The 144179-nt window shown below is 44.3% G+C and overlaps 2 protein-coding genes across 2 annotated transcripts; one reads left to right on the top strand and one right to left on the bottom strand.

Moving 5' to 3' along the window:
• Positions 1 to 26361: 26361 nt before the first annotated feature.
• Positions 26362 to 78914, bottom strand: GRAP2 (GRB2 related adaptor protein 2). The gene is made up of 10 exons (XM_077807592.1): positions 78840 to 78914; positions 62771 to 62871; positions 62613 to 62685; positions 40663 to 40765; positions 37596 to 37687; positions 33656 to 33775; positions 32250 to 32418; positions 30122 to 30253; positions 28462 to 28581; positions 26362 to 28031 (listed from the first exon to the last, which is right to left on the bottom strand). Exons 4-10 carry the CDS (start codon positions 40738 to 40740, stop codon positions 27852 to 27854), a joined length of 891 nt encoding a protein of 296 aa, XP_077663718.1. The 5' UTR covers positions 40741 to 40765; positions 62613 to 62685; positions 62771 to 62871; positions 78840 to 78914; the 3' UTR covers positions 26362 to 27851.
• Positions 75808 to 85966, top strand: ENTHD1 (ENTH domain containing 1). The gene is made up of 3 exons (XM_077834422.1): positions 75808 to 76156; positions 81790 to 81999; positions 85881 to 85966. Exons 1-3 carry the CDS (start codon positions 75808 to 75810, stop codon positions 85964 to 85966), a joined length of 645 nt encoding a protein of 214 aa, XP_077690548.1.
• The last annotated feature ends 58213 nt before the right edge of the window (positions 85967 to 144179 follow it).

Raw genomic sequence — 144179 nt, 5'->3', positions numbered from 1 at the left:
CACCAGAGAGGAACTTGCCCAACAAATGCAGGTCCTGATGGAATGGATAGCTGAGCTGCAAAGTACCGTTGACCGAGTTAAGACTTCCAGGAATAAGAAGCCTCAAACTGTGGCGATTGAGAAGCCCGCACTTAGAGCCACCATCCCCCCCAGGCGAAGGGGGAAAGGTCAATTCTTCTGCTACCGATGTGGTCAGGATGGACACAGTGCTGCCAAGTGCCGTAATGAAGAAAACCCCTCCTTAGTGTATGGAAAGCTGAGGATCAGTTGGGAGAGATCCGGTAGCTGCCAGAGGGTCTGGGGACGGGGACCCCCCAGGTCTGCAGGATTTGAAGATTCCCCCAGAAAAGACTGTCCAGCTGGGATCCCTGCAGGACTGATAGGGCCTCGAGCAGAGGTCACGGTGAGGATCGAAGGGGTGGAGTGTAAAGCAGTGCTTGACACTGGATCTCAAGTGACTATTATATTTCAGTCATTCTACCAACAGATGCTTAGGCACCTGCCTATACAGCCACTGACTGGCCTTGGCCTGTGTGGCCTCAGCATGGATGAATACCCCTATCAAGGGTATGTCATAGTGCACCTGGAATTCCCAGAGGAGGTTGCTGGGGTAAGAGAAGAGGTAGACACAGCTGCCTTAATATGCCCTGACCCTAAAGGGACTTCTGATGTGTCTGTGCTGATAGGGACCAACTCCAGTCTCTTCAAGGTACTCGCAGATTACTGCAGAAGGCGGGCTGGGGACCAATACCTGAATATCGTGATGATCCATACGCTTTGTGCGGAAGCCTATAGGAAAATTGAGAGCGCTAAAAGGGACACATCTGAGCTACCGCTTGGGGCACTGAAGTACACGGGCACGACCCCCTTAGTAGTGCCTGCAAGGACGGAGCAAGAAGTGCTTGTCATGAGTACCTGTCTGAAAGGCAGTAAACGGACGTTAGCAATGATAGAGCAGCCGATGGGAGGAGAGCTCCCTGAAGGAGTGCTGGTCCCCAGTGGAGTCATAACCCTACCAGCTGAAGCCTAGGAAAGGGTGACTATACTGATTGCTAATGAAACGAGTCGTGATGTTGTTGTGAAGCAAGGACAAAAGATAGCAGACCTCTTTGAGCCTGAGTCGATTGTAAAACCCCAGTGTGAAACTCAGGTTTCGACAATAGACCCAGCAAAGTTTGACTTTGGAGATTCACCAGTGTCCGAGGACTGGAAAGATCGCCTGAGGAAGAAAGTTTGTGAAAGATCCAAGGTGTTCTCACTGCATGAGTGGGATGTGGGATGTGCAAAAGGAGTAGAGCACAATATCAGACTACATGACTCTCGACCTTTCAGGGAGAGATCTAGGAAGATTGCTCTCTCTGAGATGGAAGATGTGCAACATCATCTTCAGGAGCTGGCTGCGAATGGCATCATTACAGAGTACTGCAGCCCATACGCCTCACCCATTGTGGTAGTCCGTAAAAAGAATGGGAAAATCCGGATGTGTATTGACTACCGCACCCTAAACAGCCGTACTGTGGTCGACCAGTACACTATGCCTCGAGTGCAAGATGCCTTAGACTGTTTGCTGGGAAGCCAGTGGTTCTCTGTGTTGGATCTTCGAAGTGGATACTACCAGATCCCTCTGGGAGAAGAAGATAAGGAGAAGACAGCCTTCATCTGCCCATTAGGGTTTTATCAGTTCGAACGCATGCCCCAAGGGATTTCTGGAGCACCTGCCACCTTTCAACGTCTCATGGAGAAAGTTGTGGGAGACATGAATTTACTGCGTTAGTTTATTTGGATGACCTGATTGTGTTTGGAAGAACCTTAGAGGAGCATGAAGAAAGACTTCTTAAAGTGCTTGATAGGTTGGAGGATTATGGTCTGAAGCTTTCAATTGACAAATGCCAGTTCTGCAGAACCTCAGTGAAGTATGTGGGTCACATTGTGTCCCAAGAGGGTGTGAGTACTGATCCTGATAAAATAGAAGCACTCACTACAAGGCCACGTACAGTTCCAAGCAGAGTTCCCATAATCAGGGTAATAACAATTTATTCTTCCTGCCCCAATAACAGAGACACTGGGGATCCCACAGCAGCCAAAGTGACCATTTGGGCAGCTATGATCTCATTCTAGGCGGGGTGGGTGTGCCTATGCAAATGAGATCGGCCCCTGAAGTTCTTTTCCACAACTTGCCACACCTCACCACCAGATGTCAGGGCTCTGACGGGCAGAAGGGTTACATTAATTTTTTCTTCAAAAATATAATGGCTCTTTGAAAGCTGCTCAGAGAAGTTGAATATTAAAGTTCTCATGGATTGGGGCAGAGTTCAGCTGAGGCAGTCAAAGCTGCTAATAAATACAATTTATCTATAGCTCTGTCATTTATTAAATGCTTATTACTACTACTAAAGTGGGATGTGTGTATTTTTAGCTAAATTGTGCATTCACTTGTTAGCTTTATTTAAATTAATACCTAGCTCTTATAATAGCACTTTTCATCAGTAGATCTCAAAATGCTTTCTAAAGGAAGTGGGTCTTATTGCCCCCAGTTTGAAGATGGCGAAATGGAGGCATAGCAAGGGACAGTGACATGCTCGAGGTCACTCAGTGTGCTGGTGGCAGGAAACCTGGGTTCTATTCCCAGCTCTCCTGAGACCCTGCTCAGTGCTCTGTCCCCTAGGCTACACTGCCTCCCATTAAATAAAGTTTGAACAACCACCATCTGCATTGTGCATTTTACCAGCAGTAGCAGAAGAGATAGTAAGGACTGGATTGTGTGTATTGTGCTATACACTGGACACACATACACTAAAGAGTCTCTTTCTCCAGCGACCTGACAACCCAGATGGGAAACAGGTGGAGATGGACAAACAAATGAGGGTGAGGACAAGGTAACAGTGAAACAATCATGGGCTCCTTATGCAGACAGTTAACACATCTGATTAGTCCCATTAAAGGCCATGGGATTGCTTATATGCATGAAGTTCAGCATCTGCATGACTGGGGCAGGGAAGCTGAACTCCCTCTCCCATCCCCCAGAAATGGTCCATTATGATTGAGCTGAGAGAGCTTGAGAATCCCAGGTTGGGGAGGGGCTGCCTGCTCTGCTCCTGCCTGTGCTGTGCATAAATAGAGGATTTTATTATTCCAGGCTGGAAGTTGGTACCTTTTGCTAGCATGAAATCACTTAACATTTTGAAATAGCACTGTAGAGAAGCCCTTGCCAATTGAAATCCTTATTCTTAGGACAAGTATGGTGTTGTCAGTCGCATATGTAAGCTTCTCTTGATCTAATCTTTGGATCCCAGCCCTGCCCTGGAGAGCACAGTGAAAAGGAAGAGCCGCCTCTATTGTCCATTCAGCCTCTGGGATCTCAGACTACCAACAAGGAATGCATCCGATGAAGTGAGCTGTAGCTCACGAAAGCTTATGCTCAAATAAATTTGTTAGTCTCTAAGGTGCCACAAGTCCTCCTTTTCTTTTTCCGAATACAGACTAACACGGCTGCTACTCTGAAACCTTTAATAACTATGGTGATGTAGGCACCTGCTCACTTACTGGGAACTGACCTGACAATCTCTCCATTCCCCAAACTCAGCCTAGGGTGCTGCTGACAGATGGTAATAACTTGAAGAGCTGGGCTACCTAGAGAGAAAATTTCCATGCTGCATCCCTAATCCCTTGAGTCATTCAGTTTTCTTCTAAAAATTCACTTAATCTCTCCCCAAAGTTTCAGCTTGGACACAGATCATCATTGCTTTGGCAGGAAAGAAACTAAATATTTAGAAAAAAAGAGAAGGCAGCAACTGAGAATTATATAGCTAGAGCCAGCCACCCAAAGTCTTATAACAAGACCTTGTGACATAAATTGCTACAAGGAAAAACCACTGGGAAATGTATCTAAGAATATATCATGACATAGGCTATTTAGGGACTGAAATTACACAGGAGGGACTGGCAAGGGAGATGTGTGCTATAGGCAAATACAGTTACAATTAATACTAAATATAAGGTGTCATATCTTTATTGAATACATAACCTGCATTACACTGCAGAAAAGTGAAGCAATTAAGGCTGACTAACAAGACTATATGTGGGAGGTGTTTGAAGGAGCTTTAAAGCAATATAATGGGAACTGGGGGAGGATTTCATTTAGAGGCAATGTGTCTTGTAAGGTGTCATAAATATAAAGGGAAGGGTAAACCCCTTTGAAATCCCTCCTGGCCAGGGGAAAGCTCCTCTCACCTGTAAAGGGTTAAGAAGCTAAAGGTAACCTCGCTGGCACCTGACCAAAATGACCAATGAGGGGACAAGATACTTTCAAAAGCTGGGAGGAGGGAGAGAAACAAAGGGTCTGGGTCTGTCTGCATGCTGCTTTTGCCAGGGACAGAACAGGAATGGAGTCTTAGAACTTTTAGTAAGTAATCTAGCTAGGTATGTGTTAGATTATGATTTCTTTAAATGGCTGAGAAAAGAATTGTGCTGAATAGAATAACTATTTCTGTCTGTGTATCTTTTTTGTAACTTAAGGTTTTGCCTAGAGGGGTTCTCTATGTTTTTGAATCTAATTACCCTGTAAGATATCTACCATCCTGATTTTACAGGGGGGATTTCTTCATTTCTATTTACTTCTATTTTCTATTAAAAGTCTTCTTGTAAAAAAACTGAATGTTTTTTCATTGTTCTCAGATCCAAGGGTTTGGGTCTGTGGTCACCTATGCAAATTGGTGAGGCTTTTTATCCAACATTTCCCAGGAAAGGGGGGGGTGCAAGTGTTGGGAGGATTGTTCATTGTTCTTAAGATCCAAGGGTCTGGGTCTGTAGTCACCTAGGCAAAGTGGTGAGGCTTTTTACCAAACCTTGTCCAGGAAGTGGGGTGCAGGGTTTTGGGAAGTATTTTGGGGGGAAAGACGCGTCCAAACAGCTCTTCCCCAGTAACCAGTATTAGTTTGGTGGTGGTAGCGGCCATTCCAAGGACCACGGGTGGAATACTTTGTACCTTGGGGAAGTTTTGACCTAAGCTGGTAAAGATAAGCTTAGGAGGTTTTTCATGCAGGTCCCCACATCTGTACCCTAGAGTTCAGAGTGGGGGAGGAACCTTGACATGGTGGCATAGTGGTGGGATTAACCTGAAATCATTTTGAGATCCAGTTGAGATTTTTTGAACTAGAAATACAGATTTTAAAAAGGAATTTTTTTTTTTCCTTTGGAAAGCAGCTGAAACTGAAAGCTGAAACTGTGGCCAAGCAGAGACAAAAGGGGATTATCTTTGTGAATTGCAGGTTTTCTTTGCCTGGAGGCAGGGTACTTAACTCCTGCAGGGAAATTCACAGTCTTCCAACCCAGAGGTTTTTTTTTCTTTTCTTCCTAAAAGTAAATAGGGGGTGTGTGTTCTACCCATTTGCTTTTTCTTTGGGCTGGATAAGCAGGTTTCCAAGTAGTTGGAATTTTTTTGCTTTAAGTTGGGCCCAGAGCAGAGACAAGGGAATTGTCTTTTTCTGTAGGCTGACAATCACTATCAGAGAATAGGTATTCTATTCCAGCACAGCAAAATTTTACAGCCAAGTTTTGTTTGTTTATTTCTAAACCTCGGGTGTAAAGTTAGTTAAAAACAGAGAGGTTAGAATGACCAAATCCTCAGCTCGACTACAGCTGGAATTAGCCAAATTTCAGGCTGAGGAAAGACAAAGGGAACATGAAAGACAGATAGAACTCATGCGGCTGAAGAAGGAACAAGAAAGGGAGGCAGCGAGAGAAGCAGAACAACACCAAGCGGCTGCTCACAGGAGAGCTATGGAAGCGAGGGACAAAGAACTGGAGGAGAAGGAAAAAGAGAGGAAGTATGTGGAGGAGATGGAGAAGATAAAGGCTCAGCAGAATATCCCAACAAACCCTAGTAATCCTTCTCCAAGTACCACTTCCCATCCCAGAAAGTTCCCCACCTACAAGGCAGGCGATGATACTGAGGCCTTCCTAGAAAACTTCGAAAGGGCCTGCCTTGGGTACAACATCTCTACTGACCAATACATGGTAGAGCTGAGGCCGCAGCTCAGTGGACCCTTAGCTGAGGTGGCAGCTGAAATGCCTAAAGAACACATGAACAAGTATGAACTGTTTAAATCCAAGGCGAGAGTCAGAATGGGGATAACACCCGAGCAGTCTCGTCGGAGGTTCAGAGCCCTAAGGTGGAAACCAGACATGTCATTTACCCGACATGCCTACCACATTGTGAAACATTGGGATGCCTGGATATCAGGAGCAAGTGTTGAATCTCCAGTAAATTTGCCCTTCCTAATGCAAATGGAACAATTCTTAGAGGGTGTTCCTGAGGAAATAGAAAGATACATTCTAGATGGGAAACCCAAAACTGTAATCGAGGCAGGAGAGATTGGAGCCAGATGGGTGGAGGTGGCAGAGAAGAAGAAAACTGGTCGCAGTTGGAGCGGAGACCAGAAGGGACCACCCCAGACCACACCCTATTACCGGGGGCCGCCCAAGGCCCCACCTACCTCCCAAAGAACCCTCCAGACCCCTTATCGTCCTGCCACCCCGTTCTCCAGTGACCCGTCAGCTGGACGATGTTTTAAATGTAACGAGCTGGGGCATGTAAAGGCCAACTGCCCCAAGAACCCCAACAGATTACAGTTCATTGCACCGGAATCACACCAGAGGTCCACAGGCCCAGATACCTCCCAGATACCCTTGGAGCGGAGGGAAACTGTGAGTGTGGGCGGGAAGAAGGTCACCGCGTGGAGGGACACCGGAGCACAAGTGTCGGCTATCCATGCTTCCTTAGTGGACCCCAATTTAATCAACCCAGAGATCCAAGTGACGATTCAACCCTTCAAGTCCAACTCTTTCAATTTGCCTACAGCCAAGTTGCCTGTCCAGTACAAGGGCTGGTCAGGAATGTGGACTTTTGCAGTCTATGATGATTATCCCATCCCCATGCTGTTGGGGGAAGACTTGGCCAATCATGTGAAGCAGGCCAAGAGGGTGGGAATGGTCACCCGCAGCCGGGCTAAACAAGCCGTGAGGCCTAGCTCTGTTCCGGAAACTTCTATCAGGACCCAGTCAGAGGTGATGGACCCAGACCCCAGGCCAATGTCTGCAACAGCAGTAGTGGATCCAGTCCCAGAGACCCAGACGGAACCAGTCCCAGAACCGGAACCAGCCGAACAACCAACACCAGACCCCGTGCCAGCACTGAATCCAGTACTTGCAACCTCAACACCAGAGGGCCCCACCGAACCTGAACTGGCAGCAGCCGATAACCCTACACAAGAGGCTCAGCCGGAGCCTGAATCCCAACCTAGTGCACCAGCGGAGAGCGGTTCACAGTCAACAGAAACAGCTCCATCCCCTATATCGCTTCCAGAGGGACCAAGCCTAGGTCCACAATCCAATGAGGAACTGATGTCCCCAGCATCAAGGGAACAGTTCCAGACCGAACAGGAAGCAGATGAAAGCCTCCAGAGAGCTTGGACGGCGGCACGGAGCAACCCACCGCCTCTCAGCTCTTCTAATCGATCCAGGTTTGTTGTAGAAAGAGGACTTTTATACAAGGAAACTCTTTCTGGTGGACACCAGGAAGACTGGCATCCTCAGAGACAGTTGGTAGTTCCAACTAAATACCGGGCCAAGCTCTTGAGCTTAGCCCACGATCACCCTAGTGGCCATGCTGGGGTGAACAGGACCAAAGACCGTTTGGGGGGGTCATTCCACTGGGAGGGAATGGGCAAGGATGTTTCTACCTATGTCCAGTCTTGTGAGGTGTGCCAAAGAGTGGGAAAACCCCAAGACCAGGTCAAAGCCCCTCTCCAGCCACTCCCCATCATTGAAGTTCCATTTCAGCGAGTAGCTGTGGATATTCTGGGTCCTTTTCCGAAAAAGACACCCAGAGGAAAGCAGTACATACTGACTTTCATGGATTTTGCCACCCGATGGCCGGAAGCAGTAGCTCTAAGCAACACCAGGGCTAAAAGTGTATGCCAGGCACTAGCAGACATTTTTGCCAGGGTAGGTTGGCCCTCCGACATCCTCACATATGCAGGGACTAATTTCCTGGCAGGAACTATGAAAAACCTTTGGGAAGCTCATGGGGTAAATCACTTGGTTGCCACTCCTTACCACCATCAAACAAATGGCATGGTGGAGAAGTTTAATGGAACTTTGGGGGCCATGATACGTAAATTCGTAAATGAGCACTCCAGTGATTGGGACCTAGTGTTGCAGCAGTTGCTCTTTGCCTACAGAGCTGTACCACATCCCAGTTTAAGGTTTTCCCCATTTGAACTTGTATATGGCCGTGAGGTTAAGGGGCCGTTGCAGTTGGTGAAGCAGCAATGGGAGGGATTTACACCTTCTCCAGGAACTAACATTCTGGACTTTGTAACCAACCTACAAAACACCCTCCGAACCTCTTTAACCCTTGCTAAAGAAAACTTACAGGATGCTCAAAAAGAGCAAAAAGCCTGGTATGATAAACATGCCAGAGAGCGTTCCTTCAAAGTAGGAGACCAGGTCATGGTCTTAAGGGCGCTCCAGGCCCATAAAATGGAAGCATCGTGGGAAGGGCCATTCATGGTCCAGGAGCGCCTGGGAGCTGTTAATTATGTCATAGCATTCCCCACCTCCAACCGAAAGCCTAAGGTGTACCATATTAATTCTCTAAAGCCCTTTTATTCCAGAGAATTAAAGGTTTGTCAGTTTACAGCCCAGGGAGAAGATGATGCTGAGTGGCCTGAAGGTGTCTACTACGAAGGGAAATGTGCTGGTGGTGTGGAAGAGGTGAACCTCTCCATGACCCTTGGGCGTATGCAGCGACAGCAGATCCAGGAGCTGTGCACTAGCTACGCGCCAACGTTCTCAGCCACCCCAGGACTGACTGAATGGGCATACCACTCCATTGACACAGGTAATGCTCACCCAATTAGGGTCCAACCTTACCGGGTGTCTCCTCAAGCTAAAACTGCTATAGAACGGGAGATCCAGGATATGTTACAGATGGGTGTAATCCGCCCCTCTGAAAGTGCATGGGCATCTCCAGTGGTTCTAGTTCCCAAACCAGATGGGGAAATACGTTTTTGCGTGGACTACCGTAAGCTAAATGCTGTAACTTGCCCAGACAACTATCCAATGCCATGCACAGATAAACTGTTAGAGAAACTGGGACGGGCCCAGTTCATCTCTACCGTGGACTTAACAAAGGGGTACTGGCAGGTACCGCTAGATGAATCTGCCAAGGAAAGGTCAGCCTTCATCACACATCTCGGGCTGTATGAATTTAATGTACTCCCTTTCGGGCTGCGAAATGCACCCGCCACTTTCCAAAGACTTGTAGATGGTCTCCTAGCGGGATTAGGAGAATATGCAGTCGCCTACCTTGACGATGTGGCCATATTTTCGGATTCCTGGGCAGACCACCTGGAACATCTACAAAAAGTCCTTGAGCGCATAAGGGAGGCAGGACTAACTGTTAAGGCTAAGAAGTGTCAAATAGGCCTAAACAGAGTGACTTACCTTGGACACCAGGTGGGTCAAGGAACTATCAGCCCCCTACAGGCCAAAGTGGATGCTATCCAAAAGTGGCCTGTCCCAAAGTCAAAGAAACAGGTTCAATCCTTCTTAGGCTTGGCCGGTTATTACAGACGATTTGTACCGCACTACAGCCAAATCGCTGCCCCACTGACAGACCTAACCAAAAAGAAACAGCCAAATGCTGTTCAGTGGACCGGAAAGTGTCAGAAGGCCTTTAACAAGCTTAAAGCGACACTCATGTCTGACCCTGTACTAAGGGCCCCAGACTTTGACAAACCGTTCCTAGTAACCACAGATGCATCCGAGCGTGGTGTGGGAGCAGTTTTAATGCAGAAAGTATCTGATCAAGAATTCCACCCTGTAGTGTTTCTCAGCAAAAAACTGTCTGAGAGGGAAAGCAACTGGTCAGTCACTGAAAAAGAATGTTATGCCATTGTCTACGCTCTGGAAAAGCTACGCCCATATGTTTGGGGACGGCGTTTCCACCTGCAAACCGACCATGCTGCACTGAAGTGGCTTCACACCGTCAAGGAAACTAACAAAAAACTTCTTTGGTGGAGTTTAGCTCTCCAAGATTTTGATTTCGACATCCAACACATCTCAGGAGCTTCTAACAAAGTGGCTGATGCACTCTCCCGTGAAAGTTTCCCAGAGTCAACTGGTTAAAATCGTCCTTGAGATGTGGAAAATATTGTTAGTCTTTATGTACTTGGTAGTATATTTAGAGATGCATGTGTCTTATTAACTCTGTTTTTCCTAGAGCTCCAGGAAGAAATCCCAGCCAGTGTTTCACCCTAGCTGAGATTTGGGGGGCGTGTCATAAATATAAAGGGAAGGGTAAACCCCTTTGAAATCCCTCCTGGCCAGGGGAAAGCTCCTCTCACCTGTAAAGGGTTAAGAAGCTAAAGGTAACCTCGCTGGCACCTGACCAAAATGACCAATGAGGGGACAAGATACTTTCAAAAGCTGGGAGGAGGGAGAGAAACAAAGGGTCTGGGTCTGTCTGCATGCTGCTTTTGCCAGGGACAGAACAGGAATGGAGTCTTAGAACTTTTAGTAAGTAATCTAGCTAGGTATGTGTTAGATTATGATTTCTTTAAATGGCTGAGAAAAGAATTGTGCTGAATAGAATAACTATTTCTGTCTGTGTATCTTTTTTGTAACTTAAGGTTTTGCCTAGAGGGGTTCTCTATGTTTTTGAATCTAATTACCCTGTAAGATATCTACCATCCTGATTTTACAGGGGGGATTTCTTCATTTCTATTTACTTCTATTTTCTATTAAAAGTCTTCTTGTAAAAAAACTGAATGTTTTTTCATTGTTCTCAGATCCAAGGGTTTGGGTCTGTGGTCACCTATGCAAATTGGTGAGGCTTTTTATCCAACATTTCCCAGGAAAGGGGGGGGTGCAAGTGTTGGGAGGATTGTTCATTGTTCTTAAGATCCAAGGGTCTGGGTCTGTAGTCACCTAGGCAAAGTGGTGAGGCTTTTTACCAAACCTTGTCCAGGAAGTGGGGTGCAGGGTTTTGGGAAGTATTTTGGGGGGAAAGACGCGTCCAAACAGCTCTTCCCCAGTAACCAGTATTAGTTTGGTGGTGGTAGCGGCCATTCCAAGGACCACGGGTGGAATACTTTGTACCTTGGGGAAGTTTTGACCTAAGCTGGTAAAGATAAGCTTAGGAGGTTTTTCATGCAGGTCCCCACATCTGTACCCTAGAGTTCAGAGTGGGGGAGGAACCTTGACATAAGGTTAGCTTATTGACCTGGGGAAAAAAACATTTTGGAACCAGACCAGGAATATAAACTAGAGCTAAACCCTGGCTTGGCTGGGAGGAGCTTCCCAAATGTAGGGCAATAGTAAATAGGCCCTGCCTACCATGAGTTGCTTCATGCACATGTAGCTAAGTAGCAAACCACTTAGTTCTCCCAAGAAGAATTCAGGGGGCAGTTCTTTAGCTCTGCTTGGATTTGCAGTCTTTTTAGCCCAATTAAAAAATGAGGTTTCTCTCTCCCTCCTCCTGAGCCCTCAGTAGGGATAGAGAGGAGAACCTGAGCTGAGATAGTGGGAAGGTAAGTGCATCATTTAGAATTGAGGCTGAAATGCTGTTGCTCATCCTGTGGTTAAACAGGAACACAATTAGAGAGCAAATAGTTGCAAGAGTCCCCAGGAGAGAACAAGGCTGAAGCAGGGCCTCCTGCTCATTTGTTTGGCTGCTCCCATGTCTGCAGTAGAAGAATGGATCTGTCCTGAGGCATTGGATAAGGATTTAGGAGTTGTCATCAATTCCCAGCTCTGCCACTGACATCCTGGGTGACCTTGGGCAAGCCACTTAGGCCCAGATTTTTTAAAAGATTTTTTAAAAGATATTTAGGCATTGCTGTGCTCAGTGTTGAAACTAACTAATTTAGGAGTCTAAAGCTTTTCTAGAAGCCAAAATCTCATTGACAGTTTATGGGATAATCATTTTTAAATGGATATTTAGGCTCCTAGATCCATTAGACATTGCTGCACTGAAAATCTGGGCCCCAACCTCTTTGTACCTCAGTTCCCCACCTGTAAAATCAGAATGTTTTCCTGCTTCACTCGCTGATGAGAGGATGAATGTAAAAACATTTGGAAGATGCTCAGACACTACAGGGATTGGGATATTGAGACAGAGAAGCCGGTGGATCACAAGTCCTTTGCAGGAACTAAGACAGAGCAAACCAAGGTCTGCACTCTTTCCCTTAGCTTCCATGCAGGGAAAGAGAATATAGAAGTGGGGTCCTATTGCTAATACTTTTCTCCAGGGCTTTATATATCCCCTGAAAATAATAGTAGAGAATAGGGAGTCAAACTTCTGAATGAGAGCCTTAATTGTAAAAAATATTTTAAATGTAACAAAGTGCACTAGGTTCTCTACAAATTAAGGACAATCCCTCCCTGAAGTGGGTGGGTCTAAATGGAGACAAGAGAAAGCCAAAACCAGTGGGTGGGTAGGGGAAGAGAGGACTGTTATCATGTAATTATTTGTATACATGTTATTTGATGGGATATGTATAGAGTGATTGACTGTTGAAGAAACTCAATCTTTAGGAGATATTGGATTGTAGAGAGGATAGACTCTTGGGCAATAGGAGTTATGGAGGCATTCCATGCCTAGGATGTGGCATGAGGCGGAGATGGGAGTGGGAAGAGGGGATGAATGGGGCACCAATCATGGAATAGAGGGGGCTGCGCTGATTCACTAAGAGTAAGTTGAAGGTATAAGCCTGGGTGGAGTTATGTAGGACCCCCAAGGCAAGGACCAGAAGTCCAATGTTTATGTGATAGATAAGGGGTGGTAGTCTAGTGGAGGTATTCTAAGAGAGACATCAGACTGATAAGTGAGGGAGATCATTTTAGCAACCACGTATAATGAATGGACTGAAGGGGGAGCAATGGGGATGCCAGAGTGGACAAGGCTTCAGAAATCAAGACAGGAGATCATCAGGGCACATGTGGAAGTTGGTTTTCAGGATAGAGGGGAAATGTCAGAGCCTCAAAATGTTGGAGGAAGAAATAAGAATATGACATGGCCTGGATGTGTGGGGAGAAGGAGTCAAAAGTGAGCTTTAGATTACAACCCTAGACAACAGACTGGAGGGTGTTGATATCAAGAACAGATGTAGGGATGTTTTCTGAGGAAAGAAAAAAAGACCCATTCAAGAGGCGATATTGGAGAGAGGCTGAAATACAGGCTTGGCCAGAGACCAAGTGGATGGAGAGGTAGATTTGTGAGTCATCAGCGTAAAACCTGTTTATCTGTTATCTTTATGAGGCAGGGAGGCTGTATTTTAGCTTTGTGAGGCATATCAGGTTCAATGGGCCAGCGTCAAGAGACTTTGCCCATGATATACATGTTGTTTAGTTTGAAAGTGAAAATGCCAAAGAGGAATTCTGAAAGACCAGAAATCAGCTGGCCAACTTGTATGAGGACAATCACCATATCTAAAGCACTGCGCACACTTGCATGGCTTTCCTGTGCTAAGACTGAATGGAGTTGGTGCAGGTCACGCCTGAGTAATAAACAGACAGAAAAGGCAGCAACAGTTTTAAAGTCTTTCTGTAAGCCTATTTCAGAAACTCCACAACCATGGGATAGGGCCTTTAAGGGATACCACTAATACTGTTTATTAATTTAGATGGTTGTGCCTTTTATGAGAGTCAAGCTGCATCACAGGAATACAATGCTCTAGGATCAAGTTCACTCGGCTATCACTTAAGGCAGCCATATGTGCATAGAAATACAGCAGCTGTTTAACAGTACACAGCAACAGTAGATAGGTTACAGGATAAAATTCCCTTGCAGTTTCTACTGGGGAAAGTTAAGTAAATAAAATGTCATTAGAATTTGGAGAAGACATCATGGCTAGCACAGTGGGATCTCAGTGGCCAGAACATCTTATGCCCATGGTATGGTTTCATACACACAAAGCAAAACTCTGACCTAACCCAACCCAACCCAACCCTGCTTAGCATCCAAGATCTCATAAGACCATAAAACCCTAAGGTGGGTTATGGCTTATGACAGTTTATGCCCAGATTAGCACTGGTAGGAAGATCTGGTTGTGAACTCTTTGAAAGCCAAAATCCCTTTGGACTTTTGGGCTGATAGACTCAAGAGACTTTGGGAGTATCCTGTTCATCCAGTGATTGATTGTGCAGAAATTTTCTTTGCATGTCAACTAATACCGATTTGGTGCTTGTCTTTTTAAAGAAAGTGATATGTCTTAAAAAGTGACCAAGCCTTTCAGCTGGTGGAGTTAAAATATGCATCAAATTAAGGGATTGAATCAAATTGTGCCAAACTCAGTGGTATCTGAGCATCTTAGCTGTGACCATTAACACTGACAAACTGGTCCAACAAGAAGAATTTTTCCCAGGGAGAGTTCCTTCTTCATGGTTTCATCCTTCAGACAGCTTATTTCTCATGATTTTCATTTTTGGGGCTGGTGACAGATACCAAACTGATAGCTTGTGGAGACTGCCCATCCACACAGAACAGGTACAGTAGCCATTAAACACATACTCGGGATCTATAGCAGGAACTTACCCAGTCAGACTTCAGGCCATCCATTGCCTCAGTTTCCCCTCTGACCTGGGGAACCATCAGCTACTTGTAGTATTACTGAGTTGCAGAGGTGACTTAGCCCTCTACCAAAGGCTCGAGAGTCCACTTCTCTAGGAGTTAATCAAAGTCTTAATCACAAAAAACAACTGTCCTACCCTAGACTCTTGGCAGGTATAGCCCCTTCCTCTCAGGGCTTGTCTTGTCTCACAACAGTCTGTAGCCCTTCTCCTTGGGGTTCAGCTTCCAACCATCCTGGGCTCCAATCAGCATTATCTTTCCCCTATTGACAGGGATGGCTGCACCACCTCACAAGGTAATAGCATGAGGGAACCCACCACCTTCTGTGTGTTCCTAACCCTGGGATTCTCAACAATTGGGCTATCTGCCCTATAACCCAATTTGCCTGGTCTTCCCTTCTCAGGACCTCTTCTTATGTATACAGCTTGATCACTTCACTTACTCCTTTCTATCAATTCTCCTACCCTTCCTAATATCTTTCTCCAGAATGTCCACCACCTTCTCTTTTATCTCCCCGCTAGGCCTGGTTTAATCGCATGTGTCAAGGTTCCTCCCCAACTCTGAACTCTAGGGTACAGATGTGGGGACCTGCATGAAAACCTCCTAAGCTTACTTTTACCAGCTTAGGTTAAAATTTCCCCAAGGTACAAATTAATTTTATCTTTTGTCCTTGGAATAACCACTGCCACCACCAAACTCTAACTGGGTTTACTGGGAAACGTAGTTTGGACATGTCTTTCCCCCCAAAATCCTCCCAACCCTTGCACCCCACTTCCTGGGAAAGGTTTGGTAAAAATCCTCACCAATTTGCATAGGTGACCACAGACCCAAACCCTTGGATCTGAGAACAATGAAAAAGCATTCAGTTTTCTTACAAGAAGACTTTTAATAGAAATAGAAGTAAAGGAATCACCCCTGTAAAATCAGGATGGTAGGTACCTTACAGGGTAATTAGATTCAAAACATAGAGAATCCCTCTAGGCAAAACCTTAAGGTTACAAAAAAGACACATAAACAGAAATAGTCATTCTATTTGGCACAATTCTTTTCTCAGCCATTTAAAGAAATCATAATCTAACGCATACCTAGCTAGATTACTTACTAAAAGTTCTAAAACTCCATTCCTGTTCTATCCCCGGCAAAGCAGCATATAGACAGACATACAGACCCTTTGTTTCTCTCCCTCCTCCCAGCTTTTGAAAGTATCTTGTCTCCTCATTGGTCATTTTGGTCAGGTGCCAGCAAGGTTACCTTTAGCGTCTTAACCCTTTACAGGTGAGAGGATTTTTCCTCTGGCCAGGAGGGATTTTAAAGGGGTTTACCCTTCCCTTTATATTTATGACAGCATGCTACTCCTTGTCATGTTACTCCCCCTCATTTCCTTCTCCTGGGGAGGTAGCTACACCTGGTGAGGCTGAGCACCCAACACTCTTAAAGAGCCAGCTTACCCTATGACAGGCCCCACCACTCCTCCGTAATACCTTTTCTCTGACCATTCAGGGTCATTTATGGGGTGAGGAGAGAATTCAGTCTTCATGGCTTGATGGCCACTCTGTTGAGGCTGCCAACAAGAGGGCCAGTTAGTGCAGAATGATATGGTGGTTTTTATGACGTGGGCTCCTGTCTCTTTAGAAATTGCACTCAGTCTTCACAACTCATTTAGCACAAACAACTGAACAAGCCATCAGTGGGGTCTGGGAAGGATCAGAACTAGTGACCTAACACTTTACACTTCAGTAGCACCTTACCTCAAAGGAACTCACAGCATTTCATGAATGTTAATCGCACAGTAGCCCTGCTAAGGCATACACAGGGATCCTTTCACCCAGTAATGCAATGCAAGTACCTCTAGAATGGAAGGCACCAGCTTTTTAAATACTGTACATCAACACTAAACAACAAATCAGGACAGGAAATGGATGGGCTCTAGCAACGGGCTCTCAGAGCACAGAACCGTTTCTGGACTGATATGGTGACACAGTGGATATAATGTAGTCGTAGCCCTGTTGGTTCCAGGATAAGAGAGAGACAAGGTGGGTGAGGTAATAGCTTTTATTGGACCAACTTCTGTTGGTGAGAACTGAAAGCTTGTCTCTCCCACCAACAGATGTTGGTCCAATAAAAGATGGTGACAATGTCACCAGGCTACTCCAGTGTAGCAGTGCTGGGGTTTGATTCAACTGACTGGAATAGGGCTCCTTTGTGTGGGTTTGTTTATTTGCCCAGCTCCAGATAAATGTTCGTAGACATTACCCTGGTGAATAAGTTGGACACAGCTGATTCCCTGCTGCTCTCACCTCACCTCAGGTGATACCTGATCTGCCCTTCCCTATTCATCTCCATTTACTTCTGCTTCAAAGGTAAGTAAATGGTGCACCTGAGAGGACCTTTAGAATTTTAATCTTCCTTTATTACTTTAGGCGCATGCAAAGCTATACAATAGCTGTGCCAGATAAAGAACAGCTCTCTGCCCCAAAGAACTACCCCGATGTGAATGAGCAAGCACCTTACAAAACAATTCAGAACAAACACAGAATAGTATGCTTAGAATGTTTCACAGACTAGTCAGGGGATGCCTAGGGAGGGCATGCTGAGTGAAGTGCCCCCCCAGATTGGCCTGCTAGGGGCAAGGAGGGAGAGGAGCTCTGAGGAGAGAAGATAAGAGGAGTGACACTGAGGTGAAGAGACTGTGTTGGAGTGGGAGGGTTGGAGCAAATAGCTAAGCACAAAGAAGAGAAAGTCCAGTCAAAACTGTAGAAAGTTCCCTGAATGTCTAGAGGCTCCGGCTTTGGCTGCTTCTGTCCCTACCAGCTGGAGTCTCAAGTTTTGTTTCTTTTCTTCTCCCCCTCCCCCACCTTTGTCCTTTTCCATTGTAGTTTTTATGTTTGTTCTTTTAAAACTACTAATCCTTATCCTATATTCTTTTCATTCCATTACCCTAGGATTCTTTTCTCGTTTTCACTCTCTTTCCTTTCTCTTCAGCTAGGAATATTTGAAAGTCAGAAGATGGAAGGGTTAAAAATTCAATGTTCACCTTCTCTCCTCTCCCAATACAAGCTCAACCTCTCTCCCTGCCTGCCATGCTATACACACACACACAACTGCAGAAACACAGCCACCCCCATACTGCACGTCAAACCCTAAAATCGAAACAAATACAACCTCCCCCTCAACAATATTAAATAGTTACCTTGTCTCTCTGATATTAAATAATGACAGCCCTAACGTAGTGCGTTTCTTCTTCAAACCCCCGTGCAAATGTTTATTAATTTGTCCTCACAATATCCTTGCAAGGTAGGAAATTAAGTATTATTATCCCCAGTCTACAGATGGGGAACTCATACACAGAAGTTATGTCACTCCTGACAAATACACGCCTACAAACCTAAACAAGAACTTTGTCTCCAGTACACCTCCCCTGACCTACATGAACACATACACACGTACCAACCTGTATTGAAAACAATGTAAAATGAAGACATGGATAATTAACTTGGTCTAGGATGTAAGGGCCGGATCCTTAGGTAGTTATGCACTTGTGCCTAAGTACTTTGGGTGAGATAATCCCTTACGCAGAAAACACCCACATAGGAGACAGTAAGCTCCATTCTTCCCCCACAGTTTCCACCTCAGAATATGTAAATCAGCCCCCTAAATCCGAGAATCTCCTGAGATCTGTGCAGATTTTTCAGGAGACCCCCAGAGGCTTTGTGCAGCCACAAAGCTTCCTGGCCTTCCTAAGTCACCGCAGCAACAAAGTTCTCAAATGAGTCATCCTCTCATGGGCTCCACACCACCCCAACTACTGTCCCTGAGCAAACCACTTCTTCTCTCAGGGTGGGTAGCGTAATGCTAACTAGGTCAGCATTGTATTATTACTGTCTGGAGTTCTTGGGGGTTTCCGGGAGTGGGGGATGCTGCTGCATGGTATCAGGTCTCCAAGTTCAGTATGCTTTATTTTTTCCATACAAAGTATAGATTGATGTCAGGGCCATGTTAGAGAATTCTGCCAAACCTGCAGCCTTAGGGTCTCCAGGTCATCCCACCACAGACATTAATTATTATTAATCATTTCTATTTTGGTGGTACCCAAAGGTTCCAGTCAAGATCGGGGCCCCGTTGTGCTAGGTGGTGTACAAATGCAAATGAAAGGACAATCTCTACCCCACAATCTAACAAACACAAAAACAGATAAAGCAGGGGTGGGCAAACTACAGCCCACGGGACAGATCCAGCCTGCCAGCCATTTTAAGCTGGCCCTCAAGCTCCTGTTAGGGAGTGGGGTCTGGGGCTTGCCCCGCTCTGGTGCTCCAGCTGGGGAGCAGGGTCGGGGGCTGCTCCACCTGGCTCCTGGAAGCTGTGGCATGGCCCCGCTCCGGCGCTCCAATGGGAGCTGCAGGGGTGGTGCCTGCAGACAGGGCAGCATGAAGAGTTGCTTGGCTGTGCCTCCAGGTAGGAGCTGGAGAAGGGACATGCTGCTGCTTCCAGAAGCTGCTTGAGGTAAGCGCCGCCTGGAGCCTGCACCCCTGAGCCTCTCCCCTGCCCCAGCTCTGATCCCCCTCCTGCCCTCCGAACTCCTCGATCCCAGCCCGGAGCACCCTCCTGCACCCCAAACCCCTCAGCCCCACCCCAGAGCCCACACCCCCTAGCCAGAGCCTGCATCCCTTCCTGCACCCCATCCCCCTACCCCAGCCCTGATCCCCCTCTCACACCTTGAACTCTTAATTTCTGGCACCACTCCAGAGCCCACACCCCCAACCAGAGCCCTCACCCCAATCCTAATTTTCTGAGCATTCATCACCCGCCATACAATTTGTATTCCTAGATGTGGCCCTCAGGCCAAAAAGTTTGTCCACCCCTGAGATAAAGAGTTGGGCCCAGGGATATAACAGAACCATCAGTGAACATGGAGATGATTGGCACAGATTTGTTAGTTTCATCTGTGATTAATTAGGGAGAAAGGGGGGAGGCAAGAGGAGGTAGAGTAAGAGAGCAGGGAAAGAAAGAGGGATAGTCACGCCCAGCCAGGGTCATCTGAAAGGGCTTTACAGATTTCGCAGCAAGGGTATCTTGGATGTGAAGGAGGACAGGGTAGTGGGTTTATATATTTTTTTGAGTGGGGAGGGGGAAGGAGTTTAAACTTGGCAACAGTTAGGCTGCTGGTGCACAGGTACCGCTGCTTGTCACGCTGACCAATATTGTCTCATCATTTCCTTGTGCTCCCCCATCTGCCTGTCTGTACCCAGCTGTCGTTTCTTGTCTTATACTTTGCTTGTAAGTTTTTTGGGGCAGGACTGTCCTCTACTGCCCTTTCTGGGACCAGGTGTTGTAGGACTGGGAGGCCTCCAGCAGGGGGCCTCTGGGCTTAATACACCCCATCACAAGGTCCCTTCCAGGACTACATTTCTATGATTCTATGACAAGGGCTCCTAGGCGCTACGATAATACAAATAATAAATGATAATAGTAAAAGAAAGCACAAAGGTGTTTGAGGGAGAAGCTAACCGGTTGGTGGTCACGCCTAGGTAGTTGCAGATGAAAGTCAACATTGTGCTAAGTTACTAGAGGTATGAGGTAGGTCAGGCTATGTTGTGAAGGGCCTTAAAGCCCTTTTGTTTCATACAGTGGTGAAGGGGGAGCCAGTGGAGGGACTCAGAGAGGGGGCTGATGTGGTCACAGTGATGATCCAGCGAGGCCTTGTCTACGCCAGGAAAACGCACCATATTGGAAAATATGTTCACACACACGTTTTAACTAACATGGTGTTCAATACAGTTTTGCCCTTTCTGTGGACAAAGTCAGTTATGTTAAAAATGTGCCATAGTTAATTAATCATGGTTAACATTTTTAAACATGACTGATCCCTGTCTACACTAGGTGCTAAGGTGTGTTGACCATCGTATTATTTAAAATATGTGAGTTAACATGTTTTCTAATATGCTGCATTTTTCTAGTGCAGCCATGGTGGAAAAAGATTGATCTTGAGGGAGCAAAGATGCTACTGAGGAGGTGGGAACAATAGTCCAGGCACGAGATGATGAGGGCCTAGATGAGAGTTTTGGTGGCCTGGATAGTTTTGCCTGAGTAATGACAGAGTAAAACACTCAGGATATGGCCCTTTTCAACACACATGCATAAGGCTCTTTAAATAAAGTGTGTCATTGTCATTTCAAATAAGAGGAGTAAAGCACTACACATCCCCTTGGCCTCTTTACCTGAAGATCTGATCAAACTAGATGACGCCTTTATGGAACAATAGGCCAGATTCTCAGATGGTGTAAATCAGCATAGTGCCACAGACTTAACTGGAGCGACACCCGTTTACACCAGCTGAAGATCTGGCCCAATGTCCCTTCAGGACACAATGCCCACATGTTTCAAACCTGGTTGTGCCTATAGCTGGGCAGGTAAATTCACAGTTAGGCACCTACTTAAAAGGGGGCCTGGTTTGAGATAGCTTCATCTAGAGCTGTGGGTGCTCAGCACTTCAGAAAACTAGGCCACTTACCTTTCAATGCATTCCTCTAAGGGCAAACGCCAGCATGAGTATTTTGTGTTGATGAGGGATATTTAATATCGCACTAATAGGGCTGCAATTTGCAGATAGTTTCAAAAGTTTTTAAGGTCAGCAGGGACTATTATGCACATCTCAGCTGCCCTCTCGCAGAACAAAGGCTGTAGTAGAACTTCACCCGGTGTGGTTGAACTAGAGCACACCTTCCAGAAAGGCATCCAGCCTGGCTTTAATAATCCTAGCAGTGCAGAATCCACCACATTTCTTGGTAAGTTGTTCCAATGGTTATTTTCCCTCTCTGATAAAAAAAAAAAAAAGTGTGCCTTATTGCTCGTGTAGCTTCAACTTGGACAGCCCATGGCTGGGTCTTGATGGTGCTGTAACTGGAATCTTTTTTTATTCTGTCCGAAACTCAGAGAGAGGGGTGTGGTCCGCGCGAGTGTCCATCCTCTGCTTTATAAGTATTTCTGAAACGACTTCACCCTCTGAAAATTGTGCATGTTCAAATGAGAGGCTCTAGCTGTAATTTTGGTCAGCTGATGTTAAAGATTTTAATGGGTTAGCACTGGTGGGCTCCCAGACCTCATTGACACAAACGATAGCTGCGCCCAGCTCAAAAGGAGCCACATCAACAGCAAGAGTTACTAATTTAGCTGGGTCACAGGACATCAAGAAATCTCTGGCTATTAATTAATTCTTCTGAAAACTTTTGGGCATGTTGAATTTACCTCCTAGGTAACATTCTTTGATAATAGCTTCTTCAGGAGATTTACCAGTGTGAACATGCTAGGAATAGTTCTTTTCCCTGGAGTAAATTACAGTACAAGAAATGACTGTAGCTCTTTCATATTTGTGTTTTACTGGACAAGTTCTCACCACAGCTTCCACTGCCGAGATGTTGGGTGGATTCTTTGTTTCAGCATTCACAACAAATTCAATATCGTCAGTGAAGACTTTTATTAAGCAAAATCCTTGGACTTCTCAAATGTTATTCCTTAAGCATCCAAATGTTTTGAGCCATCCCTCAAATTCTGGTCGTGTTCTTCATTTGTCCTAGTCATTGTTACGTCATTGACATCGTGTTGCACTAGTAGACTTTGTTCATCAATGACAGGAAAACAGCTGGCACCAAAATGGCACCCTATGGTATACTGATATAAACAAGTGCAAAGTGGGTGTAAGAAGCAACCAGCAGCAGCACTTGATAGCCACTTTACACTAATGAAAATGACTGCACACGGTTTACACAGCAATGGAGAATTTGGCCTCAGGAGCCTATGCCAAAGTTATTTTATTTGTGTTTTTATGTAGTTTTCACGTACAAAATTGTTGAATTATGTTCTGCTTCTAATTCAACATTGCATAGCCTAATCAGTACTGCAATGTCTAAAAACATTAGCTCATGCTAAGGTTCATTTCCCATTCCATTACCATGGACTAGTTCTCACCATTTATAATTACTTGTAAATATTGGAGCAATGACAGTGTAGGCACTTTACAAGCAGAGAGGGTGGCATGATCCCTACTCCAAAGAGCTTGCCTGAGTCAGACAACATTCACTACAGTATAGACATGGAAGATATACCAGCTGGACGACCTTTAGAGCAATCAGGCATGTGTCTATTTTTTTGTAGTCGTATTTGTCTTTGGCTTGTTCACTGAAAATCTTCTTAGAAGTGCTTCTTAAATAGGGCTTTGTACTTCAGTTATGAGTTCAGGATGTTCTTACTATTTGACATGTTTCAAATGTACAGCTAACTCATCTGTTCTGAACTACTTTCTTCACAGAGCTGTCCTCACTTTCATTTGCAGGGTCAAATTCACAGTGGCCACGTCTTCATAGACTGTGGTGGAGTTGCACCTGCTTATGCCAGTGATGAGTTTGACTGTAGTCTCTAATTGTTAGATATTTTGATATCTTTTATTTTTGCTTTTAAGTTACTTTATTTGTTTTTTGCATACTTTTTTTTTTGGTTTCTCCTTTTCTGGGACATCCCCTTTATTACTTGGGCTGTTCTTCCATTTGCATTTCCAGCCAATGTCCTTAGTCTTCTGCCATTTGTGAAATTTTCCATTTTCATACGAGCACACGCTACGTCACCTGAGTGGCTTTTGTTTGCACAATGAAAGCTTTGAATCGCTCTTCTGCACAGAGGTCAGGGCACATTTTTTACCCATTTGTCTGTTTCTCTTCAGGCCCATAGCTGATAACCAAGTCCACAACCTTTTCCTCCTGCCAGTTCTCCTTCTGCAAGTGACTTCTTTCATGCTTCATGCAAATTAACCCCCTTCACAATCCACGCGGGAGTAGCGTCTCAGACCCTGTCTGAGCCTGAACTTCTATGCTGCAATTAAACAGCCCCATACCCTCCGAGTACATTTCCCAGACCTGAAGAAGAGCTCTGTGCAAGCTCAAAAGCTTGTCTCTCTCACCAACAGAAGTTGGTCCAATAAAAGATATTACCTCACCCCACCTTGTCTCTCTAATACCTTGGGACCAACACGGCTACACCACCACTGGATATTGGGGGGAAAAACGGGAGATCTGGTCACTTAAGCCCATGGTACACCTGTCAGAGGCTACTCTTAGGAAGAGTTGGTCCTGGCATTCTGCACAGGTGTCCCTAGGGGCAATGGCAAGCACAGTCTCCCTGTCTGCCCTTTCTCTAGCAGCTGCCAGAATGTAACCCTCTATAGTCTGTTGTTTCTAATGCATGATACTGTGAGTGCATCTGCTATGTGTGTGTACAGACACACACGCACACACACAGTCTCTGTAACACAGAACACTGTATTCTGGTTTTTGTGTTAAAGCTTTTCATGTATTGTGTTTACTCCTTCTTATTAACCACTGAGACATTGTAAATAAAATATGGATTTTCACCATACTGAGGACAAAAAGCTAGCTCAGCAATCAAAGTGAACCCAGCTGAGCTATGCTTAATAACTTGCACTTCTGTTATCCCTCCAAATGCAGTCCAGTTTCTTCAATATCATTTGCTTAAAAAGTGGTCTTGCTTTTCCACGCACTCTCACTGCTTCTGTTCTTGTTTATAATGTTTTCTCCTATGCTGTCATTTTTGCCTGTGAAAAATACTAAACCAAATACTTAACTGGATTTTTCCCCCTCTTTCAGTTTCACAGTAGGATATCATCCAGACTGTATTCCTGGATTATTGGTTTATAAAATATTGACAAACACCAGGAATATGAGATTCTAAGACATGCATGTGCATAATCCCTTTGATTTCACTGCCTTGCATATTATTTCTTCAAACATCAATTTTAAAAAACACATAGAGAGCTACCTCTTACTCAAGAAATCATCATTTGGCACTGGAGTGCTTCCAATGTACCGCCCAGTATTAATTAATTAGTTAATCTTTGTAAAGGGGCTTTAACTATGTAAAGCGCTATTTGAGTGCTAAGCACATGAGCCTCAACCTAATTTGTTTGCAACCACATCTTCATTACCTACCCAGTCTTTAGGAGGCTGAGCAATGGGGAAAAAAAATCTTCAGTTTAAATTTTAAAAAGAAATGTAAACACAACAATTAATTGAAAAATAATACAACACGGTGGGGATAAATCTGAAAGAACCATTTCATCCTCTTCAGGCAGTTCCAAATCTGAAATTGCTTCTCTACTTTTGTTGGTCTTTCATTTTTTTTCTTTCATCTTCCTCTGCCTTGTTCTTCTCTCTTTCTTGATCTTAAACCTTCCCTCTTCCAAATCTCCTCCTTGTCTTAAAAAGAACCTTGGGAAGCTGTGGAGTCACTTAGGGTTAGCGTCTGACACCCTTCCATTGAACAGGATACCTCACTCCATGAGCAGTCCCATTGATTTTCAAGGGGACTGCTCAAAGAGAAAGGAGTACTCTGCATAGGGGTGTCAGAATCTAGCCCATATAGAACCACCAGGGCCAAAGCCAGCCCAGATATAGCACAAGGTCATTGAGGAAAATGGAAATGCAACCATTTGTACCACAGCTGGATTTCACTCAACAGGATTTAGCATGTCCTTCTGTTTCCTGCAGTGTTGTTGTAGCCGTATCAGTCCCAGGATATTAGAGACACAAGATGGGTGACGTAGTATCTTTTACTGGATTAAAGCTTGTCTCTCTAATCAACAAAAGTTGGTCCAATAAAAGATATTATCTGACCCACCTTGTCCCGCTGTTTCCTAAAACTCATGGTTCTAAATCTGGGTAACCAAATTCAGGGGCATCATTTCAGTAGGGGAGGGGGCAACTTTAAGTGAGGGGTCAAGGGACTGCTTAGTTCCCTTGAAGCTCTTGATAAAATGTAAAAATCCATAATTAGACTGTTCCCTTCACAGAGGGGAGAGACCTCATTGTCCTTTTCCTGGAAAAGCTGACACAGAAGCAGAAGACATCAGCCCCCAATCCACTACTGGGCTGGAGCACTGCAGTGCAACACAGGGGGGCTGGGACCAGTCGTGCCCTATAATCTGCAAGGTGTGGGGGAAATGTTGGCTTTGTTTCTGGAGGTGACTGGGCTCCTCTCAGCCACTGTACTCTGAGCCAGCCCTCTCACCACGCCCACAACAGAGGAGTCCTGCCTACATCCATTAAACTGAGCACTCTCCCCTTGTCACACGATCTGACATGGATCTTCTGTCTCATGTCTGCTTTATTGATCCCCTAGCAACTAATACTTCTGGCCACAAATTTGCCAGTCACAGCTTCTGGCCCCAAGTTCTGGGGCCCGTCAGTGACAATGGAGTGTGACAGTGGATGAGGTTGGAGCAGAGCTGCAGTCAGACAGGTGGGTCCCTGCGGCTGGGCTGCGTAGGTTGGGGAGTGAAGGCTGCAGGCTGCCCACGGGGCTCCAAACACCAAAGGTTTCAGAGAGCACAGCCGGTCTCTGGATCTGGTGTCTGAGTTGTTCACAAGGTAACTGCTCACACATTTCAACTCTCCCTCCTCCATCTCCCCACCCAACCTAAATGATGCCCCTGGCCAAATTCCTGTTAAGCTCTCAATACTTATTCCTGCCTCTGTAAGCAAGGTTCTTCTTTCTATTTAGATTTTTTAAACTGTACTTCATTTGTTGCCAGTCAGGTCTTGTTCCAGTTCCCTCAAGAATTCCAGAAAAGCTCCTTTTACTGCTCAAGAACAGCAAATGTCACACATCTTGTGAAAATGGTATTTATGCCCTGTCATTGGATGGCATTCAGCCTGGCTCCCCTTTTCTTTTTTCCCCATTGGTTTTATCCTTTATCAAGTCCATTTTTACTGATGAGTTTCATTTGTGTTTTCTTTCTTGCCAAATAAACTGAAATCAGCACTTCCTTGCTGAATCCTGAGGTCTTAAACATTGTAGGGAACTATTTTATTCAGGCAGCTTGCTAAATTTCAACTTGCATGAGTAGCAATTACCCAGTGCTCTCACTCAAGATTTTGATCATTTTAAATGTGTATTTACAATTAATTTATATCACAATTGGTGATTTGTACACCTCTCTCCTTTTTTAAAATCTCAAACTTGTTTCCAATGTGTTGGGCATTTACCTTATTTAGTTCAAAGGAAACAGGTATAGAGAGGAGACTGTTCTTGGTTGCAACTTTATTTACTGTATTCCTACAAGTAGAGTAGTAGCCATGCCTGGAATCTGGCATCAAAATAGTGCTAGCTAGAGATTGCTTCTGGCACTATAGTAATATTCATAACAAGAGACCAGAGATGGATACTCAGGAGAGGTGAAAAAGAAGCTTGGCATGGGGAAGCTGGAGGCCATGAGAGGGGTGGGTGAGAAATCAAGGATGTAAAATTGGGACAATTTCTAAAGGCAGCACAGTGCTACACAATCATCTCTGGTTGTCTTCTGCCCGCCCCGCAATGATCAAATACCTTTGCATCAGTGTGTGTGTGTTCACATAGACACAGAGGTGGATGATACATGTGACCAGCAACTCAAGGTTATAAAAACAGGGATTCCAGATTCCCAAAAATATAGGAGGAGGACTATTAGGCAGCAACATACCACAAAAAAAATTCCAATTTAACAAAACTGTTGGTGACATCCACCATATTTCCAGCTGGTGACTATTGGTTTGGCTGAAAAGCCAGGCCCCCTTACAGGAATGTTTAATGGAAATTGCAGGATATCTTGGAAGGCAGCTTGGATAGTGGACACGAGTACATGTGGTATGGGTAGGAGTGCATGAGGGCAGGTCTATCAGAAGCTGCAAAGAGCTTGGTTTCTCTCCCTCTCCACATATTGGTTCCACATTGGATTGCTCTATACAACAGTTTACAGGACCACATCCTTTCCTCTGCTAGATGGCATGTTGCAAGGTCCAAAAGGTGGTGCTCAGATGTTGGAGGAGGTGCAGCTGCCTACAAGCTGAAACTTGCTTTGCTTGAGGTGGGTTCCCATGTGACGTATCTAATTTAGCGAAGTCTGAGTTAGCAACATTTTGCCAAAATGATGGCAGTACCGGCAGGATCCAACAAGACCTCATGGACAATCCAGGATTCTTGCTCCCTCTAACACTGGCGTGTAAAAGGAGAGAAAAACTCCAGTGGTCCCTTTAATATTAACTAATCAGTGGATCAACTGCCAATAAATTATTATTGTAATAAAAACACTGTATGTTGCGGCTGCATGGAAGATGCTCTCTCTGCCCCCGACACGCCAGAGCAGCTCCATCCCAACCCATCTTGGAATGCTGCAGAATCACCGGGTCACTGGTGTAACATAGTTGGAAGGGAAGAGACCCAATTTGCCACGCAGGCGCCCTTTCCACCAACAGGGGTTAGAGTTGTCCAGGACTTCTACGAGGTCTCCACTGCGGAATCCTAGCTCATCACACTCCAATGCCTCAAAGTCATACAGGGCTTGGACCCATAGTGTTTGCTGAGGAGGAGGAGACAGGAGTAGTCAGACACAATTCTTATGACTCTCCCCCACAACACGAACCAAAAAGAGCAAGAAATGCAACACTGGGATATGAAACCATGATACCAGTATGGAATTCAATGGAAGAGCCATCAGGACCCCGAGAGATACCTGAGGGTTGGTTCAAGTTATCAGGAACCCCGAGTATCCCTCTCAATATATTCACTCCCCAAAGTAGAACTCAAGTGGCTGGGGAATAAAGGAATGGAGCACATGCCACGGAAACACCTCCTAAAGTGACAGGGATGTGCAACATCACATCAGGTATAATACATGGTTCCTCCTCCTGACCTCTCCCAGAGAACAGTAAACCTCCTAGTCTCTATGGTTGTTTCCTTGAGAGAAGGGATCAGGTAGAGGACAGGGGCATATAGTGCAAACCACCTACCTGTGATTGTTGAAATGATGATTCTGTTTGTCTCCGGTACATGGATGCTGCACTCCCTTCTCCATGGTCTCTGAGGCGATGAAGCCCATCCTTCCTGTCCAGGCTCCCACCACCTCTGTCCTAGAAAGTGAGGTGCAAGAGAAGAGCCATTATTATACTCAGATGTGCAACTGGAATGGGGGGAGGGTACCAGGGTTTCAGGATCCAGGCAGTGCATATGTCACCGAATGCCTCCAAGTAATTTCTTGTCTCCATTTATTAGGTCTTTGTTTCCCAGGTGTTCATTGGGCTGCAAGCAACACACCTAACAGGAAAGGACTCCTTAGTCTGTGCCCTTTGGATCAAGAATCTCAAGCTGGGTAGTTGGGTATAGCTTCCCAATTTCCTTTCTCAGTACCTAGCATTTCAAATGGCCCTTTGGTCATGCCTGCACCTTAGTCAGCCTAAAAGGTCAGTGTAACTGTATCCCACTTTGCATGTCAATTGTCCCTGACTGGAAGTGTCAGAGTGAGTCAAACTCAATCTGGCTTTAGAGACACAGGATTCTCTCTCTCTCTTTTTTTTTTTTTTTTTTTGGGGGGGGGTATACTTTTCTTTTACAAGTATTTCTGCTCTGTATCAAATATGACTCAATGACAGATTTGTCACAAAGGGCCCAGGCTCCAATCTTGTGACAAGCTGTATTAGTCTACCAACAGTCACCTTCCTATATAACGTTGCTCCTGAATGATGGGATATAGAACTGGCCATTTCCAGAGTGTCCTTGGCCCTCCTCTATTAGGACTCTCTTGCCCTACAAGGCTTGGTTTTGGAGCTCTTCCCTTAGCTGGACCAGTCTTCTCCTCAGATGAGGCCAATACTGTTGCAGCATCTCCTGCTACAGACAGGAGCCAGTCCCTTCTCCCCATAATAGCCATTTCCCACCCAAATCAATATGGAACAATTGTAGAGGCAGCACCATGCACTGTTCTTTCCTCCCATCCTCACGATATGAGCATTTTTTGCATGCACCATCACCATCTCTGCCAAGCCCCAGGACTGAAGGATCACACACCAGGAGTTCCCAGCAGAGAAAGAGAGAACCCAGGACTCACGTCTGGAACATGCTCAAAGAAACCAAACTCTCCAAATGGTAATCAACTGATTTCCCATTCCCAACGTGCACCATAGTGCCGAATCTTAACACCACAACCCAGCAAAAGAAATGGGCTGCACAGCTGGGCTTGTCCTACAGACTTCAGAGGCATTCCTAGATAGGTGTGTGGGCAAGTGTTGGTCTGTGCTCCCAATATGACTTTCAGTTTTGTCCCAAGCTGAACATTTTGCCATACTTGGTCATTCTTGCACGACTGGGTTTGCTGTTCCCAGCTCTCCAGTTAGAGTGTCACTTGCCTGTTGAGTTAGGATTTTTGCAGGTCCATCCCATAAACCCTGATATTCAGAGGACAAAATAGAAGTTCACATATTTATTTCTGTCCACCAGATGTCACCATGCTGACACCGTATATTGATGCTACATCGCAATGTGAAGAAACAGTCATGAAGCAGTCATGGCAATGCACTTAAACAATTATGTAAACAGCCCAGCTCCTAGTGAGCAGAGACCAGCATGTTCTGCAGCCCAGGCTCATCCCAGCTAACCCCTCTTTCCCCGTGATACCTGTTGCTGCTGCTGCAGGGGTGGTGAGGGATCTGCATATCTCTTGGACATTAATGCTCGGATTTCTCCAGCTGCTCCACTCAGGCGGAGTCCTTCCTGCGCCCCCCTTTCCAGGCTCCCACCACGCCTCTCCTGGGGGAGGAGAGTGATAAATGTTGGGCCAGGTCTGCTTCCCACAATGCCCTTCCTGGTATCCTGGCAATCAGTAACCCGTCCCTTTCCCTCCCCAGATCTCTGTCTTCCCACTGCTCTCCCTAACCATAGAGCCTATGCAAAGGAGGACTCCTGTTCCTCTGTATAAATTGACAAATCTGGGACCCTGGATTTTGTCTCTTCACCACAGCCACTCCCCTCAGAAGTGCAAGTGGGGATTTGGGGCTCTGAGCCCAAATCCATGAATGGGTTTGGAGCCTGCATTTGTCCCCTCACTACATATACAAGGTGAGTTGGGCCCCAATGTTCCCTCCAGTAAACAATCATATGTAGCTGTGGCCCCACAGAAAGAGAAGAGCATGTCTGGGGCCTATTTACCCACTGTAAATAAGTGTGGTTGTGAGGCCTTGTGTTTGGTTAACTGCCCAGACCCAGACTTTCGAGGGCTCAGCACCCACAATGAAGCCAGATTTTCGGTAGAGCTCAGCATCCAACATGCACCTGAAGGGCTGAGCTCTTTTGAAAACTCTGGCCTCAGACTTAATTTGTCTCTACACCTGGCTCTACTTATTAATTATTACCATCATTGCTGTAGTGCCTATGAGCCCTAGTTGTGGCCCAAGACCCCATGGTGATAGGCGCTGTCCAAACCCTCATCACCACAGCAAAGGAGTGGAGCATTGGCTGCAACCTCCCCTCCCCTATTCTTTCGTTTACCTGTCTACATCTTGGCACAAATATCGTCCCGCTTCCTCCCTCTCCCTGCTCTGAGCCACCTTCAAAGGGTTGTTGTTCAAATACAATATCTCCTGCCTTGTGCAGACTATCCTCTGCTGTCAGCTCTCTCTCCTATATGTGGCCTCCCTTACAGCTAGGTAAAGCTTTTTAAAAAAGCCGGATAAGTGGTCTAAAAGGAGTCAACAACACAGAACCCTTTATCAGATTGAAAAATGAACCCTGTCGCCCTTTTGGAGCTGAAAAGAATGTCCCACATGCAGCTGATAAAACTTTATTGCCACAATGAACACGTCATGTATTTTCTGGCTTGTCTCTAACCACACATCCTGGTAATTTAATACCAGAGTCCGTTTCCTGGTTAAGCAGTGCTTCAGTTACTGTAGTTACCATGTGTTTTCTCTCTCTCTCTCTCAGCATTGTGTGTGCAATGGCTGGCAGCCTGTGCTGCATCATTCCCCCATTTTCCTGGCATAGAACCAAATGGGCAGTTGATGGACAGGGATTTCCCTGCTTCTACAAACATCTTTTGCTGCTTCTTCCTTGAACTCACAAGCTGTGCTCACATCTCTGGAGCTCTGGGACAACTTTATGCCCCTTTTTTCCCACCCCTTCTACATCCTGTCCCCAGTTCCTCCACAATAGCCTGCTATGTTCTGTAACTAATAAGAGATAAGCAATTCCTCAATGCAGCCAAACTTTCAGCTATAACAGTGGCAGCACCCAGAGTCCATTCAAGGAGGGAAAGAAACCAAATTCAGTGTTTTCTCTCAATTCTGCCAATAAACTCAGTCTGCCCTGTGACCCCCTTCCTGTTCTATCCCAGAGCCCCTAAACCCATCAGTGTTCCTGCAGTTATTCTGTACCACCCCTTCCTAAAGTTAGACCTGTCTCCCCTTCTCCATGCTGATGCACCTCAATCCTGACCTGCAGCATGTCCTGCAGTTCCAGTCCTTGGGCCCCTACGCTGCTCTGGCAAAGCCTCTCAGTCCTGATTTGCAGCATTCCCTGCTGCAGTCTTCAGCTTGTCGTAAATGGAGACAGTGAATCACACTAAGTTACGTAATGTGCTTATGATGCAATCAATCAAAAATCAAGGCTGGGAGGCCCTTCAGTCTAGAGACCTGACTGGGATTCCATTGAAGGTCTCCAGAGGCAACATTCTAGCACTAAATTCATCCCATGGGGTGGCTTTCTCCTCTTGGGGTTTTCAGGGATGGTTTGAGAACCCTGGGTATACCTTCTCTTCTTGGCTCCCATCTCTCAGGAAGATCAGCTTCTGCCTGGAGATAGAGGAGGTCTTATAGTACTCCACCAATTTGTTTAGTGACTGGAATTTCTCTGTCCACAAGTAGTAGTTGCCCTTTGTATCCCTCATCACCCTGAAGTGCTGGACATCATCCTCATGCCTGTGATCAAGGGGAGAAATGAACATCAGATGATAACAATTTTACTTTCCTCTAATACCTTTAATCCAAAAGCCCTTTGCAGACTCTGGATCAAATTCGGACTTGTGGAAAGTGAAGTCAATGGCATTGCACCTGGATACACTGGATCTCAAAGTAACCCTGTATGTAAAGGAATCACTCACCAACCAGAAAAATGCAGCTGCCTTGAGGATGCATGGCCAAATGGTAGACTCAGTACAGGGCACTGGGGCTCAGACCTTTACTTTCAAAATAAGGGTCATGGGATCTTTTATGACCACAAATGGTTAGAAGCTTCATTCTGCATCTTATTTAAAAGAGGGTAAGGCAGCAGCCCGGTGCCCATTAACAAGTGGACCTGCATTGACTCTAAGCAAAGAGCGCCACCAGATTATAGCCTTACCTGAGGTATTTTTCCTCAGGTTAATCCCTAGACAAGATGGGGCGAAGGACTGAGATTTACTCCTTCATACTTGTTGCATAACGTCCACCAGCGCCCAGTGGAACAATGGATTCCCGCTGAAGAACCGTCTGCAGTCCCAGTGCCATGCAGGGCCATGCTGGGTTCACGCAGGAGGGGGCAGTGTTGGGTTTGAAACAAAGGCTGAGAATGGCTGGACAAGAATATGTGGCTGAAAAGGGAAACAAGCATAGGGAGTAAGAGGCCCAGGGGGCTGGGAAATGGAGTCTTTTTGATTTATTAGTCAATGTTCATACAGCATTTCAGAATTCAACGTGCTACATAAATGCTAAGGATGTTTATTATCATAATTGTTAAGCTGCTGGTTCCTGTGCAATTTGGTCACATGTGATTGAAAGTCATTCCCGTCTGGTGGCTGCTCAGTGGCCTATGTGAAATAAATTAATGGTGTAAGTCACCTCCCTAATGGATTTTAAACAGCATTCTTGGCCAGTAACTAAAGCCATCATGCAAAAAAACATACCTGAAAGGCACACGTTTCGCATTGTGGGAGATGGCCCACAGAATGTGCTCTGTTCTGCTTCCAAAGGAGCAGGACAGCTGAGGTTGTGATTTTGGGATGGGGTATTTGCTGTGTCACTTTAATGGAAAAAGAAACATTTGAGAAGCAGATGCCTCACTTGTTCCCATTGATTGGCACCACGCAAGCTTCCCAAGACACTGCCATCCTGTCAAGGGGAGGCTAGGGACAGCAGCATTAACCAGAAACAGCAGGAAGATACTGTAAGTAGCAGGTACCTGACGGAGATGGAGAAGTCACCAGGGGAGTTCTGGCTGGCTCGGATGATGAAAGAGCCAACTTCCTTGCTCATGAGTAAGTTCTCTGCCTCATGGCGGGATATCCCTTCATTAAACCAGCTGTCATGGGGAATAAATCACATACACGTGAATAAGGAAATGGGTTAGGGAAAAAGAAGGGAAGAGGTGAGAGGAGGGTTGGGAATCAGCAGAGGTGGGAAAGGCACTAGAGGGTTCGGTAGGATTGTCTCCTGCTAACAGTCCATGTTCTCAAAGTATGGGGTATAGAAACAGAGATGGAGGAAATGGCCCTTTATGAAGACCACTTTCCTTCCCCCATCCCCTTTCCAGTGTCCAGCCTGAACAGCTTTCAAAATGTGGAGCTGCTGCTGCTCAGAAAAGGACCAAAGTGGAAATGTTTCAGCCCAGCCATTGTATACTCTGTGTGGGTGAGAGGGAAAGGTTAGTGAAGATGTAATTCCTCTGTGAGAGGCATAATGAACAGGCTGATTCCACTGCTCCAAGTGTGCCAGGGAAAAGCTGCTAGTGTAACACTCTGTGGCACAGGCACCTCAGTAAACCCCGTAGGAAGGAGAGAACATTGGCGCCAAAAATACAGGCCTGGGTTCGCTTGTTGAGCTAACAGAGCAAGTCCCCCAGCTCAGCCAGTAGGTGGAATTCACACAGAATGACACATATGCAGTATCACCAACTTTGGGGATTTTTTCCACCAGTGACATAATTTTGTCTGGGGCTGGAGGAGCTAGTCTAGCAATGACCTTGCGTGAATTTAAGCCCTCCAACTGGCTGCTTGCCCCACTTGCCTGCCTCCAGGTACTGAGCAAGCAATCAAAGCTACCACAGGAAGAGCCACCTCATCCCCCATAGCAATATGAAGCCATTCTCACAGGAGAGGAGGGGAGAAGAGGGAGCAGAAGCTCCCAGCAGTTCCAGATGGTGCCGATCCTTCCTCTTCTCAGCCCTCCTATAAGCAACTGGCACAGGATAGCGCTTCTGCTCCTCCCCCATCTCCCCTGCTATAGCCAGCCTGGTAACAATGGGAAAGGGCAGAGGGGTGCAACAACCCTGCAGCAGACCCCCAGACCTGGGAGAAGGGGGTGAAGAACACCAGGAGGAGAAGAAGTGAGGCTGGGGGGCTGAACTGACAGGGTGTGGGTCTGGAGGGGCTGAACAGAGGGGATCTGAATTGATGGGCGTGGAAGATAAACTGGTGGGGGCAGAATTGCTGGGCAGTGGATGGGCAGATACGGAATAATAATAATAATAATAATAATAAAAAAATCTTAGTTGGCAATATCCTTGGCAGTGTGGGGAAAAGCCCCCACCACCCTCTCTCCTGCACTGCTGCTGCAGCACTTTGGAAGAAGGAGGGGCCTGTAGCTTCAGGGAGGATTTCTGTGAATCTAAAGAGAAGGATTGTAAATCCGTTGCACAGTAATATTTAGCATGTCAGGCTAGTGCATTTTGCTATGCATTAGATTCACGGAAATCCTTCCTCAAACTGCAGTCCTCTCCATCCTGCTCCTCTTGAACTTGCTGCAGCATTACAGCAGAGAGCAATGTGGGAAAGACCTCTCTCTTAGTGCTCTAGAGCCTGGGGTCTGCTGTGCAAGCAGGGGACTTCAAAGGAGCAGGAAGAGTTGACAAGGCGGGGATGACATGTGCCTGGTCTATCATCACTGACAGTCAAGGTTAGACAATAGACATTGCTTCTCATGTAGCATCAGACTGGCCTCTAGTGGATAGAATGAAACTCACATGTACGGAGGGTGATGGGGGGCTGGGTATTAATGATAGGGCTTAGAGGGAGGGCTTTTACCTTTCTATACCCTGTTTAGAGAGAGAAAGCCCCCCCTCATGTCTTCCTCTTCTACTTGGCCTTTTCACTGTCAAGACCCTCTAACATTAACTCCTCTCCTTCTGTCCAAGGACAGCAAGATGTAGCTCCTACCACATCCTAGCAACAGTAACAAGGGAATCACTTGAGAGTGACAAGAGTTTTGGGGCTGTCAGGACTAAAATAGCAGGGGGTGCTGCAGGGCAGGACTAAGGTGCATTGACAGGCTGGCGTGTGGAGTTTTGCCACAGCCCTTGTCTGCCTTAAACTGTACCATGCTCTAAGAAAGCGTGAGAGAGGAAGTGGTGACCAAACACACACACAGGCTATCTCAATACTTATGGCAGCATGGAGCATAGAGGCACTACATGCGTAGCTGCATGCCACATGAAAAGCAATCCGCACCACACTTGTCACTGCAGCGTGTAGGTGCACGCTGCAGTAAAAGGCTCCAGCAAGGGAGAAGGCAACAGGGACTGGGTGACTGGGCAACAAAACGGCAGATGAAATTCAATGTTGATAAATGCAAAGTAATGCACATTGGAAAACATAATTCCAACTATCCATACAAAATGATGGATGTAAATTAGCTGTTACCACTCAAAAAAAAAGATCTTGGAGTCATTGTGGCTAGTTCTCTGAAAACATCCGCTCAATGTGCAGCGGCAGACAAAAAGGCAACCAGAATGTTAGGAACCATTAGGAAAAGGATAGGTAACAATACAGAAAATATCATATTGCCTCTATATAAATCCATGGTACACCCTCACCTTGATTACTGCATGCATTTCTGGTTGCTCCATCTCAAAAAAGATATATTGGAATTGGAAAAGGTACAGAGAAGGGCAACACAAATAATTAAGGGTATGGAACAGTTTCCATATAAGGAGAGATTAAAAAGACATGACTTTTCAGCTTGGAAAAGAGACTGCTAAGGGGGGATATCACAGAGATCTATGAAATCTTGACTGGTGAGGAGAAAGTGAATGAGGAAATGTTGTTCACTCCTTCACATAATACAAAAACTAGGGGTTATCCATTGAAATTAATAGGCACCAGGTTTAAAAAAACCAAAAGGAAATACTTCTTCACAGAACGCACAGTCAGTCTGTGGAACTCTTTGTCGTGGGATGTTGTGAAGGCCAAGACTATAGCAGGGTTCAAAAAAGAACTGGATAAGTTCATGGAGGATAGGTCCATCAATGGCTTTAGCCAGGATGGGCAAGGATGCAACACCATTCTCTGAGTGTCCCTAGCCTCTGTTTGCCAGAAACTGGGAGTGGACAACAGGGCATGAATCACTCGATGATTGCCTGTTCTGTTCATTCCCTCTGAAGCACCTGGCATTGGCCACTGTTGGAAGATAGGACCGTGGGCTAAATGGATCATTGGTCTGACCCAATATGACTGTTCTTACGTCCTATGGGAAAGGCTCCAGCAGGGGGGAGGCAACAGGACACTACACTGCTAAAAACCAGCAGTGTAGATATGGGAGGCACTGCTTGGGCGTGTAGAGATGGGGTTACCATACGTCCAGGTTTTCCCAGATAGGACCCTCTTTTTTGCTCCTCTGATCTCTGCCCGGGCAGATTTTTGAAATCCGAACAAATGTCCATGATTTTGAGTTAGCCAGCCAGAGAGCAGCAGCTGCTGGATGGGTGCCCAGCTCTGAAGGCAGTGCCGCTGCCAGCAGCAGTGCAGATATGAGGGTGGCATGGCATGGTATTGCCACCCTTACTTCTGTGCTGCTGCTGGTGATGATGCTGCCTTCAGAGCAGGGTGGCTGGAGAGCAGTGGCTGCTGTACCCCACGCTGGATCCTGGCAGTATCTGCTATCTGGGGACTTGAAATATGGCAACCCTATGTAGCGAGCCCATGTAGGGTATACACCCTGGAGGTTCAGGCGTGTAGAGCACTCTCCTCTCCTCACCAAAGTCATGCCTCACCTTCTGCACTGCTCTTTATCCCTGTGCTAGCTGGGTGTGCAGTGTCTGTACATGCTATCGTAAGTGTAGACGTACACACACGACAAAACTCCCGGAAATTTTCAAGGGAAATGCACCTGATCCCTGTTGTACTTACATGGGAATGTGAATATCTATGAAGTTCTTGGGGACAAATCCTTCGTGACTTCTCAGCTCAGCCCTGTACCACTCTTCCTGGGAGCTTAAAATCTGCAGCAGAGAGACAGAATGAATGAATGAACGAACCTCCTTGGGAGAGGCAAGGTAACCAGAAGGAGAAGTTACTGGAAAAAGAAAGAAAGAGTTTGGAATTATTTGGAAGGATAAAAGTAGACTAGATTGGGTTTGCTGGCGCTGAGAGCCCTGGAATCCCACGGCACCCCCGTTTTCTTCCCTCCCACATACACACACTGCAGCAGGGCTGGTAGATGAAGGCCAGTTCAGTGCAAATAAAGTAATGAGGAAGATATGGAGAAATTAGAGGGACTGCTTGTTAGTTTTATCTGTATTTCTGGATAAATGTCCAGGAGGCTGGGAGATGTACACTGCACAGCTCTAATGCCTTCATGATGGAGGAGTTTGCTCTGAAGGACTTAGTGGGGGTTTAAGGAGTTCTTTGTGTTGTTTTTAATGGTTTGCCCTGGAGTGTCCCAATTTGACAAGAGATGAAAAAGCTCTGAAAAATTCTGCTACATCGGAATATGTGTGATTGTGATTGAGTGTGTGTTATTGGGTATCATTGCATGTGTTAGAATTAGGGGGCTGAAGCTTCAGCTGTGCAGAGCTCACACCAGAGCAGTTGAAGGGAGGAGGCAAAGGTGGTTCAAAGACAGTTTTCTGCCGTTTTAGATTTTGGGTGTTGCAGGGGGCCAGCCTGTGTAATGCAAATTGGAGCAGCCTCAGGGTTATGCCTAATATCGCTAGTAAGGTCATTCCACTGATCAAGGATTGCTGGACTGCATTATTCTCTACCTCCACCCCATTGTGCCCCGACATGGCCCGAAGACGGAGGTGAGGGAACAGGTGGCATATAGCTACCTGTGTTGCCAGCGGCTATGATTTTATTGCAAGCTTTGTGGTATATGGTGTTTTTCTTAAAATTCCAGCTCCTGGAGGCAAGTGAATACATGAGAATCTCAGCTTTCATTTTTTTTTAAAAGAAGTTTCTAGCCCTTATGGCTGTAGAAAAAAGCTTGAAGTATGACCCCCAGGGGCTCAGGAAACAGAAAGCAAAAAAATAAAAAGTTCCCAAAATATGTAATTAAAAAAATGGTTAAGCCATGTTTTTAAACATTCGGGGTTGACAATACTGAGCCCTCTGGGACTCATTCTCCACTCCCTTGTGTAGTCCTTACACCCGTGCACACGGAGGGAATGGGCAGCTGAGGATTTCTGAATGGGTAGCTGAGGATTCCCTGGCTTATTGCCAGTTGATTCCCCCATACAGTGAGCCTGATTTAAGGTCTCTTTGTGCTGCTCCAAGCAAACCAAATGGGATAAAACTCTTTTCTCCTCTATGGCTCAACACCTACACAGGGTATAACTGCATATCAGCAACCCCTTCTCCCCTCCTGCCTGGAGACTGCTCTGCTAGCAGCTAGATTTCCGGCGCAATCCACCTGCAAGCTCTTGGTGCACAGAGGGCAGGCCCCTCTGTGTCAGTCTCTCACAGCAGGGGTGGTGGGGAGGTGGATTTCCTCCTGTCGCTGCTGGTTCAGGGCCTCACACTTCCTGTTCATCTAATCTCCACATCAATACTGTTTACCTTATCTCCTTTGCCAATCAGTTAAGATAAACCCCAGCAGGTTGCACAGGCAGGGTTGGGAGGACAGCTGGGGGGTATGTGCCTGCATGCATGCATTTGTGTGATGTTACACACTTCGATTTGTCATATCTTTGACTCTTGGCTGCTAGGGAGTTGCGCCGCCACAAAGAGAAAGAGAGATAATGAGAGGACAATCTCTGGCTTTCTAGTTGTGAATGCCCAGTGGAAATAAACGAATAGAGAGATACAATCAACACAGTGCAGAGGTAGGGGCATGGGGATGGAGTTTGAGCTGAGGAAGCATCAGGAGAGCTGTGTAGGGCAAGTGCTCAACCATCCTAAAGGGGAGAAGGGGGATTTGTCCATAGCACCTCTCATGTCACTCTGGAAAGATCCCCCTCTTTGACCTTGGTGGGTTTTGGATGGAGCCACATTTGCCCTAAGTCCCAAGAACAGATGGGAGGGAGGGTAAAGTGAGAAATGGGGGTCTGGACCTAAGGAAAGCTAAGAAGGGAGAATTCATAGATTATAATTAATTGGAATAGCAGGGGGTGCTGCAGGCCAAGAGAGAGGTGCCCTGGCCCACACTACTCAAAAATGCTCCTTTTGGCCAATTAAGGGGTATAGTCAGTGAGAGCCAATGTGAGTCATGTTCAGCCAGCTTCAGCTGTAGCAGAGTGACTAGGATGCACGGTGTTGTAGTTTGAGGACTGGGTAAAAAATATTATGTGGGGTTGTGTGGATTCATCCTCATTGCTAATAACAAGAACAATTCTACCGGAACAAAGATTAAATAGAGTGCGTTTTACATACTATATGTCTGACATTTCTTCCCACTCCCGCTCTAGCGTTCCTCTGCTTCTTCATTTCTGAAGGGGGTGTTGTGGCTATACCAGCTCAGGGGTTCGCAACATTTTTCATATAATTTCTGTATGAAAAAGTCTTGTGGATACTTCCCCTCCCATTAGCAATTATATAATATCCCTGTAGCAACTACAGTAACTCCTTACAGGGAAAAGTAATATCAGGAAATTCACTGAGTGTACTTTAGCCCAGTGCTTCTCAAGCTATCTGATGTGGGGGACTGGCAATTTTTTCCCCCAAGGTGCACGCAGACTGGCAGCCAATGGCTCACGGACTGGCACTGGTCCGCGGACCACCACTTTGAGTAGAATTGCTTTAGCCATCTTTTATGGCAATCTAACAGCTGGAAATAAGGAGGATGGCAAGCACTGTGAGGCTAGCCAGTTCTCCATGAACCTCCAGCCAGCCCTCCATGGAACACTAGTGGCATCTGGACCACAATCTGTGAACATCTGGGCTGGCCTATGTTATGGCGGGAGGCACTGGTGCAGTGGGGTCTGGCAGGAGTCACATGGTTAAACAGTCCTCCTTTGGTGGCGCCTTGGGCTGCACTTACCTTCAGAACGTCCCCGGCCCGGAAACTGAGTTCATCCTCTCCAGAAGCATTGAAATCAAATTTGGCAATGGCTTCCATACTGTGCCTTGGTGACAGGGCAAAGCTGGAAGAGATACAAATATGTCAATGTCTGGGAGGAGCTGGGACCTCTGAGTCTAGCTCATAGAAGGGCTTGTTATCTCCTCTTCCTCAGAACACTGTGAACTGTACATTGGTGCTGTGATCTCTTCTTACTCAGGGTACCAGGGGCATTAAGACCAGCCTGTTGGGTTAATCTGTAATAGTCCCTTGCTAGGGGCAGTTGGCCTGTATCCAGTGTTGTGATCTTTTGTTCAGGCCCACAAACCATTATTGGATTGAATGAAGTTACCAGCTAGGAACAATCCCATTAACCGGCGTGGCTGATGAGCATCGGAATGAGACTCAAATTAGTGGTTCACTTTTCATCAAGAGGGCTCAAAACATACCAATGCAGAAGCTGTTTCCCACAGGCCATTGTCTCCACCCAATAATCTTATGATGAAAATGTGCACCCCATGCCCAAGCAGGCTGATAATAGGGATGACCTCAGTGTAAGTGATAACAGCGTTGTTCTATTAGCTATTCCCTGTGATGTAAGTGACCCCCTCATCCAGCAGAAGGCACTCATCCTCCACAATGGCCTACTTATTATCCTTATGAGAGATACACACTATGGGCAAAAGGAGGATCTTACAATAAAAAAATTATATTTTAGACTGTGAGCACCATGTTGAAGAATGAAAGAAAGACCTTCCTCTACAAAGGCTTTTTGGCATGGATAGCCTTGATTTCCAGTGAGGGGAAAAACTTGTGTGCATAAAGGTTGTACTCCCTGTATGGGAGGTGGCAGAAAACCAAATTGTAGTACTTACTGCTTAAGCCACATGAGTATGACATACGTGTCCAAAGAGTCCAGATTTCTGGAGCCTGAATTCACATCTTACATGTGTTTAGTGGCAGTGAAAGGTACCAAACCATCACCAACAGCCCTGCAAACCAAAGTCTTCCTTTTTGTAGCATGGGAAGTAGCGGTGCAAGCTTCACTCAATCAACACTTCTTGCTAACATAACTGAGATGTGTGCTGGAAGGACCATTTTTAGGATCAAAAGGAGTGCTCAGTTCCCATGGCTCACTGAATCTCTGACTTTTCTGCTGAGGCTGCCAATGGCAGAGTCGGAAGTGGCTCAATTAGTGTCAATTGCATTGGTGTTTTTTGTGATGTAGGTACATGTCGTTCCAGGAACCAGTGGGAGATGCTCCTGGAAGTACATTCACAAAGGCCACTAAACAGCTCTCATATGGGAATAACTTTCAGCACTTCTAACCCAGATTGGACTGCAATCAGTGACCTGGAAGTTAAAGGCTCCATAGCCCCTCTTCACTCCCCCAAGGCATCCAGTCTGTACAAGCAGGGAAGACTCTCCAACTTGCCTTACCTGAAAAGCTAAGGACCACAGAAAGAAACTTCACCAACAGCCTCTCCAGAGAAACTTTGGTTTATTGAGCTGCCTTTCATAGCAGAATTGAGAAAGACCAAAAAGTGTTAGCTCCGAACAAGACCCAGAATTATGCAAGAAAAATGTCATGTTTAAAATTGATGGGCCACTAGAGATTGATTCTGAGAATTATCTTCTCTCATTCCCAAATATAAAAGGATCTTCACATGCTTTTCTCCAAGGTTTCTTTCAGCATTTTCTTTTTTGCTGCTTATTTGAGGTGAAATTGAATTCATGTGACCGAACATGAGGCAGGCAGAAAAGAGGAGTGACTGTCCACACGCAACTCTGCAAGTTCAATGGGATCCTGTCTTACAGACATCTGTGTTATTTAAGTCCTGGGAACTCCCACACAGATATACAAATGTAGTTCAGTCCTGACCTGCAGTATTTCCCTTGCCCCTCAGAGTGTTGTCAATGCACTTCAGTAGTGAACTGCACCATTTTAATGGTCTGCCAGTGTGCCTCAATTTTGGCCTGCAAATTCTCCCACCATTTCAATCCTGTTCACCTCCTTCTCTCTCCTTCCTGCCCTCCCCCTGATTTGTTGATGCACCTTAATTCTGACACCTTCTGGTATCCCAGTCCCAGGTCCTCACACGGATCTGCCATTGCACCTCAATGCTGAGCACCTCAGTGCTGAGCTACAATTGTCCCATGCTATTCTTGGGTCCCCAGTATAGCTCTGCTGATGCAACTCAGCCTTGACCTGCAGCATCCCTTGCTATTTTAGCCACTGGAGTTCCTTATCTTCAGCCTGTAATGTCACACAGCTGCATGTGGTGACGATGATTGTTATGTCACAAGGGGAGGATTAGGATTTCAAATGGGGGAGCAGGTTACCATTGTGTGAACTATAAAAACAAAGATTTTGTTTTCATGTAAACATCCCTTATTAATAATGATTATTTAGAATGATGGGGAGAGAACTAAAGAAAATGCCAGCAACCAAAGCAGAGTTACTTTAAAGTATGGCATGTTTCTCAGTGTTTTACCTTGAGGCACTGGGCTGCTCTATAAAGATCACAGAGGGCTGGGTGAATACATCCTCAAACTCCCAAGTGCAGAGCAATAATCTCAGTTTGAGACAACCAGTTAAAAACAACAACCTCTTTGAATACGAAGTCTTGCTTTGATTTTTGCCCTTTGGTGGAATTAGAGAGCTCAGTGATTCTTTCTGTGGGGAGGGAGTGCGTTCATTTAATTTTTCAACATCCAGGCAGTTACATGTGATATTTGACACCCTCCCCCTCAAAAGGAGCAGTGTTGGGGAAACAGTTAAAGGCTCATCTCTCACTTATTTTCAATTCCAACCTTGGGCAGTGACCGAGACACAGACACCTCTTCAAACAATCTAACAAATGGATTAAACGTATTTTTTCTTGCCAGAGGCTGGATTTAGGAGTGACTCAAATACCATAAAAAGAAAAGGAGTACTTGTGGCACCTTAGAGACTAACCAATTTTCCACAGTATGCATCCGATGAAGTGAGCTGTAGCTCACGAAAGCTTATGCTCAAATAAATTGGTTAGTCTCTAAGGTGCCACAAGTACTCCTTTTCCTTTAACAAATTTAAGTTGCCACAAGTCCTCCTTTTCTTTTTGTGAATACAGACTAACACGGCTGCTACTCTGAAACCTGTCAAATACCATACACAGTGTCGGCTAGGTTGATAAATCAGTACTGCAGTAATACGCCTTAAACACCTTCCCCACCAACTACTAAAGCACCACTGGTCAATAATCCTGTCTTTGAACCCCAGCCTAGCATTTTTCAGCACCTGAACTTCAAACCAGCCCTGCATCTCTGATCCTATTCCTCCCTTCTCTTGTATCTCCAATTTCCTTATACTGTTCAGGTCAGTGCTGGGCTTTTTATGAAAGCTTTCCCACTAGGTGCTCATTCTTCCTCTCTCTACATGTGTATGACTTCCATCAGCACTTGTGTGACAGAGAGATGTTTGATTTTTTGTCATCACTTACATTTCTCAAGCATTGTTTCTCCTAAGGATATCAGAGCACTTTATGGACTGTGAGCCAAATTCTGCCTTCAGTTACACAGCACAACTCCATTAGCTACAGTGTAACTGAAGGTAGAATTTAGTCCTGTATATACTGTATTGGGTGAAAATCACCCCAGTACAGAGGGCAAGCTCAAGGTCTATGCATCACTTTAGTCCCACTAAGGCCTCTGACTGCTAGAAGCTGGGACAGGATGACAGGGGATGGATCACTTGATGATTGCCCTGTTCTGTTCATTCCCTTTGAAGCATCTGACATTGGCTGCTGTCAGAAGACAGGATACTGATCTAGATGAACCATTGGTCTGACCCAGTGTGGCCATTCTTATGTTTGCTTAACCCCTATTTCAGGCATGAATGTGAATTAACTAGTGCTGTCTTGCTGCACAGAAATGAATTTTACTTTTAGCGATCACCCCCTGTGTCACTGAACTGCCGACGCATCTAGGCTAGAATGCAAGTGCCAGTCTGTGCTATCAATGCTACACCAGAGTCAAAGGAGGGGAAATGAAAAGTAACTTCACCATTTGAAACTACACAGGACATATTTTAGGTCAGTAGAATACTTAATTCCGTGAGTTGGAATTCAGCCACGACACTGAGGTTAACACCTCCACATTTATGAAAAGTGACAAGGGCTATTTAATGACCACAAGTGATCAGGTGATAAATCTCATCTCATCTGAAATACAGCACTCCAATAATAGAACATCCCTCCTAACCCCTTGCTGGGGCGTTGGCTTTGTAGTAATGACTCAAGAGGAAGAACACCACCTACTAAGTCACCAACACCACTGTCTGCATCACTGGGGTTTTCTATGGCAGCCTTTCATTCATTTATTGTCCAAGCTCAACTTTGTTTTGCTTAGTGTGATAAGATCACAGCAAGGGAGCATGGCTGCAAGCAGGGTGCATATTCAACGACCTTAACAAGAGCTTGATTTTCAAGCCTGTGTCTTACATAAATCAGACCCACAGCTTCAACCAGTGAGCTTTCCTCAATAGATGTGAAGTGGCACGTTCTGCTGTGCCTTTTTGGGTACTGCAGGTGTCAGAGTTTAAAGTCAGAGGGGCCATTAGATCATCTAGTCCAGTGATACTCAGACTGAGGCTCATGAGCCGCAAGTGGCTCTTTAATGTGTCTCCCGTGGCTTTTTGCAGCACACGATGTTACAATTACTAACCAGTCAAGGTGCTTTACTATGTTATTAACCAATTAAGTTATCAACTTGCACTAAGTTATTAACTTATTGGCTGTGAGAATAATTATATATAATGTTCATCTTTCTCTAGAATTAAGACTAAGACAGCTGTGATGGGAGTGTAATCCACAGGGGGAAAGGGTTAACATCTCAGGACAAGGGTGGCAAACCCTAGAAGGAAGCCCTACAGTGAAGGAATTTCTAGGCTATCAGAGAGGCGAGCTGCTTCCTGCCTCTTTCCAGGTTGGGGGTTTGCCACCACCGGCTCATTTTCATTTTTATTTCTGGCGTAGAAAGCCATTTTGTTTTATGGCTTGACAATAAAGACATCTCAAAGCAGGACATTTCCATGAAAATTTCCATATATACATATACACTAAATATTTCCCACCATACCATTTAAATATAAATTTTATATAGTAAATGAATCAATGAATTCACACTATTGTGGCTCTTTTGGGTAATGTTGATTGCTAATTTGGCTGCTGAACCACTAAGGTCTGAGTATCACTGATCTAGTCCTGTATATCACAGGCCACCAACACCACCCACACACTAAACCCAATAGCTAAAAAGAGAGCAAAATATTACAACCCATGGGACACTAGTCTATTATATACGACAGGCAGAGACAAAAAGTCTGAGGTGCACTAACATTCAAAGCAGGGAGATGATTAAGTGAGATATACCTTGATAATCCTGGCAAATGACCTGCACCCATATGTTGCAGTGGAAGGTGAAAATCCCCTAAGTTCACTGCCAATCTGACCTAGGGGGAAATTCCTTCCCGGTCCCACAGATGGCAATCAGTTAAACCTTGAGCATGTGAGCAAGAACCAGCCAGCCAAGCAACTGAGAGGGAGGACGCGTGGTGACACCTCAGAACCCTGCCCCACCCTGCTTACATGTAGGTTTGATAGTGAGTAGGGATGGAGTCCAACATTCAACATCTGTACAGGAATGAGAGATGACATTGTATCTAAAGCACCTGAGTAGGGGGCAATTATCCAGAATGAGCGATGATATACACAGTCATTGTTGTCACCAGATAAACCACATCCAAGAGGCATTGGGAAGTATTCTGTTCCAAAAATGCAAGCCTCTCACCAGTGCATTAATAGAACAGCTCCATTAACTGTCAGAAGTACTAGTACCTCCAGCCACTACAATGCATGTTCATTACAAATGGATAAACACACAAACGTATTAAATACAGCAGCGGACAGTGGTCATATATATGTTCACCAGCCGTTTCCCCTCATAATTTAAGGAATGGCTTCCCTAGATCATCTGGCAGAAGAATCTGATATGTATCGGAAAGCCCAGTGTTTTCCGTCCAGTGGGGGTGGAGGCAATACAAGTGCCTTCCATACCTAAAGGATCAGCTCCCCTAGGTCAGGTCGCTGAGAAATGGTATATATATGTGGTAAGTAGGGGGCAGTGGTGAGTGCACGAATTCACACTGTACACACCAGTCTGTCCATCTCATACTGTGGAAGATTTCACCAATGGCCATTTCTATGCATCACCAATAGCTCAAGCCCCCTTTTGGGCTGGTTCCATATCTGCTCTCACCATATTCTCTGTTCTACGCTACATTAATTTTCCTGCCCTGTGAATGGCCTGAGAGATTGAGAGAATATGTTACAAAATTGAGTGAGCTGTTTGTTTACTGCTGTGGGACCTAATCGGTGCCCCACTGAGAGACCCGCTGTGAGCAGTCACTCACCCCGGCTGTCTGGCTATGTAAAAAAAATTGTCTGACTTTCTGTTAGCCAGCCAAAACACTCCATGGAAATGTCCTGCTTTCAAATGTCTTTACCGTCTAGCCATAAAACAAAATAGCTTTCTACGCCATAAATAAAAATGAAAATGAGCTGGTGGTGGCAAACTCCCAACAAGGAGAGAAACAGGAAGCGGCTCTCCTCCCTGATCGCCTAGAGATTCCTTCACTGTAGGGCTCCCTTCTAGGGTTTGCCACCCTTGTCCTTAGATGTTAAACCTTTCCCTCTGTGGATTACACTCCCTGGTCTTAATTCTAGAGAGAGATGAACATTTAAAGGTCATGAAGACTCTCCAGAGTTATAATTAAGGATAACAACCTTTTTTGGAAGGGGTATTAAGCTGCATTCTTCCGGGGCTTAGCTAATTTGTACAGTGCCTTGCACAATGGAGGTCCATGACTAGGGATCCCAGGCACTACCACAATGCAAATAAATAATAAATAAATAATAATAATGAACACCAGGATGAGACCTATTGTGCGGGACAGATTATCCCACATCTGCCTACTGTGGGGTTCTTACATCTTCCTCTGAAGCGTCTGGTGCTGGCCACTGTCACAGACAAGATAGATGGATTATGGGTGTGAGCCATTCTGGAAAATCCTATGTTGAAAAACTGTGATTCTGATACACTTGCATCTATTTGGGTGCTTATCTGAATGATCCAAACTAACTGAGTATGCAAAAGGGGGTTGGCAATCTCATAAAAACAGGCTTTATCACAACATTTTCATCATCTCTTGCTTCTGGATGGGATTGCAATGTCAGGTGAAGAAGCTTTTTCATGGCATTTCAGCAGTTGCACTTTCTAGCCAGGAAGCACAGGAGTAATCACGAAAATGAAAGATTTTTTTTTTTTACTGTCAAAGAAATTAAGACTTTTTCCAAATGCCAAATGGTTTTATCTGATGTTCTGGGAAAGGTTAATTGATTTGGTTCGGTTCCGGTTTTGTGTGCTTTTAAACTAAACTGGGTCACCCCCATCCTTAATTAGCTAGCCTCAGGGAAGCAACATTGTCAAGAAATAGAGGAGGAGGGTAAGTGGATGGAAGCTTGGAAATGAGGAGAATTCTCAGTTGTCATGTACTGTAGTGAATAATAATTCATCAGCAGTGGATGCTGGAACATCAAGTTGCAAATCCACATACAGCTGAAAGATATGAATGGGAGCTGTCCAGCTTCTCCTGATCTCCCATCTATTCCTGTCCCATGATCAGATGTGTTCCATACATGGCAGTTCATCCTCTCTCACAAATTCCCTTTCCAAGGATGGCTGGCTAGGCTGTCTGCAGTGACAAGTCATTAACGGACAGTTATTTTTGTAGTCGGGGAGCAAGTGCACAGAGCAGGTGATGTTATTCAAACTTCTCTGAAGAGCTCCACCAATACACTTCAGCCCAGATCTGTGGCACCTCCTGCTATTTAGGTTCTTTCTGCCCTGAAAACCCTGCCCCTCATTCTTCACCTGCAAGCACTCCTGCCTGGTCAAGTCCTAGGATTCTCAAACAGCTCAGTCAATGCACCATGATCCTTAAGTACAAACATCCCCTGCTATTCTAGTCCTGACCTGTCACCATCACACTCATAACCCACATTCAGTTTGGCTGATATGACAAAGGCCTTGTCTATGCAAAACTTTGTTGCTGGTATAAACTATGCTATTTAGGGGCGTGGCATCCCTCCCCATACAGGAACAAGCTATAACTGTATAAGCACCTTTATATCAGTATAACTGCATCCACAGTGGGGGGAGGGTGCTGGGGTGGGGGTTCTAGAACGGTAACTATACCAGTATAACTATGGTACAACTTTTGTATGTAGACAAGGCCTTAATCCTGAACTGCAGAGCAATTTGCTATCCCAGTTGTGTGGCCCCTCCCCACTCCTCTGTTAATCCACCTCAAAAGATATCATCTGCCATTCCAATTGAAGAGCATGTTGGTATGTTGGAGGGATTTTTGTTTTACAATAAAATGTTGCTATGTTCCTCTACTTTCATTTTTAAATGCAAGTAGAGGAACATATTTCAAACCATTGACAAACATCACAAGATGAAATATTTTCTCTCCATCCCGCTGATCCTGCCAAGTTCCTCTTCTACGTTTCCCTTCCCCTCACAGCAGATGACTGAGTTATGAGTGTTTCACTAGCAGCTTTATCCATGCTAATCAGTTATGTCCTCCTCCTGCATTTGTAAGGTGATTACACTGAACCATGCTCGTGACATCACAGCTTAGCACCTTGGCAGCAATTGTGAGATCACAAAAACTGAACTGTGGCAAAACTGAGTGGGGATCAGCTGAGGAGAAGGCAGCAACTGACTACAATGGAGAATGGGATGTTTGGGCCCTTTTCTGCCTAATCCTTTAGGTCCCAACCATCCTTCTATATTTCTCTTAGCTTCACTGAACTGCTTCAGTGCTGCCTAATAGTCCAGACACAAGCCAGCGTGTTGCACCAGCTGCCTAATGCTTTGAACACACCCAGGCAAACCAGGCCTGCTGTGCCAGGTAATTCTCTACATAAATGATGAGTGAAATACACCCACCATGCCACCAAATCTTCCAGCTCTGTCCTAATATTTAGCTGACTACAATGCAACATCAATGCCAGACAGGTCAGCTTGGCACAGCACTGGGATCTGTGGCTTCTGGAGTATGAGTTCTGCTCAGAAATCCTGATGATTTTTCACAGGTTCATACTCTACATTCAAGCAAGACTGATTAAAAAACAAACCCTCATCTTTAGCTGGTATAGCTCTGTTGAAGTCTATGGGCTATGCTGAGTTATACCAGCTGAAGATCTGGCCCTGTGGTTTTAAAATACTCTTTCATTTACTGCTCAAAATGTGAAAAATATCTGCAGCAGATGGGTGGAAGGGGAGAGGGAGGTGATGCTGCTGACAAGGAAGGAAGCTCCCCCCCGCCTCTTCTAAAGTCCCAGAGCCTGGTGCAAAAGGTGCCACGTGCTTGCAATGAAAGATAAACATGACACTCGTACCAATGACAGACTCACATATCCAAGCAATGATGATGATAGTTGATCCTGTCACTGCCGTATTCCCAGATATCCATTTGAACTGCAGATAAGCTAAGTGGGGGCGGCCTGGCCACCAGGCCAAAATCAAAATGTGCTGCACGGGCGGCTGATTTTCCTCCCTAGCTGTTGCTGGAGAGAGACAGAGTGAGAGACAGTCTTCTTTGGTGCTCTGAACCCAAGCCCAGCGCACGCAAGCACACATTCCATTCCAGGGTTGAAATGATCCCTGATGATCCCTGATTCATTAGACTTTGTTGAGCCTCCAGCTGAAGCAAGGGAAGGGTGAGGTCTCCCTCCTTTTCTGCTCCCCCCACCCTGCTTCTCCCCTTTAATCATGATAAATATATTTTAACTCGCTTGATTATGTAGCCAGACAATGCACCCCTAATCTGCCGTGATCAGGGCTCTGGAATTGCAACGGCGAACATGCTGTCTCTCTATCAGACAGAGCAATAAGGGGTTGCTAATGCAGCCCCCATTAACAACTTCGTACAGAATTAATTTTCCCTGACTGCTCCTGAAGAGCAGGCACTTGAGGAATGCTGTGTGATATGAATATATTCTGACTGATCTCTTTCTGGAAAATTGACAAGCTTCCCCCACTAACCCCCCACATAAATACATAAAGTATGAAAAATGTAGCCACTTCATTGTCTCTAAAGGTTTTTTGATCTCATCGTAACTTATCTAGTTAACTGCCTCTCAATTCTTCTCGTAGCTCTTTGTAAGTTTTAGTATGGACTGGTATGTATTTTAATGCAAGTCAGTGTTAGCTGAATACCAATCACGTGCTTTGGTGCGTGAATGTGCACGCATTTGTACTTGTGCTCTGCACACATGTAAATCTGCTTTTGTATGTATGGTGTTTGCACTTATACAGTTTGCAGTTAGGCCACGAGTGTGGAAATAACTGCATATATGTCTGAGTACATATGGATATGTGTAAGGAAATACTGTGTAAGTGCATGAATGCACGTCTGAGTTTGCTTTTGTATGTATACATGTCATGCATATGTGGATTTGCATACATGTGTATATACTCTAAGGGCCACAGCCTCTGCTCTGACTGATCAGTGGCACAAGACTGAAATCCAGGGGATGAAAGGTGTCATCTTTGCACGCTGTAGATGAGTGATGGGCAACCTGCGGCCCACGGGCCACACACAGCCTGTCAGGCCAATCCGCTGGCAGGCCGCCAGACAGTTTGATTACATTTACACGGCTGCCTGCAGCTCCTAGTGGCCACGGTTTGCCGTTCCCGGCCAGTGGAAGCTGTGGGAAGCAGCGGCCAGTACGTCCCTGGGGAGCTGTGGGCGAGAGCTGGGAGCCACTAGGGGCTGTGGGCAGCCGTGTAAATGTAAACAAACTGTCTGGAGGCCTTCCAGTGGATTACCTTGACAGGTCATGTGCGGCCCGCTGGCAGCAGGTTGCCCACCACTGCTGTAGATCCTGGGGCTAATTAGCACAAATCCAGTCTCCAGTGTACATGTGAGCCCAATGTACATTTAGACCGGCCCCAGGGCTGCTCTAAAACACAGCTGCTCCAAATGGCCATTCTGGCAAGCAGTGACCAGGTGAACATAGAAGCATTCTTCCTATGCTCCTTATATCAGAGGCTGGGATGGAGGGTGTCAAAGGTGACGCTACACCTCACAAGGATTCCCCAACCCAGAGAAAATCCTTCAGGGGCCAGAAGCACTAGCGTTAGAGCTTCTTTGTGCTGCTGGCATGGTGCAAAGCAGCCAGAGTAGGACTCAGGATCTGACCATATGGGCCAGATTTTCAAAAGATTTCAAGCACCTATAATTGGGTCCAGATTTTAAAAAGAGCTCAGCTCCTATTTAGGCACTTAAATATGGAACAAATTTTCAAAAGTGTTCAATACCCAGTAGTTGCCATTGTGACACCTGTGGATAGATAAAGAGCTCAGCACCCAGCATGCTATACTCTTCTGAAAATATAGCCACTTATTCTGGTGCTAACTGAGAACTGCTAATTTTGAAAATTCTGGCCTATATGTCTGTACCTGCATATGCACTGTATGTGTGCATGGATGGTATCCTTACTGTGTCTGTGTCTCTATTTTATAACCAAAAATAATATCTGTAATTAGGTATGCTAAAATAAGGATAATCATATATTATGTTTTCAGAGCATAAGTTGATCTCCATGAGGGTCAGGAAATAATTCTCGTCACCATCTACAACTGACTGGGTACAAAATACAATGCTGGGCATTATAAACCAATTGTCTGATCTGGTAAGACAAATTTTGTATTCTGTATTTCTACTGCAGCATGATATATAGGAATGCATGACTATGACATGTCTGAACAATATGGCATGAAAGTCTGCTAATATAGACAGGCACATGTAACTGCATTTCAAGTCAGTTACTGCATGTGCTTCACCATGCCAGCAGACACAATTTTGTGTAAAATGGGAAGCAGAATGATATCAGTAAGGTAACTGCTATTTTCCTTACTTTTGCATAAGATTCAGTTTGGCAACACAGACAACTGTGAAAAACCTGTAACTCTGCAACTAAAATTACAGTCTGTGGCAGCAGATATAATTTTGCACAAAAGTGGAAGCACAGTTAACACAATAAGGAAGTGTAGCATTTCTTTATCCTTTTAACTGTAGGTCTGTTTCTGCACTAAATTGCCTCTGACTGTACAAGCTGTAGTTTATTATTGCATAGCTCTCTCTTTTTCTTTCACCTTTTTTCCTTATAGTTCATCCTTTCTTCTTTAATCTTTAACATAACAGTTAAAATAAGATTAAATACCACAACCTAAGTCAATACAAAGTTAAGTATGAGAATTTAGCACAAGTATAGGAAATCCCATAATTAAGGTTCATAATAGCAATGTTAACTTGGCAACATTGTACATACGAGGCCAATTTCTGCTCTCAGTGACATTTGTTCTGAGACCTGAATTTGATCCACTCTGTATACAAAGAAGCACATTGAACTGCAAAAACAGCAACTAAAATTGCTACTATAGATGTGTGCCAAGAATTAATGTTTCTGTCGGAACCTTAATTTATGAACGTTCTGACTTTTGTATTTACACTCTCAACCTCAATGTTACATTTACACTGCTTTTTGTCTTTAATATACGCTGACGGCTTGATTCTCATTTAAGAATAGGCTCCGTTAGAATGCCAGAGTGGTGTAACAGGGCCGTATGTTGAAATTAGAATCAAGCCCTGTGAGAGTGCTTTTGCATGTGCGAATGCTTGTGCAGGGTTTTTAAAGTAATTAAGTACAATAATGGATTTTTTAAAATTAAAGGTGCAGCTCCAAGAAGGAATTAAGTTTATTTTCGACCAGAAGGTAAAGGTGGATACCGTCTTGTTACTATTCTTGTGGTTTGTCCACACACAGAAATTACATCAATTTAACTAAAAGCATGGCAATGATTTAGGGCTTGTCTACACTTGAAATTTAATTTGGATTAAGGGAGGGTGTGAATTTAAAGATCAATAAGAGTGTTCACACGTGGAGTTAGTTTTGAACAGCTATTCTGGAATCATTCCATGTATGGATAAATCCTTAAGCCAGGTCAACTTCTGAATAGAGACAGGCCTTGGAGATTCCCTGATTCTCATTCCCACAGCATGAGCAGTGATGTTGCAACCATCACAGCAGCCAGTTTAGCTGAAGCCTTGTCTGCAACCCCTGCATAATATACAGATATAATTGCTAATTTACCCTATCTGTGAGAAAATGATCATTTGCTGCTCTGTACCAGGGAACCACAAGGTCTCCAGCCCTATTTAATAGAATGCATGTGGCAAAAGAGGGAACTCTGCTTAAAGGGTGTGAATGAGTCATTTGACATTTCAGGTTGACTGAAGTCATTCCGCTACATTTATTTCTAATCTTGATGTGCTACCACATTTGCACGTTAAACAGAACGGGAAGAAAAAGATTGACATTATCTGTTACAGAATATGTATGCAAGACACATAGGAGATATCAACTAAGGCATGACTTGATGCATGTATGAGAATGGGAGCTTGCAAGGGCATCTGTTTGTGTGAGAGTACCAGTGCGTGACTTTGATGTTGCCTCTGGGTGTGTGAGCAACTGTTCTGTTATGCATGTATGTCTGAGCATGAGTGTGCATCTGTGAATTTGCTTATAAATGAACTTCACACGTAATTATGAGCCGAAGTGCTGCATACATGAATAGGAGAGTAGGGGTGCTCCGAGTGTGCATTAGTGTGAGGTGTGCTGTGTGTTGCCCGTGTAAGCACAGGTCTGAGAGTTTGCATATGAATTGGCCTGTGACATGGAGGACAGTGGATGTGTGTGTGTATGTATTACCATGAACAGGAATACAGGCATTATGGCCTGATCTTCAAAGGTGTTTAGGCATCTAACTCCCATTGAAATCTGGAGCCAACTGAACATTCAATGGGAATCTATTTAAAGACAGCTGAGGAAAGGATAAAGGCCAATATTTTCAAATCTGACCTAAGTTTAGGCTCCTAAATTCATATTTAGATTCCTAAAACAAAGTGGCTTGATTTCCTGAGGTGCTGATCCCCTGCAGCTCACACTGATGTCCACTGGAGCCGTGGGCATTCAGCACCTTTGAAAATCAAGTCACTTTTAATCAGGTGCCTAAATATGGGTTTAGGAACCTAACTTTAGGCCCCCAGGTTTGAAATTCTGGCCAAAAAATTAAATGAGTACCAATTTAAAAAAGTAATCAATAAAGTGGAGATGAAGACTTTGTTGAAATACTGCATAGGAAATAATTTCAAAGGGTGGAGGAGGTGAGTGGAAAAGATACTTATTTGAGTCTAATCAAGGATATGTCACAAGAAGAGAAGGAAAATGTTATTGGGAAGAATAACTCATCAGTGGAAGTCCATGGACTCGTTCTCCAAGAGATTAGATCGCAAACAGATCGGGCAGGGCAGGGATGGTGAGGATTGGGCAGAGCACTGGCATCCTGCCTCAGGCTAGAAACAGCCACATCAATTTTTGCACAGAGCTTAGAATGTGTTTGTGCCTGCAGCAACAGTTGCAGGGACACCGCAATAGACTTGAAACGTGCTCTGTGGGCAAAGGACACTGTCAAGATAGACATTACTGTTATTTTAAAAATCTCCTGGTAACTAATATCATTTCACGTTGTTAAGACTTAAATATCGTTAAAAGTCTTAGTGTTTTTTTCACCAATCCTGCAGTTTATTTAATCTGCATTTCATTAAGCTAGCTCAGTGAACTCAGCCTGGTCGTTTCTACTCTGGGTATAATCATTTTTGCTCAATGCTGCTGTTTGGGTTCACAGCGCTGCAGGGGGGTATTTAAATCCAAAAATAAAATGGTTTTAATTGAAATTAAAATATACATTCATGCCATTCCTTCTGATATTAAGTTTCATAACCTCCACTTTCCCCACATCTAAACATTGGGCTTAATTTAAGATGACTGCATCCTATTAAATAAAACTGGTAAAAGGGCACATGAAGTTCAGGTTCAGGAAGTCTAAAAACTATATTCTTTTATTTATTTGGGTGGCAGCAAGAAACATTAATTCATTGTTAATGCAGACCAGCAAACAAGACTATGCTTGTATTGGCTTTGTACCACAGATAAAGTGGAATAAGATGTAAATTCAATTCCAGTAGGTTATCACAATTAGAGAAACACACAGCCATATTAATAAGTCCAACAGGCACATAAAGGCCTTAAAGCAGTGGGAACTCTGCATTTCTATCATGCTGGCGATTAAACCAGTGGAGTCTCCCCAGAGGGGAACACCACACAGCCACGTGCACCTTGCATGAGAACGCACAGGCAACACTTAGGGGGCAAAAATGGGTATGTTGGGGGGAAAATGACCAATGGAGCCACCCATAGAATAAATCCACAAGGACAAAGAACCGCGTCTGATACTTTACCACATAGTCAGCAATAGCCTGATGTGACCCAGCTGTATGCATGCCCTGAGCGTTATTTCCTTTATGGGGTAAGGTTTCTGCCTCCGCCCTGCTCCCTCACTTATAAGAGCAAAACCCATTTACTCAGTCTTTGTCCACATGTTCACCAATGGGTATGTATGACCTTAATTCTAGTGCCTTGTGCATATGAATTGCAATATAGTTAGGTGATCATACACTAGTTCTCAAATAATACAACGAAATATCATACATTTTTTCTATCACTTATGCATAGCATCTTCTGCTACTCTGTAGTGCTCTGTGTTTGACAGAGTCCCCTCTGAACAACACTCCCAAACAAAAACATTAAAACAAAGCAAATCATGAAACTAACAGGACATTTGCAGTCCACTACACTGTTGATTCTACTTTTGTGGTCTATCCCTATCCCCTTCCGGTTTTTATCTTGTCTATTTAGACTGCAAGCTCTTTGGGACAGGGATTGTCCACTACTCTATGGGGCTAGTTCAACGGAGCTATGATAATTTACAACAACTGAGGATTTGCCCCCGTGCTTGCTCAGTGCCGAGCACAATGGGACTCCATTCTTGATCAGTCCATAGGCACTGCTGTAATAAAAATAATAAATTTAAAACAAAAAAATTCCCTGAAAGTCATTTATATACAAGATGTGCAATAAATGCGGCAAGTGTTCTTTTCAGTGTGCACCTTATGAGATGCACTTTACAAGGCTGTAAAACACTGGTATGAAGTTATATTGTATTATTTGAGAACTAGCCTTCAGTGACACAATTACATGCAATTATACAGCATATGAACAAGAGGCTAAAGTTTTGGTTACTATTTCCTGACGTTTGAATGCTTAACACTCTTTTCATATATATGAATTTCTTACGGGTTTTTGAAAGAAAAAGGAAAATCCAGCATGGGAAACTATTTGACTAGACACCACCAGGTGGCCCTGTCTCATTTACTTTACAAAGTCTGCAGGAAGGAGCCTCGGGAGCTGCAAACTTTAGAAGCAGAGCAGCCTGTACCTTTCAAGATGCATCGCAAATGTGGTAAGGTCTCTGCAGCAGGATAGCTGCCAGGGACTCTCTGAAGAAGAGCTCTGTGTAAGCTCAAAAGTTTGTCTCTTTCACCAACAGAAGTTGGTCCAATAAAAGATATTACCTCACCTACCTTGTCTCGCTAATATCGTAGGACCAACACAGTTACAGCAACACCGCAAACAAGTGGCTCTCTGAACAGACTAGCAGTGAGTCTTAGAAATGCTGCCTGGGTGAAATTCACTCTTCTACAGTGAACGAGCACAAGGGCCATGGGCCATTTAAGTGACATTTCAGTGACAAAATAGGGTTTAGTGGTACTTCAGTGGCAAATAGAACTTATGTTGGTTCCTGACACCGGAGTGAATTTCATCCAAAGGCAATACATCTAAAAACATCTACAGTATTGCACTTCTGCATTCTAGAAGGAAAAAAACTCAGACCTACTCTTACTGTACACCGGTCTCAATTCTCCTCTTTTCTAATGCCATTTCTTCCACACTCTCCTAATCTATCTGCCACAAGATATGGAAAGGTGCAATGGTCAATTTCAATAGCATGTATAACATGCTGTAAGTGATTATCTCGCAGGCATTTTTTTAAAATCTGAAGCTATTTCAAATTAGTTTTTATAAACAAAGGTAACAATCTGTGCAGCATATATCAAAGCCAAAAGTTCCAAAAGCAGTCACTGACTTTGGGTACCATATTTCTGAGTTGTTCCACCTGAGATAACTTGGACTTTGCTCAAGTGTTGAGCGCCACCCTTCCAGATGGTCAGTGGGAGCTGCAGGTACTCAGCCCTTCTGAAAATCAGCCCAAGGTGTTTAAGGCTGGTCACCAAAATGTGAGATACCCCAAATTAGTGGTCAATTTTGAAAATGTGGGCTCAGCTGTTGTTTATACTGAGCCAGAAAACATCCTTGTAAAAATCCCCTTGTGTCCCAAAGCTAAAGAAACAATTTAAAATAAAAATGCAGAGGCATTTGAGTGGGTTGATTATAACAATAATGAATAAAATAATAATAATAATATTAGAAAAATCACCTTTCATCCTGACAGACCCCAAAGCATTTTTACAAATGATGGATTAAATTCAGGCCCTACATATTTTTGTGGCACCGATGGGCTGCAAACTTAGGCAGCATTTGTGTGGACATTTTTCCTGTCATAGCCCTACATGGACTAGTACCCTCCTGATACCTCTTATGCAAGATTATTCCTGCTAAAAGTAATCTGACCAAGATGTAGGGCAGCTGAGACAGACAGCATACATGCTACAATATGTTGGCCATGTCCCCTGACCACTACCTCCACCTCAAAACACCCTCTCTGAGGCTGCAAGTGACTGACAGAGAATTAGTTGCACCCTGCATTGGAACCTCTTTTCCCATCTGTGCTCATATCGTTCTACCTGGGGTGGAACACAGCAGCTCTTTGGCAGCACACAGCAGTATAAGAGCAGAAGTAACAAATGCCTCTATCAAACTAAAATGTTAGATACCCAGAATGTAATTATTTAAATTGAAATCTGGCCATGAAAATCGATTAACACTTTAATTCTTATGTACAGGGCTAAGGGATATTTGATAATCATAGGTGACCTTCAGTTCTATCCCTCATTTGAAAGAAAGATGTTTGGGGAATCAGTCCAGTAGTGACTTGGAGGAAAATGTGCCAGTTACACAAAGTCATTAACACCATTTCCTGAAGTGCTGGGGTTTCCTTGGATGTTTCCTCATTCAAGGACTGACCAGATCCTACCTAATGAATTTACAATGTACCTAAAAGAGCTAAAACTTTGGTTACCACCATGGTAGCTCGCCAAATGTCCCCATAAGTCTTCGGAAAGTGCATAAAACTATAAAAGCTCTTCACCAGAGTGTGGAGACACAGGGAATCCTCCAGCTCAAAATGGCTTCCCTAGTGATTGTTATTAGGCTTGGCAGAATTTGATTTTTATTGTAATTTTGACAATTTAAATATCCCCCCTCCCCATTTTTGTCTATTTTTATTTTTATGGTTGTGCGAGGTAGAGGTTGGGGTTAGGGCAGTGCTGATAGCAGGGCTGCAAGGGGCTCATTGTGCGGCCGAGAGGCCCAAGACACTGTGGCACAAGGTGCGGGGGAGACACATCTATACAGCCATAAGAGAATGAAACCAGGTTTTCAGTTTGGACTTTAGGCATTATGATAATTTCCTCTCATCAGATAACATTTCTTAGACTTAACCTTCACAGGTCAATGCCCTCATAATTTGGCCATTCTTAACAAACCTGTTCCTCAGAAGTTAACTGCCTCTAGTTAGACAGTAGTTAAATGGTGCACAGCATGGGCCTCTACTCTGCAGAATAATTTTAAAAAAGTTTACCCCCTCCCAAAAAAATCAGACTCTTTCAAAATCATTCTCTCTATCTCTCTCATTTATTTTTAACATCCTTCTAGAAACAGTGTTTACAGTGACTCTGCTTCAGAGACAAGGAGCTGGGCTAGAGCCATGGCAAAAATATGCATCCCCCTCCCAGCTACCCATCTGCAGTAATGAGAACACAAGCAATAGCTGTACCAGAACAGATATCGGTTCATCTAGCCCAGTAATCCATCTCCAACAGTGACCAAAGTCAGAAATATTTGAATAAGGCATCAAACACTGGAATGTTCCTCTAGCTATATCATAGGGGATCAGTTTATGCCCTGAATTATGAGGGGAACAGCCCTTGTGATTTTTAGCCTAGTTACCGTCACTGCAGATTCTATCTGTATTCGTATGTATGTCTAATACATTTTTAAAAAAATATTTGAAATGAAAGTACTAATATAAAACGTAAAATAAGGCAGTATTGTCTAGTGGTTAAAGAACAAGATCAGGAGTCCAGGCACTGCATTCTGTTCCCCGCCTGGCTACTGATTTGCTGTGTGTCCTTAGACAAGCCACTTCACTGCTATGTGCCTCAGTTTCCTCATCTGTCAAAGGGGGGTATTAATATTTACCCACCTTTGTAAAGCATTTGGAGATTTTAGGATAAAAAGCATACACAGTGAGTACAAAGTGTTATTATAGTATAGCCTCCACTGGGACTAAGGGGTAATGGTAATGGAAACGCACATTTACTAGAACTGATGAAAAATTAAGTTGGATGAGCAAAGTCTCCTTTCTGTAGCTGTCAAGTGTGCTGCAAAATTAAAGATTCTGAAATAAATCATGGGATTTGTGGGACTGCATATAAATTGCTTGGACTGTGTCTGCGGCCATGCACGGTCCTCCTGTCAGGCAAATGATGATGATTATACGCTACATACCATTTTAATCAGCTGAAAGTGGGCTGCCAAGTTAGGTTTCTTTTAAACCAAAGCCTGGAGAGAAGGAAAAATGGGAGAGGAGGACAGTAGTCTTAACACAGTTAAAAAAAATCCCAAATATCTGGAAGGATCAAGAGTAGCTAATACGACTATGTGAATGGCAACACATTTGGCACTGTTTGGGTTACTGTGGCTAACTTCCAGTGATTATGTACATCAGAGATGGAATATGAGGGTAGATAGGGGAAATCAATGTTTGGATGTGAATCACACACATCTAAACCGGCAGAAAAATTCAAGGATAGGGGCATTATCCAGGAAAGAAATGGGAAGAAGGGATGGAGAATTATTTTCATTCTGCCCAGAAATAACAACTGAGTCAGAAGATACTGCCTCCAGCTAAAAGTGTAACAAAACTAGAGAGAAGCAATAAAACAGCAAGACATACAACTGAGATGAGCAGCTGAGGCACTGGATACTGGGAGATATTCAAAACTTTGAATTGGCAGAGTGAGGGACAATTTTTATCTTGCATAGGAACTTCCCTCAAATGGAATCATTTTAAGGAGTAGAGAGCATCTAGATAAAATACTATTAGATTTAGAGGGGCTATAGTCCACCTAGCCTTCCCGTCCAAATCTTTCCTGTTCTGCTACTTACACAAATGATAGTAACACATAGTTGTAAGAAAGCTTGTTGTAGCTGTGTTGGTGCCAGGGTATTAGGGAGACAAGGTGGGTGAGGTAATATCTTTTATTGGACCAACTTCTGTTGGTGAGAGACGAACTTTCAAGCTTACACAGACCTGAAGAAGAACAAGAGAAGTTGGTCCAATTAAAGGTATTACCTTACCCACTTGTCTCTCTAGTAACACACAGTGGCTAGCACTATGACACAAGAGCTCTGTTCTGTACCCACAAACCTACCTAAATTCCCTTACCTGGTGTGATTGCTGAGGCTGGATTTTAGAAACGCAAATTAAAGTCAGTGTAAATGAAAACCTCAGGTCTGTGTTAGAGGGCCAGGGATGAGCTTTGCTTCCCTGGACCTACATTCTAATAATAAGGAACGTGCTTTCCCCACACCTAGACCCTGATCCGTTTCATCTGTACCCCACACCATTCATTTATCAGCAACCTGGCCAATAGAGAAACGTTCTTTTCCAGACAAATGTAAATAACAAAATTGTTCCCACTGTTGGTGCTAAAAGACAGTTGGAATTTTTTTAAATTAATTTTTCTTCTGATGACAGATGCTGGATTAAAGTTTGGAGGCTGAAGTCCTCCAGCTGTTCCCAGAATAGGCAAACCACATGGGCAAGGCAGCATGAACTTTCTCCTCATACACTACCATCACCATGTGCCTCAACCCTGTCCTGAAGGGACAGTGTCTCTTAATAAATACAGTATGTAGCAATTACAGCACTTTGAATCTCCAAAATGCTTTACAAATATTAACTAATGAATCAGGAGTGAGAATTTGGGGTGAATTTTAATGGCTCATTCACGCCTTGGCTTCTTTGCTGAGGTGGCCCTTGCTGTCAATGATGATGGCGGTTCTGTGATGTACGGTTTGGGGTCTCCCAGCTCATGTCACATAGGATACTACAAAGCATGGATGTTCTATTTGTGGGGGCAGTTCAGACAATAGTGCCAAAACTCTGCCTGCAGGGGGCATCTAGCTCATGGGGGCCCTATCCCAGCCGTGATGCTCCAGTGTGGTGTTTTGTAGAGAACAGTTGCTTTGTGCTGACTGAGAGCTCTATCAAGATAACTTTAAGCCCCTGGGGAATCTGGATGTTTTCCCTTTTATCACAGCCCTGACTGAAAGACAGTGCAGGTTTTTTCCCCTTCTGATTTAAAGGAAATCTCCTGCCCCTATTCTTCCAACACTCTCAACAAATACACACACCAGTTCTGGACACGTTCACATCCCTCCCCAAACTGGCAGGGTTAGAAGTTTGATGCAAGCGTGGCAGACGCACAAATAAACAATCTTGGGCCTTGCCGCTGGGGTGTCAGTTGTATAATGTTGCAAAGCGCCCCAAACTCACTTGAACTGGCACCGTCTGTTGTTAAAGAACTGAAAGCAAATGTTGCAATAGTCACATACCTTTCAGAGTAGGGAAGGCTGAGAAAGAGTCTTTGCTTTGCTTCTGGTTGTTATAATTCCACACTTGCAGAATCTAAGATGAAATAAAATGATATTGAACAGCCTGCATTTCATAACAACACAGCCAGCTGGTTCTTGTCTTCAGATTAAGCGCTTACCCAAAGGTAGATGCTTCTGGAGCCATTCAGGGACCACACAAACCTTTCACCCTGTGCACCCTCCTCTCTTCACCGTGAAGTTCAGCCAATCAGGCAGTCATCTGCAAACCACAAACCACGCAGGAACTTGCAGACATGACAGCTCACAGCCCGGGGCGTGGAGCTTAGTTAGTTTAGTATGGGTTTTGTTTTTTCACTGCCTGGGTTAAACCTATATCATAGGAGTTTTAGTGAATGCTACTGCAGTTCTGTGCTTTGGTTGCATTTGATGCATTCTCCTGTGCACCCCAAGATCTATTTATTGCTTTGGGTTTGAATTTAGGACTGACAGGTCCCAAGTCTCCTTTTTGAACCAGGTGGGGCTATTAAAATTTAGCCTGATCGCCTCTCATTCAAGTCAACAACATGGCAAATGGGATAGCCACAGTGTCACTAGCATTCTAATCTGTGGGTATGTCTACCACCAAAACTCCCCCTTCAAGTTGATACCGTCCATCATGTGCATGTATGTGTGAGTGTGCATATGTCTCCGTTAAGAGAGAGTGAGAGAACTCATAGGTAGCGCTGAGGTGGGGGAGCACACCACAGTGAGAGGGGTGGGTGGGTGGAAAAGAAGCAGCACTATAGACCAAGAGATTTTAGCAACCTGTGAAATGAGTGTGACTTGGGATGTGTGTTTTGGCTGCATGCAAGGGGGTGCAAAGCTCTCATTTCCCGTAAGTGGCGGTCTAGTTGGGAAAACGTGTTAATTCATTTATCAATACATCAGTTCAGACACTCGGGGGAGGGGTTATTGCGTTAACTTGGAGAGGTTATTGCATTAACTAGATGACCTCCTGAGGTCCCTTCCAACCCTGATATTCTATGATTCTACGATCTGGATGAGGGGATTGAGATCTGGAGGAGGCAGGACTAGTGACTATCCAAGGTTGGTGCTACGGCCTCCCCGCAACTTTGAATTTCACCTTTGTTTAGACTGTGAAATGTTTATGGATTAAAAAAAAAGTATAAAAATAAAACCATAAAAAAGGCAGGGGAGAGCTTTCCTGTTGTATTAGGGAGGCCTGAAAATCTATTGATTGCTGAAATTAAGGCGCGGAGCCTAGCAGAAGTTGAAGGTGTGTCAGTCAAATGCTCACCTCCCCACCCCACCATTACAAAATGTGGCAGAGCAGTCCCTGCTCCTTTCAGCAGGTTTCCCAGGGCTGGTAAGGCAGAGGAATAGCTAGAATTCTGATTGGATGTGACGAAGGGGTGGGGCTTGGAAGGTGATTGACAGCCGCTTTGAATGCAAGATGAGGGAAGAACAGTGGGTACGAGCATTCTGATTGGAAGAGGACAGGGAGAGGCGGGCCTTTGCAGCTGATTGATGGCAGTTTGAATTTTAAGTGGGAAAACGATGCCTACTGGTCGCTACTGCTAAGTTTTCCTCAGGTAATGAGGGTGGGGTGCAAGCCCAGCAATGTGAAGCCTTTGCCTGGGCCTGTATGTGCACATGAACCCCGGTGCCCTCAGCCACTTAACCCCACTCGTTAATGAGAGCGGGGCGGGGTCTCTCCCTGTTTAAAGCTTGTCTTGCCCCTGCTGGGGCATCTCCAGGGCTAGAGAGAGTCATGTGCTGTGTCCTGTTTTTACCTGCAGTCGTGTGTGTCTGGGGGAGGCGGGGGCATCCCCTGTTCAGGAGCCCCCCGTGGCTGCCTTCTCCTAGATGTCGCCTGCCTTCACAGCCACCCTCTCAGTGAGCCACATTGCTGGGAGCAGCCACTGACGGCAGAGAACTGGCAGGTCTAGCCTTACGCTCCCCTGGGAGTGGGGCTGGATTTAGGATTGTGAGGAGCTGCCCCCCACCCCAGGGGTTGTTTCTGGAGTGGGGAGCGCACCTCAATCCCTCCCTTCTGGTTCCACAACTCTCCTACTGCACAAGGCCTGGCACAGCTCCAGCTGAGCGGTCATCTGTAGTAACACCCATCTGCCTGCAAGTGGGGGTTGTTCTGTCAACCATGGGCTCCCTTAAATGGCAGGTTTAATGGATCCAAAGCCAGCTCTCGCTGAACTTCCATGCAAGACACCTGCTGATGTGTCTGGAAACCATCATTATTACAGGCAGGTATGGAACCTAGATAAGAATGTAGAAACGGCCATACTGGGTCAGACCAAAGGTCCATCTAGGCCAGTATCCTGTCTTCCCACAATGGTCAATGCCAGGTGCTCCAGAGGGAATGAACAGAACAGGTAATTATCAGGTGATCCATCCCTGTCTCCCATTCTCAGCTTCTGGCAAACAGAGGCTAAGGACACCATACCTGCCAATTCTGGCTAATAGCCATTGATGGACCTACTCTCCATGAACTTATCTAGTTCTTTTTTGATTCCTGTTATAGTCTTGGCCTTCACAACATCCTCTGGCAAGGAGTTCCACAGGTTGACTGTGTGTGAAAAAATACTTCCTTTTGTTTTAAACCTGCCTCCTATTAATTTCATTTGGTGACCCCTAGTTCTCGTGTTGTTTACTTTCTCCACACGAGCCATGATTTTATAGACCTCTATCATATTCCCCCTTAGTTGGCTCCTTTCCAAGCTGAAAAGACCCAGTCTTATTAATTGCTCCTCATACAGAAGCTGTTCTGTGCCCCTAATAATTTTTGTTGCCATTTTCTGAACCTTTTCCAATTCCAATATATCCTTTTTGAGATGGGGTGACCAGATATGCACACAGTATTCAAGATGTGGGCGTACCATGGATTTATATAGGGGCAATATGATATTTTCGGTCTTATTATCTATCCCTTTCTTAATGATTCCCAACATTCTGTTCGCTTTTTTGACAGCTGCTGCACATTGAGTGGGTTTTCAGAGAACTAGCCACAACGATTCCAAGATCTCTTTCTGCCATATTGAATCATCAGACCCATGGTCCACCTAGCCTAGTACCTTGTCTCTGGCAGCAGCTAGTACCAGCTGTTTCAGTGCCAGAGGAAGGTGAAAGAAACCCTGCAGCAGGCACTAATGGAATAACCTGACATAAGGAGAAGTTTCTCCCTGCTAGTGAGATGTTGGCTTGATGGTTTGAAAACAGGATTTAAAATGTACACATTTTTTTGTAGACCGTGAGCCAAAAAATCATCATTTGGTGAAACTGAAATAAAATCATAAAAGTTCCTGAAGTGGGATCCCCAGATTTCTGGATTTCATGCACTCACTGTCACACTTGTGCTTTAGGTCTAGTTTCTAAATGGGAATCCCTTTTGAGGGTTCATCAGCACTGCTCATAGCTTGGCCAAATAAGTTATTGCAGAGCTACACTCAGCCTAACCTCCCAGATGCCAACAAGGGTTAAAGTGAGGTTCTCTTAGGTCTCCCGCCCATAGCTGAGTTTGGGAGCAATCCGGCAGATCTGGACAAAATCAGTCTGTGTCTTTCATGTGGTAGCACAGACACACTAATCCCAGAGATGGCTGGCTCAGGGAATGAGCGACAGGATGCGAGAACCAAATATTGATTTTTTGATTAGTAGCACAAAAGACTAACTATGAGGCACAGTTTCATTTACATGACATTATGTTTATGATATGAACTGACAAACAACAACAAAAAACAGAAAAAAAATCACAGCTACATCCAGTTTGTGGTCCTTAACTATTCATTTCCTGGCTGTACAGTTTAGCTTTAATGTTATTTAAATTAAATTGTGCATATCAAGTTTTCTATTTTTAGCAGGAATATATTTTAGTTTAATGATCTGGGTTTAATTATGAATAAATAATTGTTACATAATTTTAATCAGGTACACTGTTCTTTAAGAGATGATCCAGGGTGTTGAGTAAATAAGTAATTCTAGGTATTTTTAAAAAGCATAATATTTATTATGTAGACCTAGGAGTCCTATGTAATGTTGCCCCCAAATGTTGTACTGTGATGCCATGACCCAGCATTGCATTGATTTTTGTATCCCCAATATATTTCTTGACATCTAATGTGAGCTGTAGGTTTGTACTGATGTTGCCCATGCTGTTCCTGTTCTGCGAATAGAAAACTTCAAGCTGTTACTCTTGAACCTTTCACCATCAGTAAATTCACCTTAACAAACAAACAAACAAACTTACATGCCTAGCTTGGAAGTCATAGAACACCATGTCAAAAGTCAGACCAGCCCCACAGAAATCAAGATGAGTGGGGAGACCCACACGAGGAGGACAAAGGCACTGGTGCTAAGTGTTCAACTCCAGCAGGTTATGATTCTAATAGAGTTATCTAATCAACTTGTAAAAAACAGATCAATATGTGCTGCTATATAACCATTGTCACAGTGCATCAGTGCACCAAAACAAAGAAAAACACAAAGGCAGGAGAGAAATCCTGCTGTCAGGGTTCCCTTGCCACTCTGAACTCTAGGGTACAGATGTGGGGACCCTCATGAAAGAACCCCTAAGCTTATTTTTACCAGCTTAGGTTAAAACTTCCCCAAGGCACAAATTCTTTGCCCTTGGACGGTACGCTGCCACCACCAAGTGATTTAACAAAGAATTAGGGAAAGGACCACTTGGAGTTCCTATTCCCCCAAGCCCCTACACCCCCTTTCCTGGGGAGGCTTGAGAATCATATCCTAACCAATTGGTTACAAAGTAATCGCAGACCCAAACCCCTGGGTCTTAGGACAATAGAGAAATCAGTCAGGTTTTTAAAAGAAGGATTTTATTTTAAAAAAAGGTAAAAATCACCTCTGTAAAATCAGGATGGAAAATAACTTTACAGGGTAACAAAAGATTCAAAAACACAGCAGAACTTCCTCTAGGCTTAGTTTTAAAGTTACAAAAACCAGGAGTAAACCTCCCTCCAGCAAAGGAAAAATTTACAAGCAGAACAAAAGATAATGTAACACGCCTTGCTGGGCTTTTACTTACAATTTGTAATCTAAGAGACTTTTAGGATGGTTTATAGGAGAAGGAGTTTTCTGACCTGATGCTTCTCTGCTTCCCAAGAGAACACACCGAAACAAAACCCCGCCCCCCCCTCAGATTTGAAAGTATCTTTTTTCCCCATTGGTCCTTTTGGTCAGGTGCTAACCAGGTTATCTGAGCTTCTTAACCCCTTACAGGTAAGGAGGAATTCTAGACTACCCTTAGCTGTATGGTTATGACACGCCCCACAAATCACAGACAGTGCTGTACAGCCTGTACCACACTGGCTGTGATTTCTTTCTGGAGCTTTAGGAGAAAACAGTTAATAAGACACATGCACCTCTAGATATACTACTGATTACATAAAAACTATCAATATTTTCCACATTTTAAGGACGATTTTAACCAGTTGATTTGGGGAAACTTTTACTGGAGAGTGCATTAGCCACTTTGTTAGAAGCTCCTGAAATGTGTTGTATTTTAAAATTAAAATCTTGGCAAGCTAAACTCCACTGAAGAAGTTTTTTGTTATTGTCCTTGACAGTATAAAGCCACTTCAGTGTGGCATGGTTGTTTGCAGGTGGAAACGCTGTCCCCAAACATATGGGCGTAGCTTTTTCAGAGCGTACACAATGGCATAACATTTCTTTTTGCTGGTTGACCAGTGACTTTCCCTCTCAGACAGTTTGTTGCTGAAAAACACGACAGGATGGAATTTTTGATCTGATTCTTCCTGCATTAAAACTGCTTTCACTCCATGCTTGTACGCATTTGTGGTTACTAGGAAAGTTTGTTAAAGTTTGGGGCCCTTAGCACAGGGTTAGACATGAGTGTTGCTTTAAGCTGGTTAAAGGCCTTCAGACACTTTTTAGTTCACTGAACTGCATTTGGCTGTTTCTTTTTGGTTAGGTTTGTCAGTGGGGCAGCGATTTGGCTGTAGTGCGGTACAAATCGCCTGTAATATCCAGCCAAGCCTAAGAAGGATTGGACCTGTTTCTTTGACTTTGGGACAGCCCATTTTTGGATAGCATCCACTTTGGCCTGTAGGGGATTGACAGTTCCTTGACCCACTTGGTGTCCAAGGTAAGTCATTCTGTTTAGGCCTATCTGACACTTTTTAGGCTTAACAGTTAGCCCTGCCTCCCTTATGCGCTCATTTTTGCAGATGCTCCAGGTGTTCTGCCCATGAATCAGAAAAGATGGCCACATCATCAAGGTAGGTGACTGCAGATTTTTCCAATCCTGCTAGGAGACTATCTACAAGTTTTTGGAAAGTGGCGGGTGCATTTTGCAGCTCGAAAGGGAGCACATTAAATTTATACAGCTCTACATGCGTGATGAAGGCTGACTTTCCTTGGCAGATTCATCCAGCGATACTTGCTAGTACCCCTTGGTTAAGTCTAAGGTAGAGATGAACTGGGCACGTCCAAGTTTCTCCAATTGCTTATTTGTGCGTGGCACTGGATAGTTGTCTGGGCGAGTTACAGCATTTAGCTTATGGTAGTCCACTCAAAAATGTATCTCCCCATCTGCTTTGGGATCTAGAACCACTGGAGATGCCCATGCACTGTTAGAAGGGCAGATTACACCCATCTATAGTGTGTCCTGGATCTCCCGTTCTATAGCAATTTTGGCTTGAGGAGACACCTGGTACAGTTGGGCTCTAAATAGGTGAGCATTACCTGTGTCAATGGAGTGGTATGCCCGTTCGGTCCATCCTGGGGTGGCCGAGGACATCGGCGCAAAGCTAGTGCACAGCTCCTTGATTTGCTGGTGCTGCATATGTACGAGGGTCATTGAGAGGTTCACCTCTTCCACGCCACCATCACTTTTTCCTTCGTAGTAGACACCTTTAGGCCACTTAGCTTCATCTCCTCCCTGGGCTGTAAACTGACAAACCCTTAATTCTCTGGAATAAAAGGGCTTTAGAGAATTAATATGGTACACCTTAGGCTTTAGGTTTGAGGTGGGGGATGATATGAGATAGTTAACAGCTCCCAGGTGCTCCTGGACTGTAAATGGCCCTTCCCATGACACTTTCATTTTATGGATCTGGAGTGCCTTCAAGACCATGACCTGGTCCCTGACTTTAACGGAAGGTTCTCTGGCATGTTTATCATACCAGGCCTTTTGCTCTTTTTGAGCATCTTTTAGGGTTTTTTTTAGCAAGGGCTAAAGAGGGTCGGAGGGTGTTTCAGAGGGTGTTTACAAAGTCCAGAATGTTAGTTCCTGGAGAAAGTGTAAACCCCTCCCATTGCTGCTTCACCAACTGTAATGACCCCTTAACCTCATGGCCATACACAAGTTCAAATGGTGAAAACCCTAAAGTGGGATGTGATATAGCCCTGTAGGCAAAGAGCAACTGTTGCAACACTAGGTTCCAATTGTTGGAGTGCTCATTTACGAATTCACGTATCATGGCCCCCAAAGTTTCATTAAACTTCTCCACCAGGCCATTTGTTTGATGGTGGTAATGGGTGGCAACCAAGTGGTTCACCCCATGAGCTTCCCAAAGGCTTTTCATGGTTTCTGCCAGGAAATTAGTTCCCGAGTCTGTAAGGATGTTGGAGGGCCAACCTACAAAAATGTCTGTTAATGCCTGGCACACACTTTTAGCCCTGGTGTTGCTTAGAGCTACTGCTTCCAGCCATTGAGTGGCAAAATCCATGAAAGTCAATATGTACTGCTTTCCTCTTGGTGTCTTTTTTGGGAAAGGACCCAGAATATTCACAGCTACTCGCTGAAATGGAACTTCAATTCTGGGGAGTGGCTGGAGAAGGGCTTTGACCTGGTCTTGGGGTTTTCCCACTTTTTGGCACACCTCACAAGACTGGACATAGGTAGAAACATCCTTGCCCATTCCCTCCCAGTGGAAGGACCTCCCGAAATGGTCTTTGGTCCTGTTCACCCCAGCATGGCCACTAGGATGATCGTGGGCTAAGCTCAAGAGCTTTACCCGGTACTTAGTTGGAACTACCAACTGTCTCTGAGGATGCCAGTCTTTCTGGTGCCCACCAGAAAGAGTTTTCTTGTATAAAAGTCCTCTTTCTACAACAAACTGGGATCTATTAGAAGAGCTGATAGGTGGTGGGTTGCTCCGTGCCACCGTCTAAGCTCCCTGAAGGCTTTCATCTGCTTCCTGTTCAGCCAGGAACTGTTCCTTTGATGCTGGAGACATCAGTTCCTCACTGGATTGTGGACCTGGGCTTGGTCCCTCTGGAAGTGATGCAGGTGATGGGGCTGTTTCCATTGACTGTGAACTGCCCTCCGCTGGTGCACTGTGTGGTATTTCAGTGAGCCTCTTGTGTAGGGTTATCTGCTGCTGCTGCCAGTGCAGGCTCAGTGGTGCCCTCTGGTGTTGGAGCTGTAGATGGGGTTGCAAGCACTGGACTCAGTGCTGGCAATGGTTCTGGTACTGGTTGCTCTGCCAGTTCCGGTTTTGGGACTGGCTCTGGCTGGGTCTCTGCGGCTGGACCCATGACTGCTGTCACAGACATTGGCATGGGGTCCTATTCCACCACCTCAGTCTGGGTCTCTGGTAACACAGACTGGGCCCTTGTTGAAGGCTCAAGAACAGAGCTAGGTGTGACACCTCACTTCACCTGGCTGTGGGTGACCATTCCCACCCTCTTGGCTCGCATCACATGGTTGGCCAAGTCTTCCCCCAGCAGCATGGGAATGGGATAATCACCATAGATTGCAAAAGTCCACATTCCTGACCAGCCCTTGTACTGGACAGGCAACTTGGCTGTAGGAAAGTCAAAAGAGTTTGACTTGAAGGGTTGAATCATCACTTGGACTCTGGGTTAATTAAGTTGGGGTCCACTAAGGATTGGTGGATAGCTGACACTTGTGCTCCAGTGTCCCTCCATGCGATAACCTTCTTCCCGCCCACACTCACAGCTTCCCTTCGCTCTGAGGATACCTGGGAGGCATCTGGGCCTGAGGACCTTTGGTGTGACTCTGGTGTAATGAACTGCAGTCTGTTGGGGTTCTTGGGGCAGTTGGCCTTCACATGCCCCAGCTCATTATATTTAAAATATCGTCTAGCTGACTGGCTACTGGGATGAGGTGGGTTGCTGAAGACGGGTGTTGGGTGACGATAAGGTGTTTGGGTTTTTCCTTGGGATGTAGATGGGGCCTTGGGCTGCCCCTGGAGATAGAGTGTTGTCTTGGGTTGCCCCTTCTGATATCCGCTCCAAGTGCTACTAGTTTTTTTCTTTTTCGCCACCTCCACCCATTTGGTTCCAATATCCTCCGCCTCGATTACAGTTTTGGGCTTCCCATTTATGATATACCTTTTTATTTCCTCAGAACACCCTCTAAGAACTGCTCCATTTGCATTAGGAAAGACAGATCTTCCCGAGATTTAATGCTGGCTCCTGATATCCAGGCATCCCAATTTTTTACAATGTGGTAGGCGTGTCAGGAAAATGCTATGTCCGGTTTCCACTTTAGGGCTCTGAACCGCTGACAGGCTTGCTCGGGTGTTAGCCCCATTTTGATTCTGGCTTTTTTTTTTTTTTTAAAAGTTCATAACTGTTCATGTGTTTCTTAGACATTTCAGCCGCCACCTCTGCTAAGGATCCACAGAGCTGTGGCCTCAGCTCCACCATGTACCGGTCTGTAGAGATGCTGTATCCAAGGCAGACCCTTTTGAAATTTTCTAAGAAGGCCTCAGTATCATCTGGGATATTAGATGGGGAGGGATCCGAGGTACCCAGGAAAGTATTTTCTGTAGTATCTGGCTGATGAATCTTGCCCATATTCTCAGGGTTGAGCTGATCGCCATATTTGGGGTCGGGAAGGAATTTTCCTCCAAGGCAGATTGGAAGAGGCCCTGGAGGTTTTTCTCCTTCCTCTGTAGCATGGGGCACGGGTCACTTGCTGGAGGATTCTCTGCTCCTTGAAGTCTTTAAACTATGATTTGAGGACTTCAATAGCACAGATATAGGTGTGAGGTTTTTTGCAGGAGTGGTGGGTGAAATTCTGTGGCCTGCGTTGTGCAGGAGGTCAGACTAGATGATCATAATGGTCTCTTCTGACCTAAATATCTATGAATCACCTGCCTTGTAGGTGGGGAACTTTTTGGGATAGGAAGCAGTATCTGGAGAAGGATTGCTAGGGTTGTCTGGTATATTCTGCTTAGCCCTTTCCATCTCTAAGCGTTTTGTCTCTAACTCCAGTTCATGCTTCCTCTCTCTTTCTTTATCCTCCAGTTCATGCTTCCTCTCTCTTTCCCTCTCCTCCTGAGCATGCTTCTGGGCCTCCATAGCTCTCTTGTGGGCAGATTTTTCTGCCTCCATCCATCTATCATGTTCTTTTTGTCTCTTATCAGCTTCGAATCTGGCTAATTCTAATTTCTTTTGGACGTCACTGTCAGCCATCCTAGCCTTTCTGTGTTTAATCTAGCCTACCCGAGAGCTAGAAAGAAAAAAAAAAAACCACTTGTGAATTCCCCTGCAGGAGGTTAACTACCCTGCCCTCAGGCAGAGAAAAAACACTCCAGGTGCTCCCAGCTTTAAAAAAAAACCACCCTGCTTCTCAAGCAGCCAAAAGGAGAGAGAGAAAAAAAAAGCCTTTTAAAATCCTAAGCTCTGTGCTTTTGGTTCAAAATGATCCCACCACTACCACCATGTCAGGGTTCCCTCCCCACTCTGAATTCTAGGGTACAGATGTGGGGACCCTCATGAAAGAACCCCTAAGCTTATTTTTACCAGCTTAGGTTAAAACTTCCCCAAGGCACAAATTCTTTGCCCTTGGATGGTATGTTGCCACCTCCAAGTGATTTAACAAAGAATCAGGGAAAGGACCACTTGGAGTTCCTATTCCCCCAAGCCCTTACACCCCCTTTCCTGGGAAGGCTTGAGAATAATATCCTAACCAATTGGTTACAAAGTAATCGCAGACCTAAACCCCTGGGTCTTAGGACAATAGAGAAATCAGTCAGGTTTTTAAAAGAAGGATTTTATTTTAAAAAAAGGTAAAAATCACCTCTGTAAAATCAGGATGGAAAATAACTTTACAGGGTAACAAAAGATTCAAAAACACAGCAGAATTTCCTCTAGGCTTAGTTTTAAAGTTACAAAAACCAGGAGTAAACCTCCCTCCAGCAAAGGAAAAATTTACAAGCAGAACAAAAGATAATGTAACACTCCTTGCCGGGCTTTTACTTACAATTTGTAATCTGAGAGACTTTTAGGATGGTTTATAGGAGAAGGAGTTTTCTGACCTGATGCTTCTCTGCTTCCCAAGAGAACACACCAAAACAAAGCCTCCCCCACAAGATTTGAAAGTATCTTCTTTTCCCATTGGTCCTTTTGGTCAGGTGCCAACCAGGTTATTTGAACTTCTTAACCCCTTACAGGTAAGGAGGAATTCTAGGCTACCCTTAGCAGTATGGTTATGACACCTGATGTGATTGAAATTTTTAATAGCTTCATTGAAACATACTATAAAATCAGTTTTTTCTCTGCAGGAGTGAGACAGATAAAAATTGACTCCATTTGAAGTGCAAACAAGAAAGAGAAGCAGGGAGTTGTAAACTATGCAGTACCCTCCTCAGACAGATTCTTTTTGCTCTCCAGGTTCCCAGCACTTGCAGCTATCGCCCTCTACAATATCTTAATTAAACCAATATATTTTCCATCCAACTTACTTGAAGTTGTGTATACTTTGATAAAAAGGTTAATTATCTTCTTTATTTTAAAAATTGAAAAGGTAACATTTGGTGTTTTGCTTCAGATTCATGCCTATCCCTGCCATTGTGTTAAAAATCCAACATTGAATGAATCAATCAAAATAATAGAAGTCGGAGTGGACAAAGGTGTTGGTGGATGTGGGGAAGCAAGGTGGAAAACAAACACATTTGTTATGAATTTTAATATTTTGCCTTTTGTGTGCATAAAATCTGATTACACATTGTCTCCCTCATTGTGGCTGGGCACTTGTCAGGGCTTGAAATCAATTTGATACATGATCATGACAGCCTTTGCTGGTGACTCAGTTGGGAACTGCACAGAGACCTACCCACCCTCATGATAACTAATGAAAAGAAGGAAGGGGAATGGGTTCATCTCATAAAGCTGTGAATTGACAATTCGCAGGCTTTGTTTAAATTGTTTGGAGGCTGTGTTCCCTTTTTATGCTATCACTGCCTCAACTAAAATACACCCCCCTGTTGCGTATGCCAGCTGTGAAAGCTGACAAATCCAAGATGATCAGTAGAGAATCTCTATTCAGTTTAGCAGAGCAGTCCTCAGCTAAATGGAACCCTGTTTTTCCTTCCTCTACCCTCCCTCTCCAATTTAGAGGAGCAGAAGAGAGAAGGGTCACTGCAGAGTGACATGAGACCATTTCCTCCCTGCATGCATACACTGCCCTGGCAGTATAATTTAACTTCTGCAGGCCCAAGTCTGAATCTGGTATTTGAACTCTGGTCTCTTGTATGTGTGAGCAAAGTACTAACTACAGGGGCACCATACAAGCGACCTGGAGCTCTGGTTTAACAATGGAAGGTATGGTCTAGTTTTAGTTAAGTTTGCTAGATAATTAAATGTTCTATCCCTTCTTCCACCTTAAGTGACTTTACTATTCTTGACAAACACCTAATAATAAATAATGATCACTAATAACTATATTTAACACTTATACAGATGAGTAAACTGAAGTACAGAGAGATTAAGTGTCTTGCCCAAGGTCAGCAAATTAATAACAAGGCCGTTAAGTAGAACACAGGTCATCTTCCTTCCAGTTTGTTGCCCTACTGCAGTCTTTCCTAAGGAGAACCTAAGTATCCCCTTCACTGTATTCTCACCCTTGCGGCCATTAATCATAGTTGCCATACTTCTGGTTAGGGACAAGTAGGATGGGTCTCCTTTTTGGGCTAGGTAGGACCAGAAGGTAATGCTCTATGATTGCAATCATAGTGCTCCCAATGTTCGCTGGCCCCTATTGTTAAGAAACTGATCATTATATCAGCCTTCCCCTCTTCCTCCAAAATGTTGAGTGGATAACAAGTTACACGTGTTCCTTGTATTGTTCTGTTTGCAGAATCATTGTGGTTTGCTGAGGTGGAGACAGGGACAGCAGCACAGGCGTCTCTTACCTACTTTATCAGCTGAGCAACCTGTCATCTCCATGGCACTCAGGAGGCACATGAAGAACTTTGTGAAAAATTATTCTGATTCTGAGGTTAAAGTCAGGGAAGCAACCTCTAATGACCCATGGGGTCCCTCTAGTTCACTAATGTTAGAGATCAGTGACCTGACATACAATACAGTTTCTCTTTTGGAGATTATGAACATGATATGGCACAGGATGAACGACCAGGGAAAGAACTGGAGGCATGTGTATAAATCCCTCATGCTCTTGGATTATCTCATCAAGAATGGATCAAAGAAAGTCATACAGCATTGTCAAGAGGGGCTCTTTAACATTCAGACATTAAAGGACTTTCATTATATAGATGAGGCTGGAAAGGATCAAGGTAAATGTAGCTTGACAAGGCCTGTCAATTAAAATTAAGGAGGTTTTTGGGGGGGATTATTTAAACTAATTGCTGGGGAAAATATAGCAAGTAATTATGGCTGCACTGAAGGAAAATGCACAGGAAGGGGATATGGAGGAGCAATTTACCATGGTAGCGAAAAAAAGGATACATAAAAATGCTCCCATCTCTCACATACAAAAAGAAAGGGTAAAATCCCAGCACTATTGAGGTCAAAGAGGCCAGAATTTCAACCCGTGTGCCTATGCACTGTTGAAAGACGTTTAAATGCAAATATGGGTGAGGTGGAATGCTTGGAACTGGGAGAAGATTAGCATGCCATTTCTGAAAAATGGTGAGATGAGAATACGCAAGAGTATACCATAATACCTGACTATAAAATATATATTGAAATATGTTAGACTGTAGATATGAGGGTGTAGTACTTCACATAGAAATTCTCTTGACAGTATACGGAAACCTAAGGGGAGAAGACTGTGAGGTAGCAACGATTTAGCTACAAACCTCAAAATATAAGAACATTAATAAGACAGTGGTGTAACTGATATGGCTGCTCAGTGCAGTGCCTCTTAAGGCATGAAGGGTATGTCTACATAGCAGTTGAGAGGGGGCTTCCCAGTGTTGGTGGACAGACACATGCTAGTTCTGCTCAAGCTATTGTGGCAAGGCACCTCCTTCGTCTCATCAGACTTAGCACTTCTCCCTCTGGCGATGGCAGGCCTGGGGTAAATCAGCCACACTTTGCCTTCCACTTTCTGTGCTCCTTTGGCTGTGTTTTCAGGGTAGGCCCCAGGGTCGGCCTAAGGGGTGATCCTTCACCAAACAAAAAGGAAACAGTCTCGTAAACACAAAAACAAAATGGGATACCTTCCCTGCCTCCTCCCTGGGGCAGGGTATCATCCTGTTGCTTGCCCTGGGGTGTCAGTCCTTCCCCCATCAGGCACTTGGGTTTGGCTGTTCCCCTATGGGAAGGAGCACAGCCTCTCAGCCTGGAAGAGCTTGTTTCCCAGCTGACAGTAGCCTGGCAGTAGCTTGTCTCTCTCTCCCCAGAGGAGGGGTTTTTAAAGGCCCCAGGCAGCCCTTAATTGGATTCAGGTGTCCCTAATTGACCTGAGGTAATCCCTTCTCAGCTTGTAGGAAAAAGGGCCTGTAACCTTCTGGGCTAATATATCGGCCTTTCAGGACCCTCTTGCAGCCGTGGGGCCTGACTTTGTCACACTATTGTGCTAAAAACAGCAGTGTGGCTGTGGGAACTCAGGCTAGCCATCTGAGCATGTACCCACGGGGTCATTCAGGATTGTACTTGGGCAGCTAGCCCACAGCTATTTTTAGCGTACAAGCTTGACCAGAGCTAACGCATGGCTGTCTACCTGTTCTAGGAAGCACACTTCCAGCTGCTGCATAGATATACCCTCAGTAGTATGCCATGTGTACCGTGACTCGGAGGCAAATGCTGAAGGAACTACAGCATGTAGTATTTAGCCCTGATATGGCATATCAAAGGCCTTGGTTAAGAAGTTCATGGAGGATAGACCCATCAATGGCTATTAGCCAGGATGGGCAGGGATGCAAAATCATGCTCTGAAGTGACCCTAGCCTCTGTTTGCCAGAAGCTGGGAAGGGCAACACGGGATGGATCACTTGATGATTACCTGTTCTGTTTATTCCCTCTGAAGCACCTGGCATTGACCATTGTCAGAAGACAGGATACTGGGCTAGATGGACCATTTGTCTGACCCAGTATGGCTATTCTTATGTTCTTAAGGGTTACTGAGCCACTAAATAATGGTTACAATAATATAATTAAATTTGTCATTAGTGCAGGGTTGGATCATGCTAGACTAATAGATTTCAGGTCAGTATGCCAGTGAAATTTATCATATTTAAAAGTAAACACTTGATGTTTGCCTTTGGGCATGTTTGCCATCAGAACTTGAGTACACTGGCCCACCTCAGGAATAATGAAAGTAAAGTCAGTTTGAGAATTTGATGGCATAGGGAACTGGGATATGTGGCCTTTTATCTTTATTATCACCATAATCTCTAGGTCTCCGGTTCCAGTCTGGCATAGGCGCTGACTCCACGGGGCCTCATGGAAGGAGTGGAGTGGGGGCGGGGATCGAGCACCCACGGGAAAGAGGGGAAGTTGGCGCCTATGCAGTCTGGGACAGGTTGGTAACAACTGAAAGGTCTTACCATCCAATATATGTTTAGTGACCTTTGTGAAATAAATTGGAAGCTGCAGTCCAATTCATAGCAGAAAAGTGTACATATTACAAAAAGAACCACCCAGTTTCATACTAATTGATCCACTGGCTGGCAATCTCAACAGGGAGACGGTGAAACTGAATAGAGGCCACAATAAACAAACTTCCCATCATCTAGCCCTAGAAGTGATTTTTCCAGGGTATTACTGATGACATATTGATAGGGTGGTGTAGGAATCTTGTCCTGTCACTGCCCATGATGCACCTGTTGTACATATAAATAGAAGACTTACCTGTGTTAGGTTTTATCAGTCTGGAAACTTCCATTAGGACTAAATTAATTTAAAAAAAAAAGCCAGTTTAAGTATACTGTAATGAAGAATGAAACATGGATAAAAGCATGGGGGAGGGGTTAGTTAAAAGTAAATAAAATTAACGATGGGAGGCAGTATGACCTAGTAGATAACACACTGGACTGGAACCCAGAAAACCTGATTCAGCCACTGTCCTCCTGGGTGACCTTGGGCAAGTCACTTCACCTCCTGAACCTCAGTTTCCCCATCTGTGAAAAGGAGATAATGATATTTACCCTCCTTTGTAAAGTACTTTGAGATATACTGATGAAAAGTACTATGTAAAAACTAGGTTATATTATTACCCTCATGTTATATTTGGTAAACATTTCCTTTAAAAACACTGCCATATCCACAAATTGCCAGAAAATACTAAAACCAAAAAAACCCCTGAAATAACATAGGTCTTAATTAGAACCAGGGTTATTTACACAGGAGACAGAATTGCTCATCAAGTCAATTTGCTTTTGGGGAAACAACTACATGGATTATAGTATTATGTATAAAACTTATTCCTGATGTGCTGATCCATGAAATTACAGTTAATTTTGTTGAAATGGACCATTATAATTTTAAACAGAAGTGAAAGAAAATGAGAAAAAAGGAGGCAAACTGCTAGGAGCTGAACTTCAAAGACAAGATTAAATTATTAATAAGAATGCAGCACTGCTGGGAGCAGCATGAGCTGGTAGATGAAGCTACTGGCCTGTTGGCTCTGAGATCCAACCATGCATCCACCTTACCATAGTAAATTAGATGAATTATTGGCAGTGATGGGCCTATCACACTGGGCAATTCATGTTCCCATGTGATGTATGTAAAAGTGAATTCCAGCTGATAAAAGCTTAATACTGCTCCTACTAGCTTTGAAATGCCAACTATTTGTATCTGTCCTGCAGGACAAAATGATCACACCATGATGCTAAATCATGACACTGCTATAGCTCAGTTTTCATGTAATGATGTTGCAGCAGTGCATAATGATGTTGCTTCATTTCATATTGCTATGAGAATGAGATTAAATAAATTCAAGACCATTTAATCACACTACAAGAATCCGAGGGTCATGGGACTCAGATTTATGAAAACTAGAACTGTCGCATGACAATCAGCATTTCAGTGGTGCTCTCACAGCTGTCTCAACAAAGGAGAAAGTGTCTCCATCTCACCACTGTTTAAATCTGTGGTGGTATGCAGGTCAAATCGCAGAACAAACCCAGTGGAAATCCACTGACTGAGTTATGTAATGTCAGTTTGCAGTGCCTGGACATCCCAGTTAACAGAAACAACATCCTGAAACTATCAGCTTCAAATACAATAAATTAAATAAAGCTGGTCACTCTACTTAGGAGAATGCCAGGACAGAATTCACTTGGTGGGTCATACGACTTTGAGATTAGAGGAGCTATCAAATTCAATGTTTGAAGCAGTTATGGGGGGAGAGAGAGTAATATACGTTAGTAGAACATCTTAATACTGGATTCTTATAATTATGTGTACCTCAGTAAGATAGATCTAGAAACACAGAAGATACAGAGTACCAATGCCTGATACCTGCCAACAGAGGGATTCAGTCACGTGTTAAGGTTCCCCACTCAAAACACCAGAAAGAGGAGCAACATGCCCTCGTCCCTTCCACCTCCCAGGGTCCTGCCAGTATAAGAAGGATCATCATGACATACAGTCGTCTCTATGTTTGTTTCCCTGATAACTATTGCAAACAGTGAATTTGATGCACCTTTCTGTTTCATTGCTGTACCAGCCCCTCAATGAATTCAGACCTGTGAATCTCCTAAGCAGAATCAACAGCTTTATTTAACTGACTCCATTACAGCTGGTAGTTTGGGGATGTTGTTTCACAGATAGGCGCCGACTCCGTGGATGCTCCAGGGCTGGAGCACCCACGGGGAAAAATTAGTGGGTGCTCTGCACCCACCAGCAGCCAAGCTCCCCGCCCCACCTCATCTCACCTCTGCCTCCTCCCCTGAGCGCACCATGTCCCCGCTCCTCCGCCTACCTCCCAGTGCTTGCCGCCACCAAACAGCTGTAGCAAGCTCTAGGAGGGAGGAGCGGGAACGTGGCGCACTCAGGGAGGAGGCGGAGCGGGGATTTGGGGAAGGGGTTGGAATGGGGGCAGGAGGGAGAAGGGCGGGGTGGAGTCAGGGCGAGGCCAGGGGCAGAGGGGGGTCGAGCGCCCATCGGCGCCAGAAGAAGTCGGCACCTATGGTTTAAACACATGCTAAACACAGTAGATTTTTTAGAAGAATACAAAAAAAGTGTGTCTTTTTCCCTCTCTAGACAAATTCATTTTGATAGGATAATGTCGTCTCTTCTGAAAGAGATCTTTAATCCTTCACATCTTCCTTGGACCCTAGCATTTTTGGGCTTGACAATCTTTTCCAGAGATTGAAGATGAAAAGCACTTCAGCGTCTTTCTTTGTTCCCTATAACTCACATTGACACTAATACTCCCTTGTCACTACACACAACCATAGCCAAATTTATTAGAAAAACCCTACATACTTGTGCCAGCCTACTGGTGGCAGTGTTTTGCACTGCCATACAGAAGGCTCAGAGTTTATGGACTGGCAAGGCCCGACAGAGACAATACACTAATGCACCAAAGAGGCAAGGAGGAATTCTGTTTGAACACTTTTCTGACCAAAGGAATAGCATCCTGCTAATAGCATTTAGCCAGAATAATGGGCTGCTACAAAGCTGGTCCTTGGAAGAAATAAAGGGAGGAAAAACCTCAAAGACCTTAACCTAAAAACATACTTCAGTTTATGAACCACACATGCAGTGTCTTAAACTCTTGTCAGATGCTTACAAAGTAAGTCTACTAAAGACAACTGCTTACTGAGATCTTGTTTTTTTGGCTCATTGTTCTATGGTTATAAACAGCTCAGCATCCTTAGCAATTTGCACTTTTCTGTAGTTGCTGGGGCCCATGATATATCCAGTTGGTCCTCATTACAGAATGGGATGGTGGCTTTCTAACATATTTACCAAGTATTTCTTTTCTTTAAATTAAACCTAATTACTTCAACAGGTTATCACATCAGAGAAAAGTCTAAGCAAGTCAGTGCCTTGTTAACAGATGACCAACTGCTACATAATGAACGTGAGATAGCACGTAGAACTAGGCAGCGGACCTCCTATGCAATGCTATTGCCTAAGAAAACCACTACCAAGGACTGTTTACCAACAATGTCTGCCTCTGAGCCCATACCAGAGCTTCCTGATTCTCTCAAACTTCAAGGTAAGCACCCCAGGCTTAAACTGCAAATTTACATGTGCCAATACTTTAGCCACAGGTGGGTGGGCTTTGCGGGTGGGCTTTGCATTTCAGTAAACAATCTGAAAAGATTACACTGCAGGATGTAGCGATGAAGGGCTTAAGAGTCAAGAGAGGAGGCGAAGTTTGCAGGAGCAAAATGATGGGTCTTTCTGCACTACCTTTTCATTTGTCAATCTCAAATGAAATGGACTTTGGGGTTTTGTGGTATTCTAACGTATTTACTAGTGAACATGTCGTCTTCTCTGACAATCTCCACCCCATTTTGCATGGCGTGGTATGATTAATAATCTTTACTCAGGACTGAAATATCAGGGGATAATGGTGGTAATTTGATAAAAGTCCATAGGGGACCCAGATTTGGAATAGCAAAGAGGTGCTGTAGGTCAGCACTGAGGTGCATTGGCAGAGATGTATGGAGGGTACTAGTACTGGAATAGCAAGAAATACTGCCTGTCAGTGTTATGGAACAAGCAGAGCAGTGCAAGGATATAGGGACTTAAATAGGAAAGGGTGCAGTGAGTAAGAATTAGGTACATTAGCAGAACCAAGGTCAAGATGGCAAAACTGGAATAACAGGAATCCTGTAGAGATCAGTATTGAAACACACTGGTAGAGGTGAGGGAGAGGGAGTAATAGCACACCAGTGTGGCATTATGCTTGACTCCAGACAGTACTGACAGTCTTCAGTTTTGAGACTACTGAAATTCATCCAAACTGTACAACATATATAGGAAAAAGGAAGAAGTTGATTCTTTAAATTGGGCTGTGTTTTAAAAAAAAATCCCCAATGTTCAGGCTGATCATTCCTTTCAGACTGAATTGTCAGATGGTATCCACAGTGAAATAACGTGTGAATAAGGTGACTGTATCCTGATGTGAACTAAACCAATGTGGCTCTATGCCAACAAACGGAGAAAGATGGCCTGTTACAGGTACATTTATTTTCAGAGGTTTGAGTCCTGCCTTTATCCATATTATACGTGAGAATCTAAAAAGCATCAAGGCTATCCATCCATGAGTAAATAAGTCCACATAAAATTTTGTTAAATTATAAAATGAAAGTAAGGGAGGACTTGTGTTTAATTAATATTGCCAGGAGTTAATCCTGCTCAGACAATCCTCCTAAATGCTGCAAGTTTCATTCGAACAGAACTGGCACTTGGAAGACAGAGTACATAAGCCAATGTTTGATATCATGGAAAAACAATCCAAGATATTTTTGCTTGTTGAATGCAAAGTTACAAGACATGAATGGTCAAGCTGACACAATACAAACCAACCAAAGCCAAGAGATATACAGTATTCAGTCTGCTGCTTCACCTTTCACTCTTCTTGTCATCCTAAGTTTTCCAGCGTTTTACATGCAGTCTATATAATATACAAGATCTCATGCTGTCCAGATACACCAACAGAAGACCAGAAGTGCTGCAATTCTTGGTCACTGTGGGAATGAACAAAGTATAATGTGGTATCTATGCAAAGATTGACTTCCAACAGACAACAGATTATACCAGCTCCTATGGGCATGGGAGTTTCAGATTGGTCCACCTGATGCAACTATTGCCTGGGGACCTTAACAAGGGTCCCAATGAGAACCATTGCTCCGCTGTAACATTAAAGACTTACGTGCACAGCAAGTCCAGCTGCTGATTATCAAGGGGAGATGCCACTCTTACATTTGGGCTAATGCAGTGGTTCTCAACCTTTTTTCATTTCATTAAAAATTTTACATGGAGGTTCGAATCCCTTTGGAAATCTTAGGCCTTGTCTACACTGGCAAATTTCTGTGCAGTAAAGCAGCTTTCTGTGTTGTAACTCCCAAGGTGTACACACTGTCAAGCCACTTAGTGTGCAGAAACTGCACAGTTGCAGTACTGTAAAAACCCCCACCCCGAGAGGCGTACAGCTTTCTGTGTCAGGGCTACATCACTGCGGTGCCAGTGTAGACACTGTGGTGATTACAGCGCTGCAATTGGCCTCTGGGAGGTGTCCCAAAATGCCTGTTCTCGCCTCTCTGGTCATTGGTTTGAACTCTACTGCCCTGCCCTCAGGTGACCAACCATTATCCCCACCCCTTAAATTCCTTGGGAATTTTGAAAGTTCCCTTCCTGTTTGCTCAGTGATGTGTGCAGTGGTCTCAGCACATCTTTCCAGGTGGCCACGCCTGCTCTATGCACCAGGCAATCCCCTGCTTGGAGCAATGCCGAGCTGCTGGACCCCATCAGCATTTGGGGAGAGGCGGCTGTCCAGTCCCAGCTGCGCTTCAGCCATAGGAATGATGATACTTACGGATAGATTTCAAGATGCATGACAGAAAGGGGCCAGGACCATGACACACTTCAGTGCAGGATGAAAGTGAAGGAGCTGCGGAATGCCTACCACAAGGCGTGGGAGGCAAACTGCCACTCCGGTGCTGCACCCATGAGCTGCTGGTTCTACAAAGAATTAGCTGCGATACTCGGTGGCGACCCCACCTCCACTGCAAAGGCCACTGTCGATACTTCGGTGGCTCATGTGCCAGTCGAGAGTGGACCGAGCCAGGAGGAGGAAATCTTGGACGAGGATGTGGAGGGGGACGGGGACCCAGAGGCAGGGGACAACTCGGAGGTCAGAGGAGACTAGCCAGTCACAGCTGGCGGATCTTGACAAAGCGCAAACAGGACAGGAGGCCCCTGGTAAGTGGACCTGATTTTGGGAATTGCTGAAGTGAGTTGTTGGGGGCAGGAGGGTTGCAGAAAGCAGGCTTGTGTGTGTATGATGTGCATACCACCACATGCCTAGTCTGAGTGTCAGAACAGGGTGTTGTTTGACTTCCTCATTTCACAGAAATCTGCCTCAGAGATCTCCAGGAAACTCTTATGGAGATCCTGGACAATCCGCTGCAGCAGGTTCTTTGGCAGAGCTGCTTTGTTTCTTGCCCCATTAAGGGTAACTTTCCCATGCCAGTCTGCCATCATGGGGGGAGGGGATGGGGAAGGGACCATTGCTGCACACAGGTGAGCCACATAAGGGCCAGGGCAAAAGCTGCAATCCTGGAGAAGACCCTCCCTTGATTCCCTGCTCACCCTCAGCAGCGAGATATGTTCCATAATGAACATAGCCTGTGGAAAATGTGGGGACAGGAATGATTATAAGGCCCCCCTACAGTGCTGGCTCTCACCAAGAGCCACGTGCCCAGTGTACAGTATGGTCCTGGACAGGGCCATCCCTAGCAATTCTGGGGCCCTATGCAGCCCCGCCATGGGGGTGTGGGGCCCCAGGCCTCTGTGGGGGGTGGGAACAAGGGGACTGGCCCCAGACCTCCCTGGAGGGGGAAGGCCTCCATCGGGGGACAGGGGGCGGGTGGGAGAGCTGGCCCCACGCCTCCGTGGGGGGGGGGGGGGCTAGCTAGCGGTGTGGCTGGGGCCAGGTCGCTGCACTTCCCGCCACCAGTGAGTGCAGGCCCAGCCCTGCTGCACTCCTCAGGGGAGTGTGGGGTGGGCTGGGGCAGAGCAGGGGCAGGAAGAGGCGGGGCTGGGAAGGCCTGGGGCGGGGCGAGCCGGAGCAGGGGCTGGAGCATCATGCAGCTGTACAGGGTACCAGGAAATTTGGTGCTGCAAATTTCCTGGTGGCTTATGCAGCTGCATACTTTGCATTTGGGTAAGGATGGCCCTGGTCCTGGAACACTGATTTCCCCTGCCCCTGCAGTTACTCACCACTCTGGGTGTCTTGTGGCTCATGTGTGCTTGACTGGGGTCAGCCAGTTAGTGACAGGTATGTGAATAGTGGCTGTATTTTAAATCAGTGGTCTCTGTGTTGCAAACAATACTGCTTCTGTAAAATGTTGCATTTTGGCTTCACAGATATGACCCTGGGAGCGCAGCCTCCCGCTTTATCAGTTATCAGTGGCCATGAAGAACTAAAGAGGACTTTCTGCATGCGGTCATGATGCACTCTGCGGCCGAAAAACAAGAATTGAAGAAATGGTGGGACTCCGAGAAGAGGGACCAAAAGGCGAATGCGGTGCACCAGAACAAAGCCACGGAGCAGCTCTTAAACATTCTGGAGCGCCAAGCGGACATGCTCCAGGCGCTACTAGCACTGCAAACTGAGCAGCTCTGCGCCTGCACTCCCCTGCAGCCGCTCTTGCAAAACTCTTTCCCATGCACCCCCCAGACACCACTAACACACGCTTATCAACCTCCTGGCTTCAGTCTGTACCTGCTGCATTCCACTCCTGCCCCATCACAGTCCAGTCCTGTGGACTCCCAGTACCCACTGTACTCATCACCCATCCCTCTGCAGTTTGGCCCTGCCGAAGCACAGTACCCGCTGCACTGTACTCCAAAGGAGAAGGTTGGATATGATACCTGGACATACACAAATCTTTAACCATCCCGGGACCTTCCCTTCCCTCATCCCTCTCAGTGCTGAAGTGTTTTTTTATTTGTCTCTGTCCTCCAGTTGTTGTTTTTTAATAAAAGAATTGTTCTGGTTTGAAAGCGATCTTTATTCCATTAATTGAAAGCAAACAGAGCACTGCAAAGCAACAGGCAATTTTCTTACACCTTCATAGTGCATTGTCTGCACCAATCACAATCACCTCCTAGCATTACAAGCACTGCACTCCTGAACATAGTAACAAATATTAGTGGCTTTCAGCTTCAAATTGCTGCCTCAAGGCATCCCTGATTCTCATGGCCCCATGCACCGCCCCTCTAATAGCCCTGGTCTCTGGCTGTTCAAATTTAGCCTCTAGGCGCTGAGCCTCAGCGATTCAGCCCTGAGTGAAGTTTTCACCCTTTCCTTTACAAATATTATGGAGCATACAGCATGCAGCTCTAAGCATAGTAATATTGTCATCAGCGAGGTCCAGCTTCCCATACAGACAGCGCCAGCGGACCTTTAAACGGCCAAAAGCACACTCAACAGCCATTCTGCACTTGTTCAGCCTGTTGTTGAACCACTTCTTGCTGCTGTCAAGGTGCCCCATGTATGGCTTCATAAGCCACGGCATTAAGGGATAGGCGGGTCTCCCAGGATCACAATGGGTATTTTGACTTCCCTTATGGTGATGTTCTGGTCCAGAAGGAAAGTCCCTGCTTGTAGCTTCCTGAACAGACCAGTGTTCCGAAAGATGCATGCGTCATGCACCTCTCGGGACCAGCCTGCATTAATGTCAATGAAATGTCCATGGTGATCCACAAGAGCCTGGAGAGCCATTGAGAAATATCCCTTCTGATTAATGAACATGGTGGTTAGGTGGTCGGGTGCCAGAATTGGAATATGCGTGCCATCTATTGCCCCTCCGCAGATAGGGAAGTTTATTTGTTCAAAGCCATCCACAATGTCATGCACGTTGCCAAGAGTCACAGTCTTTCAGACCAGGATGCGATTAAAGGCCCTGCACACTTCCATCAACCTGAGTCCAACGGTTGACTTTCCCACTCCGAACTGGTTAGCGAACGATCGGTAGCAGTCTGGAGAAGCCAGCTTCCACAGTGCAATTGCCACGTGCTTCTCCAATGGCAGGGCAGCTCTTATTCTCATGTCCTTGTGCCACAGGGCTGGGGCAAACTCATCACACAGTCCCACAAATGTGGCTTTCCTCATCCAAAGGTTCTGCAATCACTGCTTGTCATCCCAGACACGCATGACAATGTGATCCCACCACTCAGTGCTTCTTTTCCCAGCCCAAAAGTGGCGTTCCATTGTGTTCAGTACCTCCATGAATGCCACAAGCAATCTCGTGTTGTAGCTATTATGTGTGGCGAGATCAATGTCACACTCCTCTTGCCTTTGTAGTTTAAGGAATAACTCCACTGCCACTCGCGATGTGTTAGTCAGTCTGAGCAGCAGGCTGGTCAACAGTTCAGGATCTATTCCTGCAGACTGAAGAGGCAGGGCGCGCAGTACCCTTACCGCTGAAAGATGGTGCCAAACGTGGACGGAAGCACAGGGATTGCTGGGATGCGAAGCAGTGCATCATGGGTCATTGGGACAGGACCCAGGATGCCCCACAACCCCCTCCGCCTTCCCATAGCTCTTAGTGGCAGAAGAGGAAGAGATGCTCTGTGGGATAGCTGCCCAGAGTGCACTGCTCCGAATACCGCTGCAAGTGCCGTAAGTGTGAACATGCTATTTATTGCACAGGCAGCTGACAGTGTGAACAAACAACAGCAGTTTCCCTTCAGTGCTCTCTAAGCAGTGCTGTAACTGCCAGTGCTGTAACTCTGCCAGTGTAGACATACCCCTAGACATAGTCTGAAGATCTCCAGGGGTCCACAGACCAGAGGTTGAAAACTGCTGCTCTAATGTATGGTCACCTGTTGGCAAACATACTGCTCTGAGGCACTGTAACATCTTCAGATAGGGCTTGATATTTATAGACCATATGTGCTGTAATATCTAAACACCATAAGTGTGTAGAGGCTGGAGTTTCAGTTCAATTTATTTCTTGGCTGATAGGGTTTTAACATTCAGACTAGTTTCTTAGTAAATTGTATTGGGGAACTGAAGATGAGTAAATCCTCATGTTTCCCACCCCATACCTGCTGACCTCTCCTTTTTCCTCTCATCAGACAGAAGATACAAACTATTCCCCTTTCAGAAACACTTCTAATGCTCCAGACACACATGTCCTGCTGATCCACCTCTCAAATCCTTAGGACACTGAGCAGTTCTCAAGTGAACGACACCTGAGAACTGAGTGTTCTTAATCTGGTTAAATCAGATTTAACAGGTAATTTATTATAGCCAAAATAAATTAAAAAGGCAGTCAGGATGATATAAAAGACAATAGTATAATTATCCAGTCTAACAAATTCAGGCTTTACAAGCCATCCGTTATTACACCGACACTGGTTTGCTCTTCCTAACATTGTAATATTGTCTCCAAATAGACATGTGTGGATATTGTCCCAAAACCTTTGTTATGATTAATGCTTGGTCTACACAAAAAAGTTAGGTTGACCCAGTTATGTCACTCAAGGATGTGAAAAGTCCATACCCCTGCGTGACATAGTTAAGCCAATTTAGCCCGGGTGTAGGCAGTAGAAGAATTCTTGCATCGATGTAGCTACCAAATCTCAGGGAGGTGGATTACCTACGCCAATGGGAGAACACCTTCCTTCACAATAAGTAGTGTCTACGCTGAAGCTCTATGGTGGTGCAGCTGTGCCACTGTGGCATTTCAAGTGTAGACAAGCCCTCTGTCTCTCCCCCCTCCCCAGTTAGCTGGAGGGAAACAACATTGATTTAAAAAATAATCTTAAAATTAAATTAGTTGCAGCATAGATGTATACAGTGTGTATAACTCACAGTGCCACTCACCTTCCTCCAATCACAGGAAATTGATAGCTCAAAATATAGCTACCTAACCCTAATGGATGATCCCAGCTCAGTGCTCCAGGGGAAGGTGACTTCTTCCGGGAGATTCTTACCAGTATGCCCAGGGATGGAGGTGAAGAATTCCTTCCTGACTCCCACATCTAATGGTCATTTGAATTCTGTGCATGTGAACAAGAAGAATGATAGCTAAGCATCTAATTTCATGTATACCCCAAGATACCATATCCCATATCTGGCTTTCAAACTTTCTTAATAGTTTTCTGGCATAGTGCTTATTTTGGGCCTGATTCTCATTTACACTGAAGTCCTTTTACATCACTCTGGCAAAGTAAAGGCACCTTCCAGTGGGTGTGAACTGCATTTACATCCACTTTAAGACCTCTTTAAACTGTCAAAATGGGGTAAAGCAGCCTTAGTGTAAATGAGAATTAGACCTAATGAGTTCAGTTATCTGTGACTGCCTCTGGCTTGCAATGTATACTGTAGGTGTGCCATGTTGAGGTGACATGTTCTGTGCAGTGGGGAGCCCTACTGGGGAGTTTATGTATCCAAACTGCAACAGCTTCAACAGGAGAGACTGAGGGAGACACATAAGGGTGCTATTCTGGGAAGTGGGAGACTCCTGTTCAACTTCTTTCTCCTCATCAGACAGAGGGTGGAATTTAACCTGGATCTCTCACATCCTGGATGAGTGCTTTAACCACTGATCTAAAATTTATAAGGGCATTGTCACCATCATCTCCTCCTCTTGAATGGACCTAGATTGGGAAGGTGTGATTTGAGCACATCTGCTGGATTGGGCCTTGCAGGTGACATAGGCAGGGGAATACCTATCTTCACCTGGTTTGAGGATCCTGCTGGGATGTAGGAGTGAGATTGGCATTTGGTCACCTAGAATGAGATGTTTCAGAGTAGCAGCCATGTTAGTCTGTATCCGCAAAAAGAAAAGGAGTACTTGTGGCAGCTTAGAGATTAACAAATTTATTTGAGCATAAGCTTTCGTGAGCTACAGCTCACTTATGCATCCGATGAAGTGAGCTGTAGCTCACGAAAGCTTATGCTCAAATAAATTTGTTAGTCTCTAAGGTGCCACAAGTACTCCTTTTCTTTTTCTAGAATGAGATGTACATATTCCCAAAGGCAGAAACGTAGGCACCGAGGGAACTTTTACACCAAAAATTTAGGCACTGAGCGAATTTAAGGACTTACAGTGTTAGGTGGCAGCTGAGTGGGGGTTTTGTGGATCCCAATCGTGCCTAAATTTGAGACTCAGGCCTCTAAATCTGGTGTTTAGGGACCTAAATCCCATTACAGACTCGGGCCATTGTCCCTCCATCATAGTATTTGAGCACCTAGTAGTGGAAGTGAAGAAGAAATACCATATATTCAATGATAATAGCAGAGAGAAGCTTTGCAAATATTCCTTGGGATAATTAACCCCTTCAAGTGTTCAGGACCTTGGTTTTATGTCTCATGCAAAAGACTGCAAGGTCAGCACGTCTTAGGGGTGTTGGTGCAGTACTGACTCAAAGAGAAGCACATTACATACTGAATCATCATCACCACCACTTCTGTAGCTGTAAAAATTTACTTGGAAGTTTTCAGTTTAAGAACAGACTGGTCCTGGTCCTAATTAGCTTGTGAGAATGATTGAGAGCACAGGTCAAAGAGATATATTAAAAGTAGGGCTGTCAAGAGATTAAAAAAATTATTCACGTTTAATCACATGACTAATCACGCTGTTAATAATAGAATACCTTTTATTTAACATTTTTGGATGTTTTCTACATCTTCAAATATATTTATTTCAAATACAACACAGAATACAAAGTATACAGTACTCACTTTATATTTATTTTTTATTACAAATATGTGCATTGTAAAAAACAAAAGAAATTGTATTTTTCAATTCCCCCATTACAAGTACCATAGTGCAATCTCTTTATCATGAAAGTTGAACTTACAAATGTAGAATTATGTACAAGAATAACTGCATTCAAAAACAAAACAATGTAAAACTTTAGAGCCTACAAGTCCACTTAGTCCTACTTCTTGTTCAGCCAATCGCTCAGACAAACAAGTGTATTCCTATTTGCGGGAGATAATGCTGCCCGCTTCTTGTTTACAATGTCACCTGAAAATGAGAACAGGTGTCGCAAGATATTTACGTGCCAGATGTGCTAAAGATTCGTAGGTCCCTTCATGCTCCAACCACCATTCCAGAGGACATGCATCCATGCTGATGATACAGGTTCTGCTTGATAACGATCCAAAGCAATGCAGACCAATGCATGTTCATTTTCATCATCTGAGTCAGACGCCACCAGAAGATGGTGGATTTTCTTTTTTGGTAGTTCAGGTTCTGCAGTTTCTACATCAGAGTGTTGGTCTTTTTAGACTTCTGAGAGCATGCTTCACACCTCGTCCCTCTCAGATTTTGGACAGCACTTCAGATTCTTAAACCTTGGGTCGAGTGCTGTATCTATCTTTAGAAATCTCACATTGATACCTTCTTTGTGTTTTGTCAAGTCTGCAGTGAAAGCGTTCTTAAAACAAACATGTGCTGGGTCATCATCCAAGACTGCTGTAACATGAAATATATGGCAAAATGCACGTAAAACAGAGCAGGAGACATACAATTCTCCCCCAAGGAGTTTAGTCTCAAATTTAATTAACAACACTTTTTTTTTTAAATGAGCATCGTCAGCATGGAAGCATGCTTCATGCTTGCTGGAATGGTGGTCGAAGCATAAAGAGGCATACAAACGTTTAGCATATCTGGTACATAAATATCTTGCAATGCTGGCTACAAAAGTGCCATGCGAACACTTGTTCTCACTTTCAGGTGACATTGTAAATAAGAAGTGGGCAGTGTGATCTCCCGTAAATGTAAACAAACTTGTTTGTCTTAGCAATTGGCTGAACAAGAAGTAGGACTTAGTGAACTTGCAGGTGCTACAGTTTTACATTGTTTTGTTTTTGAGTGCAGTTATGTAACAAAAAAAATCTACATTTGTAAGTTTCACTTTCATAATAAAAAGAATGCACTACTGTACTTGAATGAGGTGAATTGAAAAATACTATTTCTTTTATCGTTTTTACAGTGCAAACATTCGTAATAAAAAATAATATAAAGTGAGCACTGTATACTTTGTAGTCTGTGTTGTAATTGAAATCAATATATTTGAAAATGTAGAAAAATATCCAAAAATATTTAATAAATTTCAATTGGTATTCTATTGTTTAACGGTGCGATTAAAGCTGTAATGAATCATGATTAATTTTTTTAATCAAGATTAATTTTTTGAGTTAATCGCATGAGTTAACTGTGATTAATCGACAGCCCTAATTAAAAGGGCTTAATTTATTTTAGTACCTGTTCTTTCTGTCAGTGTGTGTGCGCTTGACATAAACTATTGAATCGAAGGGAACTGGCAGTTCCTAAAAGATGTAATCCTGGAGGCTCAACATCAAGCTATTCTGATGCAGAGGAAAAATAAGAAGAGCCACAAGAGGCCAATGTGGCTGCACAAGGAGCTTTTTAGCTATCCAAAACCCAAAAGGGATTCATACAGGAAATGGAAGGAGGGGCACGTCACCCAAGGAAGTATACATGGGAATAGTGTGAATGTGTAGGGACAAAATCAGGAAAGCCAAGGCAAAGAATGAGTTACAGCTGACAAGAAATGTTAGAGACAACAAGAAGGGGTCTTCAAATACATGAGACAAAAAAAAAAAAAAGAAAGATCAAGGACAGTTGTGGGTCTGCTGCTCAATGGAGAAAAACTGGTAACGGAAGATGATAGGAAAGCAGAGCTGCTCAATGCCTACTTTGCTTCAGTCTTCTCACAAAAAATAACATGTGACTGGATGACTAGCGAAGTTACCAGACAATAAAGGAGAAAGGATGCAGATCGAGATAAGTAAAGAACATGTTAGAGATCTTCTGACCAGTCTGAACGAATTGAAATCAGTAGCCCAGATGCTATTCACCCGAGGGTACTGAAGAAATTAGCTGAAGAAATCTCAGAGCCCCTGGCAATAATATTTACAAACTCATGGATGACAGGAGAGGTCCTGGAAGACTGGAGAAGTGCTAACATAGTGCCCATCTTTAAAAAGGGGAAAAAGGAGGAGCTGGGGAACTATAGACCAGTCAGCCTCACTTTGATATCTGAGAAGCTACTAGAGCAATGTATAAAGCATTCAATTTGCAAATACCTGGAGGATGAAGAGGTGAGCACTAGCAGCCAGCATGTATTTCCTAAGAACAAATCGTGCCAAGCCAGCTTCATTTCCTTCTTTGGCAGGGTAACTGGTTTGATGGATAGGGGGAATGTGGTGGACATAATATACCTGGACTTCAGCTAGGCTTTTAACAGTTCCACATGACATTCTGATAGGTCAGCTGTAGAAATGTGGGCCTGGCAGAACTACCATTAAGTGGTATACAATTGGTAGGGCCAATGGACCATTTTGGTCAATTTCACAGCCATAGGATTTTAAAAATCATAAATTTCATGTTTTCAGATATTTAAATCTGAAATATCATGCTGTTGTAACTTTAGGGGTCCTGACCCAAAAAGGGTTTCTGGGGTGCGTGTGTAAGGTTATTGTAGGGGGGTCATGGTATTGCCACCCTTACTTCCGTGCTGCTACGGGTGGTGGTGCTGCCTTCAGAGCCGGGCAGCTGGAGAACAGTGACGGCCGGCCGGGAGCCCAGCGCTGAAGGCAGTGCCGCTGCCAGCAAGAGTGTAGAAATAAGGATGTCAAAGCATGGTATTGCCACCTTTACTTCTGTGCTGCTGCTTTCACAGTTGGGCCCTCTCCAGCCCAGAAGCTGCCATTCTCCAGTCACCCAGCTCTGAAGGCAGCAGTGCAGAAATAAGGGTGGCAATACCATGCCGTGCCATGCTTACTTCTACACTGCTGCTGGCAGGGCACTGCCTTCAGAGTGGGGCATCTGGTCAGCAGCCGCCGCTCTCTGGCCACCCGGCTCTGAAGGCTGTGCAGAAGTAAGGGTGGTAATACCGTGACCCTCCTACAATAAACTTGCAACCTCCATCCCCCACTGTGACTCCCTTTTGGGTTGGGACCCCCAGTTTGAGAAATACTGGTGAAATCTGTATAGCATAGGGTAAAAGCACACAAAAGACCAGATTTCACAGGTGAGACCAGATTTCATGGTCCGTGATGCATTTTTCACGGTCATGAATTTGGTAGAGCCCTAATAATTGGTTAAACAACAGCAAACAAAGAGTAACTATTAATGGAATCATGTCAGGTTTGGGGGAGGTCTCAAGTGAGGTTCCACAGGGATCTGTTCTGGGTCTGGTGTTTAACATCTTTATTAATTACCTAGATGTAGGAATAGAGAGTATACCAATTATGTTTGCAGATGACACAATGCTGGGGTGTTGACCAACACTTTGGAGGATATGCTAAAATTCAGAGGGATCTTGATAAATTGGAGAACTGTGCAATAGACAACAAAATGAAATTCAACAAAGACAAAGGTGCTACACTTAGGGAAGAAAAACCAAACACACAAATACAGACTGGGGGATAACTGGCTTGGCTGCAGCACTGCTGAGAAGGATCTGGGAGTTGTCATAGATCACAGCCTCAACATGAGTCAGCAATGTGATGCTGTTGCAAAAAAAAGCAAATGCAATTTTAGGTTGCATTAACAGAGGCATACCGTGCAAGACAAGGGAGGTGATAGTACTTCTTTACTCAGTGCTGGTTAGGCCTCAGCTGGAGTACTGTGTCCAATTTTGGTCACCAACATATAGAAAGGATGTAGAGAAAGTGGAAAGGATCCAGAGGCGAGCTACAAAGATGATCAAAGGGATGGAATGCAAGCCATATAAGCAAAGGCTGAAGAAACTGGGTATGTTTAGTTTGGAAAAGAGGAGATTAAGGGGGGACATGATAGCAATCTTCAAATACCTGAAAGGCTGCCATAAAAAAGATGCATAAAAGTTGTTCTCTCTTGCCACAGACATCAGGACAAGAGGCAATGGGTTCAAACTACAGCATAGCAGATTTAGATCAAATCTCAGGAAAAACTTCCTAATTGTAAGAACAATAGGACAATGGAACAGAATGCCGAGGCAGATTGTGGAAGCTTCTTCACTGGAGGTTTTCAAAAGGAGGCTGAATAGCTATCTGTCTTGGATGGTTTAGACACCACAAATCCTGCATCTTGGCGGGGAGTTAGACTAGATGACTCTTGAAGTTACTTCTAACCCTATGATTCTACTGTACTTCTGTCTAACACATCAATTACTGTACCCTGGGCAAAACAAGAGCTACTGCATATACCTGATGTGACATTACACCCCATATTCTTCATAAAAATATTGTTATGATATGAATATGGCATAACTAAGATATGTTTTATGCAAGATTGGTCATGTATCATTGGAAAGGTTATCCAATTTGTATACATATATCATTTCTGTATCTGAAGTTAGGAATATTGATTACGTAACAATTACAACTGTGTGTGTACTTAGGGAACACCCACCAGACAGTAGGCAATCATCCTCAATGGGCCATTAGGAAGAACAATAAGACTTGGAAGATACTAATCTCCCACCTTCCTGAGATGCTCCCAGCGTTGCTGCTTTGACACTACAGGGTCAGGTGATCATGTCACCTGGTACTAGACACCCCCCCCACCCCCATCCCCATCTTGGGCTTTCTCAGTTTTTCCATTAAGGGTGGATGTTAGATTGGGAAACAAAAGATTCCTGCCTTATGTAAATTCTATTTAAGGCTGGGAAGTAAGTCAATCAGGACTTTTCCCCATTGCCTCCCTGTCCAAGAAGGAAGATTGCAAAAAGCATCTGAAGGAAAAGGAACTAAGCTGAGGGAAAGGCAAGGGCTGAGTCCAGGCTGACACAGGGGTCCAGTCTGTAAAGAGAAACTACTGGAACTCTAAGCTACAGAAACTCTGCAACCTTCCTAAAACAACATTTAGGGTGGGAAATTCATTTTGTAACCTGTTTCTTTAGTGAATTAAGCTTCGGTTGCGTGTTTTGTTTTATTTGCTCAGTAATCAGCTTTGTTCTGTTTGCTAGCCCTTATAATCACTTAAAATTTACCTTTTGTAGTTAATAAACATTTCTTTTTTATTTCAAAACCCAGTTTGTGCAATTCATATCTGGGGTGGGGGGCAAAAAGCTGTGCATATCTCTCTCCACATTGAGGGAGAGGGCAAATTTTTATGAGCTTATGCTATGCAGATCTTTCTATACAGTGCAAGACAATATTATTTTGGGTTTATACCCCAATGAAGGTGTGCACGTGAATGCTGGCCATTCTCCTAGCTAAATCTTCCAACACAGAGCTTATTTCAGTCTGTGTCTGCAGCTGGGTGTGGCCTTACCTCTGTGTGTGCTGGAGAAGGTTTGAGAGCCTAGTACAGCAAGAACAGGGTGAGGAAACCCACGCTGGTGGAAAGGGTGGGCTCAGTGGGACTGCAGCACATCAGGTGGAACCCCAGGAAGGGGATTCAACCTGTCACACTTGACACATTGCAACATCCCACTGTGATTTCAGTGGAAGATGAGGCAATAAATAAACAGCACAGCAGCTGGAGTGAAGGACTAACAACAAAGCTGTTGCTGAGAGCTATACGTGTCTAGGGAGGAAAAACTACACCCCTCTAGCCAAATATTTCTAAAATGTACTTAATAAATTGAAGCATCTTTCAATTTAAGGGTTGGCAATTAGCGACTGAATTTATGTACAAATTCTGAAGTCCTGGTACTAAAAATTTTAAGTAGCCATCATTCTAAACTCAGAAAAATCTAGGTTAACACTGAGAATACTGACATTTTCTAAACTTCCAGTCACATGAATAGTTAGAAGGTGTTTCTATGTATGTACACAATGTCAAAAGGGTTAATAATGCAAAACCCATCTCTTTTTAACTACAATACCGGTATAAAACAACATGACTTACTGTCTCTCAGACACCTCTCACTTACTTTAACAGCACAAATTCACAATACTTTAGTCACAGATTAATCTGTGGTGTCTAAACCATCATCACAAACACTACAAGGAAGCCTACAACCTAACTGTTTGCTAACTAACTTGAACTAACCTGAAATTACCTGTATTAACTTGATTGCTGGACTTGTTTAAAGAAGACACAGATATCTGAAATGTATTGACCCTATAAGGCAGGGGTGGGCAAACTACAACCCGTGGGCCACATCTGGCCCGCCAGCCAATATAATTTGGTACTTGAGCTCCTGCCAGGGAGCGGAGTCTGGGGCTTGCCCCACTCCCGCACTCCAGCTGGGGAGCTTGGGCCAGGGGCCGCTCCATACATGCATGCTGCGGCTCCGCGCAGCTCCCAGAAGCAGTGGCATGTCCCCTCCTCCGGCTCCTAAGAATAAGGGCAGCCAGTGGGCTCCACATGCTGCCACCGCTCCAAGCACCGCCCCTGAAGCTCCCATTGACCAGGAACTGCAGCCTATGGAAGATATAGGGGTGGCGCCTGTGTACAGGGCAGCGCACAGAGCCGCCTGGCTGCACCTCCGCATAGAAACCAGAGGGGGACATGCCACTGCTTCCAGGAGCTGCTTGAGGTAAGCGCTGCCCAGAGCCTGCACCGCTGAGCCCCTCCTTTGCCCCAGCCCTGATCCCCCTCCCACCCTCTGAACCCCTTGATCCCAGCCAAGAGCACCCTCCTGCTGGAAGTAGAGCTGTGCAAATAATGGATTTTTTGGTTCACTGGCAATTCTGAAAAAAAATCAGAAACAAATAATTTTGGATTTAATTTAATTTTTTAAAACAATTTCCTATGAAGGAAATTTTGAAATAAAACTGTTTTTAACAGGAAAAAAAATCAACTGTTTTGGAATGTTTATTTCAACACAAACACTTCAGCTAAGCCAACATGAACTCACGAAACATTCTAGTGCCACCGAATCTGCATTTTTTATTGAACAAAGTTTCACATACCTGTGGGTGGAAGTGCTTTGCATTGCTGTACAGAGATACCCGTTAGCTGATCCACTGCGCTCGTGAGCTCCAAAGGGAACCCCCATCCATGCCTTGTCAGTTTTAGGAAAGTTACTGAATGGCCCTTGAGTGTAAAAGATTGTCCACAGAGAAGCTGCCAAAATATCTAAACAATATTTACTCTTTTACCCACAAAATAAGGGCATCAAATGAAGGTGTTTTCTCTCAGTGCTCTCTCCCATTCTCTCTCATTTTTACATACACAATCCCACTCCTATTTTATCCTGCCATGTGAAATCACAATACTGAATATGTAATATCACAATTTTTGCCATAACCCCAGCAAGAGAATCATGATTCATTGCAGCACTAGACAAGAAAATAATTTTTGATTAATTATTAGTTAAGCCAGGCTGTTAAACGATATAACCGGGGAAAAAAGCTAATATAAAAACAGTCTGAAATGGTAGCAAATAAAATAAAAATTATTAATGACAATATCATTTCATCATCTCATATTTTTTCACATTTGTCTCTGAACAAAGATCTCTTTTAGTGGCTTGTGGTCTTTAAAATTTGTCATTATCTTTTCAAATGGTCTCTAAACTCCTGTTTAGTTCCTTGTGATGTGCAGCACATGTCTGCCATGCTGCAGTAATAATATTCCTTTTAAATAGTAATTAGAAGGTTTGGTAGGAGGGGAGGGGATGATTCTGGTACTGGTTTGCTGGGCATTCATTTCTCTGTATAATTTTCACATAAGCAAGCAGAACGACCCTGCTTCTTACATTCATTTCACCAGTTTATAAAAGAAGGCATGTTTTACACACTGGGGATATAACATGGAAGGCAGTAGGTAAGAATAGGAGGGCTGTGCTGAATTTTCAGTCCATCTGGGTTTGTCCATTATCATAAAGAGTTATAAAAGCTGTTAGTATTCAATCCCAGTCATTGGCAGGTGGCATTGCAGTTAATGGACCAAATGAGGCTTCAGAGGCATTTTTCTACCCAATTAACTCCAGAAAATTTAACACCTGTGTAAAACTCATTTTTTTCTTTTGCCAAAGTAATTTTTTTTAAAAAATTTCTTTCTTTGACAGACTATTTTCCTAAGGCAGCATCTGCGCCACAGCAAAACCAGCCTTTTCAGTCACCAGGGAAAGCGGCAACGGCCCAAGAAATGGTGGCACCCCAAATCATTGCTAAGAAGTCATCAGAGGTAAATGCTATAGAGAACAATGCTACTGTTGGAGGAGAGGGGTTGAAGGATGCCTAAATCAGTCTGTTCTGATCCTTATGCTATTTATTACCATGGTAGTGAACAACAAGTAGCAGAGAGCAGGTCAGAAACACACTGGAGTTTTCCAAATTGGGATGCGATCTCAGAGCCAGCTTTATGATTTGTGGGTCCCCAAACTCCTGGAGTTAGGGGAATTATGCTGTCCACCATCTCCCCACTCTAGCCCAACCGTTGGAAGAGGCTGGACAAAGAGACTGGACATGACTTGCTAAGTCTGTATAAAGCTCCCCGAAGTGAAGGTTCCCAGCAATCTTCAAGGAAAACTCCAGTGTTGTTTTTAAAATTTTGTATCAAGAGAACATCAAAGCTGTCTTCTTAAAATTGACATTAAATATTAAAAAAGGTACAACTCCATGAAGAATGCCATTATCTTGCTAACGGGTAGAAATTAGGACAGGGAGCAATTTAGTGTGCATTGAAATCAGCCAGGAAACACTGGATTGTGAATACCAATTTTTGGTAAATTTAAAATAAGACAAATTTTTCAGGTAAACATAATTTTGTTTGAACTTAACTTGCCTTACTTTATTTTACTGCAAGATAGCATCTAGGAATTTCAAATGGAGATAAACTGAAGCCTCCCCCTCGGAGAAATAGCAGGCAGCTGATATGTCCCCTTCCCTTCTTTTTCAGCTTTGTATTCTTATACCAGATCATGCATCCTTTACCTCTGACCTCAGTACTAAACTCCACCCATATTCTCTGCTCTGCCTTCCCAAGTCCCTACAGCCTGACTTCATCAGTCGAACTGTAAGGCACCCACAGCTCTCGAACCTAGTCCACAAGGTTTACAAATGAGACTCTTACCCCATGTGCCACTGCACTCCAAGGTCAAATAAGGAAACTGCAGCTGAAACCCCACCAACAGGGGCTATATCCACTGACTCAGCAGGATCAGCTGACTAACAGTAGACTGCTGATTGGACACTTTTTAGCATGCGGCTTCCTGTTCTTCCCACACTCCTTGTCTGAGCAACTAGTCACTAGGCCTGCAGCTGACCAGACTCCTGAGACTAAGTTCCTGCTTCCTCGTCTGGTTCCCACTGTTCCTCACCTCGTTCCTTTTCCTGCTCCATTATCCTAACTCCAGTTATTGACTCTGGCTTCTTGACCCTTAGTGCGCTTCTGGCTCTGGTTTGATCCTTAGCATGGCTTCTGACTGACTCCAGCTGTGACCCTTGGTGTGACTCCTGACCCCAACTCTACTCTGGACTCCGACCATTAACTCAGACTGCCCATGTTATGGGCCCTGACAGTTAGCTCAGACCCTGTCAGTCTCTTCCAGGACTTGTTGCTGAACCCCTGGACCGAGTATGGACATTAGTGGTGCTCCTGCCTCACCAGTGCTCCAGGGGCTTGTGAGTCTGTGGAAACAGATTACTGTCCTCCAGGCTGAGAACCAGAGACACAGGGATCAAATACGGCATCAGCAAATTGCTCTGTGTGGGAACAAGTAGCAGCACTTGGAACAACTGCAGGTACCCACTTATCTCCCCTTATGACACCAGGTTGGGTGACCAACCCCAGAGTTCCATTACCAGAGAGATACGATGGTACCTGTAGCAAGTTTTGCAAGTTGATTACCCAGCGCAGACTCCTATTTGTGCTCCAGCCGCAGGAATATGCCATGGAAAGGATCACCCAGTGCTGACAAGATAGGATTCTTTCCTGCAAATATTTGCCACTATTTTTGAGGACCTGCATAAAACTCGCATGGCAGAGACTGCCTTACGTAAGCTTTGGCAAAACTGTGGTCAGCCCCTTCCTGTGTCATGCAGTTTAGATGCTTGGCCACAGACATTGCCTGGGGAATGATGTCACACTCCTCCATCAGTTTCAGCTCAGTCTCTGTGACAAATGAAAGGACAAGCCTGAACAGGTAGACTCTCCTGCCATGCTGAAGGCCTTAATGGACCTGTGTATCAGGATAGACATCAGACTTCATGAACGACAAATGACATGCAGGAAGCCCCCCTCTATGTTCCACATTTGCCCAATGTTCATCCCTCATACTCAAGGAAGTCTGGCCCTAGTTGAATCCATGCAGATAGGTGTGGTGCAGTCCCACCTGACCCAGAGCGAGTGAGAGTGCTGGAGACAGGAAAACCTCTTTTTCTACTGTGGAGAAGCAGGACAGGAGGTATCCATGTGCCCTGCCAAAATCTCTGCCAGCCCAACAGGGCAACAAAAATGATTAGGGGTATGGAACGGCTTCCGTATGAGGAAAGATTAATAAGACTGGGACTTTTCAGCTTGAAAAGAGATGGCTAAGGGGAAATATGATTGAGGTCTATAAAATCATGACTGGTGTAGAGAAAGTAGATAAGGAAGTGTTGTTTACTACTTCTCATAACACAAGAACTACCAAATGAAATTTTGGTCACCAAATGAAATTAATAGGCAGCAGGTTTAAAACAAATAAAACGAAGTATTTCTTCACACAATGCACAGTCAACCTGTGGAACTCCTTGCAAGAGGATGATAACAGCGTTCAAAAAAGAACTAGATAAATTCATGGAGGATAGGTCCATCAATGGTGTCCCTAACCTCTGTTTGCCAGAAGCTGGGAATGAGCGACAGGGGATGCATCACTTGATGATTACCTGTTCTGTTTATTCCCTCTGGGGCACCTGGCACTGGCCACTGTCGGAAGACAGGATACTGGGCTAGATGGACCTTTGGTCTGATCCAGTAGGGCCGTACTTATGGCCCAGGCTCAGCTGGGGTCTCGAGCCTGGGCACCACCATTGAAAGATCCCAAGGTTCTGGTCAACTGGGAGCCCATCATTCTTCCTTACGTCGACCAATTCCCCTGCAACTGCAGATCCTGCAGGACAGACAGGCCTTTCCCATGCAATGGGCCCCAGTTGACTCAGGAGTGGGGGATAATTTAATGGATTTCTCTATAGCTCAGGTCCTCAGCCTTCCAGTAAAACCACAAAACACCACAGATGAGATAGAAACAATAGACGGGTTCCCACTGATGTTGGGCCCAGTTACTCAAGAGACCGCATCTTTAAAGTTGTGACTGGGGAACAGCAGGAAGTCCTACAATTCACTCTTATTAGTGTCCTGCATCTTACCTTGATTTTGGGACACCTGGCTAATCTGGCATGACCCCCATATTCTGTGGTCGCAACACATTATCGCTTTCCCATTGAGCTTCTCCCAGTTCAAGAACCTGGAATCCTAGAACCCAAGCTGGAGAAACCCAATTGAAGAACCCAGAGGCCCATCCACATGGTGGCAACTCCACTGGATCCAGAAACACCAGTTCTCCATGATGAACCATGCCTTCCCATAAAATACCGAGACTACCAGGACATCTTCGAAAAAACAAAATGCACGCACACAGTATCCCTGCATCATGATTTATGGTTGTCCCATAGACCTGTGAAACCAGAAAAACCATCACCCCACATACAGAAACCGCACCATTTCCTTTGTGAATCTGTCTTGCCTTGATTCTGACCAACAGGGAGGAACTGGTAGCGAATCTGAAGGTGAAAGGCAATTTGGGTGACTGATCACGAAATGATAGATTTAATGATTATAAGGAAAGGAAGGGAGTGAGAACAGGGATAATGGATTTCAAAAAAAGCAAACTTTAACAAACACAGAGAACTGGTAGGTAAAGTCCCATGGGAAGAAAATCTAAGGGAAAAAGGAATTCAGGGGAGCTGGCAGTTCCTCAAGGAGACAATAGTAAAGGCACAAACTGCAAACTATTCTGATGCAAAGGAAGACAGGAAGAATAGTAAGTGATGAATATGACTCCATCAGGAGCTGTTTACAGTCTTTACTATAAAGGTTAATGATGACTAAGGATAAGATTCTGTCACGGAGGTCACAGACTCCATGACTTTTCAGGACCTCCGTGACTTTTTCTGGGGCGGGTCTGGAACAGCTAGCCAGCGGCCAGCCCCAGGGCTGCCAGAACAGCTGACTGGCAGCCAGCCCCGGGGCTGCCGGAGCAGTGTCTGGGGTGGGGTCAGTCCCCCTGGGGCTGGAGCTGCAGCGGTCAGCCCCTGCCACAGGAGCAGAGTCTGTTTTTCTCCCTGCCCCCCAGATCATTTTTAGTAAAAGTCAGGGATAGGTCATGGGCTTCCATGAATTTTTGTTTAGTGCCCATGACCTGTCCCTGACTTTTACCAAAAATACCTGTGACAGAATCTTTACCTTAATGATAACCAGATACTCAATACAATTAATATTGACAACCAGGGGGAAGGAACAGGATAAAGAATATTTAAATAAGTTAGATGTATTCAAGTCAGCAAAGCCTGATGAAATTCATCCTAGGGTACTTAAGGATCTAGCTGAAGCAACCTCAGACCCGTTAGCAATTATCTTTAAGAACTCCTGGAGGACAGGAGAAGTCTCAGAAGACTGGAGAAGGGCAAACATAATACCTGTCTTTTAAAAGGGGAATAAGGTGGTCTATAATTCCCCAGGTCCTGTCAGCCTAACTTTAGTACCTCGAAAGGTACTGGAGCAAATGATTAAACAATCAGTTTGTAAGTACCTGGAGGATAAGGAATAGTCAGCATGGATTTGTCAAGAATAAATAATGCTTAACCAACTTAACTTTGGACAATCCAAGACTTGGCATGCAGTAGCCTGCTTATTCTGGTGGCCACAGAGGCGGGATGATGTCTGATCCTACATCAGGTTCTGTGACACCTGCGCTTGGACTAAGACCTTTTGAAGCAAGCATTTTGTCCTCCTGATACAGTATGAAAACCTTTCCCGACCCTGGTCACATAAAACCCTTGATTTCTTAATAGAACTACCAGAATCAGAAGGACACAATACTATACTCACAATAGTGGAGGAACTTACCAAAAAGGCCCACTTTATACCGTGCATATGCCTCCCAACTGTAGAAATTACTGCAAACGCTTAATTATGCATTTTTTCACCTCCATGGCCTTCCTGATCATCTTACCACAGATTGAGGCTTTCAGTTTACATTCAGGGTTTGGAAGGAAGTGTTTTATGTCTTGGATGTCCATTTGCATACATCCACCTCCCATCATGCCCAGACATCTGACCCAATCAGAATGGGTCGACCAGGCACTTGAACAGTATCTACACTGTTTCCTGAACCACTGCCAAAATAATTGGGTTGTGTTACTCCTGTTAGCCAAATTCACTCATAACAACACAATGTGCTTCGGCCCAATTCAGTCCCTTCTATCTCAGCTATGGTTTTCATCCACAGTTCCATCCCTCTGTCCCCTTGTCCACAACAGTTCTTGCTGCCTCAGATCTGGTACAGACTATTCATAACACCCAGGCTAAATTAAAGGAGCATCCAGAAGCTGCCACAGCCTACGAACATCATGTTGACACATACCAAAAAGATGAAGGTTGGTCAAAAAGTATGGCTGTTCACTAAATACCTACAGACCAACCAACCTATGCACAAATTGGATAATCAATACAAAGGCCCTTACACCTTTTAGCAAATCAGTCCAGTGACATATGAATTGCAGTACTCCCTTTGTCCTGGAAGATCCATCTGGTATCTCATGTATCCCTCCTGAAACCTCTTCTCAATAATCTGTTTCCCTGCTGGTGCTACAGCTCCCACCCCCAGTTCAAATACAGGGCCATGAGGACTACATAGTTGGGGACATCATGGATTCCCAAATACACAGAGGAGCGAGCACTGTATTATTTGATCGACTGGGAAGATCGTGGGTGAGAAGAATGCTCTTGGGCGCCAGCTCATCATGTTCATGCCCCTGCAAAACTACAGGGATCACCATGAAAAGCCTGACCCCATGGTTCCTAGGGACCAGCCTTGAGGGTGTGGGGGAGAAGTAGTGTGAGGCATCATCCAATCCTGCGGGGTTGCCAAGAGGGAGAGCCATACCCCCTGCACCACCACCCTGCAAGGCCAGACAAGGAAATTAGTTGATATCCCTCAACAGGGGCTAAACCTGCTAACTCAGTTGCATCACCTGACAAGCAGCAGGTTGATGATTGGACACCTCTTAGCATAAAGGTTCCTGTTCCTGCCTTACCCTTTGTCTGAGGGACTAGCTGGTAGGCCTGCGGCTGACCAGACTCCTGAGATCATGTTCATACCTCCTTGCCCGGTTCCCGCCCCTTTTTGTTATCTCACCTTGTTCCTTTATTTTGTCCCTCATTCTGACTCCAGTTATTAACTCTGGGTTCTTGGTGTGACTTCTAATTCTGTCTCCAGTTTTGACCATTGGTGTGATTTCTGGCTCCAACTCTGGTTCAACCCTTGCTGTGGTTTCTGGCCCCAAAAGAATCCCACCTATTCTCAGAAATAAATTCCAGCCTGCAGCCCGATTTATTAGTAGTAGTAATAGTACTGCCATGGCACCTAAGAATCCTAGTCATGCAACAGGTCCTGATTGTGCCAGGTGCTGTACAAACACAGGAGAAAAAGGCAGTCCCTACCCCAAAGTGTTTGTCTCATCCTTGGGATTTATCTGGTAGGGAAGTAATCCGATTGGAGATCACTGTGTTGAAGAAGCAGGGAAGGGAAGAGGTTAGAGGCATGCCATTTCTCAAGGAATGGGTTCCAGGTTCTCTCTCTCTACAATTGCCAGCAATGAAAATAAAGAAATACAAGTTACATTAAACCAAACACTTACACAACCCCCACCCCCTACTTTTACCTGACATCCTTTCTTAAATATATTCCAAAACACCTAAAAATAGCTTGGTTTCATTTCAGAATGAATTTCTTCTTCTCCTATAGTCAGAAAATGGCAGCTTCAGTGAAATGAGCTAAGAAACACATGTAGCTGTAAGAAGAAAAGGAGTACTTGTGGCACCTTAGAGACTAACCAATTTATTTGAGCATGAGCTTTCGTTTCCACGGTATGCATCCGATGAAGTGAGCTGTAGCTCACGAAAGCTCATGCTCAAATAAATTGGTTAGTCTCTAAGGTGCCACAAGTACTCCTTTTCTTTTTGCGAATACAGACTAACACGGCTGTTACTCTGAAACATGTAGCTGTAGTAAAGTTGAACTATCAAGAAGTATTTCTTAAATGTTATTTCTATTTCTAAGTTTTTGGATATATTCCATTTTGTAATGATAGGAAGCCACAGACATTGTGCTTTAAGCCATTCCCTGGGTCCCCTCTGTGATCAGCAAACAGTGACGAAAGCTGAGACCAGTACCCGTTCAGGACACATCCTACAGGGTCATCATGGTAAACTGCTGCTGGGAGGGAGATGCACACAGAGATCCAGAGTGCCTTACCCTTACTCACATTTAACATCATTTTTCACCATGAGTAATTCCATTTAAATCAATGGGACGACTTGTGGAATCAGGTACAATTCAGTGTGAGTAAGGGTATCCCAATCTGGCCGAGAGTGAGTCCAACCACCACATGGAAGCAGGATTATGCTACCTGGTTAAATTAGCTCTAGCATCTGGCCATCAGTCAGCAGACCTGATACCCACCTGGAACATGTTTTGGAAGGTCACTTATAAAAAAAACTTGTAAAATTGCAGTGATAAGTTTATTAATACAAATAAACATATCCCTGTAGACATGCCTGGGTATTCCAGGGCAAATACTCTTTTCTTTCTTAGTAAGGTCTTAGTCTGGTCTTAGTTATTTGATCTCTAGTCCCTGCACAAAGAGGTTATCTGATTAATATGTAGACTAACACACCTTTGTATATTTGGTAGCTTTATGAACTGCAACTTCACCTGATTAAACTGCTTGTTCTAGAAAGAATTCTATGCTCTCTACCCCCTCCGAGTCTTTTGACAGGGATCTTGGGGAGGAAGGTTTTCCTCATTTGGACCATTGAGGAGACACTGCTTTTTAGATCAGGTGGATGAATCCTACACTATGTCCTTCAGTTGTGGGAAAGCGGGAGGGACACTGGTGGCCTAGGACTTTGATATATTCAAATTCATCCTTGTTCTGTCTTCCAAAATCAATTATATAGCGGCCGGGAGCAACTGCCTCTTCTGACTGGTGTTTACAGAAGTGAATACAGACTCTGAAAGGAGGTGTGTTCAGCCCTTGACCAGTGGGAGAACTACTGCATCCCTGAATGTAAGGGTGGCAATAGGAGGCAGAATAAAGAGGAAGAAAATCCTGGGAGGGGGAAATCCCATCCCAGAGGACCCATTTCTGTGTTCAAAGACATTTTTTTTCAAATGCACACTATATTGCTCTAAGGGGCATATTCTCTGGCCAGTGCATAAAATTCCCTGTACACTGAGGAGTGCAATATGCCCCAAAAGTTTTATGGAATCTTATGATGAAGTGGAATGAAATCTTGTCTCTGTCTCTTCCCACTTACTCCTGGCTATTATTTCTGTGGCTCTACAAGGACCTGCTGTAACTGATTTGCTTCCTTCCCCATCCCAAACAAACAGTTTTCTATAAATGGTACCCCCTGCTTTGTAAAGAGGTTTGGAAATGATATTTTTCATTTTAAAAGCATTATCATAGCATGGTAATATCCCACAATCCCCCTGCCAAGCCTCTCCTCTTATTAAATGTCAGCAGCGCTAGCCACAGTCCAGCTCTCCCTCTGTTCAGCAAGCTGCTTTTGCAGTGAATGATGAAACCTGGCATGGATAAACAATAAATCTCATTAGTGATGCCCACATGTGCTGTGTAAGGGACTGTATGTGATCTACAGTACTAAAGGAAAGCACACAATCTGATTACAAAAGAGAAATTGAGAAGATTTCATCTCTATGGATGCTAAGTCAACACAGGAAAAGCTTGCACATATTTTTCAAAATGGCTTAACATAAATAAATATTTCAACCCATTCTGTTTTCCATGCACAGCACACTGGAATTTAGGAAAGTAGCGCTTTCAGACTCAAAGCCATACTTTCTCTTTTCTTATGCTGCACGCTTTCCTAGTAAAAAATAATACTTAGCACTTATGCAGGACTTTACAATTTAAAGTCACTGTCATTGGCTAATTAAACCTCACTGAGGCCCAGTGGTTGCCATTAAAAAGTCAACATTTATCCAGATACTGTACTGCATAATGAGCAATGATGCTGGAGATACTGCACTTATTTCCTGTTCTCTGAATAGAGAACTACCATGATTTCCAGCACTGTGGTGACTGAAGATGAATGCTGAATTTTTAACGGGGACCACTGTAAGTAGTATTATCCTTATAGTACAGATTGGCAATCTGAGAGATTAGGTGCTTGATTCTCATTTACATGAAGGCCGCTTTTCACCACCGTGGCATTGTGAAGAGGTCTTAAAATGGCTGTCAGTGTAATTTACTCAACTTTAAAGCCTCTTCACACTTCCAGGGCTGCATCAAGCAGTCTTAGTGTAAATGAGAATCAGCCCCTAGCTTTGCTGCACATTGTCATTGTCATTCTAGATTAGAATTCAGGAGTTCCTAGTTTCTGGTCTTGTACTTATATCCCTAAAACTTTTTAACGTGGAGAAAGCTTTCAAATGTACCTCACAGAGGCCTTGTCTACACTGGAGAAATTTGTGGTGCTAATCACCAGAAGATGAAGATCACTGGCATAATAGCCATAGCTGTGCAAACAATCCTCCCACTACCACCTCACAGCACACTGGTCACAACTCATACAGCCTGTGTGGTCTTCTTTCTGCACTTTGTCAGAAAGGAGATAAGTTTGCCTGAAAACACTTATGAATACAAATAACACAACAAACAGCATGGAGTTAGTTGCATGCTGTTTTCACAGTGATCAGACTCTGATTTTATTCTGATTCTATCATCAGCATGTATCTAAGGAGGCCATTGTATCAGAACGCTGCCAGGTGGCTTGACAGCAAATGTGCAGGCATTTGTGGCCATCAGGGGCAATGAGGCGATCCAGGACAACCTGAAACTAGTCTTTCTTTCACACTACTTTAATGTATGACTGGGTACGTGAGCTACTGGGTACCAAGATGAGTATTGCTCAAGGTGGCAAAGAGTACTGAGAGAAGGTAAAGGAACTGAAGGTCCAAGAAGAACAAGGCTTGGGACAATTACAGTAGATCTGGTTTATGCTGGAAAATGTGCCCCTTTTACAACAAACTGGACTGAGTTCTTAGCATTCGCTCTCCTACATAGCCTGAGGTGCTTCTAGATAGCATGGAGGTTTCTTGCAGCACAATGGTGATGGAAAAAAGGAGAGCACAGGATCTGTGACATCAGGTGGACCAGCAAGACAAGGATCCAGACAAGGTGATTCCGGACACATTGCTGGAATCTCAGGATCCAGAGTTGGAGGTGGAGACTATGCCTAGACCATTTCTGCAGGACGCAGAACAGGAGAGATGGCCTCTACAGCAGGTATGCAGCTTTTTATTGTAAAATGTACCAATGGGAGTGGATTTTGTAGGCTTGAGGACAGAAGAATGGTTTCCAGGTTCCTATGAATGCTGTTCTGAGTGATTGTGGGTAGGGGATAATGCCTCACGTAAGGTGGAAGTGTCCAACTCTTCCATTCTCTCCGCCCCTACAGAATGAGTGATAGCTACTGACCCTCTCCTCAGTCCACCCAGTTCAGTTCCCCTGTAATCCACCAAGGTCAGCACGTCCCTCAGTAATGTTGCCCCGTGCTTTCTGCTGCAGAGTTCGGGGTGGAAGTGTCTGCTTCAGCTTGCCCAGCTGGCTGTGCCATGTCATGCCTCATGGCCAGATTCAAAATGATGGAGAAGAGGGGAGAAAAAAGTCAAAAGTAACCTAGAAATCACAACAAAAAAAGGTCTAAAAATAAGATTCTATAGCAAGATTGTAATATTGGGCATATTGGTGTAATTGTTCATGTGACATTGTATTTCTCAATCCATACACAGTTTGCTGCTTGTATCTACCTGCAATCAAAAATTTTATTTTTTCTTGCTGTTTAATGCATGAAAAGCAGTCTTAGGCATATTTTGATGGCACAATGAAGTACAGATAACTACAGACCATGAGAGTAGGGGAACTAATTATGCTGTCTATCCCACCAGCTCTCAGAGATCAAATACATCGATTGAAGTCTTGTGGAGATATGATTAATCTTAGATGTGATTTCCCCCCAGTATTCAGGAGTTATGTCAAAAAACCTGCACAAAACAAGTCTTCTAGCCTTACAATCAAATTTTGGGGCATTACATATTTCCCTCCACCCCTACAGTAGCTCAGACAACTTCTTCATTCACAGTGTTGGTCCTCGCAAACAAAAACTGCTTTTCTTTCCCTTGTTAATCTAGTTAGAGTGACCACCTCCTGGCCAATCTGCCATCCTCACATTAATCTAGCATCGTCACTCACCCTTATAAATGTTGTGTGTGAATTCTAATACTACATTCCTACCATCTCTACTCAAAGAAGAAAGTGCCTTGTGACCAAGAACTGGAATTCAAAACTGAAATGGAATGGTTACTTTTGATCACATTCCTTGTTGTATTAAGGGAGGGATGTGCTTTTGCTATGATTATTAACTCTTTTATTTCTTATTTCTAATTTTAGTGGCTACTGTGGACATCCCAGAACAGACCTGGGGGAAAGCAGACTGGATCCATAGAGATGAAATGACTGACAGACCTGAAGTCCAGGAAAAGGAAGAACAGGGAAGACCTAGACATGCACAGAGACATGAATAAAGACTTGGACTGCACATATAAATTTGGGGAGCATAAAATAAACTACCTTTGAGAAATAGGAAGGTTTCAGACAGGACAACAGGGAAATGATGCAGGGCTAATTTCAGAAGGAATGGGAAATTCAAATGGAGGACAGACAGTTCCAAAAATAAATTTTCAACTATTACATAGGGCTCAAGCATAAGTGAAGTACTGATGCAACAACTAGCTGTCACACCTATGCCTGCAATCCCTGCACAGTAAAACATTTTAAATCAGGATACCACTCCTTATTGAATTACCTCCTACTCTTGCTGCCTCATAGCCATTCCACTCCTTTACAAGATCCTGGAAAGGAAAATTGGAGTCCCAGTGAGATGCACTTTTGAACTTGGAGGATAGCATCTCTATTGCTTTTTATAGTGTACCTATGTCGATTTGTTTTGCTGTTGCAGCTGGCCTGCAACTTTGTGTATAATAGAGGAGCTTCTGGAGTCCTTGCACTAGCTCCCAGAATCCACTGCTTCAGACTGTCAAGTAGGGAACTGTGTGATAAAAAATCCAAAGGGCAATGCAACCATAACTATGTAATGCAGCACAAGTGTGTATACAGGGCAAAACTGCAACCAGAATAGAATGGCTATTGTGGACACACTGCTGCATTGGTACTTACAGCAGTGTCACCCCACCAGTTCAGTTACAAATGGTTCCATTCTCTGCTGTAAACAAAGCCATAAATATGATTCCACTTACCTTCCACACAGTGTTAATCATTTTCCTTGCCACATTTGCTAATTTAACTTATTTAGGCTTTACAGAAGCGTTATCCTTTCTCAGCTTTATCCTCCTATTTGAATTGATCCTTCCATAAACTCATAATCATCAATTTCTGCTATCAGAATCATTTTCACATCAAATGCAACCTGATTCTTACAGAATAAAAACCATTATCAATCTTTGTTCCCAAATAGAACTGAAACCAAACCAAAGCTCTTGGAAAACTCAATGACGATCAGTTAATGTTTTTACCACTATTTTTCATTTCAGTGCAGTCATTGCATTACCTATTTAAGGCGTGAAGCAGAAATAGAGAAATATTGTGAGAAAAGCTTTTCTCACTAATTCTGGCCCTGCTTTGTAGATCTAAGAGGGTAGAATCGTTATCCAAACTTTTGCGTAGTTACATGAACTGAACTACCAAGACTTTGGAGTTGTGTCAGCTTCCGAGCAGTCTAGAAGGATTTGGACTTCTGGAGTATGCTGTTTCTTTGTTGTGAGAAAAATGAAAGACACAGACTTGGTATATTCTTTCTTATTCTACTTTTTAGATTGTTCCTATTATTTCTTTGAATAAAGATGAGTAAAAACAACAAAAGCAGTAATTAAGATCACACACATGTAGCACAGCACCACTTTCAAGGCTCTATCAGACCATCTTTGCGTTCAAACTTTAAACCTGGGTGTCACCAGACTGCTTCCAACATCTGTGTGTCTGGGTCTGAACCCACCCGAAACACATTAAAACTCTGTAAGATCATATACCTTTCTGTCATTCATAGTCACTGCCACCAGCTGTATGCCAATCACAATTATGCCTCCAAACCCAAAGCTGCCAATCTGACTGGAGTTGCCAAGGCAGATTCATTTTAATCTGTTCTAGGAATTTATTACTTTAATCCTGACTGTACTACAAAAAATAGCCATTGTTGATAGCAGGTGGTAGGAATCAACAAAGAGAGTTAAACCAATGCTGAATGTAGTTTACCTGCAAGTGTGCTAAGGACAGACCTCAACACTGTTTCAACTGCATTCGTTCCTACCACCCTGATGTAAGCAACAGATACTTTTCTAGTGTAGACAAGGCCTTAATTCCCCATTCAGCTGCTTAAAGCACTGCTTTGTTAAACCTAATCTGTTAAGACAATTGGAAACCTGCTGTGGTTTTTCACTAGGGCTGTCAAGCGATTAAAAAAAATGAATCACGATTAATCGTACTGTTAAACAATAATAGAATACCATTTATTTAAATATTTTTGGATGTTTTCTACATTTTCAAATATATTGACTTCAATTACAACACAGAATACAAAGTGTACAGTGCTCACTTTACATTTATTTTTGACTACAAATATTTACACTGTAAAAACAAAAGAAATAGTATTTTTCAATTCACCTAATACAAGTACAGTAGTGCAATCTCTTTATTATAAAAGTTGAACTTACAATCATAGAGTTCTCTACAAAAAACCCCTGCATTCAAAAATAAAACAATGTAAAACTTTAGAGCCTACAAGTCCAATCAGTTCTACTTCTTATTCAGACAATCGCTCAGACAAACAAGTTTGTTTACATTTGCAGAAGATAATGCTGCCTGCTTCTTGTTTGCAGTGTCACCTGAAAGTGAGCACAGGCGTTTGCATGACACTATTGTAGCCCGCGTAGCAAGATATTTACATGTCAGATGGGCTAATGATTCATATGTCCCTTGATGCTTCAACCACCATTCCAGAGGACATGCGTCCATGCTGATCACGGGTTCTGCTTGATAACGATCCAAAGCAGTGCAGACCGATGCATGTTCATTTTCATCATTTGAGTCAAATGCCACCAGCAGAAGACTGATTTTCTTTTTTGATGGTTTGGGTTCTGTAGTTTCTGCATCAGAGTGTTGCTCATTTAAAAAGAAAGGAGTACTTGTGGCACCTTAGGGACTAACAAATTTATTAGAGCATAAGCTTTCGTGAGCTACAGCTCACTTCATCGGATGCATACAGTGGAAAATATAGTGGGGAGATTTTAATATACACAGAGAACATGAAACAATGGGTGTTACCATAAAGACTGTAACAAGAGTGATCAGGAAAGGTGAGCTATTACCAGCAGGAGAGCGGCGGTGGGTGAGATGGGGGGCGGGGCGACCTTTTGTAGTGATAATCAAGGTGGGCCATTTCCAGCACTTTACAAGGACAGTAGGAGGGGAAATAAACAAGGGGAAATAGTTTTACTTTGTGTGAAACCATGCTCCACACCTCATCCCTCTCAGATTTTGGAAGGTGTTTCAGGTTCTTAAATCTTGGGTCGAGTGCTGTAGCTATTTTTAGAAATTTCACATTGGTATCTGCTTTGTATTTTGCAGTAAAAGTGTTCTTAAAATGAACAACATGTGCTGGGTCATCATCTGAGCCTGCTATAACATGAAATATATGGCAAAATGTGGGTAAAACAGAGCAGGAGACATACAATTCTCCCCCAAGGAGTTCAGTCACAAATTTAATTAATGCATTATTTTTTTAACAAGCATTATCAGCATGGAAGCATGTTCTCTGGAATGATGGCTGAAGAATGAAGAGGCATATGAATCTTCAGTGCATCTGGCACGTAAATATCTTGTGACACCAGCTACAACTGTGCCATGCGAACGCCTGTTCTCACTTTCGGGTGACACTGTAATTAAGAAGTGGGCAGAATTATTTCCCATAAATGTAGACAAACTTGTTTGTGTTAGCGATTGGCTAAACAAGAAGTAGGACTGCATGGACTTGTAGGCTCTGAAGTTTTACATTGTTTTATTTTTGAGTGTAGTTATGTCACAGAAAAACCTACATTTGTAAGCTGCACTTTCATGATAAAGAGATTGCACTACAGTACTTGCATGAGGTGAACTGAAAAATAGTATTTCTTCTGTTTATCATTTTTACAGTGCAAATATTTGTAGTAATATAAAGTGAGCCGTGTATACTTTGTATTCTGTGTTGTAATTGAAATTGATATATTTGAAAATGTAGAAAAACATCCAAAAATATTTAATAAATTTCAAGTGGTATTGTATTGTTTAACAGTACGATTAATCACGATCAATTTTTTTGAGTTAATCGCATGAGTTAACTGCAATTAATTGACAGCCCTATTTTTAACCTTTTCTGTGAAGAGAGGAAAGCATCTCAAACATTACCTATTTCAATGAAAGTATTTTCATATCTGTACTAGCTGCCAGTGTGTGACACATCAGTGGTCAGCTGAGATGTTATAATCACCAATTTTTGGCTTCCCTCTAAGATCAAATAAAATAAAACAAGCTGTGAGAGGCACTGGGCCAGCTCGTCAGCTGGTGGAAATCAGCATAGCTCCAATGAGTTCCAGGAAGCTACACCAATTAATCCCAGCTGAGGACCTGGCCCAACACACTTGACACTGAAGAGATCTGGGTTCTCTTCTCTTGGGGAGATTACTTTACTTTTCTTAGCCCAGTTTTCCGCATCTGAAAAGACAAAATACTAATACTCTACCTCACAGTGCTGTAGTAAGGCTACATTCTTTAATGTTTGTAAAATGTTTTAGCATCCTCAGATGAAAGGTGCTATGAAATTGCAAAGTAGTTGTAGTATTACAAAGCTAAAGTTGGGACTGGTAAAAGAGAGTCCTCATGAAAACACAAATCTTTTCAATAATAGCAAAGGAAACATAGGGCCAGAACATTTATTTTTGTGTCAACGGTCTTTTTTTTACAAGTTTGCTCTAGGGCGAAAGTCACCCTGTAGTAGAATAACAGATTGAAGTAAGTCCCTTAGTATTTTAAAAGGTGACCAGAAAAGCCTGCAAGACCTCATTATAGGGTTCTGTGTTTCTCCTATAATAGATGATCATATCACTGACACCTAGAGCAGAACAGTGAGCTGCATTCTTTATGGTACTTTAGACATTAGTGACATCAACTTTAGTAGGGGAAATGCAGCGCCCTGAACTCAGATCTCAGCATGTAGGTAAGTGGGAGAAGTCAGCATTCAGTTATTTTTGTTCTTAAATGTATACTTGCAATGGCCTGATTCTCACATGGATAAATGTCTTATCAGTCTTAAACATTTTAAAAAAAATTCAGTCTGTATTTAATGGCCAGTGGTTTTACTAAAAACCAACCAACCAACCAATTTAGGTAAGTTGCAGTTTTTAACACCCTGCCCCTTTCTTGGTTTTAACAACACCTGTAAAGCTCAAGTCTTCACCACTTTGAGCAGCATCGTTTATATCTGAGTGTTCACTGCTTAACTGATTATTTCTGTATTGTCTTCTCCACCAGGACTTGATAGTATTTAGTGAGGATGAGCAGACCCCCACCACCACCATTTTGCCACGCCCGTTTCATGCCGAGGGCTCTTCAAATGGAGCACCACCAGCAGTGCAGGCAGCTGCCAGTGACTCCTGGAACAGAAGTATGATGGCTAAACAGTTCAAAACCTGAGCAGGGACAGAAGTTCTGTATTAATAGAGAATCTTTAACTGAATGAGCTTTACCAAAATAAGTCAGTTTGGGAGGCATTTTATTCAGCAGTAAAGTGATTATATAACATAGCTGATACATGGGCCAAAACTCACATCAGCTTCTGGTTTATGTATCCTGTGCTTCAAAGAAACGTCCATTCTAATGGACAGGGAAAGAGTTCATTGAAATGGGCAGACCTAAAAAGGGTTCAGTTTGATTTCAGGCAACCATCCATAAATTTGGATGCTTGTTTTGACTCTGTCTCCTTTGGTTTCTTACCGTCAACCCTATGATATTAATTAGGCCCCCCTGAAGACTTCCCCTAACAAGGCTGCTGCATGTAGGACATCAGCTTCTTTGCTCGTCCATGGGCACCCTCTGTATTTACATTTTCCCTACACTCTAAACTTTCCCTGTTCAGAGGTGTGCACTGGGTGCATTGCTTGGAAGATTGGAATACAGCGGAGCATGAGACTCAACCAGAGAGGCTGTCAATACTACTAGATAGCAGGATGTTCAAACGGTACTGGGGAAGAGTTATAGGAAGGAAGGGACATGTGTGGAAAAGGAGTTATTAAGAGGCAATCAGGGAAGGGAGTGAAGGAAAAGGCTAGGGCGTGGAGCTAGTGCTGTGGAAGGGGTCTAGAAGGAAGGGAAGTTTTTTGAGGCTGTGGAGAAAGGAGGAAACATGAACTGTAAAAAAGTTCAGAAGCATTTCAGAGAAAGGGTTGAGATTCAGTTCAGTTAATACTTTTGAGACCCCAAATTGTACAGTCCTAGTTTAGGAAGAGTCTCTGAAACGAAATTATTTGTATATTGCTTTCTAACAGCTGATGCTGGCTTAAGTTATTTTTGTAAGCAGGAGCAACTCAGCTTCTCCACAATATGGTTTGTATTTTTCTTCCCTCTACTTCATTTGGACAAAGGGCTGAAATCAGCTTCCTTGAGAAGAGTTCATGTGTTCCTGCTGCTATCTCTTCTCCTGCACCTCAAGTAAGAGTTCTGTGACATCACAATTGGTTGCTGTGGAAACAAGTGATGTCACAAGCAGAGAATTAGGACCTCAGGCGCAAGACACGGGGCTGAGAGAATAATAAACAGCTGGAGTAGGTGAACTCTCAAGGAACCAAGATCCTGTTTTCATGCCAATGCTTGTCTCCTTAGTGATAAAAAACGAGGGGGAGTGAAATGCACGAAATCTCATAGCTTAGAAGCTGAATTTCTTTTACATTTTTAAAGTCTTCCATGAGGCTTCAGCAACTTTTTACATGCTTAATGAAGACACAAAACTGAAGAGTTAGCACAGTTATGAAATTATATTTAGGTATAAGCATAAGAAGCCTATTCGGGGGCAGGGCGGGGGGAGGGAGGAGAGGGATTGTTTGCTTTTACTCCTTGCCCTTCCCTGCCTTTAAAAACATGGGAGAATGTGTCACTTCATTATGTGTGTTTGTGAAACAGGCCATAAATATGTCTTTCTAAAAAAGCCTATCATAAAAATGGGGGGAGGGGAGAGAACAAGGATGAGGGGATTCATTTTTCTGCTCCTGTGAATGTAATAGGTAAAACCAAAGCTGCCTGCGGTAAAAGCCGGACTTCACTACATGTAGGGCTGAAATCTCTCCCTACTTATCCTGCAGGGGGAAAAAGTGTTTATCATCAGATCGTGTTTCAAAGCCTAAAATAATACTGGGGTCTGTCATGTGAATTTTGGGAAAAATGACAATCCAAACCAGTTCTACATGTCTTTAACAAATCGTTCTGCTGTAAAAACACACAATAATCCCACTGTGTTTTCTAGAATGGTTCTTATCTCAGCTAATCATAGAATCATAGAAGATTAGGGTTGGAAGAGACCTCTGGAGGTCATCTAGTCCAACCCCCTGCTCAAAGCAGGACCAACCCCAACTAAATCATCCCAGCCGGGGCTTTGTCAAGCCAGGCCTTAAAAACCTCTACGGATGGAGATTCCACCACCTCCCAACGTAACCTATTCCAGTGCTTCACCACCCTCTTTGTGAAATAGTTTTTCCTAATATCCAACCTAGATCTCCCCCACTGCAACTTGAGACCATTTTTCCCTGTTCTGTCATATGCCACTACTGAGAACAGTCTAGCTCCATCCTTTTCGGAACCCCCCTTCACGTAGTTGAAGGCTGCTATCAAATCTCCCCTCACTCTTCTCTTCTGCAGACTAAATAAACCCAGTTCCCTCAGCCTCTCCTCATAAGTCGTGCTCCAGCCCGCTTCTTATTTTCATTGCCCTCCCCTGGACTCTCTCCAATTTGTCCACATCCTTTCTGTAGTGGGGGGTGGCCTCACCAGTGTGGAATGGAGAGAAATAATCACTTCCCTGGATCTACTAATGCAGCCCAATATGCTGTTAGCCTTCTTGGCAACAAGGGCACCCTGTTGACTCATATCCAGCTTCTCGTCCACTGTAATCCCCGGGTCCTTTTCTGAAGAACTGCCGCTTAGCCAGTCGGTCCCCAGCCTGTAGCAGTGCATGGGATTCTTCCGTCCTAAGTGCAAGACTCTGCACTTGTCCTTGTTGAACCTCATCAGATTTCTTTTGGCCCAATCCTCCAATTTGTCTAGGTCACTTAGATCCTATCCCTACCCTCCAGCGTATCTACCTCTCCCCGCCAGCTAAGTGTCATCCGCAAACTTGCTGAGGGTGCAATCCACGCCATCCTCCAGATCATTAATGAAGATGTTGAACAAAACTGGACCCAGGACTGACCCCTGGGGCACTCTGCTTGATACCGACTGCCAACTAGACATGGAGCCATTGATTGCTGCTTGTTGAGCCCGACGATTTAGCCATCTTTCTATCCATCTTATAGTCCATTCATCCAATCCATACTTCTTTAACTTGCTGAAAAAAATACTGTGGAGACCGTGTCAAAAGCTTTGCTAAAGTCAAGGTAGATCGTGTCCACCACTTTCCCCATATCCACAGAGCCAGTTATCTCATCATAGAAGGCAATCAGGTTGGTCAGGCATAAGGCTTATCAAATTGGCTGCATCAGATGTGCATGGTACTTGATTTCAAAGATACCATGTATGGCTGAGTTCAGAATGGAACCCAACCAAAGAAAGGGGTTTAAGATATACAGTTTTGTTTTTTTTAAAGAAAACAACTCATCTAAAAGCATCTGCACTAATTATAATTCCCCTTATAGCTTGTTCCCTTTTCTCTCAATATGTTATCCAAAGTTTTGATTTATACTGTCACCATTTCAATTCATTTTTGCTGAATAGCATACCACTGGTAAGTATATTTGGAAAACATACAGCTCTGAATCGGAGCATGCCAGGATGTTCCCCAGTTTTGAGCTTCTGGCTTTAACAGGTCTATGGTAGGTTGCATAATAGGTTGTTATGCTTGTCTTTCCATTCTAGTTTTCAATTAACATTTTCCCCATATGTTCAGTAGAGGCTTACTGTTAGAATGGCACAGAGCGCTGCAAGGTGTGTAGGGAGAGGTATGTGTGGGAGGCAAAGTGCTGGACTAGGAGGGGCTCTGCAGATCAGGAATGAAGTGTATTTTTTTAATAATTATTTATATTGCAGTAGGGCCTAGAGACCCCAATTAGGGCCTCATTGTGCTGTGTGCCATACACAACTGTAAATGACAGTCCCTGTCCCAAAGAGCTTAACATTCCTAATATATGAGATGCAATAGATAGAGTGAAATAATTCGGATAGCATAATAATCAGCAGAAAAGTGTGTGAAAGCTTACATGGAATTGCCTGTACAGTCTTGACCCTGGCTATCAAGTACTTTTCAGTCTCAGTTCTAGGAATGAGAAAATTGCAAACACACACACACTTCTTCAATCAGATTTTACACATTAACTAAGATGTGGAAAGTCAATACCCAGAGTTAGTTATTCTAGTTGTATAAGTAGACCCAATAGTCAGACTTATTAGCGCAGTCTAGTGAACACCTTGAGTTTTTTTCATCTACAAATTCCATTTCTGAACTGCTCAGTACCCACTAAGAACACAGAAAAGTTATAGTTGAAGTTTTAAAAAGCAGCAGCAACCTGAAATTGGTGCATGCGGCTTAGTTCTAGTTAAAGCGACAGCAGTTAAACCACAGTTGAAACCCCAAAGAGAGGATGGCTGAGAAATAGAAGCATATCCTAAAAACCTGCAGCATTCTCTTTTCATATAACATAAATGAGGTATGACTGCAATCATAGTTACTGAACACATGACACTTAAGTGACTTCCTTTCCCCCTTTCTTTGAAAAAGCTAATTTCCTTCTTCTAGTTGCTCATTCTAGAAGGTGGCTGCCTGCAGTGCATTGCTGTGAAATTCAATGCAGCCCTTATTACAACCACCGAAAACCCAACAACAACCAAAAAACCCTCAGATATAGAGAAAAATCAAAAGAGAAGGTTTCCAGAAACTAGTCAAAATGCAAACCCAGCATGGGAAAAGGGAATAGGATTTAACAATGTCTGACACCTAAACATTCTATTTGAACTGGTCTTATGTATGTTAAGGAATAATGGGCCAGACCTTCAACTAATGTGAACTGGCATTGCTCCATTGAAGTCAGTGGTGCTACAACAACTGAGGATTCACCCAGTATCTTTGTTCTGTAAATTCCTAAAGAAATGTCAGTATTATATCAGATTGCCTTTATTATTAGCCACATTTTTCAATGAGAAGCTGGTTATGAAACAGGGTTCTGAGGTGGGAGATTTCCTTTGAGGGATTTGACACATACGGTAGGTCTACACTGCAATAAAACACCCACGGATGGCCTGTTTTAGCTGCCTGTGGGTTGGGCTGTGGGGCTATAAAATAGTATAGACATTTAGGCTGGAGCCTAATGGGATCCCAGAGCCCAAATGCCTCGGTGGCAGCGGTGGCTGTCCTTTGATACGAGGATGATGTCTGTCAGGGGGAAAAGTCATGATGAGATGTAAGAAGGCTGAGGAGTCCAATCTGTGCTCTACAGGTTTTTTCACGTATGTGACAGGTAGCTGCTTGGAGAAAGCACAACTGCTGGCTGGGATGCTGTACACTTTCTTTCCTCCTCTGCCGTTTCTCAGCCTCTTGAGCAAGGTGATTCTCTTCAAAATGGGCTAAGGCTTGATGCATGATGCAATGCCATTGCAGTCTATTGCCAGCCAGCTCTTAACAATTCGTGGGATCAATGGCTCCCTTCTTAAGATACACTTTCATGATACCCTTGTTGTGTTTCCTCTGTCCCCCACGGGTCCTCTTACCATGACTAAGTTGAGAAAAGAGGACTTGCTTCAGAAGACGAGTATCAGCCATCCACACACAATGACCAGCCCAGTGAAGTTGATGTTTCATAATCTTTGCCTCAACACTGGTGATATTAGCAGCAGAGAGAACACTTCCATTGGTGCGATGGTCTTCCTACCCGATACAGAGAAACTTTCTAAGGCAGCACTGTTGGTACCACTCCAGATACTTAAGATGGCTTTGGTATGTCATCCATGTCTCACACCCATATAGGAGAGTGGGGATAACCGCTGCATTGTAGATCTTAGTTTCCATCTGCAGATCTCTGTCAATAAAGACGCGATGAAGCAACTTTCTGAAGGATGTGCTAGCATAGCGGATCCTATATTCCATCTCAACATTAAGATCCAAATGTCTACACGGCAATTTTATAGCCCTGAAGTCTGAGGCCCATGAGCCCATGTCAGTGGGGTGCCAAAGCTCAGGCTCCAGCCCAAGCCTCAATGTCCACACTGCAATTTTACAGCCCTACAGCCCAAGTCAACTGACATGGACCAGCTGTGGGTATTCTATTGCAGTGTAGACATACCCTGTATATGTTTGTGTGCGTGGTCGGAGAAGTCAGACACTGAAAGGAGAAGCTTTGGCTATTTAGACAACAAGCAACTTTCAATCCTTTTTAAAATGGTTAGCGGGACAATTATTCTGCAAGCTTTATAGCCCAGCTTCCAGAGTGTCTCATTATTGTTATCCTGTCAGGCAGTTAATGTTTAAAACCATTTATTTTCTGTTTTCACATCTGCACCTCAAGAAATGCATTCTATTTTATCTAAACTGAAATGGATCTGGCTGTTCTGTTTGGGAAAATATTGACTGTAATGTCCTGGAGTGGTCTGTTTGCCTGTTTTCAAATTCAAAACAAAGTAAAGAGGAATTAACTGCTGAATTGTTGGTCTGACATCAGAGAAAATCAGCCCCTAGAAATTGCCCTGGCACTGCCTAGGGGTAGGCTGGGCACCAAAAGGGCCACACCAAAAGGCTAAAAGCAGTTTCACCCTCCATTCCCCTGACACAGCTCTATCAGGGCATGCCAATTCTAACCTACAGCCCCACCCTTGAACACATTAACTAAGACATTAAACAGAAAACAGGCAAAATAGTAGTGCAATAGCCCACCGTATGTTGCCTTGCCCTTTGTGGGCTGAGAACACAGCATGCTCAGCCCCTCTGGGGGATGGTTCACATCATGTTGCTCCCAAGCAGTGCTCTCAGCTAAAATTCAGGGCAGCCCGGATGGGTTTTAGACTAGGCACAATGAACCCAATTGGAGAACAAACATCTGATAATGGTCTCTTCAGTCTAGCAGAGAAAGGAACAACATGATCCAGTGGCTGGAAGTTGAAGCTAGACAAATTCAGACTGGGAATGAGGCATACATTTTTAACAGTGAGGGTAAATGCCATTTGAACAACTTATCAAGGGTTGTGGTGGATTCTCCATCACTGGCCATTTTAAAATCTAGACTGGATGTTTTTCTAAAAGATCTCCTGTAGGAATTATTTAGGGGTGGTTCTGTGGCCTGTGCTATACAGGAGGTCAGACTAGATGATCACAGTGGTCCCTTCTGGCCTCAGAATCTATGACTCTTGGGAACAGTAGGACACAGAACCTTTCATGGGCTGACAGAATCAATTAGGGAAAACTGTAGGAGGGCAATACTGTGACTATCTTACATGCCCAGGTTTCAGTACTGCCCCATCCTGATTGCCCAGGCAGGGCTAAAGCCTGGAACCCTTTTTTTCTACCAATGCTAAAGGATAAGTCATCAGACTGGTGGCACGATAGCGGAGGACAGGTGCAGATGGGGTTTATTTAAATGGCAAGGCTCAGCTGCCAAGTATAAAAAGGAGAAAGAACAAAGTTGGTGGGAAGATGTTGGCCTCAGCCAGATGGGAGTTTGGCTGCTACACCATGCACCTTGGAAAGAGAAGAATCTTGTCCTTGGTTGATTTTTCTGCTTGTATCCAGAAAGGGGGAGATTACATTCTGGAAAAAAGAACAAGTGTCTTTGTTTTCTGTTTGGTGAGCTACTTGGGAGTGGGGGTGGGGAGCCCACTATATGACAGATACTTGGGGTCCTGACTCCTCCTTAAACAAAAATGATCATTAATAACATTGTAGCTAGAGAAGCTAAAATGAGATTAACAATCCTTATGCTTAGGTCAGAGTGAAGGTGTCAGGAATAGTTCCAACCCACATGCTCATCATTGCATAATTACTAGGAATGTTAACCATGCTCTGAAGATTCCTATATTGTCCATTGCTGGAGACAACCTATAGGACGAAAGGAACCAGTGATCTGATTAAAGTGCAACAACTCGTATGCTCCAGATGACATATAATGCAATATAAAAGAATTATGGCTCTGCTCTCACCTGCATGGGTGTACATAAGGTATAACAACTGAAGTCAATATTTCCACTAGCGTAAAACTGGTGTAAGTGAGAGAAGAATCAGATCTATATTTATAAATTAAAAAACAGGGTGAGAGCGTGGCCTGTGACCTTGTAACTGTGTACTCCTCAATTCTGAGACCCATGTTTTATGTTTACGCAGCCTTTCAAAGAGATACTTGTTGGCAAACTCAAGGGTATTTTCACAGTGCAAGCACTATAAACACTGAAAAATCTTTAGAGACAGAGGAGATGACTCATCTTTGGCCCAACTGATCAAAAAATACAGTTCATGTACCATGTTTGTTGGCTGATGCGTGAGTCCATAGACTTCTTTGTGGAACAAGGCAGTTAAAAAAGAATTAACTGCAACTTTGGAAGAAATTCTTCTGGCTGCAAGGAAATAAAAGTAACATTCTGGAGCACTTTTGGCTGCAGATAGTGCCAAGAGAAGGAGCGAGTAAGCTCTTGGATCTCTCCCCAAAACTATTGCAGGGGGATTTAACAGTTTTGGATGCATTTTGACTAGTTCCTGGAAACCTTCTCTCTTTTAATGATTTTTCTCTGTATCTGAGGTTTGTGATACTGTAATACCAAGCTATTGAATAAGACTAGTCTGATCATTTCTAGGAACCAAGCCTCTCATAGGTGATTAGCATTTAAATAAGACAGTCAGTGAGGACTATAAGTTACATGCACCAAAACAGCATTCAGCTTGAGCAAGACAAATTTGACTACAATACTATGACTAGAATCATAATTATAGATATTGAAGAGAGCACAGTTTTATGGGTTGTTTATAACCAGTCAAAGGGCAGCACTATTGAAATAACAGGGGTGCTGCAGGTCAGGATCAATCACGGGCAAAGATCTGTGGGAGAGCAGTTCTAGAACAGCAAAGTCAGTTGCATAGTTACAGTGAGGCTGGTCCCGCAACTACTGCTTTGAATAGTAGATAGAGCACTGGACAGACTCATGAGACCTGGTTCTATTCCTGGCTCTGCAAGTGACCTGCTGTGTAGCCTAGGGCAAGTAACACCCTTCTCTGTGCCTCAGTTTCCCCATCTGTAAAATGGGGATAAAGATACTAACCATCTTTGTAAAGTGCTGTATAAGAACTAGATACTATTGTTATTGAAACCTAGATATTTTGGCTCAGATACAGCTGTGATGGGTGGCAGTATAACACCCTAAAATAGAAGTTTCCAATTTGTGTGCTGTTTACGCCTCACCTTCTTTTGTACTTTTTGAAAACATTCCCAAAGTGAACAGAAATAGAAACCAATATTTTCAAAAATTGGGTGTCTAAAGTTAGATTCCTACAGCCTTATTTAAGCATTGAAATAAATGGGCATAATTTTCAAAAGCGATCAGTTCCCCTGGCAGCTAACAATCACTTCAGTGGCAATCAACACTCCTGAAAACCAGATCACGTATATAGGTGTGTAAATAAGAATTTTGGACCCTAACTTTAAAGCATCTATTTTTTATGAACTTGGCCAGAATGTTTTCCCAGCAATTCTGTTCCACTGTTTATGTACATAGAGGGCATGTTTACGTTTGTCAAACCCACACCATCTTTTGGGAGACGACTATTGGAGGATGGCAGAATTCCTGCCTAGAAACTGCAGCTAGCTGTTCAGACTCAACCTGTTCTAATCTCCAGAGAGACACAGGACTGGATTCACAAGGGGGACTTAGGCACTTAACTGGCATGTTAAGTGCCACTGGTATTCACAAAATCACCATTCAGCTGCTGCCTAAACCAGTAAACCCCTAAAGTCCCTAAGCACCTAAGGCCTGGTGGGATTCACAAAATTCCCCTGCCTACCTTGCATTTGGGGCCTGATCCAGTAGGCATGCTCAGAGGATACCTTAGAGCATGTCTATCAGATTGGGCCCCACACAAAATGGTGAAGGTCATGCCATTTGCCTTTTACCCAGTGTCCTTGTGGGTAGAACACTAAACCCAGGGATTTAGGGTGACCAGATGTCCTGATTTTATAGGGACACTTCGGATATTTCGGGCTTTGTCTTATATAGGCACCTATTCGCCGCCCCCCCACGTCCCAGTTTTTCACACTTGGTATTTGGTCACCCTACAGGGATTTAAACCAGGACTCCCACCTCCCAGGTGAGCAGCGATAGTCATTAAAAAAACGGGCCAGAATGCATTTCCATTCCTCATCACTCAAAAGTGAGAGTACCAGAAGTCTGAGGAAGAAGCCAGAGTGGTGTTCCAGAGCATTCCAGCATGACTCAAGCCCTGCAGGCGAGAGCCCTAACCATTGTGCTGCAGAGGCACTCTCGCTCTTGCTCCTTCTCACTCTGGCCCAATGAATTATTTATACACAGTGGAACAGGTCCAACAGGAGAGACTCAGAGCCCCACCCCAAAGTACCACATAGCCCAGTGGTCAGAGCACTCTTCTCAGCAGTGGGAGACCTGGGTTCATGTTCCTGCTCCACATCAGGCAGAGAGGGAATTTAAACCCAGGTCTCCCACATCCTGGGTGAGTGCGCTAACCACTGAGATATTGGCTATAAGGGGGGCACCACTGCCTCCTCTTGGCTTAGGTGTCTAACTTCAGGAGAGGTTTCACGGCTATGAATCCCAAGTAGAGATAGGTGCTTAAATCCAGAGGGAGGTGACTAACTCCCATGGAGGGATGGGGTATAGGCTTATACCCCTTTTGCATTTCCTGCTAGGGAGCTTAGGTGGCTCCCTACTTGGTTTACTGGCTTTTGTGAATCCCATTTTTAGGTACCTAACTCTCCCCATATATTGTACAAGGACCCTGGGTCCCTAACTTGGGGTAGTGAATTCCACTAGGCAGCATGGCATCTAAAAGTCAGATGGTGCAATGGTCAGTATTGCAGTGCCTACATGCCTCATGAATCTAGCCCACAGTGCTGTCTGGAGTGGCAGAATTTGGCCAGTAGCATATGTGCTTGTTCACTATCCTTTGCTTCCTATCCCTTCCAGGGGAATGAATGAAGTGGTTCCGAGGGCAGAGGCAATGAGAGTCAACCAAAAATGAATGCAGAATGCAGCATTTCCTAGTATTAGCTCCCCTGTGGGGGTGTTCTGGTTCCGTAAGCTGGTGTTCAGGTTAAGAAAACCGCAGAAGGGTAAATGGAATGAAATAGGAGCCCAATGCTGAAGGAGAGAGGTACGGATCATAATAAGGGGAAGGAAAAGGAAGAGCATCTTCAACACATTTCTCAGATGGCTCCTTGCCACTACTCTCAGCTATACACTGTTTCACTGTGAAAAAACTGGAGTGTATGTATTTGTGACAGGCGTCGGTCGGTCCTCCGAGCCCCTAGGGGCGATGGAGAGCAATGGTCTCCGGGGCAGGCCTCGGCCCCACCTCCCGGGCATTGGGAAATTAGCGGGAAGGTGTGCCGGCAAGAGTCAGCAGCGCGCCCCTCAGGCAGGGGAGCGCCGGGGTAGGGGAACGCAGGCCCACCCAACTCCACTGCGTTGCAGCCCATGGCCCTGACAGTGGCGGGAGGCGAAGGTCCCACCGCTGGGTCAGCGGGGCAATCCGCACCCGCTGACCAAACACACCCACCCCACGGTGTAGTTGGGCCCCTGGGCTACTTCCTACCCAGTCTCTCTCAGGCGGGTCGCTCCGGTCCCTCCATCTCCTCTGGGTATTCCGCTGCGGGCAACTCCGGATCCTCCATCTCCTCCGGATAATCCGCTGCGGGCAGCTCCGGATCCTCCATCTCCTCCGGATAATCCGCTGCGGGCAGCTCCGGATCCTCCATCTCCTCCGGATAATCCGCTGCGGGCAGCTCCGGATCCTCCATCTCCTCCGGATAATCTGCTGCGGGCAGCTCCGGATCCTCCATCTCCTCCGGATAATCCGCTGCGGGCAGCTCCGGATCCTCCATCTCCTCCGGATAATCCGCTGCGGGCAGCTCTGGTTCCTCCGGGTATTCTGCTGCGGGCAGCTCCGGTTCCTCCGGGTATTCTGCTGCGGGCCACCCCCGCACCCCCTCGGTATCGGACTCACGCTGGCCCGGGCTGCAGTCAGGCCCCTCCAGGTCCTCTGGGTATTCAGCGGCCGGCAGCCCTGGTTGCCACAGGCCTTCCCCCCGGTCAGGCTCCTCCTTGCCCAGGGCTTCACCTGGGTCAGCAGCAGGATCGCGAGGGAGCAGCCTGTGTCTGTCTCCCTCCCTAGTGCTCCCTTCACTGGGCAGAGGGCCCCGCCCTTTGTACTTCCTGTCCCACCCCTCCCCTTCCGGGGATTGGCGGAAGCTTGGCCTGGCCCCGCCCACTCAGGCTCAGAGGGTGGCTCTTTACCCTCTGGTTTGGAGGGGAGCCACCCTGGCTCCCTACAGTATTATTAAATGACTTCCAAATGTGTTTTCTACAAAGGCTATAGTATTGAGAAGGCACTTTAATTTACACTTCTAACTTGTTTATATTTTTCTCAAAAATATAGAGTTAAGGTATAGAGATTTCAGATCTTTCCATTATTAGAAATATATTATCTCATCACTCCTTACCCACGCACATACGTGCACACACACAAACACCTCCCCCTTTCCCCTACCCCAGCAATTAAAGACCCACCTCTCAAATGTAACATTTAACAAGAACATATAGCATCTTTGTTAAAAGACAGAATGTATCTACCATTGAATCAGTACATTAACTGATTCCAATCTCCCCACTGTATCAACAGTTTAATACAGCAGGCAGTTAGTGTACTGGTCTTTCTATTATCTCTGAGCTCTATTTCCTTTGAAAACTGTAATTACTCGCAGAGGAACTTTCATTCACACATTCTTAAACTGTGAGATACATTTCAACTTTTTTAAAATCTCCTGTCACACCTGCTGACTCTCTGCTTTGAAACCTGTAATGCATGCATGCATATCGGGCTAACATGGAAATTGCTCACAGCAATAGCCTCTGGGAATCTAGCTCTGTCTAACAAAACCACATGGTGGTGTATGAAGAATAAGGCAGTGTGTACCAGTAAAAAGAAAGTGGAGATATCAAGATAGAGCAACCGAGAAGGCACTAGTACTGTAGGACAGAGCTTTAAATCGTAGAGGGACAGTAGCACATGGGAATCGTGTGCAGGCCAGAACCATAGGTGCTGGAACTAGGGGTGCCAGGGGTACGACTGCACCACCTGGTTTGAAGTGGTTTCCATCATATATAGGGTTTACAGTTTGGTTCAATGTCTCTCAGCACCCCCACAATACAATTTGTTCCAGCACCCTGGGCAGAACCATATTCCAACTACTGGGAGCATCTCAAGATCCTCTGAAGCAATCTTTCCCAAGCTCCTTTTGGTGAATGCTCAGAGAGAACAGTCCTTAAATTGTGTTGAGACAAGGTCCTAAAGGGTGATAGTAAGAGTAAAAAGGGAGGGGACAATATGTTGGAGAACTTCTCCCACCACTTTATGAAAAACAAGGGCTAATCCCGCTCTCACCCTCCCCCCTTTTCTTAGATTCAAACAGTTTTGTGAGTCTATATTAACTGTATAAGTAAGTTGAGATTTTCAAGATTAATTCTGGTCTGCCTGAAATTACGTACATCATGTTAGCAGGATTGGGCCTTAAAAGGCACAAAAACAAAGGAAGAGTGGAGGGTGGGGTCCAAATAGATGATCCACGTGATGATTGGCATATATCAGTAACATGCATGTTTTGAAGTTTATTCAAGGTTGGGGTGAAGGGGAAATGGCAAAAGAGGAGTTAATAAGAGCAAGGGGGAGGAAAAAAGGAGGAAAAGTGACACTGAGGGGACAGAGAGAAGGTGATATGGAGAGAGGAAAGAGGAAGGAAAGGATGAAGCAGAGCATGTGTGGGTAAGGAGACTAAGGCTGGCAGTGGAGGGACTGCGATAGGGAAGGGAGGGATACTTGGCTTTTCCATTTTTAAAAAAGCCTTTTACATACTTTATTAAAAAACCCAGAACCGTGTACAATTGCCCTTGCCTAATTCTATTATTTTAGCTTTACCTCTGCAACATAACCATTGTTCTTTATACATTTAACAAATACCACCCAGTCCCTTTCCACCAAACAACTGAGCTCCAATCCACAAAGCAGGTTCTCTCTCTCTATAGCTAGATGGATAACTTTGTGTGTGTATGTGTGTGCACATGCATGTGAGCAGGCAACCTCCACCCCAATTCCCCACACTCATCGCCACCCTGCCGAAAATAGAAGTCCAAATGAGTTCTGATAATTTCTCTAGGCCATTAGATTTCTGAAGGCTGCTCTGGAGCCAATGCTGTGCTGTTGTCAGCTCCACTCCTCTGAGGAGGGAACCTGCTTTTAAGCCTCCACACCACCACCTCTGCAGGTATCTAGGGGAGGCCTTAGGGGAGTCAAGAGCCCCAAAGTTTGGCTTAAGACACTGGAATGCAGTGTTGAATGTATAGCAAAGCAGGGACTTTAAAAAATGGTTAATAACTATTAATTCAGCTAAAAATGTAGAACTTTTTGCAATAATTTTTGAAAGTAATAGAACTTACCTTATAAGGATTTCAGGAGTGTCTGCCTGTCTCATGCATTCCACTGTTGAATCAAACTGCCATCTTAATTTACATCAGATTGTCAAGATTACATCTTATGGGTTGATTGTTAATTTTCTAATTATACATAAGACACTTAGGTTTAGCGATTTATGGTAATTTGTAACGAGATGTAATAATTAGAACTGTACATTAGTACACTTTTTGTTCCAGCTCTACCTCTGACTCACTGTATAAGCTCAGGAGAGTCACTTAACCTCTCTGGGTCTCATTAACTCCCCTGTAAAAATTAAGATATTGTATTGTACACCTTTGTAAAATGTTTTGAAATCTATGGCTGAAAAATGCTAAGCATTATTGTTATTGCAATTCTAACTTGCGTAGCCTAGCCAAGTGGCTAGCATACCAGACTGGGACAGAGGAAATCTGGGATCTATTCCCAGCTCTGGCCTACTGAGTAACCTTGGGTAAGTCACTTTCTCTATCTGTACCTCAGTTTTTCCATCTGTAAAATGAGGATAATCTACCTCCTTTGTAAAGCACTTTGGAATCCACTGATGAAAAATGCTATTTTAGAGCTAGGAACTGTTATTAATATTATTACTTTTCCCATCCAAGATGCAGCTCCTTTTCTGTGACATTCTCACTTTTTGCCTTACAGGTGTCATATCCTTCCCCCCACAGAGAAGCCTATCTACTTCACAAAAATGGGGCACAGGCAGGAGAACATACAGCACAGTCACAAATCCTGCTTCAACAATCACTCTTATGCCTCCTTCAAGAACACAGTCAGCAAACACTCCCAAAATTGCAGAAATCTTGCTTGATCATCAGTCGTCAGTTCCAAAAAAGCCTGCCACAACCAGCCAATATGTCCCAAAGCCAGACTTTCTTCCCTCTAGCAGTGTAGCTTCTGTGGAGACCCTTTACCTCTCCCCTACCTTCAACCTCTTTGATCCTTTAGGGAATAGTGTGGCAAACAGTGAGATTCTGAAACCAACTCCAGCTTCTTTTAAACAATTCCCTGGACTTAATACAACCACCATGCTCAACTTCAATCCCTCCACACCTAGTAGCATGCAGACATTTAACACGACTCTCCACCTTTCCCCAAGGCCAGGTGAGTTTGTGCATTCCATGTCTAACAAAAGACACGTGTCTAATTTCTTTGTTACCTCCTCTCCCAGCCCACATCCTCTTTGTAGTTCTTGCAAAACTTGCCTGCAGTAGTGACAGCACTCAGCAAAGGAAGTCAGCGCTTCAGAATTTAGAAGGTGTTAAGAAAAAAGCCCTTGGTGCCTCCTCTTGTGCTGCAGGCGCCCTTGCTATCACAGAGGGCGAAGACAACACTAAGTGTTCAGAGCTACTTCAGTGGAGGTTAAGTCACATCTTTCCTTTACATTTTCATACTCAAGATTAGATACTACAAGCCAAGTCAAAATCTTACAGAATGAAAGCAGTAATAAGTATCTTTATTTAACAGAGCCCCTGGAAATGCTGTAAGATGTTTGTACATCATTTAAGTCAATTTAGTGCAGTTGCAAGGTGCTGGATTATTAGAGCTGGGGACGGAAATTCTCTGGTTACTCACAGAACAGATACAGCATAGTTAATGTCCGAACAAGCTTTTCCCCCAGTCCCACCTCCACTGTTCAATCCTGACCATAAGGGAATTCAGTCTCCAGGGCCCATTCACTGCTTGGCTTCTCTGCTGAGACTGCCAACAAGAGGGTCCAGTAGTACCAACTCGCTCCCTTACTAGGGCCTGGACAGAGACCACAAACTCACTTCACCTAAGCCATTGAAAAGCTATCAGATAGTAATTAATGATCTGCAGCAGATCTGAAACTAGTGGCTTAGAAGTGAAAGGTTTCTTATCCCATTCTTGGTTCCCTGACCTAGCTAGGCCTGTGACTTTTGTACCATACAGCTGTATACGTGTGACACGCAAACAAATGAAACCCCTTTGTTTTCTTCTCAAATGAGAAGTTCTCTAAACAGAAAATGTCAGGAGTTAGTAATCTTGTGTTCACACCTGTGAGAGTTACTGGATGTCAGAAGAAACCTCTGAATGAGGAGACAGGACTAGAGAATGTATAGCTGCAGTGCTTTGAGTCAGTGCAGTGTTCTGAAGGTTCACTTACTAAGAAATAAGAAAAGGAGTACTTGTGGCACCTTAGAGACTTAGAAACAAATTTATTTGAGCATCAGTGCATCCGATGAAGTGAGCTGTAGCTCAGGAAAGCTTATGCTCAAATAAATTGGTTAGTCTCTAAGGTGCCACAAGTCCTCCTTTTCTTTTTGTGAATACAGACTAACACGGCTGTTACTCTGAAACCTGTCATTACTAAGAAATGCTTCTCACTTGCTGATAAAGAGTCAGTTGCTTTTGAAAGCAACTATTTTTTAAGTTTAAACTTGGCATTTCTGAGACTGTCCCATTTAGGTTTATAGAATGTTGTTGTACGCAAAGAAACATTCTTGGGTCTTGAAAATGTAAACAAAAATGCAATTATTTGGTAATGTTTTTAAGTGAGTTGCACTAAGCATTATTCCCCTCTTCACCTCACAGTCACTGTGTTGAGCCAGTTTATTGCTCTCACCTCTCAGGAATCCATCTCTGCCTGGCAACATATCATACTCAGTCTAGATCACTGAGTCATATTCATTTTAGCATTTTGTGCATATAATTGTTTAGGAGAGTGTGGAAAACACGGTGGATTGCATCCTAAGATAAAAGTGACCACCTTGAAGAGGGTGGAACCTCTAAAAGAAGAAACTTTACTCCAATAAAGTGTCACTACTACCAAATGAAACTAAATTGATGCCACCAAGGAGATACAAAGTATTTTCAGAATAGAAGAGGAAGCCAGTTACTCATGGAAGCAGCAATCAAGTGGAGAATCTCTCCATCCCAGAAAAAGAATTAAAAAATAAATAAATAAATAAATAAATTCTGATCAGTTTGGTGACAGTCAGACATCCAAGCCCTCTTATAGATTGTACATGGAGATTTGCAAGACAGGTACTCTTACTGTTAAATTACATATGTGTTTATATTTTAGATAGTAGTAGATATAATCAAAATATTATCAGTAGCCTGGAGGCAAAAAATCTGTTAAACTGCTCCTTTTGGAGCCAATAGTTATTTGTGTCACTCCATCTTTTTAATTTTTATCCTGCAGGACAAAATAATTGCATCATATTTGCTTTTTCACATAGGAGGTGGAATCAGTGCACAGTGATGCAATGATATCAGGCATCAGTAAAATGTCACAGTGTGAAGACTGAGTGCTAGGTCATGGCCCATAACAAAGCTCCTTTTTGGCACTCTGGCAGTGCAATAAAGACAAAGCTTTTCTAAAAAGACAGCTATGGATTCCTCCAGCATGGGGGAATAAGGCTAGTATTACATAACTCTCTCCTTCCAAGCCCTTCAAGTAGGGAGAGTGCTACACTGTAGTGATCCTCAGGTAGTATAATGAACTCTGGGACCATTACAAACTGGTGTGACTTAGAGCAGCCCAGAGGCTGCTCTTAGTTACTCCAGGGGCCAAACAAGTCTCCAGCTGGTCCTAGGAAAGGGAGGAGGACTGCAAAGTTGGCATAAAGCTACCTTCCCCCCTGTCCCAAGGTGTGCTGGGAACTGCTCTGGCCCATCTGAGGATTTAATGCTCAGTGTAATGTCTTTGTAAGGCTGTGGGGCCTAGAAATGTCATTCCTATATTCTCTAGTTGTCCTACAAGCTCTGTGCTCTCAGGTCATGTATGAAAATCAGGAATTGTCTCATGAATTTTGAAATAAGCGGCTGCTCCACCTATAAACCTGAACGTTGGTCTGTTACAATTTAGCACGATGCTGCATGTTTTAGTAGGTGCTTTTTGGCTTCTAAATCAGTCCATCGTTAAAGCTGTTTGGGTCTTGTGTCAAGTACAGCATGTGGACTGAATGTTACATACAATACCACCTCATTTTCCTACCAGCTCTACTGTTTGTGTCTTTAGACTGTAAGCCTTTTAGGGCAGGGGTTATCGCTTGGGGGTGTGTGTGTGCCCAATACCCAGCACAGTGGGACCCAGGGCCCAATCGGGCCTTCAGACGCTACCTTAGTATAAATAATTTACTACTACTAACATTAATTTTATGCAAAGACTGTAGTGTTCATTTTATTTTCTCTTTTACATACGTTTTAGATTCGACCAGCTCCATGGCAACAACTTCCTCTTTTTCCACCTTTTCCATCTCATCCCCAGATTCAGTTGTTCCAGAGAACATAGTTCAGCCTAACCTTATCCCTTCCTGTGGACCTTCAAGCTTGTCTTCACCTTACAAGCTCTCCTCTTCTGTTGTCTTTAATGATCTCAAGGACAGGGTTACACATCCTTTTTCTTGCCAAAGATCTGAGGAAGAGGAGAGTGAAAACACCAGCATCCTGAATCTCCTCCCAGATAATTCGAGACATTGCGCTGGAAAAGTGAACAGTTTTGAGAGCAGAATTCTCCGCATTTCTGGTGGGAGTTGGGGGGCATTTCCTGTGCAGAATGTAGATCCTGTGGCTAGCCGCAGTATGCCTTCTGCTGGAGGGTCACCTAATGGGGGCACTACACAGAAAGCCCTGGGCACTTTGGAGGAGATAAAAAATGCAGTTCTGGGACTGCGAGGGGATGTAGGCAAAGTGGCCCAGGAGCTGCAAACCATTGGCAGACAGATGGCAAGCCTGGCTGGTGACATTCAGCATCTGAGCAAGTTCTTGACAGCTTCCCGAACTGCTAAGGATGCTCTTTGTCAGTAGTAATTTTCACAATGGCTATGTCAAACTTCAGTGTAGCTTTGTGGTATCTTGCCCCAACACTGCGCTTCATCAGACCTCTTTTACAGTGTTGAAATAATTACAAATAGAAATGCATAAGGCTGTTCTGTTCTTGTCATGGTCAATAAATAAATAATTTACATCTTTATCCTTTGAGTTTTGTTAACATCTACGCACACCTTGCATTTTACAAAACCCTCACATTGCACAGGACAAAGCTTTTGTGCATGAAAATCTGCCAGAGCAGTTATTTGTCAGCAAATAAAATAATATGTATCATGCAGTTCATGTATAGGGTGTCCCTGCATGTCTGAACACCCCTGCCTCACTCGCAAACTGTATAACATAAGTCTTAGTGGGAAAATGGCAGCATGTGCATGCTTGTAAGTACTGCAGATGCAGTGCTAGGGAATCCCAGAGGCAGCCACAGGAAATACCTTACCGGAAGGTGTAAGATTTATTGACCAAAAATAAGGTGTAAGTTAATTGTTTAAAGAAACAAAAAACTGAAATGATAAAATGCATCACTAAATGAACCAGAAAAGAGAAATGAACTGCAGTCCTAATAATTACCCCAAATAATGCAAAAAACTGACTTATAGCTGCCACATGACTCACTACTTTTTCAAGCTGTCTTTAAGCTCTACAGTTTGTTACTCTTACCGCTGACTAGGTAAGGACTAAAGCATTGTATATTAAAAGCACTGGGTCCCTCTTCCTTCAAAGGCAATGAGTCCCTGCCTCCTTCCCCACGCTGTGTTATTACTGCTTGCTGTGCGCTCCACAATATCTGTGAGAGTAAGTGGGAGACATTTATGGCGGGGTGGGAGGTTGAGGCAAATCGCCTGGCTGCTGGTTACGTGCAGCCAGACACCAGGGCGGTTAGAAGAGCACAGGAGGGTGTGGTGCGCATCAGAGAAGCTTTGAAAACCACTTTCATGACTGGCCAGGCTTACAGTGTGAAAGTTCTGTTTGTTTCTCCTCGATGAAACCCCCCGCCCTTGGTTCACTCTACTTCCCTGTAAGCTAACCACCACCCCTCCTCCCTTCGATCACCGCTTGCAGAGGCAATAAAGTCATTGTTGCTTCACATTCATGTATTCTTTATTCATTCATCACACAAATAGGGGGATAACTGCCAAGGTAGCCCAGGAGGGGTGGTGGAGGAGAGAAGGACAAGGCCACACGGCACTTTAAAAGTTTGAAACTTTAAAACTTATTGAATGCCAGCCTTCTGTTGCTTGGGCAATCCTCTGGGGTGGAGTGGCTGGGTGGCCAGAGGCCCCCCCACTGCATTCTTGGGTGTCTGGGTGAGCAGGCTATGGAACTTGGGGAGGAGGGCGGTTGGTTACACAGGGGCTGTAGCGGCCGTCTGTGCTCCAGCTGCCTTTCCTGCAGCTCAACCATATGCTGGAGCATATTAGTTTGATCCTCCAGCAGCCTCAGCATTGACTCCTGCCTCCTCTCATCATGCTGCCACCACCTTTCAGCTTCAGCCCTCTCTTCAGCCTGCCACTTACTCTCTTCAGCAGGAGAGTGAGTTTGTGTGTGGGGGGGTGGAGGGTGAGAAAACCTGGATTTGTGCTGGAAATGGCCCAACTTGATGATCACTTTAGATAAGCTATTACCAGCAGGACAGTGGGGTGGAAGAAGGTATTGTTTCATGATCTCTGTGTGTATATAATGTCTGCTGCAGTTTCCACGGTATGCATCCGATGAAGTGAGCTGTAGCTCACGAAAGCTCATGCTCAAATAAATTGGTCAGTCTCTAAGGTGCCACAAGTACTCCTTTTCTCTCTTCAGCCCACCACTTACCTTCAGCCCGCCACCTCTCCTCCTGGTCATTTTGTGCTTTCCTACACTCTGACATTGTCTGCCTCCACGCATTCATCTGTGCTCTGTCAGAGTGGGAGGACAGCATGAGTTCAGAGAACATTTCATCGCAAGTGCATTTTTTTTCGCCTTCTGATCTTCACTAGTCTCTGGGAAGGAGAAGATCCTGTGATGCTTGAAACACATGTGGAGAAAAAAAAAGGAACAGTGGTATTTAAAGAGACACATTTTATAGAACAATGGCTACACTCTTTCACGGTAAACCTTGCTGTTAACATTACATACACAGCACATGTGCTTTCATTCCAAGGTCGCATTTTGCCTCCCCCCACCTTGTGCCTAGCCCCTCCCCCATCCCCATGGCTAACAGCGGGGAACATTTCTGTTCAGCCACAGGCAAACAGCCCAGCAGGAACAGGCACCTCTGAATGTCCCTTTAAGAAAAGCACCCTATTTCAACCAGGTGACCATGAATGATATCACTCTCCTGAGGATAACACAGAGAGATAAAGAACGGATGTTGTTTGAATGTCAGCAAACATTCACTGCAATGCTTTGTTCTACAATAATTCCCGAGAATGTGCTACTGGCCTGGAGTGGTAAAGTGTCCTACCGTGGTGGACGGAATAAGGCTGCCCTCCCCAGAAATCTTTTGCAAAGGCTTTGGGAGTACATCCAGGAGAACCGTGAATGCCAGGGCAAATTAATCATTGAACATGCTTGCTTTTAAACCATGTATAGTATTTTAAAAGGTACACTGACCAGAGGTCCCTTCTCCGCCTGGCGGGTCCGGGAGGCAGCCTTGGGTGGGTTCAGGGGGTACTGGCTCCAGGTCCAGGGTAAGAAACAGTTCCTGGCTGTTGGGAAAACCGGTTTCTCCGCTTTCTTGCTGTGAGCTATCTACAACCTCATCATCAATCATCATCTTCTTCTTCGTCCCCAAAACCTGCTTCCGTGTTGCCTCCATCTCCATTGAAGGAGTCAAACAACACGGCTGGGGTAGTGGTGGCTGAACCCCCTAAAATGGCATGCAGCTCATCATAGAAGTGGCATGTTTGGGGCTCTGGCCCAGAGCGGCTGTTTGCCTCTCTGGTTTTCTGGTAGACTTGTCTCAGCTCCTTAAGTTTCACGTGGCACTGCTTTGGGTCCCTGTTATGGCCTCTGTCCTTCACGCCCTGGGAGATTTTGACAAATGTTTTGGCATTTCGAAAACTGGAACAGAGTTCTAATAGCACAGATTCCTCTCCCCATACAGTGATCAGATCCCGTACCTCCCATTCGGTCCATGCTGGAGCTCTTTTGCGATTCTGGGACTCCATCATGATCACCTCTGCTGATGAGCTCTACACTCACCTGCAGCTTGCCATGCTGGCCAAACAGGAAATTGAAATTCAAAAGTTTGCGGGCCTTCTCCTGTCTACCTGGCCAGTGCATTTGAGTTGAGAGTGCTGTCCAGAGCGGTCACAATGGAGCACTCTGGGATAGCTCCCGGAGGCCAATACCATCTAATTGCATCCACAGTACTCCAAATTCGACCTGGCAAGGCTGATTTCAGTGCTAATCCCCTTGTCGGGGGTGGAGTAAGGAAATCAATTTTAAGAGCCCTTTAAGTCGAAAAAAAGGGCTTCGTCGTGTGGACGGGTGCAGGGTTAAATCGATTTAATGCTACTAAATTTGATCTCAACTCCTAGCGTAGACCAGGGCTATGAGTTAATATTGAACCAATGGCTTAGCAAGGTGTGCGGAAGCCCCATGCAACTGTAAGTGCAACCTTTCAGATAAAACAAAGACAGAGAGAAGACATGAAAGGCCAGTAAAGATCACCCAGTGTCCTGACCAAAATTCCATTATGTGCTGCCTACCTAAAAACTCCCCATACAGTTTCACTTGGAAAAAGTACTCTTCACTTCCTATCCTAACCTGTTGTGTAATGTTGCTTTGTGTTACTGAAGTTAGTTGTTTTCATCCTGGAGATGGTCACATTTCAGCTATGGATTAAGCATGTTGTGTGTGTAGATTTCAATTTGTAAAGCATTTTGAGATCTTTTAGGATAAAAGATGCTACGGTGAAATGTAAAATCATCATTGCCTAGGTGTAAATTAAGGAGGAAAGCATTCCAGAGGTACAGAACCTTGATAGAGAAGGCCATGCCTCCTGTCCTTTCAAACCTCTATAGTGGGATGAGCAATTCCTACAGTCAGTTGACAGGACAGAAGGCTGCAGGTGGTCTCTCAGATAGACTGCTCTTATATTACTTTAGACCGTAAATACTCAGACAGTCATACTTGCTTAACATCAAACATAATTTGCCACAACATTTTAGACACTATCCAAGGTTTTTCATCAAATGCGTGACCTTCCTCAGAGAGTGGTGTGCGGCATCACAGAGAGGCACAGCCAGTGCTGTGAACCTTCTACTATGGCCAGTGAAGCAGGGGCAAGCACCGTGGGAGAGCACATGCTTCACCCTTTAAATAGGTATTGCGGTGCCTGTTGACTTTTACTCCCAGAGGTATTCTGGCTGAGTCATGTCTCTAGGCACTTCTGCTTGGGCTGAATAGCCTCTATATCCCACTCACCTTCCTGCTTGCACAGCACTGAGTCTCCCCTTGAAAGCCAGAGAGAGCAAGGAGAGAAGAGAGAACAAGGGGTTAATACTGAGACATACAAATACAAGAGAACTGGCTGAAGGTTCTGAGGTCACAGGAGGAGAATATATACAATGATAATGGAGGTTCATCAATTTGAAAAACTCAGAACTGGAAACAGAAGTGGAAATGCCAATAATAGACTCAGTGTGGCTGATTTCAAGTGGCAGTTTAAATGCTGTCTGATAAAGGTCTAATGGAGAATAACTGACTGATGAGGTTTGTTTGGAAGGGAGCATGCAGTGATAGAAAGGATGGATGGACCTAATCATTACGCTCCACTGGAAGACACAACTGTGGTTAATCAGAACCTGTCTGGTGTTGACGAATACATTAAAATCTGCTGTGGGCACACTGCCCTCCCCTCTCTGGGGAGGTGGGCAGAATATTTCCACCATGGCTGCTGCTAAAAGAAGCTATTTGACTCTCTCTCTCATACTCCTAGAAGATTATGGAAGATTCCTTTACTGAAGAAGTGGCCCCATCCTCTCAAAACCCACAACTGTGTATAAAATAAATCCATGAGTAAGGGAGAACCACCAAAAGGGAAGGGAATGTGGAGATAAGACCACCTACGAAATATGAAGCTGAAGAATGAACAGGGGCTGAGAAACTCAACCTGCTTCAAGTCTTCTATCTCCAACCCTATATATTGTACTGAACGAGTGGTGTTGGCTCACAAGTCTTGGCCAGATTCCAAGTTGGGCAGCTGCATGCCCTCAGCTTTCAGCGGGGCACACAGCTCTTCACTTCTTGTCTTACACTACAGGGTAGTGTTTCTGTGTAGTGTTGATCTTTACTCATGTAACCCGATTTCCTTTCAGTTTAGGATTTTTTGGCAGCACACCTGTATCTTTTATGAATCAAAGCTAATGCCAACAAGCACAGCTGCTCTTTCCAGCTGAACTTTCCAAAATTTGAAGAGCTGAAAATAAAAACAAAAATTTAAAGTCAGAAAGATAAAACAATTTCACCTTGCAATGCTGTGATAACAAACCTCCATAGCAGATGCATGTTCCAGTCATTTCCATATGAGTCTCAGGAGAACCCAAATTCCCTCGAGTCAAACCAGGACACAACACAGCCTGTATTCCAGTTCCCAGCTGTTAAAGTACTTGTCTTGGCATCTTCCATCTGTTTGTCTTAAATTCCTGAATGCTGTGGCTCCTCTCAGCCCCAAACTCTGGTTTCTCATACTCTCTGGAACAGATTTATAATTACAGGAGTGACAAAATAGTTTTAAAACAAAAGCTAGTCGCAACTTTAACTATGGTGTAATAATGTCAAACCTCCATGTTTGAGGTTCACTAACGGCCACCCCTTCCCCACCAAAGCTACCGTACAGAATTATCTAGTGATGGGAGGTACATGTTACAGCCATGCTTCAAGAGCTTTCACATCACCGTCACATTCTTACACCCATCCTTAGGATTCCAGAGAAGGGATAGGAGCAGTTTCTCCTCCCTCTCTCCATCACCCCACTCTCAGCTCCCTTCCTGTTTAATCCTCCCAACAGCAGAAAGTGTCTTCTTTCACTTCTCTAGACCACTAACATCGCCACAATAGGCAAGAGAAAGGGACTCCCCCAAATGGAGAGGAACGCTGCACCCCCTGCCCACCTTACCTCCTGAGGCAGTAGCCTCTTCATCATGGAGTCACTCTTGGCACCATGCCAGCTCTGTTCTGCTCCTGGCAACTGATGCTCCTCTCAGTCTGCCATCCAGACTTCCACAAGGGAGGCAGGGGATGGGACCTGGGAACAGTAGGAAGGCAGGCCAGGGGAGGAGGGACTTTTCCCAATGCAGGTGAGGTAGAGCACGGGTGAGCATTGCCTCGCTCAAGAATACTGATTCTCCAGCTCCCCACTCTCCTAGCCATAGATCCTTCTTTCTTCTTAGCCTAGCTCCTTTACAGGCTTCCCCAACCCCACAGGAACTGAGCAGTCTTTAACAGCCACATTTTCAAATGTGGCCACAGATTTTGTGTGCCCAGTTTGTCACACCCAGGGCCTGATTTTCAGAGGTACTGCACAGCCCCAGCTCCCGCTGACTTCAGCCATAGATACTCAGCACTTCTGAAACTCAGGCTCCAAGGATCTCAATTAAAAGTGGAGGCACTCAGCATCAGAGGCGACTTTTGATACTGCTGGCAATAGTGCACAACATTTCTGGAAGACTAGCCAGCTCCTTGAAAGTTAAACAGCTACTGTATTTCACTCCAGAAGCGGCTGGACTTCAGTGGTGACTGAAATGCATTGTTTCGGAAGCATTTGGGGATCCCTGAGGCTAGGACAGTGGTTTTCAAACTTTTTGTATTGGTGACCCCTTTCACACAGCAAGCCTCTGAGTGTGACCCCCCCCTTATAAATTAAAAATGGGGGGAGGAGGAATTTAATTTAATGGGGGCTCGGGGCTGTCAGCCTCACAGAGCTGACAGCTCGCAACCCCCATGCAACCACCCTGCAACCCCGTGGAGGTGTCACGACCCCCAGTTTGAGAACCCCTGGGATAGGAGGTAATAGAGAAATGTAAAATATTATTAAATAATGAGGGATCTATTATCCTCCCCATACACATACACAACTCCTATAGGTATTGATGCACGGAGAAAAAGAATAGCGCTCCCATTTGGTAAATAAAATACATCACTTATTTTCAGATTCTCTTTTCACAGAGTTTAAATACAAGTCCAACAATTTTAAGGGAGACACTGAATGAACATTTCTAGCCTCTAGATTACTTTGCTTAGACCATTAACATAATTAATCTCCTCTAACTCAGACAAATTAGGGTTTCCATGTGGCTCATTAATCTCTGCCTCTTCACCTAAAGAGGCTTCATAGCATCAATATTATGTAAAACAGCAGCATGCCAGGAATAACTTGGAGACCGTGGAAGGGCTGAGCATAGCAAAAGCACACTGCCTGAGTTTTGTCCAGATATTTTAATAGTAGTTTTTGTTTTTTTTAAAAGAGGCTCAATTTAAATCACTAAATCCACTGAGATTTGCCATGATTTCATTCTGACTGAAGTTTGGGGATTAAGAAATAGGGGTTTATTGGTCATTTTTCAGAGGAAAGCTGCCACTAACAGGAAAAAAGAGAAAACAAACTCACATGTTTATATATGAATAACTCTATCCCTGTAATTAATTCACTTCAGAGCCATTTTGCTGAAAGGCCTTTGAAATGATCTGGAAAAATAAAGGGAACACATGAACCCATTTCTTCCCAGCCTCTTCACTCTTCCGCTCTCTTCCCCTCAGTCCCTCCTCAGATAAGTGATTCTGTTTCCCTTGCCAACCAAGTTGCGCACACATTGCTGGGTAAGGAAGCAGTTAGGCATGGAGCGTAGAAGCCACTGTTTTACCTTAAAACAGCCACTGCTCACACACTTTGTTTCCCCATTCCAGCCCTTGTTTACACTGGGAATGTGCCCCAGTTATTGCCATTGATGGCCAGCTGCACCAGTGCAAACCCTATGGTAGATCAGCCAACCTGCTATTTGCATTACTGCAATATTTTCCCTGGTTTCAAGCATGGCTAAACTGCACCAGTGCAAATTGCAGCTTGCCTATCTAGATATCGATTTTAGGTGCGTACATGGCCCCCATTACCATTGTGTCTGAGCTCCTCTCAATCTTTAATGCATATATTCTCACAACCCCCCTGTGTGCATAGGCGCTGACTCTCTGGGTGCTCCGGGGCTGGAGCACCTACAGGGGGGGAAAAAAAAAAAAAAAGATGGGTGCAGAGCACCCACCAGCAGCCCCCCCATCAGCACCTCTCCCTCCCCCCAGCGCCTCCTGCCCACCAATCAACACCTCACCCTCCCTCCCCGTGCCTCCCACCAGTCACGATCAGTGGTTACGTGGCATGCAGGAGACTCTGTGGGGGAGGAGGCAGAATGGGGCGGGAAGAGGTGGGGCCTTGGAGGAAGAGGTGCAGTGGAGGCTGGGCCTGGGACAGAGCCGGGGATCGAGCACCGACCGGCACATTGGAAAGTGGGCGCCTGTGTGGTAGAGTTGTTGTGAGGATAAGTACTATTATTCCCATTTTACAGAGAAGGAACTGAGGCATGCAGAAACTAAATGACTCAGCAAAGGTCACACGAGAAGTCTACCTCTGGCCAGGAGCAGCAGCCAGAAAATCAGGGCCTCTGAACAGTCAGATACCTTTCTACAGTTTTGAGCTTAC

This window comes from Eretmochelys imbricata, chromosome 1 (genome assembly GCF_965152235.1).
Source record: "Eretmochelys imbricata isolate rEreImb1 chromosome 1, rEreImb1.hap1, whole genome shotgun sequence".
Taxonomy (NCBI): Eukaryota; Metazoa; Chordata; order Testudines; family Cheloniidae; genus Eretmochelys; species Eretmochelys imbricata.
Note: the sequence above shows the minus strand (reverse complement) of the source record. Positions and strands in the feature narration are given on the sequence as shown.

What these genes read in the sequence shown, in the direction of transcription:
- GRAP2 (XM_077807592.1), bottom strand. Translation starts at nt 40,740, where the DNA reads ATGGAAGCCATTGCCAAATTTGATTTCAATGCTTCTGGAGAGGATGAA. An exon ending in ATGGGAGCCAAGAAGAGAAG is followed by an intron (nt 30,254 to 32,249) that starts GTATACCCAGGG and finishes CTCCTCCCCCAG; the next exon opens with GAGAGGCGTGGTGGGAGCCT. An exon ending in CATCATTTCAACAATCACAG is followed by an intron (nt 28,032 to 28,461) that starts GTAGGTGGTTTG and finishes CCTCCTCCTCAG; the next exon opens with CAAACACTATGGGTCCAAGC.
- ENTHD1 (XM_077834422.1), top strand. Translation starts at nt 75,808, where the DNA reads ATGGCACTCAGGAGGCACATGAAGAACTTTGTGAAAAATTATTCTGAT. An exon ending in TGAGGCTGGAAAGGATCAAG is followed by an intron (nt 76,157 to 81,789) that starts GTAAATGTAGCT and finishes TTACTTCAACAG; the next exon opens with GTTATCACATCAGAGAAAAG. An exon ending in TGATTCTCTCAAACTTCAAG is followed by an intron (nt 82,000 to 85,880) that starts GTAAGCACCCCA and finishes TTGGCTTCACAG; the next exon opens with ATATGACCCTGGGAGCGCAG.